Source organism: Oryzias latipes, chromosome 14 (genome assembly GCF_002234675.1).
Source record: "Oryzias latipes chromosome 14, ASM223467v1".
NCBI lineage: Eukaryota > Metazoa > Chordata > Actinopteri > Beloniformes > Adrianichthyidae > Oryzias > Oryzias latipes.
The window spans coordinates 15577788-15683096 of NC_019872.2; the positions used below are offsets into that span (position 1 = coordinate 15577788).

The 105309-nt window shown below is 39.5% G+C and overlaps 10 protein-coding genes across 15 annotated transcripts; 5 read left to right on the plus strand and 5 right to left on the minus strand.

Moving 5' to 3' along the window:
• The first annotated feature begins 6492 nt into the window (after positions 1–6492).
• On the plus strand, positions 6493–13875 carry slc25a35 (solute carrier family 25 member 35). The gene is made up of 5 exons (XM_011483579.3): positions 6493–7017; positions 7089–7154; positions 7230–7382; positions 8190–8324; positions 9716–13875. Exons 1-5 carry the CDS (start codon positions 6646–6648, stop codon positions 9884–9886), a joined length of 897 nt encoding a protein of 298 aa, XP_011481881.1. The 5' UTR covers positions 6493–6645; the 3' UTR covers positions 9887–13875.
• A 2474-nt stretch (positions 13876–16349) lies between these two features.
• Positions 16350–20864, minus strand: LOC101174767 (mannose-P-dolichol utilization defect 1 protein). The gene is made up of 7 exons (XM_023962747.1): positions 20656–20864; positions 20499–20564; positions 20003–20135; positions 18950–19020; positions 17621–17736; positions 17420–17530; positions 16350–17331 (listed from the first exon to the last, which is right to left on the minus strand). Exons 1-7 carry the CDS (start codon positions 20816–20818, stop codon positions 17194–17196), a joined length of 798 nt encoding a protein of 265 aa, XP_023818515.1. The 5' UTR covers positions 20819–20864; the 3' UTR covers positions 16350–17193.
• A 2273-nt stretch (positions 20865–23137) lies between these two features.
• On the plus strand, positions 23138–25186 carry LOC101165247 (transmembrane 4 L6 family member 1). The gene is made up of 4 exons (XM_004076516.4): positions 23138–23415; positions 23667–23732; positions 24267–24403; positions 24482–25186. The coding sequence occupies exons 1-4, from the start codon at positions 23239–23241 to the stop codon at positions 24675–24677; spliced, it is 576 nt and encodes a 191-aa protein (XP_004076564.1). The 5' UTR covers positions 23138–23238; the 3' UTR covers positions 24678–25186.
• Positions 25187–29482: 4296 nt separating this feature from the next.
• Positions 29483–32402, plus strand: LOC101175017 (transmembrane 4 L6 family member 5). Its single transcript, XM_004076468.4, has 5 exons — positions 29483–29756; positions 30476–30541; positions 31019–31152; positions 31446–31656; positions 31750–32402. The coding sequence occupies exons 1-4, from the start codon at positions 29580–29582 to the stop codon at positions 31639–31641; spliced, it is 573 nt and encodes a 190-aa protein (XP_004076516.1). The 5' UTR covers positions 29483–29579; the 3' UTR covers positions 31642–31656; positions 31750–32402.
• Positions 32403–32501: 99 nt separating this feature from the next.
• On the minus strand, positions 32502–38044 carry LOC101165495 (mitochondrial ornithine transporter 1). 4 transcript variants are annotated; one of them, XM_023962474.1, is made up of 7 exons: positions 37866–38044; positions 35319–35392; positions 34517–34775; positions 34312–34449; positions 33981–34156; positions 33740–33898; positions 32502–33664 (listed from the first exon to the last, which is right to left on the minus strand). In XM_023962474.1, exons 2-7 carry the CDS (start codon positions 35371–35373, stop codon positions 33543–33545), a joined length of 909 nt encoding a protein of 302 aa, XP_023818242.1. In that variant the 5' UTR covers positions 35374–35392; positions 37866–38044; the 3' UTR covers positions 32502–33542. The 4 variants fall into 4 exon arrangements, with proteins under 4 accessions (XP_023818242.1, XP_023818243.1, XP_023818244.1 ...); XM_023962475.1 differs by having other exon boundaries at positions 37768–38044; XM_023962476.1 differs by having other exon boundaries at positions 37764–38044.
• Positions 38045–43423: 5379 nt separating this feature from the next.
• Positions 43424–54543, minus strand: LOC101165750 (insulin receptor substrate 1-B). Its single transcript, XM_011483581.3, has 3 exons — positions 53805–54543; positions 49653–52760; positions 43424–45944 (listed from the first exon to the last, which is right to left on the minus strand). The coding sequence occupies exons 1-3, from the start codon at positions 54151–54153 to the stop codon at positions 45937–45939; spliced, it is 3465 nt and encodes a 1154-aa protein (XP_011481883.1). The 5' UTR covers positions 54154–54543; the 3' UTR covers positions 43424–45936.
• Positions 54544–56390: 1847 nt separating this feature from the next.
• On the minus strand, positions 56391–67886 carry olgc5 (guanylate cyclase OlGC5). Of its 2 annotated transcripts, none has more exons than XM_011483573.3 (19): positions 67474–67886; positions 65693–66708; positions 65309–65610; positions 64815–65187; positions 64631–64715; positions 64409–64520; positions 64199–64318; positions 64041–64121; positions 63749–63925; positions 63518–63674; positions 63277–63426; positions 62983–63131; positions 62749–62912; positions 61162–61354; positions 60440–60614; positions 59897–59995; positions 58669–58763; positions 58486–58568; positions 56391–58300 (listed from the first exon to the last, which is right to left on the minus strand). In XM_011483573.3, exons 2-19 carry the CDS (start codon positions 66549–66551, stop codon positions 58219–58221), a joined length of 3456 nt encoding a protein of 1151 aa, XP_011481875.1. In that variant the 5' UTR covers positions 66552–66708; positions 67474–67886; the 3' UTR covers positions 56391–58218.
• A 3232-nt stretch (positions 67887–71118) lies between these two features.
• Positions 71119–76738, plus strand: LOC101165994 (very-long-chain 3-oxoacyl-CoA reductase). The gene is made up of 11 exons (XM_004076519.3): positions 71119–71423; positions 71925–71971; positions 72460–72535; positions 72636–72746; positions 73107–73174; positions 73282–73326; positions 74286–74320; positions 74406–74487; positions 74582–74647; positions 75738–75887; positions 75966–76738. The coding sequence occupies exons 1-11, from the start codon at positions 71273–71275 to the stop codon at positions 76071–76073; spliced, it is 939 nt and encodes a 312-aa protein (XP_004076567.1). The 5' UTR covers positions 71119–71272; the 3' UTR covers positions 76074–76738.
• On the minus strand, positions 76698–91570 carry LOC101175259 (solute carrier family 12 member 9-like). 2 transcript variants are annotated; one of them, XM_004076469.4, is made up of 14 exons: positions 91249–91570; positions 88602–88832; positions 88328–88462; positions 88109–88246; positions 87728–88030; positions 87546–87653; positions 83762–83873; positions 83516–83673; positions 83362–83444; positions 83170–83294; positions 81673–81865; positions 81127–81301; positions 78419–78565; positions 76698–78334 (listed from the first exon to the last, which is right to left on the minus strand). In XM_004076469.4, the coding sequence occupies exons 2-14, from the start codon at positions 88804–88806 to the stop codon at positions 77493–77495; spliced, it is 2724 nt and encodes a 907-aa protein (XP_004076517.1). In that variant the 5' UTR covers positions 88807–88832; positions 91249–91570; the 3' UTR covers positions 76698–77492. The 2 variants fall into 2 exon arrangements, with proteins under 2 accessions (XP_004076517.1, XP_011481885.1); XM_011483583.3 differs by having other exon boundaries at positions 88602–88834; positions 91253–91556.
• A 2226-nt stretch (positions 91571–93796) lies between these two features.
• On the plus strand, positions 93797–102983 carry LOC101175500 (guanine nucleotide-binding protein G(I)/G(S)/G(T) subunit beta-2). The gene is made up of 10 exons (XM_023962512.1): positions 93797–94277; positions 95361–95442; positions 95545–95583; positions 97127–97233; positions 98097–98160; positions 98523–98685; positions 100239–100305; positions 100379–100580; positions 100746–100962; positions 102057–102983. Exons 2-10 carry the CDS (start codon positions 95386–95388, stop codon positions 102161–102163), a joined length of 1023 nt encoding a protein of 340 aa, XP_023818280.1. The 5' UTR covers positions 93797–94277; positions 95361–95385; the 3' UTR covers positions 102164–102983.
• The last annotated feature ends 2326 nt before the right edge of the window (positions 102984–105309 follow it).

Genomic DNA, 105309 nt, shown 5'->3' on the forward strand with positions numbered 1-105309 from the left:
TATATCAATGTAAAAAGTTTATCTTTCCAACATCCATACGTGGTCTTATCACCCTCTCACCGTGGAAAAATTATTATCTGAGCTTCTTCATCCACTAGATCATCTTTAAATGGACACATCATGCTGCTTCACTTCTCTGAAACCAAGCTAACCTTCAACTAAACCTGCTCCAGATCAGGTCATGTTCAGAGCATGAGTTGCTATGGCAACTTGACATACCCTGAAACATACCTCCGTTTTTGGAACCGAAAGCTGAGGTTATCCGCTTCCTTAGCGTCAAACTTACCGTGGTAACTCTTAACATAACCTGCATTCTGGAATACCCCCCAGGACTTACACCAAACAATGCTGCAGCTTGTTTTTGTGAAACACCAGCTTTAAGTTGCCTCTGCATATGAATTCTGTTTTTAAACATATATATAAGATATAGAGCTGTACAAATTATTGTAGGAATTTTTTATCGCTTTAGAGATAAAAAAAGAAACTGTGAGCAAACTTTTGAACTAACTTTTAACACTTGTACCATCTGAGCAGAATCCCCACCATCAGCATCCTCTCACTTTGCATCTAGACTGAAAATAATTTTGCTTTACTTCTTGTGTTTTGTTTGAAACAGCATCTTACTTCTTTTACACATTACCATTTTACATGTCAGTGGAAAAAATAAAGAAAAATTCTGCAGTGCATGAAAAAATGCACATATGGTAAACTTTAAGTTTAAATATTTTTTTTAAATTAGAAATCACTGAAAGCGTGATGGAAATAAATATCCGTCTCTTGGCTTCTTTATAATTTAATAACCAATGACCACAGATCGCAACTGTGGTGGACTGTAGCCTTTGTGGAGAGCACAACACATTTAAACTTGTATATAATGTTTAATCTTCAACAGCTTCACCACAGATATGATAACCTGTGTGTTTAACCTCAGAGCCTGCGACATTACATATGGTTGAGTTTATGCTTTAATTGGGGTCATAAGAATGGTGAATGAGGCCACATTGCATTCGGTAGCAGAGAAAAGAGACACAATACACTGAACACTGAAGTACTATTTAGAGCTTTTCTGACTGGAAGTCCTTGATATTATAGTTATGCTGTTACATCACAGCACTTACTGAATTCTGGTGGTGACAATTATTTGCCTTTCACCCTAAAACAGAAAAGTGGGATCTCAATACCAGATGTGTTTCACTGTTTTTTTTTTTTTTTAAGTTTTCTATCAGGATTCAACACCAATTTAAATTATTACTCAATAGCTGAAGGTAAATCTGTCTTGTTGGATAGGAAAATACCATGTGAACACTTTCTGAGCACAAATATGTAGAAAAGAAGGGAGCATGAATGTTTTCTGTTTTTTACAAATAACATCTTCTTTGTCACCTTGTTTCACGTCAAGATAGAGATCTGTACAACAGCATTAAGGTGAATTTTACTGGCTGGACCAAATTGGCCCTCTAGGGGCCATTTAGAATGATCACAGCCAGAGAACAGCAAGTGTGGAAATTGGACAGACGGTTTGTATGGTAAAATATATATTTTATTCACATTTCTTAAACTGGTTGTATTTGTGTTTTTATATGCCTTATTTTTTTGTTTTGGTTTTGGTGGTGGTGGGGGTGATTCTGTGCTTCTACATCAAACACGGACTTAAAATTCCTTAAGTGAAACAAATACAGCAACAACAGAAAATATTTAAAATGTTCATTAAGTGTCATTATTACAAACCTGTAGTTAGTATTTAAATTGATTATTTACTTCTGCGGAAAAAAAGTCCAGTTTGGATTTTAAAAAAAGAAAATTAAAAGAACTTTAGTCATTATTTGGAAGTTGAAAAAAAATGGTTTGTTGTTACAGAGATGTTCAAACCACAAATCATAGCTGTAAATGGCAATCAAGTTGCTGTTACTCGCTTGATCTGCCAGGAAATAGTGGTGTTGGATCCAACATGAAGGAGAGCATGGTGGCAGAAACTGAAACATTTAATAAGCAAACATTTTAAAACTCTTTTAATGGTTTATAAATGTTTTTATGGTCTTGGGCCTTCTTATTTAAAGGATATTCTTTTAAAGTATGAGCCCCTCACGGACCCTGAGGTCCTCCGGTGCTGGCCTATAGTTCTTCCTAAGGTGAGGACCAAAACTTATGGTGAGGCTTCGTTCTGCCATTACGGTCCTCGTCTGTGGAACAGCCTGCCGGAGAACCTCAGGGCCGCAGAGACTTTAAGAAGAGGGTCAAGACCCACCTTTTTAATTTAGCTTTTATTTGATTTTAACTGCTAATTTATTCTATTAGTTTTAGTATAGGCTATTTTATGTATTTAATTTCATTTTATGCATCTTATTCTCAATTGTTTGTTTTTATATACATCTTATGTCTTTGATTTTGGTATCGTATCATGATTTTAGCCCCAGTGTTTCTTGTGGGGATCTTTTCCTCCAGGGCTTGCCAGCTTGGTCGGTGGTTTTTGCCTCAGTTGTCGCCCTTGCTGGGGCAGCTGGAGTTTAACTTTGCAGCTTCACGGCTGTGAAGTGGACCCCGTTGCTGTCCCAGTCTGGGTGGGCGCTGTGGCGATGCTCCCATGGCCAAGCTGGCTCCTGGTGTGAAGAGATTCCCAAATACTGTTTCCTCACAGCAGAGCCAAGCCTTACTTGTTTGTTTAGTTCTTTATTTATTGTTTATTTACTTTTACAGTTACATAGTCATTATTCATTGTACGTGGGGGTCATGGGTCATATGTTTTAACAGAGGGCAGTGGGAAGGGTGAAGGGTGGGTTGGGTTCTCACTGTAATATTGTGTTTTCTGTTTTTAATGTTAAAGCGCTTCGTGCTGCACAAATCCATGAGAAGTGCTATTTTATAAATAAAGTTTAATGAAATATGACAAAAACCCAGGGAGCAACAAACGAGAGACCAAGCAGAGCAGAACAGAGGACCTGACGCTTAAATAGACTGAGGGTATTTAATTGAAATGAAGACAGCTGTGAATCATGACAAACCTGAAACTAGTGTGACTGAGGGACAATTCAAAACAGATTAAGACCAAAAACTTTAACCTACTGACAAAAACCAAATCAAATTTCACAATCCCCTTTTATCTGGTAGTAGCTTTGATGGCTTGGTTTTATGTTTTTTTTTAAATAATTTTACTGTTTTACTATAGTTTTTATATATGATCATGTTTTATCTTGTTTATGTGCTTCTGACTTCCTTCCTCATTACGCACTTTACTGTTTTCTGTGAAAGGTGCAGTAAGAATCAACTACTTGTAACTAGCTAAATGGATTCAAGGAACTGGTTTATTCATTAATATAAACAATGCTGTCACAATGCCCATTTAGGGGCTGTTCTAGAAACTGGCAAGTTAGACTAAATGTATTTAACCCTTGTGCTATCCTAGGCACTTTAACATTGGGAGTTGGGTCATCTAGACCCACTAGACAGTACACTGAACCTTTTTTCTTCAATGATTTGTGATCTTCACTGGTGTCCATGGATTACATGAAATCTTTCCACCTTTATCCACCTTTGTCGTGGTAGGGAGAACACGTCAATGCAAGGGTGGGGTCATCTAAGATAGCACAACGATTAAGGAGCTGGATTCTATGTTACAAAACGCATAAACATACATAATTTAAATCCAATAAAATGTGCTTTTGAATGTTATTGCTTGTAACAGATAAAGCTACGACCAGGGATGAGTCTGTTCCGGTCTCTCACCCAAGAAAAGACTTGGATTTGTGATCAGTGAAGTCCATAAACTCATGCCACCATACAGGCTCAACTAAGTCCAAAAAAATGAATAATTTGACAATTTTGATCAATTATTGAACAATGAAATTTGAACAATAAATATCAACTAGGGCTAGGCAATAAAATGATAATTATATATATTGTGATATAACTTTTTTTATAAATCCGTCCTTGTTTTTTCAGAATGTTTGAATTTGAGTTTACAGTTAGATGACAATAAAAACGCGTTCATACCATTTATAAATTATTTTAATGCAACTTCGTTTTCTTAAAAAAATTCAGAAGGTATTTCTGTGTAAATATTGTTATAGTTTGGCTGTTAAAAACTACGTTTTGGCCAGTAGATTTTTTTTTTTTTAGCTACCAACTAAGTTGGCCGGTAGTAAAAACTTAAATGTCGGCCCCTGTGTGGAGGTATTACAGTTATTTAAATCTGAAAAAAACAAAAACAGTGTAATGTTTACTGCAAATTGTGCAGAAGGTATGTTCCTCCTAAAACTGGAAAGACCACCAACCTTTTTTATCATCTGAAGCAGAACCACAAAGCATGTTCAGTCTCAGACTTAAATAAACGACGACTCTCCAGCAAAAACAACAAAGGTAAGACCTGCACAGCACCAACAGTCTAAACTACTATAAGAAATTCGGAAAAATTTGCTTTTAGTCCCTACCTTATTCAAAGAATGTTGACAAAAATGTTTGTTCTGTAAAACTTGAAAAAATTAGAATTTACATGTAAACTGATTAAGCAGTTTAGCATTCTGTTTAACCATGTTCTCTTTTGAAACTTGAAAGCTTTTGTTTTAATCATGTCCCTTCAGTGCATCTGTTATGTTTGAAGTATGATAGGAAACAAAAGCTGCTGATTATGATTACATTATCACATTATTATTTTTACAGAGCGTTCAAATTTGACCAATATAGTTGTTTGTATTATTTCAATATATGACATAAAAAAACTACATAGTAATAAAAAAGATATGTATTGCCCATCCCTAATATCAATAAATTAAAATATATAATCAGTTAGTTAACTTCCTTCTGAATGTCTTAAAACCAAATTTGGCATGCAGCAATGCAGCAAATGCTTGACTATATTACAAATATTACATAGTATGTAAACAACTGATATATATATATATATATATATCAATGTCAATATCTGTCAGATTTAGCATGTAAACATACAGCTAATTATTCAAACAATTATGCAGTTTTTCTTTTGTTTTTTTGTTTCATGTTGCAAACAAAAAAAACGTATTTTGTTTTTATTATTGCTCTATTTTTTTTCTATGGATTTAGCAGGATTGGAACATCTTGAACACCTTTGTTGAACTGCATATCCTTCTGGTTTTAGCCTCCTCACAATAACTCCAAGGTCTACTCAAATTTCTTGGATGTGGAAATTTTTTACTTGAAAGTATTTTTTTTTAAGTTTTTAATGTGCATTTAAAAAAGCAAAAGATTATCATAGTCATTATTGACTTGAGAACGGAGATAAACATTGTAATATGCTGCACTCTGCTGTTCAAAAGTAACGATAAGTGGAGGCATGGTGCAGAAAACTTTACTACCACTGTTTTAGTTCATTCTTTTTTTTAAATCTTTTTTATTAGAAGTGATTAAATCCCAAAACCCTGTAAAAGCTCCTTTTTTTCAAATGTCCTCAAATGGCCAACTTTTGTTAAAATCTTTATTTTCCAACTTGTATACTTTTTTTAAACAAAACCAAAAAAAAAAAAAGAAACAGCTGTTGTTAACCTTCAGAAAATAGTATTTTGGTATCATTTGCCATGGCTCATTGAGTGAAACAAGTTGTACCAAAACAAAATCTTAGGGGTCAGAACAGATACAAGGCATGAATACTAGCCATTCAAAGAAGGTGAACAATTATTTTTAGCACATATTTCATTTTACTGACTAGTTCTCTTGGCAGCTGTGATAAATTAAGCCTTGGACTTAAAATGCGATACAAACACACATGTTTGTTATAACAATCTCTACATTTTTGTTTATATAAAATATAATACAAATATTACCAGGGGTGTGTGAAAATGGGGAAGAACAGCTTCCTGTTACTGCATCAATTTAGCCTTACTACTTAGAATTGGTGTAAAACACAGTACATTTGTTGAGGAATTCATTGTAAATTAGAACATTTAAAGATTTATTGGTTTATTGATTGAAGTTAGTGTCCATTTAGGTATATTAGTGCAGGTCCTTACGAGTCAGTGTTACTTTTGGTAGATTTCAGACCAATAATGATTCTGTTTCTGATTCTGTTAAATTAACCAAAAGATTTTGATATTTGTTTCATAAAGAGCTTAGTCATCCTATTGGCTGCCAGAACACGCATCAGGACTACGTCAGAACGTCTGCCCTGTTTCCATTCTGACAGATGATGTGTTTAGGGGTACACGGAATTTTTGGTTTCAAACAAATAGATTTTGAAATTCAATTTACCAGACGGCCAAGTATAAACAGACCAGTATAAACACCTCTTTGCTATTTTATTAAAAGATTTTAATCCAAATACCATGGATTATCTCGTGTTTCCTTGAGTTTAGCCATCTATAAAAACAAAGAACATATCTGCATGTCTTTATTTAAAATATTTTCAAAGTAAAAATGAATAAATACGTGGATAATATCTGTGACTGTGCACTTTATGAGTCATTCTACGGTTTCCGGCAGATAAACCTCCGCTCCGTCGTGGTTGAGAGTTACGACATTCGGAAGCAGCCCTGAAGTAGCCAATTATGTACCGGTGTGGCAGTGAACAGTATGTGCCGTGATCGCGGCAGGAGAAACTCTGCCTAACTACAGCCCTAAGTGACGATGACCTGCCCGGCCTGTCTGCCAGCTTAGATCCGCTGAACTGGACGAGTCGCGATGGACTTCGTTCTGAGCGGGGTGGCGGCGTGCGGAGCCTGCCTCTTCACCAACCCGCTGGAGGTCGTCAAAACTCGGATGCAACTGCAAGGAGAGCTGAAGAGTCGGGGCTCCTACAGTGTGCACTACCGCAATGTGTTCCACGCTTTTTACACCATCGGGAAAGTGGACGGGCTGCTCGGCCTCCAGAAGGGACTGGTCCCTGCGCTTTATTATCAGTTTTTTATGAATGGAGTCCGGCTCGGCTCCTACGCCATCATCGAGTCATCGGGTCACATCCACACCAACGGCAGGGTGAGCGGGGTGAAGACCACGCTGGCGGGGGCTGTGGCTGGAGTGGTGGGGGCTGTCATGGGCAGCCCTATATACCTGGTTAGTGGGTTTGATCAACACTTTCTCAAGTTGTGACGTCTGTCAGGTGAACAAACTGCCTCCAATCACAGGTGAAGACTCATCTGCAGAGTCAGTCCACCTCCTCCATCGCTGTTGGTCACCAGTATCAGCACCAGGTGACATTTCTGAGAGGCTTCAGTACTAACGGGAGACATCAGCTGATCCTCACTCATCCTTGGTCTTCTTTACAGGGGATGATGCACGCTCTGAGTGTCATCTATAGGCAGCATGGCATTGTGGGATTGTGGAGGGGCTCTAGTGCTGCTGTTCCCAGAGTCAGCATAGGCTCAGCAGCTCAGCTCTCCACCTTTTCCTCCTCCAAGGAGCTGGTCATGGATCTACAGGTTCGTCCCTTAACAGAATGGTTAACGGTTTATGTACTACATTAATTATGTATAAACAGGACTGTGTGGGGGGGTCTGACATCACTCTGTTTACATTAGGAGACTGATGTTGTAGTCATCTTGAGTCATCATCATCATCCAGGAAGATAATTTTTACTGAGTCAGTGTATGTGCACAGATTTAGAAAACAGTTCCTGTTAGCCTGACAAAGGTTAACAGTATTGTACTGCAATACTGGAATGGTAATTCTACACCTTTCACTGGCCCCTGCCTGAAAATATGCAGCTTACACAACTAGTGCCTCAGTGCATTTGATTCGGGAACAAACCTAACCCAAAAAAGTATTTACTCTCTTGCAAACGTGTGAACTTCAAAGGGTGGACAACTAAACCAGGGATGCCCACAAATGCTAGACATAACATGGCCTGGAATTTGACCTGCACAATGAATCGCAAATTTATCGTTATATCGCTATATCAAGCTGTGCAATAGGCACATCAGGGGAAAAATTGCAATAAATGGTCACCTTAAATGTGCAAAAATAAATCTTATGGCAGCTTGAAGTATTTAACAAATCAAATTAATGTATGCATTTGACCCATCCAATGGACGGCTTCACAAAGCTTCACATTCTAAAAATAGAAGTAATCCTCTGTTTCACTGTACATGATGATGCAGTTAAAATTAGAACCATGTGCACAGATGGCGGTCCCTGAATGATGATGTCACACCTGTCACGTGTCTTAGCTCCCCCTGCGTTACACTGATGAGGCTGGAGTCAAACGTAGGAGTTCCTTTCTTTCCCAGGTGTTTCCTGAAGACAGCTGGTTGGTGGCCCTGAGTGCCGGCATGATCAGCAGTGTGGTGGTGGTTCTGGCTATGACTCCTTTTGATGTGGTTAGCACACGGCTCTACAACCAGCCTGTAGATCACCTGGGCAAAGTAAGTTAGTAAAGTTGTGCTTGGGCTCTACTTTTTCATAGTTTCAGGACTCAAGGAGAAGAGTGCCAGCTTTACATTAGAAGTGACATAACCAATGCAGGAATGAAAACAAGCAAAAACTTCTAGTTCATGATTTTAATTAACAGGCCAGATATTATCAATAAAAACAAAAAATGTCACTTCTGTATAGATGCTATGCAGAAAGTTATGTGAATTGTTATGAAAAACAAAACTGTAAATAGAAATACACGCAACATCGAGTGTTGTAAAAAGGGGTGGGATCATACAAGATTTCTCTTCAACCCACTCCTTTTTAACCTCACTGCCTTGTTTTATCTGTCTATTTTAAACTCTTGAGTTTATTTTCATTTGTGTTTTGAAATACAGAAATTGAAACTGAAAATAAATTAATTTTGAAACTTCTTTGCTTTGAGACTAACAGTTGTAAACTACATACCCTGAAGCAGTTGTGTTCATGAATGCAATGAGGTAAAATAGGCCTACAGAGGAATTCATCTTTGCAAAAATTCTGTCACATGGAAACTTTGGTATATTGCAATGAGAACAAACATTTGTAGAGCTGTTCAGGTCATAAGATTTTTCTTTTTATTGTTGTTGTAAACTCTAAAACAAAAAGTGAATGATGTAAAAATATAATAGCATATCAATAAAGTTATTAAAGTCCCACTCCAATCATCTTTGATCTTTTGTAAAAGCATTCCCAGTGGGCTTTTAATTATGATTATAGTTTTTACCCAAAATAAAAAACAAAAAACGGTGCCATTCTACAGGACATAGTTTCTGCAGAGCATCAGGAGTTCGTTAGAAGTTCACCTCTGAGTTGTGGGCGGGACCATTGGCAACACCACCCCCTTCCCCTCCTCGTTACGGAGCAGGCAGCCCAGAATTAACGTAACAAATACCTTCTTTTTTAAACAGAATATTTTTCATCTGCTCCTGTTTCACAAAAAAATGAAAAAAGGATTACTAAGAAATGCAATTTTAAGCCTCATTTCTTTATAAATATCCTCCATCATCAGAAAAATGCTACAAGAGCATTGTCAAAGCGCCTTGCCCCAGATAAATGGGATTACTCAACATTTAAAAAAAAAAAATGTAAACGCATCCAGCCGACAGATCTTATCTTTAACCTCTGAGAAAAGCGGGAAAGAAAAATAAACGCGTCTTTGGATGAATTCAGAGTTTCACAAACCCATTCATAAAAATGTAGTCGATGAAGAAATTGATTGTTTTCTTATTACAACAACCTTCAACTCAAAACCTTACTAATTTATTTTACCTATGTAAAAGGTCATAGCTGAGCTATTGGTAATCTTGTGGTAGTTTTTTTTCAATAATTTTTTTTGGTTTGTTTTTCTTGTGTGTTATAGGGGCAGCTCTATAAAGGATTCACTGACTGCTTTTCAAAGACTCTGAAGAAAGAGGGCCTGGCAGGACTTTACAAAGGCCTCGGAGCCTCCTATTTCCGGCTTGGTCCACACACCATTCTGTCTCTATTCTTCTGGGATGAGCTACGCAAATTATATTGGAAGGTCAGATAACGTCAAGGATGAAAAGGTGGAAAAGCTCATTAAATTCTGAGTACTGAGATTAAATGAGTCCTCTAAAAAGAGAAAGAAATATCGAAAAAAATAAAAGAAAAACCAGAAGAGGAGGGTTGCTTTTTGTGAAAAAGGAACAAAGAACATTTTACACTCCATTAAGAAAATTTGAAAATAAAATATGGGAGAATTGAAGGGCAAAGCTGTATACAAATAAGCCCTTTTACAGATATCAAGGCTTTAGTTTAACGTTCCGAGTTTGTGATGTAGTTGTGACATTACATCAACCGTTGCATCATTTTATGATACTTAGCTCTTGAATTATGCCATTCCGAAACATTTAAAAAACCTGCACTTTGTACCTCCCAAAGCATTTATTGTTTGCACCAGCTTGCAAAAACAACAACTGCTGTTTCAGCTGTGCAGGCACAGCCGTCTGACAGGTTCATGTCAGACGTGACTTGATGCTTAGCCGGAGAAAAAAAGACACTCGCAGACGCTTTACCTTAGCAGTACGTTAACCAGTAACACAGCAACTGCACATATTCAAGAAGGGACTTTATTTGAACTATTTCAAATAAAGACATTAGGTAAAATAGGTCAAAAAATAAAAAAGTTACACAAAACACAAAAAACCTGCACAATTTTTTTAATTAGAGAAGATGGCTTTGAAGAAAAATAGAGCTCTAAGCAGTCTTTGCTTAACACGGTGAATGAACATATAAACTAATCATGTTGTTTATCCAGTCACTGTCAAACAAGATGTAATAGCATATTTAATTTAATAACTTGTTCTCTCTTTTTCCACTAATAAAGATGTTGGGTCATAAAAAGTAAAATTCATTACATTTGAATTAAATGCTATTTCTAAGCAGTGACTTTTGTATTGGACAATTATTAAAAATGATTAAAAATAAATAATAATGATAGTATTAAAAAAAAAAGTACTGTCATACAGTAGTTTTTTCTATGTGTTAATGATTAATGAGGGCAATTTCCCACGGCAAACCTGACCATCTCCCACAGCACACTGGTTGAAAAACACTGTTCTATGGTAAAGATGAAGGTCCCTCTGAAGTTCCCCAAACCGGTTGGGTTGAGGAATAAAAGTAAGCCCCCTTTCCAGCAAATTAAGCCGTGGTGCGGTAGGTGTGAAAAGGGTAGAGAGGTTAAGGATTATGGACTTGGAGTCCCAGCCTATAGGTCCCTCTCTGGGTGCATTAAAGGTATAGAGGTACCGGTTGGGCCTCTGTAAATTTAGGCCTATGTGGCGCAAAAAGTTCATGAAAGGAAAATAGACGGAAAACATTATGCACTCACTTATCTATTTTTCAGGAGAAAAATAGGAGATACAAAATGTAAAAGAATCTGGTAGCTAAAGAATAAAAAGCTTTATAAAGAGTTTGCTTTAAAAAATAACTCCCTCTGTTTGGTAACATAAACCGATTTTTTTTTTTTAAACTTCCAGCTAGATTTCTGTTTTTGTAGCAGTTCAGCACACTTAGGAATTTCATCGGGTGAATACAGACATTACCAAACCTGCTATAGGCTGTGTTTGCCTTAAACATGTCATGATTTCCTGACCTTAGGAGTTTGAATAATCCTTCAGAATAAACAAACTATATTTAAAAATAAACGTTTTAACTTTAGACCACTTTTATCATAACTAAACTCAGATCAAAGACATCATGCTATGTCTCATATTAGGTCATTTGCGCATTCGTATGGAAAAATGTAGACAGTAATGGTATAATGTAAATTTAAATGCTAGCGTTTGAAATGGGTTCATGTTGTTGGCAGTAATTTCAAATATCCTCTTAGTATTGACATAATAAAGATATTGCCTGCAGCAAAACAGTTGATATACTCCCTTTAGTTTTATCATACTTTCACTTCCACATTTAATGACTCAGATCTTCAGCACTGACTTAGAAGAGGGTTGTGATCCCCCTAAAGATCTAGTTAAACATTTTTTTTAAATGTGTTTTTAGATCTTGTTAAACTCTAACTAACTCACGCCTTAATAAACCATGTCAGGTAATTTATAACCCACATTTAAGATTTTTATCTCTAGATGAGCATCATTCTGTTACAAAATGATGACAAATTGTAATATTTTGTCAAGCAAAAAACATCTTCAATGTAAATAAAGTGGTGTGATGAACTTGTTTGTCACATCACTTATGACACACCTTAACAATTTACTTTTGGCGGGTTCTATTTAATGGTAAGGGTTAGGGGTTAACCCTAACCCTAACCCTAACCCTAACCCCAACCCATGGTTCAATTAAATTAATTTTTTTAGGTTTTGTGAACTGAACGGTTTTTGAACTTACTAGCACCAGTTATCACTTAAAAGTTACAGTCCATCTGATATATTCATCAAATTATTTAAAATATTTTACCCATTTATGATGATGCAGTCTATATTTTGGAGGACATTTTATTTTGAATTAATTTTTGAATAAGTTAAATGTTTAGGCCTAATACTTTGAGTCCTGCATCTTTGTGCAGTTAAGGAACTTGGGCGTTAACAAAGATTTTCAACATCATCGTCTTAGCCTTCAAATTTACTTTCAGAAATTAAAAAGTACTTTTTCTGGAAGAAACAATTCTGGATTAAACTTTCCAAAACCCAAATTCTGGTCTTTTTTTTTTTCTTTTTGTAAAACTATATTCCTTTAGAGTTGGTTTTCCGCCTCGCTGTCGAGCTGTTTCTGTACCTAGTAAGGCCAAATTACAACAAGAAGGATGTTGTTGTAGCTGTATTTTATGACACCATGACAGATTGTCTAACATACTGGTACTGAAACACCAGTATGAAACATAAAAGTGATGATGATTGAAACAAAAATATTCAGTTGAATTTTTTTTGTTTTTTTTTTGTTCTTCAAATTTGTCATGTGAAATGCGTAATACAGTTTTTATGCTTTCTTGTTGATTTTTTATTTGTCTTCAGCTAAAAGTGCCTAAACGATTTGAAAAGTTACTGTACGCACGCCAAACTTTACCTCAGAAAAGTTCAAATTCAAGCAGAACGTGTGAAATGTATTTGTATTGAAGGAAGATGGACAAGCGTCTTGTCGTGACACATAGGGTAATCATTAGACAGGGACTCTCGGCTACTGTTAAAAAAGAACTTTGGTTGAGGAATTGCTAAGCTGATTTGAATTTTTTTTCTTGTAAAATGAGAAAATAAACTGAATGTTACTTTGATGGGTTTCGGAGAATTTAGATGAAAGCTCAAAAGTCACGTGAAACAAGACTTGAGAACAAATAAAGTGAAGATTGTACTCAAAGAAGTGGGGTCTTTTTTGCCTCGTTTTTTTCCAACATGGCTGTAATTTTCAGTGACATGAACCCACACCAGGCTTGTTCAGTTATATATTGATAAATATTAAATAATTAATATTGCCAGTTGTGGATTCACTTCCTCAGAATTTACAAGAACTGAGGAAATCTTCTCCCACTGATGTTAGTTAATTGGTGAAATTCTACTGCAGCTGATGGAGAACAGAAAGTACTGATTTACTTCACAGAGCTGCACCATCACTGCTTGTGTGACTTCAAGGAGGCTCAAGTGTTTTTGATCATTCTCTTTGCCCACATGATTAACTTACATTTAAAGTGGTTTGCAAAGGTCACATTCATTATGTGTTAAGAAATAAATTGTGCGTCAGCTGATGAAAAACTGGGTTGTTTGAAGATGACGGGGGTCAAACAACAACATGCCACGTCAATGCTGAGTATTCAGGGGGAACATTAACTGCGCAGATCAACAGAGCTGACCAAATACATCCATGTTCATGAACAGGCCCTGTAGAGGTCTGAAGTGTAACTTTTTGTGTTTGGGGTTGAAGCTCAGCAGAGGAACTTTAATGAAAAGCTTTTACACCAAAAGCATACCTCCAGCAGTTACAATATGAATCTGTAGATTTACTACCTTTAGATCAGAATAATGGCAGTGTTCTTGGTAAAAAAAAAAAAAATCAAATATAGGTATAAATGAGTTATAACACATATGTTTTTCCAGCTAAAAACTGTCTGACAAAATGTTGTTCTTTAGTCAATTTGAAATGGGAAAAGCCTATAAACCCTAAATACTTAAAAGAAAAATCACAACCTAAACAAAGCTACACGTACACTCACAGGCCACTTTGTTAGGCACACCTGTCCAACTCAAATTTCTTAGCCAATCACATTGCAGCAGCTCAATGCCTTACATAGTTAAGATGACCTGCTTCAGTTCAAACTGAGCATCAGAATGGGGGAAAAAAGGCAAATGAAGTGACTCCAATCGTGTCATGGATGTTGGTGCCGGAGAAGCTGGTCTGAGGATTTGAGACTCTCAGCTACTGTTAAAAAGGAACTTTGGTTGAAAAATTGCTAAGCTAATGTGAATTCTGTTCCTTGTAAAAATGTCTGAGAAAAAAAACTGAATGTTGCTTGGATGGGTTTTGGGGAATTGAAATGAAAGCTCAAAAGTCATGTGAAACATGACTAGAGAACAAATAAAGGGAACATTGTATTGAAGGAAGTGTTTTCTTTTTTGCCTGGTTTTTTCCGTCATGACTGTAATTTTCATTGACATAAACCTACACCAGGCTTTTTCAGTTTTATATACAATACAATAATAATAATTAAAAAAATTAATAATAATGGATTAGATTTATCTGCGCTTTTCCAGATGCTTACAATGTGTCCATTATTCATTCACCCCTTGGTGATTGTAGAGGCGTGGCTGCCAGTTCATGCCTATGGTCCCTCTGACCATCACTGCGACATTCATACGCATTCACACACCAATGGAGCCACACTGGAGGCAGAGAGGGTGAAGTGTCTTGCCCAAGGACACAATGACAGTTGACAGGGCGGAGCGGGGATCGAATCGCCGACCCTTCGATCTATATATGTTACTGGTTGTGGATTCCCTTCCTCAGATTTACAAGAACTGAGGAAATCTTCTTACACTGATGTTAGTCAATTGGTGAAATTCCAAAGCAGCTGATGGAGAACTCTGACTGCACAACACGTCCAACCTTGAGGCATTTGGGCTACAGCAGCAGAATACCACTCCTGGTGCTACTCTTGTCAGCTAAGAAAAGGAAACTGAGGCTACAATTCACACAGACTCACCAAAACTGGACAATAGTAGGTTAGAAAAACATTGTCTGGTCTGATAAGTCTCCATTTCTGCTGACATTCAGTTCCTAGGGTGAGAATCTGGCATAAAAAATGTGAAAGCATGGATCCTTTTTGCCTTGTATCAACTGTTCAGGCTGGTGGTTGTGGTGTAATGGTGTGACAGATATATCTTGGCACACTTTGGGCCCCTGAGTACAAATTGAACATGTTTCCAACACCACAGCCCACCTAAGTATTGTTGCTGACCATATCCATCCCTTTATGACCACAGGCTACCCATATTCTGATGGCTACTTCCAGCAGGAAAACACACCATGTCATAAAGTTGGAATAATCACAGACTGCTTTCTTCAAAATGACAATGAGTTCACTGTCCTCAAATAACTTCAACAGTCAACAGATATCAACCCAATCGAGGACCTTTGGGATGTGGTGGAACCGGACATTGCCACCATGGATGTGCAGCCAACAAATCTGCAGCAACTGTGTGATGCTGTCACGCTAACATGGACCACACTCTCTGAGGAATGTTTCTAGTACCTTGATGAATCTATGCCACTAAGGATTTAGGCAGTTCTGAAGGCAAAAGGGGGTCCAACACGGTACTAGGTGTACCTGATAAAGTAGCCGATGAGTAAAAGCTGTAGTTGTAAAAAAAATAGTTGTCTAGGAAACGCGTCATGCTGTGAAATGATGTAATTATTTTAACGTTTAATTTGTATTACCAGAATGAAAAGACACTCAAAGCGAAATGCACTGAAGATATGAATGAAATCATAATGCAGTATTGGGTAGAGATAAGACATCAGGAAAGGCTCAGGAAAACATAACAATGCTATCTTTCCCTCGAATGTGATGTTGTTTTAGAAGCATTTAAATATATAAATGTCATTTAAAATATTTCCTCAGCCAAAAGACCATCAATGAGGATCTTCTGGCTAGTTGTCAAGTCTGAAGTCTTCACCATATTGCACTGAACAGAGAGAAGTGGAACTAAACTGAACCAATTTAATGTCATCTGGGGAACCTGTGCAGGTGTTTTGAGTTTACCAGACGATTAATTGGTGAAACTCAGTTTAAAAACATGCATGTTTTGTGTGCAGGCTAAATTAACAGATAATTCAGATTTAAATGTAGATTTTAGTAGGGCTGAGATTGCAAATTTAGTAAGGAGAAAATTCATAGCCACCTGGCAAGAGAGATGAGAGAGGGAGAAGACAGGAAGGTGGTTTTACAAGGTGAAGAGAACAGCTGGGAAGATGGAAGGTTAGGAAAGGAATAGGAGGGAGGAGGTGGTCCTCTCCAGATTACGATTTGGACACACAAGTATTAATTACCAGCTTCATACAGTCAGTAAGCATGTAAATGGTAAATATAATTATTGTCAGGATGTTGAAACTGTATAGCATGTTGTATTGAAATATCAGTATTACGCAAGACAAAGAGCCACACTCAGAAAAAAGGTTTAAGAGCTGAAGATTCTGTGGAATATTTATGAAATTTCAGGAAATAGGGACTGTTTTGTGTATTTGTTTTAGTTTTTATGGAGGACACGCCTGATGGGGAGAATACAGGTTGCATAGAGTGGGATATGTCTACTGTTGTTGTAATAAAGCCCTCGACCCACGCTCCAGACCAGGTGGTGGCGGTAAAGTACCATTCTGTTGTTTGCCAATATTTTTTCTTTTCATGGCTTTTATGAACTGGAATCCGAATGTATGTTAAAATAAACAAAAAAGTACCAGTCTGGCTTGAATTTCTCTATGATATTCTATTTTTTTTTGAAAGAGTCTCTCTCTTTCTTGCTTTCTCTCTCTTTCTCTCTCTATCTCAAACCTAGCAAGGGGATTTAGTCATGAATCGATTGGAAAATATAAAAAAAAGTAAAAGAAATTAGGGGAATGCACACATACATTATACATACATAAATTGATCATTGTGTCTGTCACTTGCTTTTGCATAAGAAACATGAGTAAGGCAGGAGTCTTGTCGACAGGGGGAGTCAAAGGACTTATTTATATATTATACAAAAACATCCAACATTAATAGTTAAAACCTAGCATGTAGTTTTCACAGAAATACAATTTACGGTACTTTAAAGCAGCATTGACCCATATTACCTATAAAACATTGTAAACATTTTTTGTACAGCCTTCTCTCTTTTAATCTGTCTTCTTGTTTTTCTTCGCAGCAGCAGCAGCAGCAGTGCTGCTCTTTGAGCAGCAGACCTGGAGCAGCAGGACAAAGCTCAGGCCTGAGGACAGTATGTGCAACAGGCTGGTAAAAGAGCTGCCCGACTCCTGCAACGGGAAGATCTTAATAAGTAAAGAGCACAGGGAGGGATCATGGATCCAAAAATATGTGTGAGAGCAATTTCCTATTGCACACCTGCAAAGAAACAACAATGAGTCCCAGAGACCCAGTCCACGTCAGAAACACAGACAGTGTGGACAGCTGACCCGTGTGGCCATTTTGGTGGTTGGTTATAGTCTGGAAAACCTGGAAACAATATTAGTGAAGGTTTCACTCTATAATAATAAATAATCACAAAAAACACATGTATCACACAACAGCACATCAAGCTCTTACCTTGCTTGCATTAACAGCTGCTAGATTGGAAGCTTGCATCAATGAGACAACTGCAGTAGCTGCACAGCGAGCCAGGAGGAGCATCACACCACCAAAAACCAGGAGCAGCAGCAGACCTGATGAGCACAAAACAGGAATTATAAAAGATAGTTGAGTCATTATCAAAGAAATAAAAGTTTTTACATTTGTCTTAAATTGTTCTTAGTTTATTTTAAGTTAAAACCAAAAATGTATGCTTAACAGTCCATTAGACAAAAATGGGTTCAAATCTAGTACGGTACATGGTTTTTACTTAACTTTCTTTGTTCATTTGACTGATCTATTTTATACTGTTGTGGTCTCAAATAACCACGTTTTTACTTTTAAAATCTTTTTTCCTCTATTTTTAATCATTTAAAGTTCAAACGTTTGAACAACTGAACAGAATTTAATTTACTTTCAAATAAATACTGTTTAAAAAAGAAAAAATTATTCATAAGATTAGATTTAAACAAATCCTTATTTTAACTTTTTGTGTACTTTTTAAATTGCTCAACTAAAAAAGTAAAAAATAAAACTGAATTTAGGTTCAATTTTATAAAACGTTATTGCTAAAATTACAGTTAGTACACAGGTTTCTTGTGATTCTAAAATAAATTTTAACGCTTTCTGTTTTTGAAGACTGTACCCAAATCAATTCAGTTATCATTAAAAATAGCTTTAAATATGCTTCACTTTAATTATAGAATTATCTGAAAACCAAAAAAAAAAAAAAACATTAGGCAGCAGTTAGGTTGTTGTTAAATACTTAACACAAAACAATAAAAGGTGAAGCTACTGCAAAACAGTCACCACAAGTCAAACAGAAGCGATGTGTGAACGGTGTTTCTGCTGATAATATGCATATTAAGCACGCACACAAAAATACATCCCGATTAAACGTGTCTTCAATTGCCACTCAAAGTTTGAACTTTTATCAGTTCTGCTGTGCAAAATGAAAGCAAACTTTTTAATTTGAAAGAATTTTCAAAGAAATCCAACTTTTTTCTATGCATTCATAGAATCCATTAAAACTAAATGTGATTTATTTGAAGTGTTTAAAATAGTTCTTAAAAGTTTACTTTTATAGGACAAATAATCAATATTTGTTTTATCAGAGAATAAAATTCACTTTCCTGCTTCTAATCTATTTCCATAAAGACACAAATTTATGGTGTTTGCCACAAAAATATTAACATAAAAAAAATTGCAGTTTCACGTGAAAAAAAGAAACTTCTGATTTCTATAAAGATAAAAAAATAGAGATGCATTTCAGCAAAATATAAAGTTGTTGACCTTTGAGGGTTTTACCCTGATGATGCATGATGAGGAAGAGGATGGCTGCTGTCTGAGACAGAGTGAAGAGCCTTTCCGCCCAAGCACTGCAGAGAAGACACAGAATGATGTAAAATCATCCGTAACCTTTAATAACCAAATGCACTAAAAAAAGGAAAACAAAGCAGGTCATCAAAGCAAGGGAAAGAAGCTGACGGTGAACAAAACAAGGAAATGCAACAAAATATTGACAATGAAGAGAAATTAAAACTTAAATTAAAATTTCCCTTAACCCTTGTGCTATCTTAGATGACCCCACCCTTACTTTGACGTCTTATTCCTACCATGACAAAGGTGGATAAAGGTGGAAAGATTTCATGTAATCCATGGACACCAGTGAAGATCACAAATCATTGAAGAAAAAAGGTTCAGCGCACTGTATAGTGGGTCTAGATGACCCAACTCCCAATGTTAAAGTGCCTAGGATACCACAGGGTTATGGACCTTGAAGCCAGGTAAGTGTGTGTCACAAAAAAGAACGAAGTCTATTTCACAAAGGAAAAAAAAAAATCTTAATCAGATCAGATGAAAAATCAAATTGTGAAAGGCCCCTTAAAGCTACTGTTTCTTTTTAGCTTTAAATATTTAAAGTCATGTTTTGAAGCATAAATGAACTGGAACAGTTCATTTATTGGAACAGTTCATTTATTATTTATTTATTATACTGTTTCTTTTTAGCTTTAAATATTTAAAGTCATGTTTTGAAGCATAAATGAACTGGAACAGTTCATTTATTGAATTGGAACAGTGGACAGAAAACTCAGGCTGATGAGGTTCAGCAGATCCGATGGACTGAACAATGTGATTCTGCTTTTCTGGGTAAACAGCATCTCAAAAGACAGACTATGTGTTCCTTCTGAAGGGAGAAAGAGCAACAGGGGAAAACATGCCGTGCAGGTGACATTACAAAAGTTGTCAGTTTTATTTCAATACATTTTCGTAATAATTGAGTAACAACTATCGTGTATTTGCAAAAAAAAGGAAAAGCATAAAGTTGAAGTTCATGTTTGCCTGGCTTTAATAACTTACAAAAATGGGAAGTTGTGGGCCACAGCGTAGACAACAGGGCACGAGAGAGCATAAAGCTGCAGCAGGAAGGACGCCACGCTCAGGCCTTCCGCACTTCCCCTCCACAGGATCTTCAGCAGCTGGGGAGTCTGAGCTGCATCCACAGCAGGGGTGGGGGTTACAGGGACACACTTAGACTCCATGCAGATTTGTATCCACCTTAAATGATTCCCGCCGTGCAAATGAAGTTCTTTTGTAGCAGGAGGACTGATCAGATTAAGTGGAACTCTAAAGCAAATGACTTTGCACTTTTCTGCAGATGATAATGTGTTTCTGCATGCAGATGACAAGTAGATACAGATTATTGTCACAGGCCTGAGGCTGTTGGGCTTTTCTCACACTTTTTCTGAGCACAGAAACTGCTACGCTAAATAGATCATTTCTGATGAAGAAATTAAGTGTTTACTGTAAAAGGACAGTGAGCAGCAACTGTTTACTGGTTTTATATTAGTCTCACCCAAAAACGTGTCCAATATGATCCAGAATCCAGCGATTCTGTTCAGCACAAACTTCAAGCACGGAACTGCAACACAAGAGAGCAGCAGAAGAAAAAAAAAACTCTTTACACATGCAGGGAGAATGGAAACATTTGTCCAAACATTCCTCTACCTCACCGTGCACGTTGCCTGTGAGAAAAATCTGCTCGTAGCATTTCTCTGGCATCAGGTTTCCAACGAGTAAGTTTCTGACAAGAGACATGGCCATCTTGGCTCCAGTGTAGCTCGGAATGATCCTCAGTAAACTGGGGGAGGGACTCATATGTTCTCCGGGAGTCATCCACAGAGGGGTGGGTTTAAATTCACTCACAGAGTCAAAGTCCAATGACTGGGTTGGATAAAAACTTGATTTAAGTAATTGACTGGATACTCTCACATACAGTCTACGTTCTAAGTTTTGAAAGGTTAAAACCTAGTTTTTATTGATTCAGAATCTGTTTTTATCATGCAAGTATAAAGTTCTGTGATCAGGTAGATGACACATTTTTAATTTCCAAACAGAAAACAACAAGGCAAACATTTATTGACCTTTAATCTCTGACAGCTTTTTTTTAATCCCTTTTCTTGCTTATAAAATGTCATTATGGATTTTAAACAGTTTTGATCTTAAGAATATTGATAGTCTTGTTAAGGATTCTTGACGTTTTTAAAAATAAACTTGTAAAATATTTTCAGTTGAGGAAAATTTGACAGTGTTTGACAAGTCTAAAGCTATGAAAAATAAGAAAAGCCTGTACAGTAAATGCTTTTTTTATATTATTATTATTTATTATTGACATTTGGATGAGTGTACCAGTAATAATAAATTAGTCCTTAGCCACAAAGCCCATTTTAGCAATCAAAGTTTGGATGTTTCTTGTTCTGGAACGTTTTGATTTGACTATTTGGCTCCTTGAACCTTCAGTTTACAGAACTCAGTGTTTGATACATTTGCTGATTCCTCATTGGTCTTGTAATCATTGAAATTCAATAAAGTGAAATAATACATGCACCCCAGACTGAGGGAGATTGATTTTCTTGTTTTTTTTCTTCCATTAGCACACAATGATACTAATTGTTGTCACCTTCCAATCAGGCTTTTTGTAGATGATCTTGGAGTCCATTCTGTCTGTATGTGTAGGTCTACAGGCTTGTTCTGACATGCTGTTGTAACCTTTTGAACTAAGATTTAACCCTCAGCCATTATGGCTCTGAACAAGATGCCAATCTAATGGCGGAAGTGCTTCCACCAAAACGTGTCAGATACGTGAAACACAACTGTATCTGATACAAAGTAACCTGAAGAATCATCTAATACATGCAGACACTATGAACGTTTTTGAATTAAGATGCCAATCTGTTGCAGGGCCAAACACTAACACAAACTCACTAGCAAATCGTGGGCAATTTAAAGACACCAATGAAGCATGTGTTAGGCCGAAGAAGCCGGAGTCCCCAGAGAAATGTCAGAGGAGACCATGCAAACTCCACTTTGACAGATCCAAGCAAAGGTTCTGGGGGTTCCTTCTCAGCCTGTGTTATCTTACCTTTGAACAGGTTCTTGGCCTTGATCATGATAGAATCTGATTGATTGCTTCAGTGAACCACACTCTTTACCCCCCACTCGTTACTCAACACCTCAGAACCAGATTCCTGATGATCAAGACAGAGAAAAAATTCTAACTATAATCTTCAAAACACCGATCAGTCATTTCCAAAAGTTTCTTTTATTTCAAATTATTATTATTCTCTAATTTCAAAATAAAATATATTCAAGCTATGATTAATTCTTTGTCAGTGGGAAAACATAAAAAATCAGCAGCAGAACATAAAAATGTATTTTTTGTACATTACATGTTCAGTATTAGACTTGTTAATGGACCCACTAGCTGACTGTAGCACTTGCTTAGATTTTTAACAATTTTGAAATTTCTTTTTTTACAACTTTTACAAGGACAGCTTACATTAGTTTCAGTTTCTCAGGTGTTTGTCCAGGACACTTCTTTAACACTTGTGCTATCTTAGATGACCCCACCCTTACATTGACGTCTTATTCCTACCATGACAAAGGTGGATAAAGGTGGAAAGATTTCATGTAATCCATGGACACCAGTGAAGATCACAAATCATTGAAGAAAAAAGGTTCAGCGCACTGTCTAGTGGGTCTAGATGACCCAACTCCCAACGTTAAAGTGCCTAGGATAGCACTAGGGTTAAGTGAGATTTAAAATCTCAAAAGATTCATTTTAGTGCAATAATGGAGGATTTAAAAATAAATGCCTTAGATTCAGTAAAAATGTAAACAGTTTCAAGATGGGCTTTTATCTCCTTTTAGCTCAAGGTTTCAAAGGTTGTTTATGTGAAGCATTGCTGAGTGAATACAACCTTTAATCTTCTTCAAGAGGATTATTTTAGTTACAAGATAAACATTTGGATTATCAGAGCTTCTTCATTTATGATTATCTATCCATTTTTTGTGACTAAAAGTTGCACAAAAAGGACAAACTCTCATGAACAATAAACAAAACCCTATATGTACATGTGGCAATGCATGCAAATGTTCATCAATGACAGATTATTTGGACCTCCTCTTCCTTCTCACTGTCAGTAACAATACTGAGTTGCTAGCACATTTTGTGATCAAATAGTTCCACTCACTGCAGAGGAGAACTCTCCAAACTAAGACTCACCAAAGAGGAGCTTTACTGCTTTCTTCTGACCATGTGCACCAGAAAATGCTCCCTCTTCGTTGCTGGCTGTATGTATGTACTCGTGCTCCTGTCTGTGACCTGCAACACCATGCTGTTCTTTCCTGGCTGGAGTGTGAAGTACGCTAAAGAAAGTCACATCACTGAGCAGGTGTACTACATGGGGGGCTTCATCGGAGGGGGTGTCTTGGTGAGTTTTTGTGTTTTATTGGCACACTGACTTACATTCTCTGCGTAGTTTGTTAAAGAAAAAAACGTTTTCTTTGATTTGGCATGGGGGTGTTAGAGAGGAATCCTGTTTTTTGGAAAACAGAATTGCTCCAAGTGTTTTTGCACTTTCAGTTTTCCTCTATCTTAGATTTCCTCTAACATTTTTATATAAAAGGCTTCAATTGCAAAAATACTTATTCTCATTCTTGTTATGTGTGCGTTCTCACACAGGCGCTGATTCCAGCTCTTTACATCCAACTGACTGGAGATGGGGGCTGCTGTTCAAATCGCTTAGGGGTGAGTCAGTTCCATGTGAATTCATGTTTTTCACAAAAGGTAATGAAATTTAAGGAAAAGTTTTCAATAAACTGAATGCAGAACCTAAAAAAGGAGAAATATGATCCACATCCCTGCTGCATCATCATTACTCAACATTTAGATGCTTTTGGCAGATAGAGGACCAAACCGCACAGCACCATTGCTTCTGTTTAAAAAAAAAAAAAACACTTATTGCAATAAGTTAAGAGTGACTAGACATATTTTCGATCATTTACACTAATGTGATCTTTTTCATGTTGTAGGTTGTTAAAAGTAATGGGTACAGCACTCGAGTCAATGGTGCATTTGCTAAACGTTCTAATGTTTTAATAATTCTGCTGAAAATTTCTCTAAATCTGCAACAAAAATAAAGTTGTCTGTTTTGCTTCCATTGGGATGAAGATCATAAAAAGGTTTGCTTCCATAAAGATAGCACCTTCAGTGGTTAAAAAGTGGGTCAGGTTTTCCTGCAATAGACGTTTTTGACCTTTGGCTGTCATTTGTTTGTGGCAGATGTTCTTTTCGATTGCGTTTGCAGCAGTGGGCGTGGCTGGAGCTGTGTACAGTTTTGCTGTGGCCATCCTTGGCTTGTCCAATGGCCCCCTGTGTAAAGATGGGACTGGGGCGTGGGTAACCATGTTTAAAAGCAGGTAAAATGTTAAATTCAACTGTAAAAATCTGCTTACTGCATGAAACTTTTAGCAATTAAAATATTTTTGTCAACTCAGCAACGCAAACTACATGACCCAGAAGTCTAAGTGGGCTGACTGCGCTGAGCCGAAGAATGTGGTGCAGTTCAACATAGGCCTCTTCATCACATTGATCCTGGCCAGCTTCCTACAGGCACTGCTTTGTGTCAGCCAGATCATCAACGGCATCGTTGGTTGCATCTGTGGAACGGCCAAAGACCAAATGATTGCATAAAACCCATGAGGATGAACACCTGAGATATGAAACAGTAATAGGTATTGATTTCTGGTGTATGTCTATGGTTTCCCACAGTTATTATACCTTAAAATATGCTAAAATGCAAAGCATCAGCTGGTTTTTAATCTGATCAGGAGATGGAAAGATCATCAAGTATCACACTTGAAGTGCCTCTTTCTTTTGTTTAAATACATTTAATTTTATGCCTACATTGTCTTTTTTTTCCTTCTGCAATTTGCGCATCTTTGCTTTTACAAACAGAAAACAAGCTTATATCTGCAATGTACAAAACGATTGATAATAAATCATGAAAAGCACAATGTAAACAAACCAGTCTGTACTGAAAGTTTTGATTCCATTTACATTCACTTAAAGAGGTGAATGTAAAACAAAACTTTGTGTCAGAGGTTAAAAATACTACTACACCATTATTATTGGTAGTGGTAGTAGATATGTTGATGCTGGTTGCCTGACTTCTTGAAATAAAATAATAAGGAATAATACAATTGCAAGTTTTTGAATCAATCCAATCCACACAATCATGGAGAAGACTGTCGCCTTGAAAGAGAAATGCAATGATTATTTACACTCTGCATAATTTGGTTACCAAAACAAAAGGTAGGATTGCAAAAGAAGCATTTCAAAGCATTGTATCCAAACACATTAGCAGAAAGCTGCTTGGAAGTAAAAATGTGGAGCCGTGCTACAGCTTTTAAAAAATGTAATAATTAATGAGTTTTATTTATAGGTTGGCTGATCATTTAATTAAAAGTAGACACAGAGACATGCAAAGACAAACAAAGTTAAAAATATATGTCAAAGATAATAAAGTTTTCCTCTCTCAGCTGCTGCACTCCAAAAACAGAATCTTAAGAAGGAAGAAAGACCCTTGTTCAAGAAAAAAAGTCTTATTTCCTGTTCTGCAAGAAAAACAATCTTATCAAGAAATTATTTCATTAGCCAACTAATGTCAGGATAAGAAAACACCTCTTTCTGACTAAAATGTTTTTCCTCAAAATAAGACTTCTTGGCAAGACCATTTTCTTACCCCATTGGCAGATTCCTTTGCTTATTTAAAGGAAATCTGCCAATGGTGTAAGAATTTTGACTTTTTTCTAAGGGGCCTTTTTTTGCAGTGCGGCAGTCCAGGATCCTCTCCAGTTTGTCAATAGAAATGACATGGGAATGGAAGATGCTGTCCTGTCTCAAACCTCGGTGCAGGGCGTGGCAAAGTTTACATCTTTTTTAAAAGCTTTTCCTTTAACACAATACCAAACTTCTGCACCAAATCAGTAACTATGCAAGTGTGGGATTACAGATTATTTCACTGGTAGATCACACATTTGCAAAGCTGGGTTTGATAATGTCTGGGACAGTGATCAGCAGCATGGAGGCCCTACAAGGAACAATACTGGCCCCTCTCCTTTCACACGTTTAACAGCAGTCTTCACTGCTTTGAATTTTGTCATAAGCAGAAATTAGATAAAGTACCGGTTCAGTGTGAAGTACTTAAACACCTGGAGTCATCTGAACCACCTGCAGTTAATCACCTCCAAAACGATGGAGATGATTGGGAATTTCAAGTGGGGTCACCTATGACCTCTGCCTGGTGCCATCAGCAGTGAGGAGGAGAACGAAGTGGTTGCCTCATTCATTTTGGGATGCAGCAGGATAAAAAAAAAAAAAAACTGGAAATGATTGCTGGGAAGACTCAGGATGCTAGCATTGTTCAAAATCTGTGGAATAATACAGAAGAGGTTCTTTCAGTTAGTGGTGGCTGTTGCTCAGTTTATGGAGTTTGGGGGGGCATTGATTGGGGCAGAAAAGGATGATGTGGTGACGAGAACATCAGGAAAACTGCATTCTTTCATGGGCAAAAACAGGCACCTCATTGTCTGATGGGGGGAAGGGGGTGTCAAGGAATATGTAAGCAGAAGAAAAACAAAACGCTTTGTAAAGAAAAAGGATCCCATTGCAATAGAATTATAGTGAAACTGTTCATTTGCATTTTATGTTATTGTAGGGGTTCAAAGAATGCAGGCCGAATGGTTCCAGAAAGTTTGGACACCTCTGTTTTAGAGAAAAGTTGACCATCATTGAAATGCTGATTTCCTTTTCCAGCAGGCCTTCTCATCTCCATGGACTTAATTTGTTTGTGTGAAATAAATCTGTCAAAATGTTTTTTTAATTAACTTTAAATTTAAATTAGTCATTTTTATTATTTAAATTATTAAATCATAAGAATTGTTTTAGATGAATTATAGTTGCTCCCATTCATTGAAAAACTGGTTTCCTAAAAACTTTTCATTCTAAAACAAACTTTGTACTTGTTAAATATGATCTGATCAAGAATTGTTTTGTCAAGATACATTTAATCAAGTCCCAAAACTACAAGACTATAGATGTTTTAAAATCAAAAGCTTTTAATAAACAGATTGATGCTGGATGCAAACTTTTTCACTGTGTTTTAAAGGACACTTTGAAACATAAGGGATGTCATGGAGATATCAGATAATCATCCAAGGCAAAAAAATGTGGGTCTTAAAAAGTTATCAACTTTCTAAATATTAATAATCTAATAAGTTTAAACACAATGGGAGCAAAGGTTTCTCTTGGTGAGAAACGGCTCAATTTCTTAAGGTTTTGGTAAAATGTTTAGTCAAATTTTCTAAGGTCACCTGAACAAACTTCTAAACATGCTTTTAAATTAGCAAAAAGCTTTGAGTTCACACTAACAGAAAATATATGGGCGTTACTGAAAATAATGAAAGAAAAAAGGAGACATTGGTTAAAATCTGTTAAAAATGTGTTTAAAGTCCCTCCGTTAAAGTCCAAGTGTTCCCAGTGTTCTTTTAATTATGATGATGCAGTTTCTGTGACATAATTTCTGCAGAGCGGCAGGAATTCATGAGAAATTTATTTGTCTCTGAGTTGTGGGTGGGACTGTTGGCACTGTGTAAGCCTGCCCCCATTTCCCATCATCCATCTGTTAACACTCTTTCCTACTAGCTTACAGCCCCTCACAACCCCAACCTAACATTAGCGGTGCAACAAAAATAGCGAACAATATCGGAGCTGTCCAGCTGTACAGCTTTGAGCAAGATCTCAGCTCGGATGAGGAGAACAAAGACGTAAGTGGATCTATTCGTCTACAAGTGGATGCATCAGAATGGAGTGGAGGAGGGAGCTTGAAATGCAATTTTACGCTTAAATTTCTTTATATATGTCCTCCATCATGGAAAAATTTTTACAAGAACGTTTTAATAACAAAGAAAAAAAATATATTTCATTGAAATGGGCCTCCATTGAAACTGAGAAGTCTCATAAAACGTTCATGAATAGAAGTTCAGTTGCAGTTTCAGCAGTTGTCTTGAAGTTGAGCATCTGAACTTAAAATCTCTGTCTTTTTTAAAATGTTTCACCACAATGGAACTTCACGACAACTTCCATCCGTCCATCTTCAGAACCCGCTCAAATCCTTTTTGGCCACAGGGCTGCTGGAGCCAATCCAGCTACTGTTGGGCGAAGGCGGAACACACCCTCACATGCAGATATTAATTAACCTATGAAGCATATTTTTGGACCTTGGAAGGAAACCGGAGTGCCCAGAGAAAACCCACACATGCATGAGAACACACAAACTCCACCCAGACAGTGGCGCCACCCCTGGCCGACACCTGGCCACCCCGGTGGCCACCCCACTAGCCACTAAAAACATTGGTAGCATCAGTTATGCATTTCATCCCAAATGCACAGCCAGCAGGCAGCAAGTCACTCTGATCACCTAACCCCCCCCCCCTGCTGCCTTTACGTGCGCAGACATCTTAAGCTAAAGACGACCCGCTGGAAGCAGAACACAAATAAGACGGTGAGGCTGACCTTCCTCCAGGGCGGTCAAACAAAACAACCAGTCTCAGTTCTTTAAGAGGAACTTCCTTTATTACTTTTTCCTCAACTCCAAAACGGCGACTGACCGCGCTTGTACGCAAGCACGCACACACACAGTGTGTATATATATATGTATATATATATATATATATATATATATATATATATATATATATATATATATATATATATATATATATATATATATATATATATATATATATATACATGTATATAAATATATATTAATTCTACATTTCTAATCTTCTTTTCTGATGGACATAATTACACTTAATTTCTTCTCTCTTTGTTAGTTTCAAAGGACTTTACAGCAATCAAATTAACACAACAGAACATTTTGGTTACTAGGGAAGAAGAAAAGTCAATTTCCTTTTTACATTTACAACTCTTATCACAGTGAATAATGCAGCCAAGCCCTACCACTACTCCCTCCGCATATTTCCAGAGGTAGGACATTCTCAAACATTCTCACCTTTAAACCTTTCTAAGCTTCTTACATTAGTGCAACACTGTAATGAACTTTCTGCAGGGTTTAACGCCCCCGGACATTTAGTTTCACTAGAGTCAATGGCACATTGTTTTTGTTCTGCTGCCAAGTGTCCAAAGTTCAGCAGCAATTTGCTCTGCTCAACTGTGCGAAGATTATAATCTTGTCGCGAATCACAAATTACATTAAATTACAAGATTTAATAATAGCCTGACTCAGATGACCTGAAAGCATCCTTAGTTTATACATAAACTAAAGCGGATCTTCTTTTCTGATGGACAAAAGCAAACACTGTGTCTCTATGACACAGAGGGTTGAGTCACATAAAAATCTGGAGCCTATCCCAGGTTGTGTTTGTCTATGTTATCTGAAGTCACACCCCCAAGCGCCTAACATTACTGGAACACACTTCCCTGCTGTCCATTCTCTGTTTTTGCTCAGTTTCAGGTGGAAGCTCCCTCTGAGAACAGGAACCCCATACAATTTTAAGGCAGCTGCTCAACATGTGCACTGGAAAATGCTCCCGCTTCATCGCAATCGGCCTGTACCCGCTGGTGGTCATTTCCATCATCTGTAACATTGTGCTTTTTTTTCCTGCGGGAGACACCAAGTACGTCAGTGATGGGAAAATTACTGAGGAGGTGAAGTACATGGGGGGAGTCATTGGAGGGGGCATAATGGTGAGTTTCTTTCTACCTTTTATCCACAAAAAAAACACTTTTTTAATGTTTTTAACAGATTTACATTTTTCTTTTGAGCTTTAAGATACTTTTTTCAAAACTGTTCAACCTTTATTGCACTCTCTCTGTAAAAAGAAGTGTCAGCTTCTGACATTCTCCAGCCTGCAGCTCAAGTCATGTGTTTACAATCCAGCCGGGCGTGCAGCAAATGCTTCATCTCGTAAAAAAAAGAAATTTAATGGATTTATATTCCTTTTAATGGGGATACTGGCTAAACGGAAGTCCTGCAGCTTTAAAAAAATAAAAATAATATCAAATAATAAACAGAAATACATATTTAATCACATTTTTGTTTTACTTCCTGTTTCTGTAAGGTCTTGAAACAAATGCAGATCTTTGAGGCTATAAGGCTTTTAAACATGTAAGCTACAATTTAGCTTTTTTTCAATGCTAGCTCACACATTTTTGGCTTCTATTGTTAAACTTTAAAAACTAACATCACATATTTTTGCATTTGTCTAATGCTTAATCTCAGCAGTCAATGAAAAGCTACTACTATCCATATCCAGGGCCAAACTATTGTTGCAAAAAAGACCAAACATTTGTTGGATGCAGACGCTGAAGAGACTGAGAACAGTTAAGAATGTGGTTTTATCAATGCTTTTTCTGAAGAAGACACACAGAAGATCTGCAGTGAACATCTCCTCCTCCTGTTTCAGGTGCTGCTCCCAGCTCTTTACATTCACTTGACTGGGACACAGGGTTGCTGTGGAAACCGCTGCGGGGTGAGTCAGTCGGGGGTTGTTTGAAGGGCTTGGTCTGGATTAAATGATTAACCAATTGAAAAGCTCATTGAAAGGTGAATGTGACCACACAAGGATGTAAAAGTGACTGATAGAGAAAAAGGCTGGCAGGGTCGGTATGTTGCAATGCAGGATTAAAGGTTCTTACTTCAAAGTTAACATCTGAAAATGTAGGAAATCTGTCAAAGGCTTTACTGTCACTTTACAAAAATCTGTCAGATTTTTATTTTGCCTTTTAAGAATTATGCAGAGCATGAAACCATGTCGTGTTTTGCCAAAATGAATCAAACGAATTTGTTTCTGTAGGTTTGTGCGAAACACCAAGCACAGGCTGATGTCAAAATGTGAGGAATGACAGGAATGTTTGTGGAAACCTGATATCTCCAACTCTTAAGTGCTTGAAATTGAATTTTGTGGTCTCCTTCAGTGGAAATGACTGTCACCTGCCAAACTTTGCAGATGTTCTTGTCCATTGCGTTTGCTGCGGTGGGTGTTGCCGGCGGTCTGTACAGCTTTATCGTGGCGGTGCTGGGCTTGAAGAACGGGCCCTACTGCAAAGTTTTGCTGGCTTGGACAACACCATTTAAAGACAGGTCCTGCAGCTGCCTTTCATCATTTTCAGTTTAGAATGATATTTGTTTACTGTTTTGTTTTTTTGGAAAACAATCTTTAATTCCATCATGATGAATCATATTTTTTAAATAATTTTTTGCAACAAAAAAGTCAGAAAGTTTAATTTGACTTTGTCTAGACGCAGTCCAGGATTCAAATGGGCTTTAACTTAAAGGTTTGATTGCTCACAAACGGAGAGGAGTGGCTTTAGCTCCAATTTTCTTCAAGTTATTGTTAAATTTAAAACTTTCTTTTAAAATGTGTTTTTCCACAGTGAGGAAGGTTACCTGTCTGACAGCTCAAAGTGGTTCATATGCACAGAACCCAGCGACATTGTCCAGTTTCACATCGGCCTGTTCAGCACTCTGCTGGCCACCAGCTCCCTGCAGGTCATTCTCTGTGCTTCTCAGATGATCAACGGGCTCTTCGGCTGTCTGTGTGGGACCTGCGGCAAGAAAGACGTCATTTGAAGATAAATCCAAAAGGTTCCAATTCTATTTTTTCTGTTATTTCAGCCGATCAGTTCATAGAAGAGGTGATAGTAGATCCATGATCTGACTGTGTTTTGTTTGTTTCAGGGAGTTTGAAGTCCTGACAGCTCATTGGCCCTCCCCGCAGGAAGATGGAGGACAGTCCAAACAATTTTATTAAAATTTTACTTTTTAATAATGATTAAAAAGAGTTCTTGTTTTACTAATTTTGACATCACATCAAATTCCCAATTTGTTACTTTTTGAGAAAAATTATACGAAGTTGGTGTTCGATTTATTTGAAAACTTTATTTTGAGACCCATACTGATTTATAAGTTTAAAACAGTTTGTATTTCACCAATTTCATATTTCAATCACTTGTTTCTTATTCTTAAAGTTCTCACCTACAGATTGACAGTAGGTTGTCTCACTGAGATTTCACTAGAGATGCTAAAAAACATCACATATTACCTTGTGTTGTTATTCTAAAATGTCTTTCATTTAATAAACATTTATTTTGTGAATCGTTTCAGGTATTTTAGCAAACAACCAGGATACAGTCATCAACAGTCGATTAATAATTTCTGAAAGGCAGCTTTAATTTTTTTATTTAAAATGCATTAAACGAGTGTGGTAAAAATCTTTTCCAATGGATTTTCCACTGGTGTCACGTCTTTCCTTCAAAATGTTTGTTTCCCTTTTTGTTCTTCTAAAGTTTTGCTACAAAGTACAAAAAATAAAAATATGTTAACCTCTTTTCAGCACTTGTGTTGTCCTTTGCCTTCCCACTAAACATACCTTGTAATTTGCTGTGTGTTGAGTTAAAACTGGCTGCAAAATGAAATGCAAAACACATTTAAGATCTTTACTGGCATCTTTAATGTATTTGAAAAATTAAGCAATATTTCCACCTTTGATATTCATTAATACAGATGTGTGAACTGAAAAGTAAGATGTTATGAAAACTATTGTTAGCTGTAGAGCTTTTAAGCAGATTACTTTTTAAATATCTCCATTTCTTGAGTCTGTAGGCATCTTGAGTCCTGAGGCATTGAAGACTCTGATCCACTGAAGTACTCACATTTTCTGTATGTCTACCGAGTTTCTTCTGCATTTGCTGTCATGTAAAAACAGGCAGCACAAAGCTATAGCACCAGTTTGAACCCAAGTGACCTCGACCACAACTGGTGAAGGACACGATTGCACCACATCTCTGATATTTCTCTAATAATTCAATAAATTTGACACATTAAGAAAATTAAGAGCAGAATATATTTCATTTAGGGAAAATAGAAATAGAAAAGGCGGAACGAGCACAGAAAAGTTAATATTTTCTAGATTTTTCAAAGAAACACAAAAAGAGGAGTGATGGCAATGAAAAGGCAACACAGTTTGAAAAAAAGGGGGATAAAAACCACAGGAGCAGATTAATAACTTCACAAAAGCAAAAAAAGGCTCAAACCTGTCCGGACAACAGAAAAACTTAAATGTGGAGACTTAAAAAATGAGCTAAAATATTTTCCTCTGAATCTAAAATGTGATTCAGAACTGCAGTTTATCAATGATAGGAAAGGATTCCTAAAAATGACATGCTAATAACATCATTCTTGTAATTTTTGAATGAATTCAAACAGGGTTTTTAAAATCATTTGTGCTTAGCGGTTAGTCTCACTACATAGTCTTCCTCCTGTTCGTGTGCTGAGGTAGACTTGAGATAAGAAACTGTAGTTGGATCAGCACTGCTGTAATGCACGTAAATTCTGTAGTGTTAAAAATAAGCAACCAAAAACAATCTAAAGTAAAAGTAAACACTCTAGAAAAGGCATTTGTTAGTATGAGGAGTGTGGCAGTTTCAGAGAACAGGAGCACGAGGTGCTCCTCCTCCGCCCGCACTTGAGCATCAGCCGTCAAACTGCTGCATCATGAGCTTCCTGCTCGCCTCGTAGGCCAGAAACAAAGCTCCGTTCGCCGGGAAGGAGCGGACCAGGGTGGGGGTGAGACCGGAGTAGAGCGTCCGAACCCCTGGGCACGAGAGGCAGAGACACCTTCAGTTTGCTGCGTCAACATCGACAGGCTTGGTAGACGGCGGCTGCTTACCTTCAGCGTGAGCAATGGCCATGAAGGTTTTGAAGAAGCCGGCCTGCTTGCCTGTCAAAGACATGACCTGGATGCGGGATTTGACGCAGTCCATCGGGTAGACCACGGTCCATAGGCAAGCCCCCCCTAGCCCACCGCTGAACATGGTCGCAGCAACACCTTCAGCACAGCATTTCACAGTCATCAGCACCAGACGGAACCTAGCTTTGAATGAACAACAGCTGAGGCATGTGTCTATTACCTATATCGTCCTTATTGCACCTCATATAGTCTGCAAACATGGAGCGACAGAGCTCGTAAGCGCCAAAGAAGCAGAAGTAGCCGGGAACCTCTCTGGCTATGGTGGTGGTCAGACCCTGGAAGAAGCCTGGAAGCCCCTCGTTTCTTATGATGAACTTCACCACGGACCACACTGAACTGCAGACACAACAGAACAGACGGGGATTCAGACTTATGATGAAAAAATGTGGGGAGAAAATCTTGGATTTTGTTTTTAGTTTTTTTTTTTTAAACACAGACAATCAGAAGACACAGAGTGGGACCTGTCAGAACACACGTGTGGCTCTTCTTACTTCTGGCTCTTGGCGATCTTCCCCGACGCCTCCATCTCAAACATGGCCTGCAGGCGGCATTTAACCAGTTCAGTGGGGCAGAGAACCATCGAGGAGAAGATGGACGCAACTGAGCCGGCACAGGCTCTCTGCACGTCACTGCCACAGAGAGAGGAGGCTAAGCAGGAAGATGCGACTAAAGGCTGCAAACAGGAAGACCGTCTACCTCAGCACGCTGTCCTTGTGTAATCCCGCCGTGAAGCGGATGACCTGCTGGCAGAAGCCGTAGCTCATGAAGAGCACAGAGTTCTCAGCGATGTTGGCCATCAGCGCCGGAGTTGTGCCCTGATAGAAGCCTCGGAGTCCCACCTGTTGGTAGGTGCAGGTCAGGCAGTGGATGAAGCCGCGATACATCCTGGGAAAAGTCTGCATCTTGACCTTTGCCGTGTCCAGAGGCTGGCCGGCAAAGACGCATGCGGCGCCCCCTTTGGGGAAAAAGCAAAGCTGCAGCAAAAGTGATCAAACTCCAACGAAGCATTGATGTGAGAGGTCCGTCAAAGACTGCATAAAAAAAAAAACTCCCTACAAATCACAACATCCCCTACTAGTGTGCAGCTTATGAAAGGTCAGCCATTAAATGTTTATGATCACTACTGAAAACACTTAAAGTTAGGTCCAGTCCAAAAACAAAATATTACACATGATCATGAACAGTTGTGGTTCAGTAGGTAAAGCAATCATCCAGAAACCCAAAGCTAAGGTTCTGTTTCATCCCCTCAAAGCATCGTTGCACAAGAACCCAGACTTCCTCCTGCAGAGTTGTGTTTTTGTAGAATCACACAGAGGTTTGGAATGTGGCCTTCAGATCAGACACAGCACAGATTGCAGAGCCCAGTTTCCACATAGATCAGATAAATAGTACAAAAAATTAATGGATGAATGAGGAGCAGACTGCAGAGTCTGCTGTTGAATTAGAGTAAGAGGAGAAATTTACTACATCAGTGAAGGTTTAGAAGTTTTTTAATTACCTATGGCTCCTGCAGAAAGATCAATGACGGCCTGCACCGCTGGATGAGGAGCCATGATTCTTTATCTTAACTACCTGAAAGTTAAAATTACCAAGTAATTATCAATAATTGAACACAGAAAATACATGTTTATGCTTCTTATCAGATATCAGCTCAGGCAGCAGAGGTTTTGCTAGGAAACCTATTATAATTATGGCTAGAAATGTCTTAAAAAGTCAGTTTCATTTCAAAATGAATAATACCTTAAGAGGATTCAAACTGTTGTAGTCAATCAGAAAATTTCAAAATCAACTTTTGATTTAGCATTTAAACTAGATCTTTTCTCTAACTAGTATGTTATTTCACAATCACAGATCCTGATGCTGCTCTAACAGATGACCAGAATTAAAACTGGATTCTCTAACAAAGGTGTGGAAAAGATCAGTGATGTTTACCAGCAAACAGAAAGCAAATGTTCTTAAAAACAGTTCTCCACACATAATACCAATATAAAACCAATTTAAGAAGCGTTACATGATATTAAATAATGTTCTATGGGTAAAATGAATGCAAAATAAAATAATATAGAGTAGGATTGAGCCAATATCTTTTTTTCCAGCCGATAACCAATATTTTCCCGTTACCAATAGCCGACATTTGCAGATACCGATATTTGAATGTCTATAACTTTTTGTTTCTTTATTAGAAATGGATATCTGCTCTTATACTGTAAAAATCACATTGTATTTGACCTTTTGACTTACAACATGAAATCTCGTAGGAACAAGTATTACGTACTTTAAAGTTTGAAAATATATCTGAAAATGTTTTACTGACTATTAGACATAACTGAAAACCAAAAGATTTCCATTTCCAGGGATCTACTAGCAACGGCATGTACCAAAAATAAAATACATCAGTATCAGAACAGTCAGAACAATACTGGTGGATTTTATTTATATTAGAACAGGGGTGTCAAACTGATTTTCATTGAGGGCCACATCAGCATAGTGGTTGTCCTCAAAGAGCCAGATATAACTTATACATGTAACTAAATGTAATGAAAATAAATGTAACTACTCCTTAATGTTAAATAACTCATTATTTATTTATTATAACTTTTTAAAGTTACAATTACAGTTGGATAGAAAACATATGTTTGTTTGTTACTCCAGCATAAATCCTTTTAAATTTGATTCCGTCAGGTTAGGTTATATGGACAGTGTTTAAGTCCTAATGTATAGTTGCCCAATCCGATATTTCAAGTCCAATTCCCCCTAGAATAAATACACACCTATTTTTATTTTAAAAAATTAAAAACTTTTATGCTCTCGCGGGCCACATAAGATGACACGGAGGGCCACATTTGGCCCGCGGGCCTTGAGTTTGACACGTGTGTATTAGACCAGTACTGATAAATAAAAATTATACAAACATCGACCGATACCGATTCTGGAATCGATATATCGCCCATCGCTAATATAGTGTAGACTGAAAGGTTGCTTTTTTTTAATTAATTATTGAACTGATATTTATTTAGAAAATCCAATGTTAATTCATTAAACAGTGCTATCTTCATACTCTTACCCAAAATGTTATTTTTAGTTTTTGATGCACGAATTAATCGTTTTGGTAATGAAAGTATCACCTTGCTTCCGTTTTTCTCACTAGTTTTGTTAAAACTTTTTCCCAAATGATCAAGATTGGTTTTGGCAGGACAATTAAAAAACTTAATTGCTGCTTTATCAAATTGTTTTGTATCATGAATTGAATTATGAATTAGTGAACCATAATTAAATCTGTTTCAATGAAATAAACTTTATTGACTTTATATATTGTATGAGACTAATTTGTGATTGATAATTAGTAAGTATTAAAACATGAAATCAGAAAGTATGGCAAACATCATGCTTAATGAGTTGTATAGAACACACATCACCTGTTTATTCACCCCTAGGAACTCTTATAAAACATAAATGAAAGGAAGGAAAACGTTTTTAGAAAACTTCTTTTTTTGCAGCAACGTTTTCTGCAACCACACCTACCTTAAAATGAGAGTTTTAAGACGTTAACATGTTGGAGTGACCTTTCCCCAGATGATGCAATGTATGGAAGCATTTGTGTAGCATAATTAAAAATAAAAGTCAAAACCAGAAATGCTTTTTCATTTTCAAAATGAAGCTGCATTAATTGCAACAGAATTGCTTCCATACAAATGCTCCCATAGCAATGAAGCCGTTTTTATTAAAAACAATACTCATAACCTGCCACTAGAGAGCGACAAAAATCCGGTTCTTTATACTTTTTTTTTTTTTTTTTTTTACAATCATCTGAGGAACACGTGAGAAATCTTTAAGCCAGAAAGGGAAAGTGAGTTAATTTTGTAAACTCCAAATGAATCCGTGAAAATAAAAAATCTTCAGCGATAGGGTTGAACGTTTTAAGTAACAGTTTCAGCACACAAACCCACAGCACCACAGCCGGTGACTCCGAGCATCAGATTCAGAGTGTGTCTCGGTGGTTGCAGTCAGAGTAACATCACCCAGTGCGCACTGCATGCTTTCTTACAGCGCGGACGAGGACTCGTTGTTTATGTCGATATTCCACGTCCCAGCATCACACCTGTTCTCGCGCTTGCTGACATCAGTCAAAGTATGAGCAGACCATCCATTTGGGATGTCAAACTGAGAGGAGGAAAAGAACGTGGAGGTTGTTTGATGGCATTGCAGACAACTCGATGAACGCCCACTCGAATTAATATTCCAAGTAACAAAGTTGAAGCCGTGTTCTAAATTTAAGAGTTTAGAATAATATAGATTACGTATTTTAAACAATATACATATATACAATAAACGTTCCATGGTACTATTACTATCTGTTTCATGGAAAAACATAAACAATTTACAAATTAAATGAATTTCTTCATAGGGAGACTCTTCATAGACGATCTTTGATGAGAAGCCAGTTGAATGGCGAGAACTTCCGGTTCGTTGTAGTTAAAAAATCGTAGAGGGATGTAAATAGCACCCCCTGATGGTGATGGTTGAGAATGCACTAAAGCGCTATAAAACAGCCTTTGGGTCCTACATTTAGAGTCTTTGGTACGATTCGGCCTGGGTTTGAACTCCCAACATTCCTGTATTAGGGCGGACACTCTATCACAAGGACACTGAGCTTTTCAAATGTCTATGTGGAAACAAAAAATAGTTTATTTTAAGGAAAACTCAAACAATTTCGGCAGCCTAAATTTAAAAATGAATCTTGTTTTTATGGATATATTTCATGGAGGGGGAACTGTCAAATCAGTAACTCATCTATGTTAAAGGCTGTCAGTTCATTACCTTCAGTAACGGAGACAAGACATTCATTTCAGTTACTGAGTGAAAATCTAGCAAATGCCCTTTTTGATGATGTGCCCCAGCCCCCAGTCAGTATAACTGCTTATATTAGAACATCCTGTACCTTCCAAGTGATACTTAGAGTCGTGTGCTCTCAGATCTTTAAAGACTCTACTCCTCACTACTATGTCTGATGCATCATTAGGTGTACTTGAGAGAGGAACACTTCCTACCCACACATCCATCAGCCTGGTTCTCAAAATTCTCCAGAAACAAAAAACATATTTTCAACAGATGTTATTCTCCCGAGTGATTGAAGACATTTGAACAAGGACAGACAATTTGAGATGTTGATAAAAACCTCTTTCCTTTAGGGTTTAATTTGTCAAAGAAATAATAATGTTTTACTATTTGCCATTTACTCAGTGCATTTACTTTAAGGCATTGAGTAATACTTTTAACCGAGCACTTACATGGCAAATATTCACTCCATATTCTTTATTTTTCCATAATAATCTGTCTTTGACTTCTAACTTCCATAACCTCTTAAGACCTGGGGCCTCATTTATAAACGTTGCGTACGCACAAAAGAAGGCGTACGCCACTCTCTACGCAATAGTTGAGATTTATAAAAAGCAAACTTGACGGGAAAATGTGCGGTCCTCCACGCAAGCTCTGACCCAGGCGTACGCACAAAAACGGGTGAAATGAGAAATGGCGACACCGTCGGCAGATGGAAGAAACACGTGAAAGTGACAGTGTGTGCCAAATCGTGCTGGCATGTGCTGTGCTACACAATGTGGCATAGCTTAAAAACGTGCCTCTACCCCCTGGCGCTGATTGCTGTGTTGGCCCCGACCCTGAACCCCATCCCCACGCATTTGAGCCATTTGCTGCTGCTGTGCGCCAGCGTTTGGAAGTGATGCGTCGCTTATAAAGAAAAAGAGGTGTGCAAAATATTATTTATTTAAGAATTCCCTCATCGTGCAGTTTATTTCAGTCAGGGCGATCTTGATTTCGCCCAACTCCTTGGCCACCTCTCTGATTGAACTACTGACTTCCCTCTGCATTTCAAGGACTGCATCGGTGAGGAAACGTCCACTGCTGGAGGGTTGAGAGCCGCGTGCCGTGGAGACGCTGGGTCCAGACGGCTGCTCAGCTGCAGCATCGTAACCACTGGCCCCGCTGGAACACCCAGCAACTAAAATAAAATTGTTCTATATTAATAATCTGTAATTGTGTAGCCTGCATACATGTGACTTGACTGCATTCATTTTAATTATTTCTCTTACCTGTGTCACCCTGACCCTGGCGCGTCGGCGTCCTCCTCCGTCTCAGTCAGGTGACTGAGGCGGAGGAGGACGCCGATAAGGGGGACTTAATAGGGATTCCCCAATAATAGCGGCCAGTTTCTCATCAAGAGGGGTCAGCTCCGGTCCCCCCACCCCACCCCACCCCCCCACGTGGCGGACACACTCTGCCGATGCAGCGCTAGACGTTTTTTTGCCTCGACTTTGATGTCCGATCATTTCTTTCATTTCTTTTTTATTTCGGCCACGGTCCGAGGTTGTGAGGCTACAGCATTTACGGCGTCTGCCACCGTTTGCCACTCACGTGCCTTTTTGGCATTAGTAATGCCCACACTGTGCCCTCCAAACAACGTTTTATCCTCTTTTCCACCTCGCCAACGATAACTTCTACTTCACATTGAGTGAAGTTACGTTTTTTTGATTTCCCCTCTGTGTTTGCCATGATTTAGCAAGCCATGAATATTAATTTGTGGGCGTTTCACGGACTATTTATGGGCAACTATGGGCGTGTCATGTAGCCGCAAAAGCTGCGCTGCATTTAGAATCGGTTGTGATTTATAAAGGGAAAGATGCGTAGGATGTGCGTGCGCACGGTTTTATAACTCCGAATATTTCTGTGCGTACGCACGTCCTATGTTTCATCCGTACGCCACTTCTGACGCAAATCGTACGCAAAGTTTTATAAATGAGGCCCCAGGGGCCTCATTTATAAACGTTGCGTACGCACAAAAGAAGGCGTACGCCACCTTCTACGCAATAGTTGAGATTTATAAAAAGCAAACTTGACGGGAAAATGTGCGGTCCTCCACGCAAGCTCTGACCCAGGCGTACGCACAAAAACGGGTGAAATGAGAAACGGCGACACCGTCGGCAGATGGAAGAAACACGTGAAAGTGAAAATGACGATATTGCCTCTCAGAAATAACATGAAGACTTCACAAAGCAAGTCTTACAATTAACAGCCTACACGAACACCCGTTTGATCGATCAGCAGTGAAACAAACAAAAAAATCAAACGAAAATTACAACAGAAATTCAAATGAACACTTATTTGGAAAAAGAAAAGTGAAATATGTTCTGCAATATTGGCATGTTGTGCAATTCATCCTCATAAATAATATAGTTAACAGAACGAAATAATGTACAAAACTGATATTCTCGTCTGTGTGTCCGTCTGGCGGAGCAGATATAGGTGCGGGCGTGCGGACGGACGGACGGACGTACTAATTATCCACTGGGGAAAGTTGTTTTCATATTAAAACATTTCTTCATAAGCTATGGAATTATGGTATTCATGCATATGCCTTTAGTTTTCGTTTATTTTTGATAAAACAATGTATGGCGTATGTCTCAACCATTCAGAAAGCAACAAGAAATTACATTTGCGCTGATCAATTTCCCTTTTCCACGTGGATTATTACCGACATCTGTAGCTTGTCAGATGTAATTAAATGGAGGGAAATAAAATGCCCCATCACAATGCGTAATGACGCACAATGGCTGATCTTACGCTCTTAGAAGATATGGCAAATGGAAGAATTCGGAGTGAACGCATCTTTAGACAGCAAGAAGACGTGCTGGCAAATGAGGACGAGTGGCTTATGAGCCGGTTCTGACTTCCTCCAGCCGTCCTGTTGGACCTCTGCGGGCTTTTGGGCCCGGCGTTACAGAGGAGCACTCGGAGGAACCACGCGTGTCACCCGGTGCATCTGGCGCTCCGGTGTCCCCCCCCGCCCCCCCCCCCCCCCCCCCCCCCCCCCCCCCCCGATGGAGCGCTGTAGCCTCACAACCTCGAATGGTTGTGAGGCTACAGCATTTACGGCGTCCGCCACCGTTTGCCGCTCACGTGCCTTTTTGGCATTAGTAATGTCCACACTGTCCACAAACAACACTTTTCTCCTTTTTTCCACCTCGCCAACGATAACTTTTACTTTACGTTTTTTAAGTTACGTTTTTTTGATTTCCTCTCGGTGTTTGCCATGGTTCCGCAATCAATGAATATTCATTTGTGGGCGTTTCACGGACTATTTATGGGCAACTATGGGCGTGTCATGAAGCCGCAAAAAGCTGCGCTGCATTTAGAATCGGTTGTGATTTATTAAGGGAAAGATGCGTAGGATGTGCGTGCGCACGGTTTTATAAATCCGAATATTTCTTTGCGTACGCACATCCTATGTTTCATCCGTACGCTACTTCTGACGCAAATCCTACGCAAAGCTTTATAAATGAGGCCCCTGGTGTCCACATGCATCACATTAGCTCAGCTCACAGGAGGTTCAAATAAAATTATTTTAATTTTAAAATCAACTTTCATAAAAGCAGCAAGAAATATTTTTTAAATTAACAAACGATTTAAAAGCACAAGATTTTCTTTTACATTTAAAGGCAAAGTAAAAACTTTTAAAAATTTTCTAAAAAAAATTATCTGAGAAACAAGATTTTTTTATTTTTAAAACGAAAATTTGGTTCACTAAGATTGGAAATGCGATTGTTCATTATTATTCAACCTTCTGAGAACAAATGCATTGTAAAATAAAATGTAAAAAAGGAATTTATACAGGTACCTGGAATTTTTACTGTTTGTGAGAATTTAATTTGTTTTATTAATTAATTATAATTTCTTATCATATTTTAAAAAAAACTCAGATTTTAAAAAAAAATCATAATTTCTACTTGGTATACGCAGCCGTCACATATGAGTTGTTTTAGAGATGTATAGCTTCAGGTTCAAAAATAGTTGGCTGAAATCAAAAAATATATTTTCAATGGATACAATAACATTTAAATGTGTCTTATGAATTGTTCATTTAAATCATTTTCTGCATCTTTGCCCAAAACTCTACAGCGATAACTGGATTTTTTTTAGCATTTTGAAATCCCACCTGTCAATTTATCAATTTATAATTCTCTCTAGACTGAAAGATGTCAGGAGATGGCTGCTTTGGTCGACTTCTCCACTTTGCACCATAAAGTTGTGATGACAAAAGCTCAAGCAATCAATTAAGCAATTATAGGTAATTGGAGTCTTGACACAAATGATGTTGCCAAAAAAGAGAAAAAAAAGACAAAGCAGAACATTGTTTTTATGGGTTTTGGTTCCAGCTCTTCCTCTCTTAGGCATTTTTTTTATCCTGATCTCAGACTTAGTAAATAATTGATTAGAACCAGCAATCTGTCAGGTTTTTACCTTCACATATAAATGTATTCCTCAGGTGTATTGAGGTTTTCTGTGCTCACATCGAGGCTGCTCATTTTTCATCGTGATGCTCTAGATACAATTTTTCTGAAATTACGCAGCCGTGACCTTAACATCTACCAAAATACCATCTGTTTAAATGGGGATTAAATAAACCTGTCCTTTGTGAACGGGTTTATCCTTTAAAACTCTGACCCGGGGTGGCTTACTGTGCAGCAGTCTAGACCGACTTCCCTTCAGACTTTAAACTTTAAAACACAGCAAGCAGAAGACAAAGCTTTCTTTCATCTTTTATATCACTTTTTTCTTTTATCAAAAGAAAAAAAAAAGTTGACGTTGTCTACATCACAGACAAGAATCATCAATATTCTGTTTAAAATAATTTTGGCAGGAATAGAAGGATCCCCAAGCCCAGCCCTCCCCTGAAGAAAACTCCTCTGTACACAGTAAAACTTCACATACCTATAATTTCTCTTCAGTCTTTTTACAACATTATCAAAGTAGGATCATCGCCTTTAAAATAATCATGATGCTCTTTTCAATGCAGGTCTGATCACTGTCCTGACTGTACGTCTGGTATCCTTTTCCACACTTAGAGGCTTCCACCACCAGATGCCATGAGAGCGGGAACCCTGCGTGTGCTCAAATGTACCCCTTCTTCTGCATGGTCCTAGTGAAACGCCCTGCGGGGGGCTGTACAGTAAGACCAACTGTTGCGTCTGCTCCGATGTAAGATTATGAGGTACAGTCAGAGAATCACGCTAATCCCCAATTACCAGAGATGCACTGCCAGAATAACAGATTTATAAAGGTTGACTTGAACAAAAGAAAGATGGGTCTGTTGAGAACGTCACTCCTGATCTCAGGAGATGTGATGTGACAAAATAAAAGCCAAACTTTGCAGACGCAGAAGCTGCAGGCTGAAGATCTGTCAGATTCATGAGCAGCACTCACATCCTCCCAGTTGTGAATAAGAACTAAACAGCTACTTGAAATGCATCTCTTTCTCTATAATGGCATGAACTTGAGCAGCAAGGTCACAGCGATGGAGCTGGTGAGCACGGTGACGAGGATTCCGCTGAATGTGGAAAAAGCTTCCCGTGTAAGAAAAGCAATCAGGAAAACCCTCTTCGTTTGTACCCTGTTCACACACACCCAGTGTCCCAATGATTGTGGAGAAGTCTTTTCACAGGCTCTGATGACCACCATCCATAACTGGATCCTCAGAGTGATAGATAATGTTTTATAGCTCTCCTAGTGGGATGGTTTGGGTTTTTTTTAAGGTGTTTTTCAAATCCAAAGCAAATCAACGCCAATGCTGACTTCACATCTTATATACAGGAAACTGCTCATTTGCTCTTAGTGTAGAAACTGTGAAAGTTAAAACCTCAAAAAATGGATTTACTATTAAAATCCACACAATGTTGAGTCCCAATTTACAAGATAAAAAATAAAATCAATAAAAAAAGACAGCAGGGTCAGAAAAATGTGGACACACCTTCCAAAAGGGAACGCTAAACAAGAAAAAAAATGTTTTTTTCTGCAAGAAGAAGCCAATCAAAAGTACTTGGACCGTGTGCTTACTGTGGCTGAAGGGTTAGGCACTGCAAAAAAATGTACAAAAATTAAAAGGTTGTTTCTTCTGAAGCACAGTAAGGCAATCTAATTAGAGCAGAGCGGCAGCAACATTTGCACAAACTTAAAAATTGGACCAAAAAAAAAACTTTCCCCGTTTCCATGTTCCATGTTCAGATCACCTGTGTAAAAACAGCTACAATCAAAAAGGAGGCACTTTATAAAAGAGTATATAGTTTTCTAGCCTATATAGCATTAATCAGTATACTGTGTATTTTATATACCATTGTAATGTGTCACTTTATATTAGAAATGCGGTAGTTTATGCAAAAAGAACTACAGTATGTACTATAGTTTTTGTCAGTCTATTTGCATTGCTATAATATTTACCATAGTAATGTACAACTTAATACAAAAAACTGGTTGTCAAGTAAAGTATTTCCACTTTTTTCAATGGTTTTGTGCTACACAATAATTATAAACCTTAAAAAATGTGTTTGAGGAATATTAAGTATTTTTTTTATAAAACCGATGTACATCTTCTTGCTTTTGATTTTCCCCCCACATTTTATACAAAACAGATCAATCTGTATTTCTTTGACTCTTTCCTTAAAAATATCATTGTGATGCTTGTGTCTCTTGGACAAAAGAAGCCACCATAATACTAGTTAGAGTTAACACAATTTTGAAACCTTAAAGTAGCACAAAAACAGTGAAAAGGAGATATGTAGGTTTTTATGGGCAACTGTTCCTTAATAGGTCAAATGAGTTTAAAGTGACAGGTTGCAGTTAAACCTTAAACCACCTGCTTTCTGAGGAAGAATAACACCTGATTGCATTTTTGCTTTCAAGCATTTCTGCGTCTGTTTGGAGGAAATTCTTAGAATTTTGTCAGATTTTCTCAAGTTAAAAAAAGTGGCCTGTTAATCGAGTCACAAATGGACGACAAAAATGTCATAATTACTAAAAATACAGCAAACCAACCAACGACTTTCCTTATTCCCCGTCTGGACATGGTGTTGTGTGTACATTGTGCACGTGTGTGTTTGTTTGGCAGACATTTGGTTGACAGAAAACAGCAGACGGGACCGGGGATGAGACTTCCAGGGTCTGAGTGTTCAGACTCCAGTGAGCGGTTGTGTTGTGGCAACAGACAGTCATCTCCTCGCAGGTGGAGAGTGGCGCTCTGACCGCCGTTGCCATCCGGACCAAGGCGGAGATCAACAGTCTGAAAGAAAGACAGTGGAAGAAGGCGGAACTTTAAAGGCCATCCATTAACAAGCAGTAAAGTGGAGTTCATCATTTCCAGTCTGATGTAAGTGTTCACACTCTGAGTGCTAAAGATGATGAACCAGTTCTGTCAAGATTACAACTTCACTTAAGCATACTGCTCTTGTTTATTCTGGAGCTCCTGCTGGCAGCTTGGGTAAATATCACATGATGCTCCATATCGTTCTGGAAGGATTTTCAGATTGGCCATTGTTGCACATGTCAATATTGTGTGCCTTTGACTCAGATTTATCAGGTTTATTTCCCCTCTTTATGAGCCACCTGAAGAACACAGAGTGCTCTACTTCTGATTGTGTCAACTAAACTCAATCAGATGCAGCAACAAGTAAACTGCCAGGAAAAAAAGTGCTAAAAATAGTACCTTACTTCACAGAAAATCAGACTATATCAAAGTTTGAATGGTTGAGTAGGTCTCAGTACTCATCAGATTTTTGTTCTTTTTGTAAAAACAGTCTTTCTTTTAAGGAATTTTTATAAATAATACAGCAGTTAAAAGAATTTGGGGGCTATTTGTACTAAAACAAAAGGTAGTGTCAGCAATAAAGTTTAATTAAGGCATTTTACGGCTGCACTTAACTGAAAGTGGGGAAAACACTAAGCCTGAATTAATAGCCATTTGACCACAGAGTGGCCTTTATTACATCAAACTGACACCAACCACTTATGGTAGATCAGAAATAAGTTGACAAGCACTTCTGAAAGGAATATAACTTTTTCAAAGTGTGTGTTTTTTAAGTGACAATGACGTTCCTCTTCTCTGCAGAATCTAAACAATTCAGGGCTTGGATGTAAATATGTTTGGATCAAGTCCCCTGTGCCAAAACACCTAAAGCTAGACTGATATTGCATTTCTTTTGCTTTGATGGTTATAAATCAGCTTGTGCACTCAACAAGTGTCCCTTGTGCATAAAATTCTACAGCATAATACTTCCACCACCCTGCTACACATAATGTAATATCACATGACCACTAAACAAGGCACACAAAAATCAATACCCAGGTTTTTACAAATGTTCATATATAAAACTTCACACATGTCAGTGGCCATAGTGGTGGAGAGCAGCTTTCTCAGGGGGAGTTCCCTTAAGACTTTGAGGATATTGATCAAACGCTGTGAAATCGTATCACTTTTGACTTTTTCCTGCTGTTTTTAGATCAGAATTAGTCTTGATGTATTTAGGAAAGATGCTATATATATATCTTATGATCAGATACCAGAGGATTTCTGCACTTCTTGCAAGATTGACAAGTTTTTGGCTAGAATTTTAAAATAATTCATTTTAATCAGAGTCTAATGATAAAAGACTGATCAGGTGTAGTTAGAAAAAAGAAGCTAAAGCAAAAACCATTCAGCCTTTGGCTTGCTTTAAATACGCATAAAATCACTGATCCTGCAGCTGCAGTGGTGCAAGCACTCAATCTATGCTTTTTGAAATATTATTTTTTAAGGTCTGAATTATAGCCTAAAAGTTGAATGTGGTTCATTTGAATGGGAGCAAATTAGGCTGATTGCATCTAGATGTGACAGTGAGTTTACTAGATTATTTCAGTCTAAGTGAATCGACTATTATTTAAATTTACAGCAATTTATCAAAAACTGCAGAGCAAGTTGTGGTTCTATTTATTAGACATTTGGAGCCTTTTTTAGGTTTTAGGCATTAGTACAAGAACTGGGTATTACTGTCAAAATACTGATTCTATTTCAGTTTGCAAAATTAGGATTTGATATACAATTTAACACATTTTAATTTAATAGTTATTGTATTTTTCAATTTTTTGCCTAAAAAGTTACAAGAGATTGATTGCTTAAGTACAAACATGGATTTATATGAGTAAATATTGTCTTTTTCTGCAATAAGTGCAGCCACCAACCTCACCGTCAGCTTTCATGCTCCCACCTGAAACGGAAAACTGCTATTCCATATACGTGGAAGCAAACGATTGTCATCCTTAAACATGAACCGCTCATAAAGTGTCATCTGTGCATCGCAAGTGAAACCTCAACCCTGCAGCCAACAGCGCACCCACGCATCAACATAAACACCTGGCCTCGGTTCCATCCCCTCATCCTCTATTCATGTGAAATGGCTCATTACCAGCAGACAAATCAATTGGCTTCACTCTCTCAACACCCACTTGTGAAAATAAGAGACTCTACAGACAGCCCAAAGACTGGAAACAGTGCTGCCCACCAGCTCGCAGTCGCGCTCCACATCAGCTCAAGATGAAAGGAGAAGTGACTAAGACTCAGACAGGAGGTTTGTCTGCAGACTATGTGCATCAGAATTTGTATTCACTTAGACAAACATTACCAGGAGACTTGTAGTTTGTTCTTTTAGGAAACATAAAAAATGTTTCATCTCCTCTGGCATTGCCATTTCGTACATTTATCTTTATCCACTTAGCTTTCTATTATTTCAAAGCTGAAAACATACAATTTATACAAAACTTTATGCAGCAAAACTCTGACAAGTGTGATGATGAAGCATTTAAATGAGCTAAAGTTGTTATTTCTGTTTTTTAATACCTTTTCAGAGCCAGATTTTCCTTCAATGTACTGCTCTTCCTGATTTTCTAAAGGACTTTTCAACCATTTATGTAAAAATTAGCTATTTTTTAAAAACTTTTTTAATCCAGACTTACTAGTTTACCATCTTCAAAAAATGTAAAGACAAATTCTGCCAAGATTTTTATTTTGCAAACACTGCACAACTCTGAATCCCTGCATTGCTTGCCTCTTTGTGTTTGAATCCTCATTAACTTTAAAGACCCACTCCAATGAAAATGCTGTTTTTGATGTTTTTCACGTGCTCTTGCTGCATTTTTCTCATGATGAAGGACATATATAAAGAAAATTAGGCTAAAAATTGCCTTTCTGGGTATGTCTTGATTCAAATTGTTGTGAATTGTGAGCAGACAAAAAAAATGACGGTTAAAAAAACGTAGCTGTTACGTATGTGCTACAATATTGCTCGCCATTCTTGTTGCATCACTAATGTTAGCTTGGGGTTGTGAGGGACTGTAAGCTAGTGGGGGACAGTGCAAAGGGATGACGGGAAATGAAGACTTACTCTGGCTTACACTGCTCCAACAGTCCCACTCACAACTCAAAGGGGGAATTTCTGAGGAAGTCCTGCTGCTCTGCAGAAACTATGTCCTAGAAAATGGCACAGGTGTTTTGATTTTGGCTAAAAATCCCAAAATGGCTCAGACATAATCCCTGTGAGAACGCTCAAATACAGAGAAAAGACTATAAATACTGAGGGGCACCTGTTGAAAGGTTTGGCTGCTGTTAAAAAAAATTGTGACTATCCAAAGATTTAGAAGTTATCATGTACTTTGATACATAGTGTAATTTGTTAAATATTAATTTATTTTCCAGTTATTACAGTTAAAGAATTTTGTACAGGAGTAGCACAACTTACTTATAGGTTTGACATTTTTGTTTGACTTTTTGCTCATTTTTTTAAAGAATTTCTCAAATGAAATTTTAAAAAAAAAGCTTGTTCTCTTCTTGTTTGTGTCTTTTAAAAACTAAATGTATAGTTTAACAGGATATGTACAAAGTTTAACAGCCAGATTATCAAGTTACTCCATCATAAGGACTCTCATTTTTAAGGCTGGTTGATAAACCTGCAGCACTCACCTTGACCATCTTTTCTGTTGTTCTGGCTTGCTCTTAGTTCCTCTGACTTATAGAAATCAATGCTGGCATAAGTGTTCAGGCCAGAGCCAGCACTGCTACCCATAGCACCTCCGCCCATATTGTAGACTGGAGAGGAGCACTCCACTCCAGCTTGAGGGCTCTCCTTCATGACCAAGTCAAGGTCAATATAGTTAAGGCCTTGTTCTGCAGATGAGGTGGAGGCTTGTGGCGGGGGTGTTGCAGACTGCCCATTCTCCCACAGCGAGCAGTCCAAACCTTGCCGATGACCTACTGGCTGACTGCCCTCTGGGAAGAGGGAGGTAGAGGAGGGTGGGTGATGTATTATAGAGGAGGTCGACTTGAATGTCTCAGAGGGGTGTCCTTGCTGGTCATCTCGGACCAGTCTGCTACTCCGGTCAGGAGACTGGAAAGACTTGACAGGGGAAAACCCCAAACTAGTCTCTGGTTCCATCTTTAAGGACTGATTTGGGAGGATGGCAGGTCCTATGGAGATGCTGGGGTCTGCACATTTACTGTCCATAAAGTGGGTAGGAACATCTGTTGGCATTTTTGTTCTGAATCTGGCACTGGCTTTTGCTGCCAGAGGAGAAGGCGTGCTGTGTTCATGTCTAGCCTGGGGGGCGACGGTTGGTGGGCTGCCCTGATGGGTGCTACATGTGGATCTAATACAAGTTTGGGGTAATGAGGGTTTCCTCAAATCCATGCTGACGTATTCGGGAGAGGTGGATATTGGGGCGGAGAAGCTGCGGGGAAGGTTGGCGGGGCAGAACAGTGGTTTGTTCACGGGTCGCAGAGTTGCATGGATAACAGGTTCTCCGTGCTGAGATCCTGCACATCGTCCTGCATCTGATTTACTGTCTTCCTTGAAGACAATGCTGACATACTCACCAACGGCCTGAGACGCTGATGGCAGTAGATTCTCCTTGACCCTGGGAAGGGTGTTGGCTTTCGTTATGTCCAAGGAAATACTGAGGGGTCGCCCCTTCCTTTGTTGCTTAGGGCTCTTACTACTTGATCCTCGTTTTTGGTGATGACGACCTTCTTTTGTTGATGTCCCCGCACTCTTGTATTCTGCTCCGGCTCTTATAAGACTTAACCCCCGCCCTGCAGATATTGACCTGTCTTCAAGGCTTTCACTGCTGGCAGAGCTGGAGGAGAAAGATGAGGACGACATGGAGAGCTGGCAGCCCCCCGCAGAACCCACTGAAGTTTTGTTTTTCTTGCTGTACCCCGCCCCACCTCCCACTCCAATGTTTTCATGTCCACTGACGTCTTGTTTTCCTTCTGCTGTGCTTAGGTCATCCTCAAAGCGGGTATAAAGAGCATGCTGGTAAGCTCGAGGCAACGAAAAATAGGAATTAAGCATTTTTGGTTGCAGCTGGTGCTGCTCGGGGTGGGAGGGTGGTGTGCTGCAGGCGGAGCGGCTGCTCAGAGGGGAGACATTTATGTAGTCGCCAACATTTCGGCTCTCAATACTGGCTCTGCAATCCCACATCCCCAGTCTGTACAGGTCTGTGGAGCTGCTGCTGTTAGGAGACATGACCATATAGCCCTCTGAGCTAGGCTGGTGGATGTGCTGAGGTGGAGACACGCTACTGTTGGGTGTCATGGCCATATACTCGTCATCTGCTCCAGGTTTAGCACTGGAATCAGACACACCTATTGAGAGGGAGAGCAAAACAGGAGGAGATGTCACTCCAGGCAACATTGACATGTATCCACTATCGACTAGTCCTGTGTCCACTCCGCTCCTGCTTTTTCCTGCCCTTTTTCCACCCCCCCTTCCAGCATCAAGCTGCCCTCCTCTACCCGCTAAGCTTCCTGAGCCCTGGTGTAAACCACCTTGCTCTCTATGAGTATTCTGTGACATGATGGCATATTCTTCATCGTCCTCATCGTCCTCTTCTTTTCTATGTGGGGTGAGGCGCTCGTGGGAAGCCATGGGCAGGGAAGCCCTCTTGCTCAGCAGCCTGCGTTCCGCTTCAGATTCTCGGCTGGATGACCGCCGCAGAATCCGCCTGCCTTTGGAGCGATGGTGAGAACCGAGAAGAGCCTCTCTCTGCCCCATCACTATGTAGCTGGAAGCTGTTTCTCCATGGACGTGGTGTCCAGAAATACTGGGGATGAGCAGGGAGTGCTCCCCAGGACTGGAACCGTACTCGTCCGAGGACCCATAGTCACTTGGAGAGCCTGAAACAGAAACTCTTTGAGAAACACGAGGATAGGAGCAGATAGTCATGCCCCCCACAGCAGCCCCCACGAGGCCACACTCTGATCCATGACCAGAGCTGGAGGACAGGCTTGGGGCTGGAGACGGAGCAGGGTTGGGTGTGTATCGCGCAAGGCTGAGGGTGATCTTAGCAGGAGTTGGGGCTCTTGTCGGTTTGGGCCTCAGTGTTGGCGTTGTTGAACAGGATCCGTTTAGACTTGGGCTGGAGCTGGCCCATGTGCCTCTGGCACTAGCGCCGCTTTCTTCCGACCTGGCTCCTATACTGGCTGTCCGTGCTCTTGGGAAGCCGTGGCGTAATGTCGGTGATGTACTCGTGCTGCTTCCTCCAGTTCCAGGAGTCTCCGTGCGCGCTCGCCTGGAGAAGCCCACCTGGCTCGGGGGCAGGTTTGGATGATGACGCCGACTCGGGACGCTGATTGGATTTGAAGAAGTCCCGCCTCCGCAAGACGTCCCCACAGACTGAGACTTACTGCGCTGACGAAACTCCTCACTTAAGGCCTTCATGGCCTCCAGTAGAGTCTCGTGCATGTTTTGAGCCACCACAGAATCATCCACTTGCATCCAAAATTCTCCAGGACCAGTGATAGCAGAGCGTCCTACTTCAATGAAGAAGAAGTTCTCCGAATGGCCACACCGGCGAACATTCATCAACTGCAAAACAACGGCGGCCACATCCGAGTTGAGTTTGACAAAGTTGACTGTCTTATCGGTTAGGCACAGCCGGTAGATGCCCACTAGGTTCCTGGCGTGTCCCAGACCTTTAGGCCAGACCTTAACTTGCCATACTTCTTTAAAAGTTGGAACAGGAGATGGAGAGCTACACTCTCCACTACTGCCGTAGTCTTCAGGAGTTTTACCTGGGACAAAACCAAAAAACATAAATAAATAGTTATAGAAAATAAACTGATTAAAAACAAACAAATAAAATCCAAATGAACTAAAGTATAAGGAAATACTGGTGTATACGTGCAAGAGTGTTTTCTCTATGTGACATGATTTCATTGAAATGACTTTACAGCTTCTGCAGGTCATAATGCATTATTTAAAAACAGCTTAACTGTGAAAAATCACCTTTTTTTTCTCACAAAAATAACAAAAACACTGCTCTGCTGCCATTCTCCTGTTAGGTTATCACAGCTTTAATGTGACTAAGCAGCGTCTGAGTGTCCACCCATAATGTAAAATGTAATTGTGTTTCATAGTGGTTAAGCTGTGGTCTTCACAAAATGGGGAGTGTGTATTATTCCAGTGCGCATCTCGTTAGGGTTCACAACAACACATTAGAGCCGGGCAAGCCCATCAGTCTGAACGAGGCGAGGGGGAAAGGGGTGGGGGGCATCATAAGATTTTTAAAAAAAATGTAAACATACGATTGAGCTAGAGCAAAAAATAAATAAATAAAAGGATTCCGAAAAATAAGAAAGGCGCTATTTCCAGGGAGATCTCCACACCAGCAGCGCAGAGGAGCGCAAATGTAGGTTAGAGCTGTGCAGAAAAACAAAAACACGGGCTGCAGCTGAGTGCACCGCGATAGGCTACTACTATATGATGCATCCCTTGGATGGTTGCTATATGCCCACTGCGCCATGCAAAAACCCACCGCCATGTGAGAAGATCCGCATTTCAGTCAAAAAAAAGGCGCTCATTCCGGATTATTTGTGCACATGAGGAATGCATCGCGTCTCATTGTGCCAACAGGCGCAGATTAGGACAAACCAGCGCGTATTAAAATGTGCTGCACATGCCGCCCATAGCGTGCAGATCAGCCCAGTCAGATGCTCCTGTTTAAAAAAAATAATAGCTGCACCCACTGAAATCATTTATTCAAATCAATGTGGAACACTAGGTAAAACATTTTTGAGATGGTGCAGAAACACCGAGGATCACTTTTCACATCTTACAGTTGCACTGAAGGTCCAGCATCGCCTGGTACCACTCGTTCTGGACCTCCTCGCTGTCCGCGGCGATGGCAAAGCTCTCGCTGCGGGTATAAAGGACTATCATGTGCTTGTTCTTGGAATCTGCCCGCTTGTTGATGTTGAAGCAAGTATCCAGGTTCAGCACTTTCTTGGGCACCGGCGATTTGCTGCGGAATTTTTTCTCGTTCTCGTAATACTCCAGTCGAGCAGGACCAAGCTCCGAGGCCGACCTCAGAACGAAGAACCGCCGGTGCATTGATTTATGCTTGCGGAGGTAGCCGCTTTTCTGCACGTCTTCATAGTTCTGCGGCTCGCCTGCTTGGTTCTCCATGAGCGCGGTGGGGGATCACTGAAAACAAGGTCGTGGTTTTAAGGCGTGAAGCGCGAACCCATGCGGTCTCATCCTTCATCAGCTACATCTCGTCCCCGCCGCGTCCACATTAAAGTGTGAGGCATGTGTGCGAGGGGCTCAGGATGCCGAGATCACCCGAAGCATGCTTGGGGGTATGGTGTCATTCTTCTGAGTCCGGCGGCTGCAGGAGGATCCGCGCACGGAGCCCGCGCCGCGTCCACCGCTCCGCGTCCCGCAGCCCAGCCCAGTCCCCCGGTCAAACCACGGCGCGGTTCAGCTGCTCGAGGACGTCTCCTCCTCCACCTGTCTGAGGATGCCCACAGCCGGAGTGCGCCGTTCAGACATGCAGGGGAAGCGCTGCACTTCCGATTCAAACTTTCAAATTAAAACAACAACAAAGAGCATGTTTACATACCTGCAAATAATGATATAATAATAATAATAATAATAATAATAATAATAATAATAATATCAATAATAATATCAATAATAATAATGATATAACTATCAATAATAATAAATAATATTAGTTATTATTAGTATTAGTAGTAATATTAATAATAACGTTAATATTATTGTTTTATTATTATTACATCATTATAACAATAAAACAGACTTTACATGAGTTTATTTCTTATGACTCCCTGGTAGCTCGGGAGTGGTAAACCTTAACCATTCTCATTAAATCCCATATTTAGTGTCATTGAATAAATAGAACTGTACTCTTTAAACTGATAAAGGAGAAACTAATTATCAATTTTAAAGAGTTCCCTTGTTGAAAAATGTTTATTCTCCGAGCTACGTCCTAATGTAAAAAAAAAAAAAAAAAGAAGTTCCAAATGGAATTCAGGCTGTACATTTTATTTGTTCGTTTGTTTATCTATTTATGTTGGTGCTGGGTTCCTATTGACTTAAATCACTAAATCATTACTTTTTTTTGTAACGTTTGTGAAGGTAGATGAAAAGCTTTTACCAAGAAATTGTGATATTTTTTTTTTATCACAAGGACTGCAGGTGTTTTGTGCTTTTATTTCGAAAGCAGCTGTGCCAAGCTTCCGGTAAGTTCCTGTCTGTCTGCGTTTTACTAGACTCGCCTGCTGCTCAGCTCGCACCTCTAAACCGGCGTGTCAGTCAGTCAGGTACCCGAGACAGAAGCACGCTGAGGATCGCCGTGTCCCGCCGTGAAAAAATCACGTGGATGATCGGAACGTTTCAGGTGCATAAATCGGCGATTTAAGTCAAGGATTACTAAGATTATACAGTGTAAACAAGTATCTGCAGCCCCAAATTCACACCCTTCTGAAGGATGTCATGCAAATGCACGAATATCAGCTACTGCAAAATGCACAGCAGCATAATGGAGGAATGGGGATGGGTGATGACAGAGGAATGTCATTTATCCAAGCTTCTGGCATTTCAGTGCAAAACTTTAAGGATAAACTGATGAAAATAAATCCAAATAAATTAGCAAAGTGCAATATATCTAATAAATCTGTAATACTTTACATTTACTGGTCCTTTTATGAAGAGCTTTTCTTCTGATTTTTTTTCCCCAAATAGTGTTTTTACGGAGCACAAAGATAAAGTGTAGTGACATGATTTTCCGTCTTTAGTAATGGTGGCACTATGGCACCGCTTTCAGTCAAAGGTCAATCAGCAAACCAATGAAAAACGGAAATTTGAACAGTTTTGCTTATATGTATGTGTCAATCCTATCCAAAGTGACATCAGAAAATTTCAAATTTCCATCCATACATTTTTAGAACCTTTCGAGGTCACAGGGCTGCTGGAGCCAACCCAGCTACTGTTGGGTGAAGGCGGGACACGCCCTGAACAGGTTGCCAGTCTGTCGCAGGGCCACACACTGGCACGCATACTTAGGGTGAATTTAAAGTCACCAATTCACCTTTGAAGCAGGTTTTTTAACTGAGGCAAGAGTGACAACCACTGTTCTACCGTGGAGCCCAAAATTTCAATTTGTTGTGTAAAAAAATGTCATAAGCTTGCATGTGGCACTTTAAAAGAACTAGGTTTGATGTTTTTGTTAGGTGTTTCTGTGAGTCAATGGCCTTAAATTCAACACATTTGTCATTATGAGGACTAACTGGCCTATTTGAATTTACAATTGATTGATTGGTTGGTTGATTGGTTGATTGCATTTAGTGAGCTAGCTCTGTGGCACTACTGAAGCAAAAAAAAAAAAAAGACAACACATCTTTCACTAAAACAAGAATTTATTTACAGATACACACTGAGATCACTTTCCAAATGAACAGCGCTGCCCCTCTTTTGATAAAATCTACCTGTTTGGCAAATTGGTGATAAATCTAGAAAAGTTCTGTCTTGTGTTTTGATGAAGTCTGCTCGGATAGCCTTTGTAGACCCAAACCACTTTTGTGCTTTCCTGATCCAGGACTGTATACCATATACTCTTTGCCATGGATTTCATCAAACATCGATGACAAGGCAGCCCTGCTAAATGTTGTGGCAGGAAAAATGTCAAACAATTTGTTAATCAACTGATAAGATGTGCAGTTTTTTTTAAACTATACACTGCAATAAACCAGAACAGGTTCAAAGTGATCAGCAGCAAGCTGCCACGAAAAATGTGTCTAGAGTCTATATTCTCAAGGAGAACCCACATCCTGACATTGCTGTATCAATGTCAGCAACAATGCCTCTGCTTGCTTTTCAAATGCACTGTGATTAAACCCCTGCTTTTTAGTTGAAACCCCCTTTTGAGTCAGAGGATTTGGTAACTCAAGCAGAAAAAAACCCTCTAAAAAGCCCCTAAGTCTGCAGGGCAGAAACTATGTACACATTTACAGTATATACACATCCCCAAGCTGAAGAGAAATGACTTGGAAGGAGTCATCATCTTATTCTGTGTAAAATGCACAGCATCCCTTGGGGGGTGGGGGGGTGGGGTGAATGTGGGGTGAACGTTTGAAGCAAGAAGCCCCACAGACCCGGTCAATGTTCGTAAACAGGAGTTAATGGGTGGCCGACGTGTCCTTGTAAAAAGATGGTGAGACACAAGACGGAGCGGAATCTGCTACTGCAGCTGATCGTTTCTGTCAGGTCACTAAAGCCATCTGTGCAGCAGTGCAGAACAGACTTACTGGATCCAACAGGGTCTAATGCAGCGATGAACACGCAACGCATTCAGCCATGCATGCCGTAATAATGGACTGCACGCACGACAAATCTAACCCGCCTTTACCAGCTTGTTTGGACTCTTGTTTGCATACAATTAAAAGAAAAAAGATGGAATTGTTAAAACAAAAGGAACATAAATCGCTGGAGACTGACATGGGAATGATGCACTCAGTAAATCAATAATAAAGTGTGGTCTAAGGTTATATTACAATGAACATTGATATTTTTAAATGTTTATAAAATGAACATTAGATTTTCCGCATGAACAGCCTTTTCTGCACAATTTGACTTCATTTATTCAGATTTGTTTTACTGTCCCAACACCCAAAACCCTGACTGTCTGTGTCCTACCTTAAAATACTTTACTCATTGATGCTGGACTTATTGTGAATAGCTAGCAATAATTTCCAGACCAGTACAGTGTAATAGTTGACCATTGTGTGATCAGGGTTCCCATGAGAACATTTCTAAAAAACCTTCACAGTTTGGTATGCATATGTAGAGTACCTGCAGCAGAGCAGTGAAAACATCTGGCATTTGCCCTAATCTCCCCTTTTGGGGGATCAGTGCTCCGTACACCAGCACAGCTCTGAAATGTATTTGCACCTTTGACAGGCACATTATGTCGTACCTTCCGTCAAAAGCAACTGCCATCTAAGCACAGTTCCGTTGCCCTTACTGAATCTGTTTTTTGCATCCAGGAGTCATTGTTTATTGTGGCACTGCTGAGATCAATCTAAGAGGAAGCTCTGAAAAGATGCAAGAAATGTTACTTTGGTCTAAAAACTTGACAAATTTGTAGCAAGTTTGAGAAACCTTGTTTTGTCTCAACAGTTGCTGCTGCAAAGATTCTCCAAATCTTTGCCGTCAGGAACAAATCAAGGGTTATGCCTTCTTCTGTCGATCCAAGAATTTTTGTCTTCTATCGGGAGGAATCTCTTCAATAGTGATCCCAAAATCGGTTCCTCTGTAAAAAACAAATTGAATAATTCACATTTGTGATGTTTGGGAAATAACCAGCTAAGCAACAGTCACTCAAACTAATCATTTGACTTCACTAAGCTGTGCCAAAATAATACTTAAAATAACTTTGCCTATAAATGAGCATAATCGTGAATATGCTAGCAAATGGCAAAATGTTTTTTTGTTTACCCTTGAAGATCCAGAGGAACTGGCAGAGACTTCTTGAAGTCATCTTTCCCCACCAACCAATAAGTTGTCTCGATGCCTTTTCCCTGAAAGAGGACCATCAATTAAGCTTGAGTATGTTAAAAGCAGTTTGTTCACAGACAGCTCCTGTGTGTTTAATGTGAAACCGTTTTCTGTTTTATTTACCTTTAACTCAGTGAGGCCTCTGACATCAATCTTGTATCCCAGTTTCAGGCTGTTCAGGAGATTGACTGTGCTTTGGTTGACATGAACTCTGTAAGCTGTGGGAGGAAAAAATACAAAATAAGTAAAAGCCTTCACATTGTAAATAACCTTTCTTGTCTTCATGTTAGGCTATGTCTGTTGTTTTTGACATCCTGCAAGACATCAAATTACTGGCACATCCAAAAAACCGAGATAAAACTAAACATTGAGATTTGAGTCTTCGTATTTTAAAAATACGTAATTTGCAAGTCAAGGGCCTTTATGAGGCTTTCCTGTAAACTTTCATCTGTCTTCTACCAGCAGCACGTTGTGCGCCTTAACCCTTGTGCCATCTTAGATGACCCCACCCTTACATTGACGTGTTCTCCCTACCATGACAAAGGTGGATAAAGGTGGAAAGATTTCATGTAATCCATGGACACCAGTGAAGATCAAAAATCATTGAAGAAAAACGGTTCAGAGCACTGTCTAGTGGGTCTAGATGACCCAACTCCCAACGTTAAAGTGCCTAGGATAGCACAAGGGTTAAACCAGATTGATGCAAAAAGCACACCTTTTTAAGACAGGAGCTGATGGCACAACTTGACAAAGTGGGAAGCTGCACAATAGATAGCATTTAGACCACAGCATGCAACAGAAATCTCATTAAAGTTTAAATCTCTGAAAAGTTTGTGATTTGTCACTTCTGGGACAGCTGTAATTCTGAATTCAACCGCTTGGTGGCAGCAGATCACTCCTCTTAACAAGTCACAAGTCAAACATTTAAAACATTTTAAAGCAAAAACAGCAGAATGATCAGTAGAATGTATTCATTTGACATTAAAATCATTTGATTCGTTTGAAATTATTACTATTTTTGTGTGATATCCTCTGAACAAAGTTTCAATTCTTTTTCAAGTGTAAATAGATTTGATCAAACTTGTGTCATCAATATGCATTTTTATGTTCTCAAAGACCAAAAAAATGATTCATGACATTAAATTTAAAACTCCAATACGTTCTCTAAATCTGCTGATAGCCTTAAAGGATTAGTGCGAAGTGCTCTCTTAAAGCCCTGTCCAACCTCAACAGAATGTACTCACTGCATGAGCAAGTCACCCCCCCCCCCCCCCCACACACACACACACACCCTCACCTTTGTTTCTATCAGCCACCTTTATTAAAATACTAAAGAGCATACAACACTCACGCGATGATGTGGACTCCATTCGAGATGTGGTGTTGACAGTGTCTCCAAACAAACAGTACCGAGGCATCGTTAGACCAACTACTCCTGCGACGACCGGCCCTGCAGAGGCAGCATGCAGACACAGGAGCTTTCAGCATTTTAACATGAAACGAACCACTATTTCCTTTTCATATACCGGAACTCTGCATGTAGGATCTCCATCATCTGCTTATGAAGGCCAAAGCAATGCTCAACAATGTCTGACTGCATTAATTAAGTTACTGGATAGAGTCGGCCATCCTTGGTGTGCAGTGTGTTAATTGGATAACAGCACACTAAGTGGATAGAATTTCACTGTTCCAGGAACACGTTTCAGACAAGGATAGAGGAGGTAAAAATACCTTCTTGACTTAGCAGCTTTGGCTCTTAAACTCTTATTAGTTTGCATGATGTTAACGTTTTGTTCAATCTTCAGTGAAGTTTGGGTGTGTTTCAAATCTGTTGGATTTCAAATATTCATCTGTCATCGTCAAATAGGCAAAGAGGAAGAGGTGTACTGCTCACCTGAATGCAAGCCAATGCGGATCCTGATTTTTAGGTCAGGCATGTGCCTGGCCTTGAAGGTTCCGATGCAGTGCAGAATGTCGAGGGACATGTTGGCTATTTCCGCTGCATGACGGTTGCCGTTCCTTGTAGGAACGCCTGAGGCCACCATGTAGGCGTCACCTATTGTTTCCACCTAAGTGCAAAAATGAAGAAACATTCTGTTGTTGTTTTTTTCAACGTTATTCAAGAATTGTATTAAAAATAGATTTATCACTTTAACTTTCAGGAGTTTAACAAAGGCAGTTTAAAAAACAACAATAAAGGTCAATAAAAAATTAATTCTGTTAGAGTTGCTTTCAGTTCCATGAAAAGTTTTTTTTGTGTTCAAACTGTACCTGAAGAATATTTGAACTGTCTAGCACACTGGTTTAGTTGTTTTATTACTCTCTATCTAAGATTTGTTGCTTTTTGTGATCAATGTTGCATCTGTAGAATCTTTTTATGTTGTTTACATAAACAGAGCTGAGGAGCTGAGGAGGGCTTTTCTTGTAAAATTTTGTTAAAAGTGGAATAAAAAATACATTTTGTGTTCAAACTGTACATTTTTCCAGAGTATGATATTTTATTTTCACTACTGTTTTCAATGTGTCTGGAATACTGAATTACATTCAGAAACAACACTAAGGTGTTCATTTAAAAAAAATAAACATGTTGCTGAGAGACACTGCTGCAATCCTCACCTTGTAGACGTCATGTAAGGGAATGATGGCATCAAAGAGCGAATACAGGTCATTGAGTAAGTCGACCACCTCGATGGGCTCACTGAGAGTTGAGATGGTGCTGAAGCCCACAATATCGCTGAAGTATAACGTGACTTCACTGAAGTGTTCTGGTTCCACAGGCTTGCCCAGCTTCAGTGACTGGGCCACAGACCTGCAGGAGGATTATTGTTTACTGTCTGAAACATTTGTCATCTTTAACTGTTACGTTGAGTCTGCACAATTTGATTTACTATTACACAAGAAAAAATACATGAAAATCTAAAAAAAAAAAAAATGCACTCTGTGTTTGCTTAAAGACAATTAATTTTTAAACAGATAAAGCAAGATGGCAAGATGACTTTCCTATGACACAGAAACAGGGTATTCCTAAAAACCTGAAGGAAATTCTCAATAAGGTTTACTGATTTTATTTTTAGAGGGGATATATTTTTTAAGACATGGAATTATTTTTCGGTCATTTCGAGTTTACAGAACCGGATAAAAGGACGGATATCCAGAATTTATACATCTATAATCATTTAATATAACCAATTGTTTTCCTTTAGTATCTTAGAGATAAAGTCTCTTCTAAACTAGAATTTATAAAAACAATTTTCCCAGAACGCATCACTAATAGCAAACCAGGGTCTATCCATAAAAAATAAAAGTAAAAATTAACAAAAAAAAAAACAAACTTCAAAAGAATATCCAAGAATGGACAAACGGGAGAACTGTCTGGAAACTCTTGGTCGCTCTTGAGAGGTTTAAAGACTTAAACTTTGAAAAACATTTTCCGAAGCCCCCAGGAATCTTTTTTTTTTTTAAATTGAAAATAAAAATTGCCTTATGACAACTTTTGGGTTTTCTGTCTTTTCCCTGTGTCTCTGTCTCTTTATGAATCTGGCTCTACATGCCACACCGCCTACATCTCCAGCCACTTATCTATCACCATTAGCAGTTTATAAGGCCAGCTCATTCACTTATTCACTACCAGATTGTTGGTTTCCTATGATACATATTTGTAGACTCATTTAGAATCCTGCAGTCTCTGTGTGGCCCTGTCCAACTCTGCACCGGGCTTTGGATCAAAGCAAATGAATCCTGGAAGCCACCTCTTACTGTTGTCTAATATTTAGGATCCCCCAGACTTAAATCATTACAACAGAAAGCACTACCACATGAAAAATACATACTTTTTTATTATCTTTAATGATTTGGCAAAGAATCACTGACAAAAAGGAGAGTTTTTATGTGCTAACTGGTCTTCTCCCATCAACTTCATTTATCAAAACCCAAACACTCATTTTGAACACAGTATAAAAAAACATGCCTTGTGAGGAGTTAAAGTCACTTTTTAGTTTGTTTAATTTAGTCAAATTGTGCTTGGTTTCAGGAGAAAAACTCCAAACTGTCCAACTGCTGATCTACATAAAGTCATAAAAGCAGGAGCCTGATCTCAGAGACTCTCACTTTTGACAATGTGTTTGTTTTATTCAACAGCCTAAAGATGTTGACCACAATACTGCATTTTGCGGTGTCTTGCAGGAAAAGTTGAATGTCACTCACTTTGGTAACATCTGAGCCACCAGGTTGTCGGTTTTCTGTCTTTCCACCTCCAGCTCTTCTGTCCTCTCCCTGATCAGGTCCTCCAAATTGGAGGAATATTGTTCTAACATTCGCAGCATGGAGTCAATGATGTTGGTTTTCTTGGCTTTTGAGTTACCCTTAAACTGTGTGATTAGAGCAGAAGTCAGGATCATCCATTGTGACCCCATGAATGCGTGCTTTTAAAGTTTTTACCTGTTTGAAGATTTCCTCAAAAGTGGGCCTTTTGTCCGGTTCTTCGCTCCAAGCTTGCTTCATTAATTGTATTATATCCAATGGGGCCTCTTCCACAGACACAACAGGTCGACACAGAGGCGGAGACTCTTTTACCTTGCTGATAATTTCTGTAAAAACACACAGAATGAACATATCTGAAAAAGGGACATAAAAATCTTTTTTTTTAAAAAAGGTTAAAATGAGTAAAAATAGGCCTCTCTAAATCTTTTTATGGACATTAGCATCTTTAACATTGAGTAGCTTCCCACTCACCTTTAGGAGGCATGTCCAGCATGCAGAAAGGGGCGGAGCGAGAAACCACCTCCTGCATTATGATGGCAAAACTGTAAACATCCCCAGGAAAAGAGCCTTTTCTCCTCAGATTTAAGTTTCGTAACAGCTCGGGGGCTGTCCAAAGCAAATCTGAATGTAAAAAGAAAGAACAAAACAAATATTTTGTTTAGCTAATGTGCATTGGTGTTTTTACAATATTTTATATTGCACATGCTTTCACCTTCGGCCTTTTCCTCTTCTACGTCAACTTCTTGTGTGTTCATGATTTCATTAAACCCATAATCTGTCACCTTCAGCACAAAGCGCCCGTCGACAACACAGTTGCGGGACTTGAGTCGGCCGTGGATGATGTTGCGGTGATGGAGGTACTTCATTCCCTAAAGGCAGGAAATGTTTGAGGGGTTGAAAACATGATCACATGCTTTAGGCAACAGATGGAGTCATCTCTTACCCTGATGAGGTCCATTAACAAGGAGGACTTGAACATCCAGTCGAGACGCACATCTTCATTTGCCAGCAAATCCTCTAAGCTGCCCCTGATGCAGTGTTCAGTTACAATGCCAAAGATCCCAGAGTCAAAGAATAATCCCAGGTACAGGTTGAGGTTTTCATGCCTCATGTCTCGGAGCTGAGAGGAAATGAATGCCCCATCATATCTTTGTTAATAAAATCACTGCTTTTAGTCCGTTGCCACTTGCCTTAAGGGATGTTCTGACCTAAACATTCATCCCATTTTCATTTACCTTAACAAAGAGCATCTCAGTGCTGCTGCTAACAGATGACACTGACCCAGTGGGACATTTCTTCAACCAGACCCAGTCTCCCTAGGATGGAAATAAACATTTGTTTTCTCAGAGCCAAAACCTCCATAGGGTAGCAAAGTTTATTGAGTTTTTCTCACCTCATATACAGCAATGTTTGAGCTGTCTGGCGTGGACGCCAAGTAGCTGCGGCCAGAGACTGAGTGGTGCGGCGTCTTCAAATCCATTTGGCTTTTTACAATGCTCTCATCATTCAGCTTCTGCTCGCAGGTAGAGATTTAAAGCAGACGATTAGTTTAGACCAAATTACATTCAATATTTGAGTATATGTGATTAGGCACATAACTGACCCTTTTGCTGACTTGAGTGTTGATGAAGACAAGATCATCGAGGGTTAGGACTACTTTTGATGGCCCGCCGTTTCCATCACCCCCAAAGCTAAAGCCAACCCTGCCTTCTCTCCTGATCAGAGAATCACGATGGTTAGTCACAGCAAGAAGACCTGATTTTCACAGCAAGCAGATCTGAACTGTAACATGAACAGATGTTTCTTTAAAAGCCATTTTACGTACTTGAATCGTAATATGATGTTTGCTCCAAACCCGGCAAACAAAATGAGTAAAACAAAAACAAAGAATGCAGTCGTTGAATCCCAGCCTTGAGACAGAGAAGACAAAATTTGAGTGCATTGACCGTTCAAGAAGCTGTCAGATCAGCATAACTGCCCTCCTAGTGTCAAAGCTGTGACCTGCTCACCTCCACTGCATGCAAAGTATGGGCTAAACCAGCAACTCGAGTCGGTGTACGGGGTGCTGCCTGCAAAATGGACTGAACGGCCAAGGTATCTCAAACCCCCAGTCATGGTGTCTGTGTGAGTTGGGTGAAGAAAATGGGTGGAGTATAGGGAGTTGCCCATGCCGCTGTAGTCCAGGACTACGTAACCAGCTTGCATTCCTTCACCGTTTCTTCCAGCTTGCAGGGGCTGATTGAAGCCTTCAAACTCAAAGCCCCCCTCACTGTTACCCAATGAACGACCAGTTACCCAGTGAACTCCACTGGCGCGGGTTTGTTCAACAGCCATGGCTATGTAGTACATCATGTTATAAATGGTACCAAAGAAAGGAGAAACCTAAAAGATTAGATATTTTATTATTAGAAAATACATGTTTGTGTTTTTTTGTTTGCTTATCTCTTAAATAATTATTCAATTTCATAATTTTGCATTCACAATATTTAGAGAGGAGCCTCACCTGCTCTGCCGGAGTGGAGCTGCGTAGTTCAAACCTATCTTGTGCATCTTTGAAGGCCTCATAGAAATTACGCTCTCCAGACTCCATTGTGATGGTGAGAACTCCATCAAAGGCTCTCCGGAGCTTGGTGTCATTTCCCAGCATGTAGTAGAATGCGTCTTTGTAGGGCAGTGAGTAGAGAAGAGTATCGTAGGGAATAAACACATAGCCGCGGTCTATCATACGCATGGCTAAGGCTGTGGTCAGAAGCTGGTATTGGGCTTGGCCACCAATCAGGACTGAAGGCATGCACATGATGATCACTGCAGAAAGAACCAACATATTTGTATTGTTCCTGTGCATGCACATGTGCAGGTTTTTGGTTCATGTTCATTTGGAACTCACCTCTGACCCGATCTGCTTCTCTAACTTTCGCCAGGGCACTGCGAGGCCCATCCTTCTCTGTCTCCATGGTGACAACAGGGTTAACAGGAAGGCCAAGGGCCCTCAGGGAAGAGGCTAACTCGTGTCCTGTTGCTTCCCACAAATCGGTGTCCTCTGAGATAATGGCCACATGGGCCCATCGAAAATACCGCAACACAGTAAACAGTACATTGGAGGACAATGGCAGCGGCCTCAGAAAAGTGGGAAACATGTCTACAGTTTTCATGTAGGGCTTCAGACAACCCCAAGAGAGAATCCCAACATCCCACTCTTTTGTGTACAAAGCTGCTGAGGAGCAGTAACCCGGGTTGGCTGGACCCAGGAAAGCAGCTCCATAACCTTCCAGATCTGAAAAGCGAACTAGGGCACGAGTAGACTTACAATCCTCATTGACCAGTGCATAGTCGTACCAGTAGCCTCTGTTGAGGTAGGGGTTTTTGTTGATGCGACTGATGGCAAGGCGGGCTGCCAGGTCAGGAAGGGCTTTAGAATATAAGAGGTCACAGGTCCAGGGTCCAACCAAGGCAACTTTGAAAGTTGTGGCCCATATTTGACAGGGGAAAAAAGAGATTATGAACAAGAACAGAAGAGACAGTTTTTCCTTCCAACTCCTGAAGAGATGCATGGAAGAGAATGGCAACTGTGGTTTTGATAGTGATGATGTTAGCAACAAAGCTGACAATGTTTTGAGCTGACGACATCCTTCAGAACTACTTGTTGTTCTTGTGTCCTTATTTCTCTTCATTTTTGTTGTACTGTGCCACCATGGAGGATGGTAGGCCAGGTTGTGTAGACGACAAGAATCTCTATGATTTGTCATTTTCTTTCAACAGCAATCCTGACGCTTCAGCCACAAAAGGCCAGATGAGTTTACGACGATGTCAGTGTCTGCTTTGATGGGAACACCTCCCTTGGCACTCTGAAGGTCTTTACTCCAAAGCTGTGCTGGTTACAACATAACCCCAAGCCACCGCTGGCTCCGGAAAAAAAAATCAGAACATGAAAGAGTTAGATATTGAACAAGTACTGCACCTAGAAGACATGGCTTATGCTTTATCTGAATTTGGATCCTGCTGAGTTCTTCAATGTCTGATCTCATCAGCATCCATCTGGCCTCATCACTGAGGAGACTGTGCCTGGGATGTCCCTTGGAGAATTAATGGTATATGTCTAACAAGCTGATTAGCTTTGCCAAGGCCTTGGAGTTACAAGAAATGCCAGGTAACCAAAAGTTAAATCTGGCTCAGGGTTTCCAACCTTTTTTTCCTCTAAATCAAGTCTTTTTTCCCCCAATTTCAATCTCCTCAGAACTTTTCAACCCATTTCTTGGAGAATTTGGTCATTTTTACTTAACCAAAAGTAGCTTTTAAATAACAGTAGCTAACAAAGAGCTAGCAATCTGAGTTATAGTTAGAAACAAATGAAAAGAAATAAAAAAGAAGTATTGCCAACTCAAGAGCTAAATAGGAAATAAAAAGAACTCTAAGGAGATTAATGATGACAGTGGTTTATAAGAGACTCAGTTAAGATGACCACTAGGATGTACTCTACAGCCAGCTCAAACAACTAATATTTAAACATTTCTATATGAAGAATGAGCCAATAGTTTTTCATATAAAAAAAAACATATATGTTGTGATAGCATTCCCGGATCCGATTTTTTATTGAAAGAATTGAATGTACGGTATTTCAGGAACTTAAAGATGGTTAGTGTTCTGTGTTTTAAAGGAGGCTATTCTTACCTGGAGCAGATTTTCTACACAGGTCCCAAATCATGATTGGAGTATTTGTTCAAATAGCACCATCTAGATTCCAAGTGGATTGAGAAAGTACACGGCATTAGTAGTTAGTGTTTGTTTTCCAATGTGAGAAATATTCCACATTCCAAGTGAGGAAAAACAAAAATAATAAATCCATATGATTATCTAATATGCGAGTCGCTTAAAGACAACTTTAAAAGTGAAAAATCTCCACAATTCCTGTATGATCGTGTTGTCCTTGGTTTGTACTGGAATCCACCAGCAAGCACAAGCAAGTGAGAAGAGTCCAGCCTCGATCCTGAGCTGGGATAGGTAAAAATAGATTTTCTGAAAGTTGGGGAGAAGAAACTGACAAGCTTTGACTTCTCAACCCCTTTAGCCTTTAATCCATACTAGTGTGGGAAGAGTGGTGTGTGTAGAGGTGGAGCTAGCGGAGGTGAAAGTGGAATCACGCTCCCTCCATCCGTTTAGAGAAAACGATGATTAATTGTGTGCTCTCATTAAATCAACTATTAAGGGATCTTAGTTCCCACACTAAACATCACAAATGTAACTGAAATTAATTTTTAAGATTTTTAAGTCAGTACCAAGAGAAAATGAGCAAAGGAAAGCAGATCAGGAAAACTGGTTAAACTAGCACCCACCCCCACCCCCCCATGATCTCAATGTATGCAGATGAGAATCCAAATTAAAAGAGAGCCAGAGACAGCTAAAGTAAAGAGAGTTAAACTGCATAAGCTTGAGCACAGGGCTCAAAATATCTCATGTGTTATCTGTGCTAAGCTACTGCAACACAACTACCTTTTTGAGCAAGTTTTAGAAGGAAACCCTTAAAAGCCATTTGGGACAAAAACTCACAGATTAGGCCCAGCCACACCTCTGCCGCCACATCTGTATATGACGGTCTGCTGTATATGTGAGGGTAGTTTTCCTCTTGTCTTACACATTTATAGAAAACTCATTGAAGTAATCAGATTAGTCAGGTGAGGCCTTTGCTAAACCTATTCACTTGCGTGCAAGCCTCTTAGTGACATGGCTGACAGCACCGTGAGAGATCACTCCACAGCAAGGTCAGAGGCACGGGAGGTCCAGCCGAGCAAGTTCACACGATGGAGATTGCAGCACTGAAAAATATAATATTGCTGGGAATTAAGAGTAAAATACTCACACAGTTTAAAATAATAAGTCAAGTAACATCCTTAATTCTTTCCAGGACCACAGGAAACCTTCTGACACTCTTCCAAATCTGATCTCAGTGTTTTGACCACCCTGAATATATTTCACCAATTCTTAGAAACCACACAGGAGATACAGGGTTTATATGTCATCTGAAAATGTGAGTGGAAGACTGAGAATAAGCTGGATTGCTGCTGTTCTCTTTTTTCTGTCAGTTTCTGCAGCCTATAATGGCAGTTGTGCCATCATTCTTATATACTTATGATACTTTTATGAATCATAAAACACACAACTTCATTTAGTTTTAATTTTACCGGCAACTGCGTAAAAATCAGACATTGTTATCAGTGTTCAAACCATTCAAGTTTGAGTTTTTAGAGGAAGTAAACTGAACTGTAGCTTCTCTTTCCACTAAGTGGTGCTATAGCCAAGTGTTATAAAATCTGCCTGGTCTGTTGGGTCTGATCCACAGTGGCTCATCACAAATGTATCCGGACAATTTCCTGTTTGGTCTTAAATTGCAGTAATTTGCTGCTGCTGGCTGCCATGCAGCGGACATTAACTAAAATGAAATTGACAATTTATAAGCCTCCATTTCTTGGTATTTTTTTGGGACCGAAAATCATATGTGGGATCAAATAATGCCTCATTTATGTTAAAAATGCTTGGGAAAACATTTTAGCCAGATTGACACTTGAATAATATCAAATATATATTTTTATAAGTATTACTTTGGCATAGCAAAACATATATAATTTCAATTACTTGTCGGGTCATCTATGCTACATAGAGCAAACAACATTTTGGAAATAAGAGAAGGCAGATGGAATCACTAATGGTTTTATTTGAGGGTTGTAGTCCAAACACTTGTTTCTAACAATATAGGTTTGCCAAATAAATAAATAAAATGCCAAAAAAACTGACAAACTTCATGCTAATTACTGAACAATTAAACTAGAGAGAACACACATACACTGATTTTTTACTTCAAGGATTTATTGGCTAAATTCACAAAAATGCAGAAGAATGAAGTTCCCTGTGCTTCAATTCTAGTTTGGTGTTGAGAGAAAACATGCAGTTTTGAGTAAATAATAACTTATTTTTTAAAGAAGCCAAAAATGGTTCAACAGAACAAATTCTCGGTTGATCAAAAATATGTCTGTATTCCAGGGAAATAAAAAAAGAGAATAAGCAGAAAAAAACACATTCTTCTATTGGTGAGGCCTAACATTCATCTTTTCTGCAATCATTCAGGCTTTGCTTCATGATAACAACTTCTTTCAAACCTCTAACTTAAACCAAACATCTTCTTTTGTCTAAAAAGGTTAGAAGGCTCCCTCATATTCTTCCTGTTATTATAGCTTTCACGTCTCCAGTATTCAGGCACCAGTAGATGCTGCTTTTTCAAGTGAACAGACCACTCATATAAATGCATCTTTATATCTTTGAGGTTTTTCAGTCATCACAGAGAGATTCGACTACTCTAAGGATAATGAGAATCTCTTTTGGGACTTTGAAATGGAAACAATTTTTATGTGACAAAAATTGCAATAAAAAATTCTTCGGAACAAAAACAGTCTTAGATGAAACAATAAAGTGTTCTAGTTTCAACAAAAGCTCTTTGAAAAATTAACAGAGAAAGATGTCAAAATTAAATTTTTGCTCAGGATCTTTCTATGATTTTCTGATGCGTCTGATTTATCGGTGGCTAACTGGTTTTTTAAAATAAATTTGACCATGTAAGTGTTAAATCAGATTTTTATTGTTCATTGTAAAAAGTTTACAAAACTTGTTACTAAATTTTTATCAGTGAAGCTGAACTAAAAAGCATTGCTGCAAATCTGAATGAACATGCAGGTTTTTAATAAAAGTTTTTCAATGAGTTGATGAAGAAGCATAAACATTAAATCACTGTTCATTTCAGGATACTTTTAATAACCGCTCCTCTAAACTGTACTCACTTGACAGTTTATCAGAGTCAGAGGAAAACTTCTTGTCACCTCGTGTGTTCCAGAGCTGAACTGTCACAACTACTATCACTGGGTTTATTTTAATCGAGAGGAATCCCAGTTTATCAATGTACGAACGTTGTTGCTGGACTGTTACTGCTGACCCTCAGAGCTGGCAGATAAACAGCAGCAGAGACCTATCAGCAAACAAATTCTGTGTCACATTCACGTCTCGCTGATATCTCTGCTTGATGACAGCACTGTTTTGGATTCTTGTGATTAGATGCATGCATTGCACGCGCAATGGTGATAGGTTCTTTAACTGCTCTGAACCGAGCTAACCTTAAGCTGCTATCTAGGTATTTTGACAGAAAATCTGTGTCGCACATGAGCATTTTTTTAGAATATTAATCCTGTTTGAGCTGGTGTACATGAGGTACTGCCTGAAGCCCAACCCTCCATGTTTACACCAGTTTCCCAAGACAGGAAATGTTTGGAAAATGACTTGAAGGGGTGTTTTCTGCACAGCAACCATGATAGAACCCAGCATTGTAGGGTGGAGCAGTGTGGGGAGGAGCACAGTGCACAAAACAATTGTATCCCCTTTGGTATAAAACTAGAAGTAACGTTTGGAGACAAAGAAGTCCTGCTGAAAGATGTGGTTCATTCCTGTTTTGGCCATCTTTGGAGGGATAACGATTGTCTTTTACCTGCTGAAATTCACCTGGAAATGTTGGTGTGGATTCAAAGAGTTTGTCTTGTCGGAGTATTGGCCAGTGAACTTAAAGAAATATGGAACATGGGCAGGTAAAGCTGGAGCAACACTGTTTCAGGGAACTCTAAAAAGACAGATATTGGGGTGCAGATATATATTTAGCTGCAGCACAGGAATTTATATTAGATGTTTCACATTTCTGAAATGATGGAGTGCATATATTCTGGTTTAAGGATTTAAATATTAGCTGAACCCTTCAAGTACAGTCCTAATAACGCTGCTTGGATGTCTGTGAGATGGGTTACTTGCAAAAAATTTTCATGGCTCATATCTCCTCATCATCACCGGTACTTATTTCAAAAGCATGAACAAATATTTATGCTTAATTCTGTGAATCAAGCAGTCAAACCCTCTATTTCTTGGTTGACCCCAATTTAAGAATGAGATGTTTGTATCATTTAAACATTGTAAATTCAGTTCAATTTTCAAAAGTTTTTTTTTTTTTGTGAAAAATTATTTAATCAAATAATGTGATTTTCCTTTCGTGATTCAAAAATTAACAGGTTTTTACATCTGTGCTCTCTTTCATGTAGTTGTCACCGGAGCCACATCTGGTATTGGCAAAGCTTACGCCACTGAGGTGAGTCTCCATTGGTTATCCCCATTGTTTTTTTAACCCAAACAAAAATGAGAAGTACTGTAGCTTTATTGGAGAGTTAACGCTTTCTCTTTTAATTTCCTGAATAAAAAAAACAAAAACATGACTAGGAAGTTAAATATAAAACACCAATAGAAAAAGCCACCTCTAAACAAACAACATTTGGCGCCTCTTTGTGCCTCTTTTCTAACATCTGTTCAATGGCCAGATGAAATGAAAATAAAATAATTGTAATATGTTTGTGGTTACACTTCTTTTCATTTCTTCTTCTATCTTTTAAGGTTCCATATATATATATATAAATATATCGGGTTGCTTGTACTTAAACTATGAAGTTGCTATTTTTGCATTACAAACTTTTCCAAATGCCATCAAAAAGAGTTCAAGTCTTTTTATATATTTTTTGTTATCTTGTCTCAACTTCGAATAACACCCACACATAACATCTGGGTTGGCTTTTCATCCTTTAGCTTGCACGCAGAGGTCTGGATGTTATCTTGATTGGCAGATCTGATGATAAACTGCAAACGGTTGCCAAGGAGATCGGTGAGTTGGAGTGAAATTAGGGTCTTGTTATGTTATGTTTGTCTGTTTCAGTACACCAACAATAAATATCTGCATTACAATCGTACTTTATCCTTTTCAGAAAAGGAGTTTGGACAGAAGACTCGCACCATCCGAGTGGACTTCACAGACGGCTGCAGCATCTATTCTACCATTGCCAAAGAACTTCAAGATCTGGAGATTGGAATATTAGGTAACAGTGAAAAAGCAAATAGAACATAAAATGAAGTTTAGAAGAAAACAATAAAATTCTTAGGGGTTACATTTTTGCGTAGACACACACACACTAGAAATTTTAATGGAGGAGACTTGAGGCTCATCCGACAGGCTGGTCCCACATCAGCAATATTTTACTAGTTTGAGAAACTACAGCTTTGGAGAAAAAATCTTCCAGAACTGACTACTAAAACTAAAGCTGAGAAAGATGTGATGGAACAAAGACATCTTCAAGCCACACTAGAAAGCTGAACTGCATGTTTATGACAATCAGGAGAATATGTGATCACTGGCAGCCCAAATAGCTTGGACAATGCATTTCTTTTTGTGTCATCAGTTAACAATGTGGGAATGACCTGCACCGATCATTTCGCCTATTTTCTGGAAATACCAGATACTGAACAGGTAAGTCATCTGAATTCAAGTTTTAGGCTGAAATAGAAACACTATTACTAAAAATTCAGACCATTGAGTATTCATGATTGTTTTCCACTCTGCTTTACTCTGAACAGAAAATCACTCAGATTATCGAATGCAATATACTGTCAGTCCCTCAGGTAATTGAGTTTCTCAGATTAATGTGTTTAACTTTGGCACATGTATTTATTATGTTTATTTATGTTGCACAATTTTATGAAAACAGTTGTAAACAAGTCTAAAATCTATGCTGAATCACAAAATGAAATCAGTTTTGATTGAACTCCATGATATACCTAATTGAGTCCAGTATTTAAACACTATTTACATCACATGACTAAATTAGGAGACACACCACATCAATCTGGTTCAATCTCATCCTGTGAAGGCAGCAGGGGACAAAAGAGGAAACTGTTGTATTTGTTTATTTTGATCTCAATGAAGATAAAATGAAATTAGAAGAACGGGGGGTTCTTTTGTCCCACATACAGTAAGAACTGCCTTTGCAGCATTTCAGATGAGCTTTTTGTATTTCTGGAGAGACTTAAGGGGGTAGTCTAGCACTAAAGAGTTGCAGTTCTTTGACCTTTAAACATTAGTGTGTTTTTGTTTTTTGTTTTAGTACAAAAGAATCCTATAACCTGTTAAGATCCAAGCAAAAATTTGAGCTAGTCCTCTAAACATGTCACAGTTAAGCAGAATTAACTACTGTGGTAATATAACCCAAAATGTGATGTCCATGTTGGTGGACGTTAGGTTCTGAGAGGTTAATGTCCTTGGCAAATGCTAAAGTTACACCTTTCAGAGTAACTACTTTGCTAGATTTTGTTAATTAAGTCTTCTGATCCAAAAAAAGGCTTTAATTAGAAAATAAAAATCAATAGGGGGCCACAGTTTTTTAAGTAATGTATACGATTCTGGTTTTGCCTGATTTAATCGGATAAATATAGTTATGCACCATCGGAATAAACATTTTACAATATTTCCCAAGAAATCATTTATAAAGATTTTAAGAGAAAAGTCCAAAAAGAGAACTTTGTGACACACCATGAATCAATTTTCATTGAAATAACGGAACTATCCTGTTGTTTTGACTCAGATGACCAGGCTGGTTCTTCCTGGGATGGTGGAAAGGTATTTACACATACATTAATATTTTGAATAGCATTTAATGCTTGACAAACCAAAAAAGTTAATGCTGTTTTTTATTTATCGTTAGGGGTACTGGCTTGATCATCAATATCTCATCTGAAATTGGTGCACGACCTCAGCCTTTGCTGGCTCTTTACTCTGCTACCAAAGTATTTTCTCACTCAGCCGTATCATCGTCTCTGTGTATTTCCACATCTTGGTAACATCCTCTTTCTGCTCTGCTTGTTTTCTTCCAATCTTCAGGTTTTTGTGACTTATTTCTCTCAGTGTCTGCATGCGGAGTACAAGTCCAAAGGAATAACTGTTCAGGTAAACAACACATGCTGTGTTGCCAGTCTTTATGTGTTGATGCCAAATCATATATAAGAAAGCTAAATCTTGTTTTACGATTGTTTAATCCTTATCACATTTAACTTGACTTAACTTGACTTGCATTTCTTCAAACATCACTGTACATTGGAAACCATGACTTTTGTTCTGTTGTTCATTAAGTGTCCTAAAGGGTAACAGTTGGTGACTATGTTTAAAAATATACTTTTAGTACAATCCAAACTGCTTATTTGTTTTTCTACTAACTAACAGGAAATATATAAAACTTTATTAGCACACTTTTGGGCACTTCGAACATTTAAGAAGCAAGAATGTGCTTTTGTGCCAAACTATGCTGTATTTTGATTTTTCAGGTTGTTCTTCATGAAAAATCTCAAACAAAAATCATAAGAAAAACATTTAAAGTTGTATCTCTGTCCTAGAAAGTATAACTGCTGCATAATATAAATATTGATTGTGAACTGCTTTTCTTTGCTGTCTGAGTAAACTTTTTTGAACATCTTTAAAAAGCAAAATTTTGGTTTTGCTCTTTGCAAAAACAAAGCAGAAGAGACAGATTTCCCAGGTTAACCCTTGTGCTATCCTAGGCACTTTGCCATTGGGAGTGGGGTCATCTAGACCCACTAGACAGTGCCCTGAACCTTTTTTCTTCAATGATTTGTGAACCTTACTGGTGTCCATGGATTACATGAAATCTTTCACCCTTTATCCACCTTTGTCATGGCAGGGAGAACACCTCAATAGCACAAGGGTTAATGCCATTGCGTCTATGGCATGGACTGTAAATGGTAAATGCTAAGAAACATTTGGCTCCAGTGAGGGATTTTACCGCTCCCTTGTGGCCTGTTTGTCTCATTGCTCTGAGATTTCCTACCACACCAGTAATAGATTTGTTTTAGTACTAATTATTTTTGCATTTAAATTTACAAATGGATATACGTAGAAATAAATATTTGAAATGTTTTGATTTACTAAATGTAAGTAGTAAAAATCTTATTAATATCAAACAACTTGTTTTTTTCACCATTAACATAGAAGTTTGTTCCAACCTTTGTTGATGTCTCCTCAGTGTGTGGCCCCATTGATGGTGTCTACCAACATGACACATAACATGAAAGTCAACTCTCTGGTCAAAAGTGCTTCAGGATTTGTTCGTGAGGCTTTGAACACCGTGGGTTTCTCCAGCTACACCAGCGGCTGTCTGTCTCACGCACTGCAGGTCCGACCAAAACCAAACCAGGATCAAACTGTGACAACATCCAAAAATAATTTTTTATTTTCTCTGACTGTCCCACAGAGTGCAGCTCTCTCTCTCCTCTTGCCAGATTGGCTTCGCATGTCGACATTCTTCATCAGAAAACTGCGGAACCTTCCAAGAACAGAAAAATTTGACTCCAATGTATGAAAGAACATTTCTATTTCTGAGGGTTAAGATGTCAAGAGTTTTCAAAACAAATTCAGCGACTTAATGGTTTCACTAGACAAACACTGAGCTACTGAGACAATATCTTTACAATCCTGTGTATATGTAAATTCCCCTGTATCATTATGTAGATATATTTATTTGTAATTACATTATTTTTATGCTGTATATAGAATGTTGCCTAAAAATAGGAAAATAATTCTGATGTTAAGAAGAAAATCACTAGAACATAGTAAAATTGTCTGTCCATGCAGCAAGTCATTTTAACTTTACAAGATTTCTTGAAATAAGATATCAAAATCTAGAAATTGTAATACTATCCAACTATAACATTGATTTCAAGAAGAATAAAAGAAAAAAACATGTAAAATCCACATTTTAATAAAAATAATAATGTTTTAAAAAAAGCTTGTTAATAATATAAAAGCAGCTTGAAGTACAGGAATAACTGCAGATTTTGAGATAAAAAAAAAGATAAGAATTTATTTCCTGCAAAATAAATTGCATTGCAAAAAATGTTTTTCCTTCATTCCATTTGCAAAGAACCAAGAGGAAGAGTGTGTTTGCTGATTTAACATGTAGGGAAGTAAAACCTATTCATCCTGATGAAGTCTCAAGTATATTTTTATTAAATATGAAACAACAAAGACACGGTAAATGTGGTGAACAGCTCATTTTCCCCCAGTAAACCACCTGGGTTAAATCTTCCTCTGCACTACATTCCATTAAGAGATCACAAACTGAGTAGGATCTTTAGAAAGAACAAAGCAAACAGGAAAAGTGCTGGAGCATGTTAAAACATTTCAGCATTTGAAAAAAACTAACAAATGTTTTTTCTTAAAAAGAGTCTTTGGTTTTCAATTAGCACATTTTTTACAACTAAAAAAGTCCTCATTAGTTTTAGTTGTGAAGCAAACTGCTTTGATGCAATGGTTTCTGGTGTTGTTTCAAAGTTTTAAAGAACAAAAGATACAGGACTGCTTTACTAACGGTATTGAAGACATTAAGATAAAAAAAACGTAACATTCGAACAAAAACCACTGAAGAAAATCTTCGCTCAGAAACGTTCTCTGTCTTTGTAATGTACTTTTTTTTGGAACAGTGTTTAAATATTTGCTGATGTACAACAGATGCAAACAGAACATTTTATAAACACAAATTATAGGCGAAAATATGAGACATCTCATAAAACCATTTCAAGTACAAAAACAGGAAATTATCCTATTTTTATGCAAAATGTCAAGTGGCACTTTTACTACTCAAGCGAAAAGATGCATCAGCTGAAGGTGATTTAAATACATACAATATATAGATAAATACAATAAAATGATATGCTTCTACCTAACACTAAAGTATTTGCTGCATGTAGTACAATCTAAGCAAAGCTCCTACTGCACATGCTCAGAGGTCAGTGTATGTGACTGGGGTAACTCCGTGAATCAGGAGTGTTGGTCCTAAACCGTAGGTGATGGCCTCCAGCTGAGCCAAGTACTGCTGCGCCTGGCTGCCCTGAGCAGGAGGCCGGGGTAAATACAGAAAGCGCACAGCAGCTTGGGAGCTGTGCTCCGTCAACATGCAGTTCACTGCTGATAAAAAGTCTTCTGACAGGGTTGGAAGGGACTCTGAAGGGCGCTCCTCTTCTGATATAGTGTGATGCTGCACCGCCGGGTCCCATGAAACGATCTTTATAGACGCTCTGATCCGGAGTTTTTTCAGTAAATCCCGGAAAGTTTCTTCATTTATCACCCAGCCCTGGTCGCATGAAGCAGTCTCCACGTTCAGGAAGATCCTCATTCTTGCGTTGCGCCACTTGCTGGACATGTTGAGCACACACGCCATCTGCAGCAGAAAGAGGCTGCAAACGTCCTGATAGTCCCGGCAGCCGGGCTGCAGCAGGTTGAGAGGCCACACGTCTATTGTGCGCTCCGATCCGTCCGTTTTACTGTCTTTACCTTCTCCCTGCAGCTGGAAAAAGTATCGGCCGAGACACACGTTCTTATTCATTTTAAGGGCATCAGAGATGATGCCCACGTACTCCTCCGGCGACAGCCATCGGGGGCTCTCAACATGCCGGACGGGGGGGAAATGGGCCTGCAGCGAGGGCAGGTCAACCCCAAAGTTGTATTCCCCCTCACTGTTTTGTCCCACTGATGTGTCATAGAAGGCGGAGTCTTGTAAGAAGAAGTCATCCGGAGTGCAGCTGTCATAGAAACCTAAAATCAGTGTGTTGGGCTTCATGCCACCTTAAAAAAAAGAAAAAACTGAAAATCTGGAGCGTGCTACAGTGACAGTGAACACAAAACATTATGAAGAAAGGGAAGGCTTACCAAGGCCTGTGATGCGCAGCAGGTGCTGCGTTCCTTGTCTCACTGAGGGGGAGAGTGTCAGGTCTACGAAGGCCTTCACCCCAAGTTTATCAACCAGGCTGAGCCAGAAGTTGTACTGCTGCTGAACCGGGTCTGAAGGGAGCGCATCTGTTTCACAGGGAGGGCAGGAACCCATTAACTACAGGAATTTCATGGGAATTATAACAAATTCAATTATTTGTGTAGATTTATAATAAAGTAAGAATTTGAAATTGTTTTCATAAAGATTTATTAATCATTTCTCACTAAAAACAATTTGAGGGAACGGAGCCGGAAGAAGGGTTAGGTGAAGGCTAACGCGCTAACAACATTTAGCCTTGGATGAACATAAAATCTATGCGGGAAATGCCACAATCTGCATCTTGGCAGCACGTGAATATGTGGGAATAACATCAGCCTTTATTTTGTCGGGACACGACTGGAAACACAAATCCACTTGATTGTTTGAACGGTTTCTAAGGACTGAGCGGCAGTTCTGCTTTAAAAAGCTCAAACACACCGCCCTAAAGCCGGTGCGTGAGCTGGCGGACCGAGCTCTGCTCTGTGACACAGTTCTACTGAGCAGTGATGAAAGTCAGGCATGGAAAAAATCCCTGAACTTTTCTTTGAGCGATATGGCGGGCACAGAGCGAAATTTTGGAAAAATACGTGGTCTTAGATGCATTCTGGTGCATTCTGGCAGCTAGCTAGAAACTAAGACTAATTAGAGCATCATGATTTGTCATTCAAACCCCTAGTTTGACTCTCCATTAAGGACTTGCTGGTCCTAAAAAAGAATTTGGAAAATTGCTCAAAGTAACACAATCCTACAATCTACGCTTTTCCTTAAAGCTGGAAAACATAAAATTGCTAAAATATAGTAACATCAAAGCCCCAAATGGCAAAAAGAACACCAGTAACTATGATATTCTATGAAAATACCTCAGTTATTTATACATTATTTCTGCTTTAGAAATGACTGATGTACAACATCCACTTGCACTGTTTTCTCAAAATATAATTACATCAAAATATGGGATCTGCTTTAAACTATAATTCTATAAACTAATACATCAATTCTTTAACACCAATACTAAGTAATCTGGGAAATATCAAAACAAACATACAAACTAAGCTAAACATTGTAAACATTATTTTTTAAGGGAGTGCGGGTCCAAACCATCAAATACTTATAATTAATGTCAACTATACTGAACTAAATCATGGTAATTAGGAAATACTAATAAATTAGATAAAGAAACGTATTCAAAATAAAAACTGAAACTCAAAACTAAAATTGAAATTATTTCAAAATGTGGTTTTGAGATTATTTTACACAAAAAAGTATTTGACCTACACTACCTTAAAAATCTTTTTTTTCCAGCCAAGACCACTTCAATTTGTTTTTTATCGTCTTCTCACAACTGAGGTCGTGACCACGCTCAATAATGACGATGCCCGCCATTATTTTAACACAAATTTGATCGCAAACTCTTCAGATGTGTTTGTGAAAGTTTAGCGTGGGTCCGCCAGTTTTGGTCTCTAGGGAAGCAAGTCACGCTGACCACGTGGTGCAGACAGAGCCAATCAGACCCGTCGACGCATCCGAAAGCAACTAAAACGTCCCGTCATTGGTCAATTAGGCCGGGAAGACGAGAGATGGCCACGACCATAGAGGAAGCGATCTGCGGAGAAATATAGAAAATAAAGCTAAAATTAGCTGATTTCAGACCATTTTTTAATCCGGAAAGCGATTTGTCCGTAGAGATCAGGTCTTTATTTCCCGGAAAGTACGTTCGGTTTGCTCAAAAACCCGGATTTCCGGGAATTCCCGGAAGACTTTCATCACTGACTGAGACACTCGGTTTTCCTGACTCCGGCAGCTCACCCAGAGACAAAGCCCCCACCCCGCAAACACAAAGCTATAAGTCCGGATGCTTTGCTCACAGACACGGCACGGAGCAGCCTGTCAGTCCTGTTTGCGCCCTAAAGCTTTCTCTGGAGCACCGCACCGTCTATGCGTGACGTAAAACAAGAGCAGTAGTGACACACAATCAGAATAAACTGTTTAGATGCACCACGGTCGGATCAACCGATAACCCACCTATCTCGATCAGAAAGAAATTTTGATCCGAACGAGTCTGATCGGGGCAGAGTATTCTGAACGGCGTGTTTACATGATGGATCTTTCCTCCGATCAGGCGTTCAATCTGATTACTTTTGTCCATGTAAACGCAGCTAGTGTTATGAATAGCATCTAGTTGAAAAAATATTTTACAGAAATTCTAACCTCTTCTCAATGTCTTAAATATTTAATAATTTATTCTGAAAATTATGTTAATTGTTTTCAACTAAAAGGTAAAATGCATATAATGTTACAAAACAGCACAAATCTTAGTTCATAAAAATGTAATACAAGTGCAAAAAGTTACTTGAGATAAACATTTTTAAACTGTAATGACTTCTTTAGCAACAAAAGTGAACTATTCAAAAACCGCTGCATCACTACTGAAAACATTTTTTTTCTGGCATATAATATACATTTTTTGGCTTCAGTGACACATTTTCAGAATATCATTTTAAAAACTGCAACAGTGTGTTATACCAAATAAATTCACCAAAATAGTAACACATTAAAAAAACATCAATTCAGTCATGCAGGATTACACTAGACCACTCAGCATCGGTACCTAGATCTCCCAGCTGCACGTGACCAAGAACATAGAGGCCGCCTTTCTTCAGCTGGTTCACAAACAGGATCAGCTGACAAGACGAGCGAGGGTTGGACACCATCAACAGAACCTGCGGCCTCCAAAACTTCACGTGCTCTTTCCTCACGTCCAGCATCAGCAGATATTTACGCACCTAAAACCCCAGCAGACACAAAGCAAACACAGGCTTATCAAAAAATGTGACAAATTAGACTCTCATTGAACGTTTGTGATTGGAATTGTTAGCAGACAGAAGCAACGGCACAACAAAAAAAGCCAAATCTATCAAGAGATGCAGCAGTTTTTCTAGATTAAAATCCTTCTGTTTTATTGTTTTTTCAAATAACATTTTTACTCATTGTAATTATAGATATATTTCTTTGTTTTGAAAAAGTATTCAAATAACTGGTATTGAAATGTGTTCTTTGTGGTTACATCCTATTGACATCAATTTTAGGATTACTTCCTGTCTTTCCCAAACCTTGGATTATAAAATAGAGTTCGTTTTATGCAAATATATGATACCTGGTGGAAAATGAGAGCTTGGCTGATATAGCCCCAGCTGCTGGTGGGCGACCTGTAGTGGAGGAAAAGCAGCAGCAGCAAGAGGAGGACGATGCTGCCTGAAGAGTACACGGGATTAATGACGAACATCATGACCAGACAGCTGAGAATCCCCAGCAGACACGTGTGCCAGGAGAAGAACTGGAAGGTCGGTCTGTTGGACACATGCAAAAAAATGAGTGTGATCAGCCAGGAAGTGCATTTGTAAAAAAAAATGTTAAAAAAAAGAAGCATGTGGAAAATTCTGCAGATGTAAACTGGATGCATGCAAAGGTGTTCTGCTTAATCAACTCATTTAATTTCCACTCTCTTAATTTTAGCTTCAATTTAAGTGTATACATAAAATTGCTATTAAACACCTGCTTGATTTTTTTTTTTGCATAAAATATATACTTTTGGGAACCTGTCTAAATAAACAAAGACAAATGATCAGCAGACGGGCTACCATGTGAGACGGACAGATGACTATAAGGTCAGGTGCTGTGCTGGTAACTGACCGGCATTTTAATCTACGGTAATTTATTAGAGAGACAGTTAGTGTCATGGCGCCTGTCAGACCCCTCCCCCTCCAGCTCTGCCTGCTCTGCTCCCTGATTGCCACCAGCTGACGCCACTCACCTCATCGGCCATACTGCTTAAAAGGAGACCTTACTCATCAGTTCAACGCCAGTTCGTTACCCTTATGGTGACTATGCCTGGTCTTAAGTTTATTACTTATTATTTATTACTAATAAGATTATTACTGCAAACTCTTGTCTTGTTCCAAGCCTCAAACTAATTATTGCCTTTTGTCTCAGGATTACCAGCACCTCACGAGTGACGTCAGCGCTCTCTTCCCTCCTGCTGCTCAGAGACATCCTGAGGATCCCACGGCTCTCCTTAACCGCACTAAGCCCTCCAGCCACGCCACCAGCCGTTGTCAAGTCCGGACCTCACCCAGCTACTACTCCTACCATCTTCCTAGCAGGAATAATAAACCTTTTCTCGCCAAATCCCTCACCTGTCTTCCTTCTGGGTTACAGCATCTGGGTCTTCACGCTAGAGCGTCATGACAGATGTTTATTTTTAGTCTCCTTTTTTTGTCATTTTGATTTTTCATTTTGTTGGTATTCTTTGCATTTGTTGTTCATAATTGTTTAAAAAGCACAAATGTGCAATTTTGGTTATTTAGATTTTTTTGCAAGTACTAAATTCTTTATTCTGCAGAAAGGCTAGAAGGATGGACCATCTTTTGATTTTCACAGTAGAGGAGAAAAATATGGGCCTAAATATTACATTACAACATACTATGATATCATACCGTGTGGAGAAAATATGTAAACAACTTTATTATTACAGAAAATGAACAAATCCAGTTTTTCAAACATGTGCACCATTTGTACATGTTTCCCATGTATTACATTTTGCAATTTAAAACTCAGTCCTTTTAACATATATTACAACAGTGGCGGATCTGACCTGAAATTAGGAGCTGATGCCCACTCAAGAGCCAAACAGGCCAGGTCAACGGCAGCAAAAGCCAGCAGGTAGAAGACAGTAACTAGACCAGCCACAGCATTGAGGTGCCCCGCAAACACCACACACTGCAAAACAAACGGATCGCTAGTTAGAAAGCTAGCAGCCGTACAGCAGCTTGCAGCGACAGCTCACCTGTGCCAGCCCCCAGGTATACAGCACTGCCACCCAGGGATTCCCGGAGCTTGACGTGACGGCAGCTGGAGCTAACGGCAAACCTGCGAGGAAAACCAAATAAAAATATTGCAAATCGCACGAGAAGTGACAAAACCAAACAGCGGCAGTTTACCAAAGAGCTGGTCCAAAGCAAGAGCGTGGAGGATGCGGGACGCTCCAATCATAGCACACATGGCGGCAGACAGAGAGGCGCAGAATATTCCAATTGTGACAAAAGGCGGCCATAAATTGATTCGCTGGAAGAATCCATAATCCTGAATCAACAGGGTTCTAGAAAAAAGACAACCAACAAGTAAAAGAGTTAGGTTTAAAAACTCATACAAATATTTATATTTGTTAATGAGATATCATTTCTGACCTATCACAAGTGGCACTGGCCAAAATGAAGAGGAGGATGTAGACGGTGAAGGTGTAAATGACAGCGATGATAGTGCCCCTTGGGATAGACACACTTGGCGTCTTCAGCTCCCCTATAGACAAGCATCAAAGACATGTTTTAAACGCATTCAGACAGTCAGAAAGCAACTCAAGCTGTACGCAAAACTCAGCATGAATATAGGTAAAATAGGAAGAATTCCTGTGTGGTTGAGAAGAATGATAAAGGAGGATGAAGTTCATGCTCCTTTGTCTTTCCTGCAGGACTGTTAGAGAAAGAGCATTTGTCTTTATGCGTTAAACGCTGAAACAACAACACCCAGATGGTATGGCAAAGGAATTCTGGAGTGAAACCACTGAAGTTCTCTTTGGGAGTGATGAGGAAGAATGGAAACTGGAATAAAGTCTACTAATAATCCTTAATAATGTTTTATTTTCCCTGTAATTCTAGTGTCTCCCCATAGGTGGCGCACCATAAAAACATTGACCTTTGTTTGGTAGCAGAGAGTTATTCTGCAGTTGTGTGGTGATGGAAGATTAGTTGTTTTTCTGATGTTCGTGTGTATTTTCTGAGTCAGACAGTCATTTTTCCGATCATTCCAGCACCACACGAACGCAGCATTTCTCTGAGTTTGCATTTTGGCACAAAATGAGAAAAAAAGCCACAGTTTTGAAACAAAAACTCCAAAGTGCTCTGCTTTGAAATATAAATATATATGTTTTCTGTCAAAATTTAGGTATTTTTTCATCCATATTCCATGTTACTTATTTCTCTTGTGAAGTGGATTACCAAAACACTCCAAGCATCTGCTCCTTGTTTCAGTCAAATTTTAGAACCCTTTGTAGCCCACGAGTCAAAAGGTTTAACGTGAACAGCCTGAAGACAAATGCAAACACTCTAAAGTAGTCACAACCCTCTCGGGGCCCCCGGTCGCTCTGGGTGTCACCCGCTTCGGCTGCGGGGTCTGGGGTGGGGTGGGGTGGGGGGCTTGTCGGCCCTGTCCTGTGGGGGGGGCGTTCTGGGGGGGAAGGGGGGCCCATTATTAGTACGGGTCGGGGGGGCTAACGGGTCGGGGTCTCCGCTGAGGCAATCAGTGGTTGCCTCGGCCGGTTGGCCTCCTCGGTCCCGTCGAGGCCTGACCAGAGCTCTTCTAGGGCCGGCGTCTGGGGGTGGGGGCCTGGGCTTGCTCCGGGGGGGGGGCGACGCTTTCTGGCTCCTCTCTCTCTGTGTGGGGTGGGTGGTGCCGGGCCTGGGGTGTCGGCGCCTCCGGGGGTGGGCCCCTGGGCTGGGTGGCCCTGGCCCCTTTGCTGGGGGTGGGCTGGGGGACGGCTGTTTGACCACCGGGGGACAGTCTACCAGCTGTCCCCAACTTACCCCCTTCCTTATATAACCTCATATTAGGGTGAGGGGGTGGGGGGTCTAGCCTGCGATGCGCCTTGGGGGGGGGCTACTTGGGAGTGGCCCCCCTCCTATGGTTGCCGTATGGAGTGGGCCCCCCCTCTTTCGGTTTTATTTGCACCTTAGACATGTAGGGTCCTTGGTAGGGGGGGTGCTTGGACATCACTGCAAGCAAGCAGCAGATGTCCTCCTGGCACCCTACCCGCCAATTTTAACCGCACCTTAGACATTTAGGGCCCCTTGGTGTGGAGGGTGGGGGGACATCACTGTGAGTAATCAGGAGATGTCCCCTTAGTGCCCTACTCGCCAATTTTAACTGCACCCCCCTTAGTACACACACCCCTCCCCCTTCAATATATACATTCAAACATAAACACACACACATGGACACAAACACCCTCTCAAGCACCCATACACGCACACACATTTTACAAGGAAGGTGGGACCTGGGTCCATCTGTCCCCTACCCCTTCCCTGGTGGGGGGTGTGGGCCTCTTGGCGATGGCGGCCGTGTCCCTTGGGTGCCGGCTCCCTGGGCCCGGCGGTGCTCTCTCCGCGCGGTGGGGGGGTTCATATTACACCTGAGCCGGGGGTGTTCGTGTCCCTGGGGGGTGGGTCCTGGTCCTTGCCCTTGGGCGCTGGGCCCCGCCAAACTTCCAACATGGCCGAGCCTGGTCGGGCCATATTTATAACACCCCTTGTGGGCCGCCCTTTTTTCCCCGGGGTTCCCCCCTCCTGGGCGGGGGCGGCGGGCCCCTGCCTTGCTCCTACCTGGACCAACCGTGGGCCGGGTGGGTGGCTGCCTGGAGTGCGGAGCGGGTCTCCCTTGGGGGGTCCTGGCTCGTACCTGGGGTCGGGGTGGGGGGATGCCCGGAACTCCTGGGTGGTGGTGGGGTGCTCGTCTGGGGCTGTGGGCGTCCCTCTCCGGTGGGGCCCTGCGTTGGGCTCTTCCGGCGCGGCGGGGGGCTGCTTTCCTGGCTGGGCTGGGGCGGCGCTCTCTTTCCCTCTGCGCCTCCCTGCTCTCTGGCTCTGGGGGCCTCGCGGCGGTCCTGCTGGCCCTGGCCTGGGTGGCGGTCTTGGTCGCCCGGGGGTCGGTTGTTCCCTGCCTGTTCCCGTGTGGCGTTGGGGGAATTCCGGCTGCCGCTGCTGCTGCGGCGGGGGTATGGGTGTGGGGGGCTGGGCGCTCCTCCTCCTTCTTTTCACATTCCACCATCCATTTTAGAAGAACATAAACACTCACCTGAGCACAGGTGTTAGCTCACCTTTGCACTAATAGTTTGCATGATTGAATGAATGAAAGATTTCACACTAGTTGGTTTAAAGGCATAGGTATGCGTTCGTGAACACTATCTGTTTTGTGTGCATGTTGACATGTGGACATTTTTGCGGCTAGCAGGTGTGTTGATAATATTTGAGTGTGTGTGAACAGGCCCCGCCCTTTTTGTACTACATTTGAACCGTACCGTAACGATAAACAACCAGGAAGCCTGTCTGCTCTATGCTGCTTCATGGTCTTACCCCCTTTCCCCTCCGATTATCACCCTCCTACCCCCCCCCTCTCTCTAACGTCCCTCTCTCTTCTTCCCCTCTTTCCTTTTCCGTCCGGTCCAACACCAAAGATTTTCAAACATGATTGAAATTAATAAAGTTTGGCCTCAATTACAAAAGGGGTTTATTCAGACATACCTTTGGTTTGTCTGAAGATTAATAACCCCTCTTGTTAAAATAAAATATGTCCAACACAAGAGGCCCTCAGCTCTCATCTGTTTGCCTAGCTGTTGGACAGGACAAGTTAAAAAAGAAAAAAAAATAAATAAATAAAGTAGTCACGTTCTACTCTTTTGAATTTTACATTTTGGTTTTAAAAAAAGCACATTTTCCACATAATCTCTACTTTTGGCTTCCTGGCATGAATCTACCTAAACCTGCATAAAATACAGCAAATGGAAAACTCTGTTCTTAAACAGAAATCACTATTTAAAACGCCAAGACTCAAAGATCATCAAATGTCTTTTTCCCTTTCACATAGATGTTTCTTCATTGTCCCTTACTCATAGAAATGTTCTTGACTTTCCTTCAAAGTGTAGAGATGACACTGATCAAAGCCATTATTATATTACACACAAGAATAGGACTCTGAAGGTATTTATCCTCTTTTTAGAGGCAGTTCTGGTTAATCTAAGCTTACGTTTGTTTTTAAAAACTGTCTTTGGAGGATTATCCTTCATTTTCAACCTTTTATAGACCAGGTCATAACTTTTCAGAGAGAGCCATGAGATTTTTACTTTTGAAATGTGTTTGCATCCCAACTTTTTAAAATGCAGAATTGTAATGATAAAGTAAGTAACTTGGAGTGAAAAATAACAACCTGACATGTTGGCTCCAGCCATGATTCCAGTGCAGCTGGTGAACATGACGGCAAACACGGTAGCAAAGGACATGACAGTGTTGGTGCTGTAGTCCAGAGAGTAACGAGCTACAAAAAAGAACAAAACGACATAAAGAGCGATATAGAAAGAGGCAAACTTCCCCGTGAACACGGACACTCACGGCCCAGGTTGCTCCTCAGCGTTGCGGCACTGAAACCCGTGAAGCTGGCGTTGTAGCGCAACGTCTGGTTACCCAGTCCCTGGTGAGTGATGACAAAGTTTTGTGGCTTGACCGCGACAGAACTGATGAAGATGGACAGCAGCGAGACGGTGACCACCAGCAGGATGACAAAGGCGGTCCGGGAGTAGATGTGAGCGCCGACGAGACAGATGATCAGACACAGGAGGAGGACCACTGAAGAGTATAGTATGGTGTACCAGTACCCCTGAGGAAGCACCCGCACGCCCGCGGATACAGATGACTCTGGAAGGAAAAACAAACCAGGTGGATCAAAAGCTCCCAACCATAGATTTAAAAAAGACAAAATATGTAAGCAGTTACCTGTGTCCATACCAAATACATCAAGTAATGCCTCCACGAGACCCAGAACATATTCTCCACATGCAAACACTTTGGCCAGGAAGAACATCAGTCCAATGCTTCCTCCAAACTCGGGCCCCAAAGAGCGGCTGATCATGTCTGCTCCTGTTTGTAAAGGCTGCTGTCAGTCAATCAAAATCCAAACAACATTCCTTTCACCTGCTTGGTTGAAAAGGATACAGTAAGCTCCACCCCCCTGTATGGCACCATTGGTAGAAATGGCACAGATGGACAGTATTGTGAGAGATATGATGATGTAGGCAACAGCTATCATTAAAAGACCCTCCAGCAGCCCAGCGTGACCGACCACAAAGCCTGGGAAAGGAGATCACACCACCATGAGTCACGTCAGCACAAAGACCCTGTTATCCTGGAAGGAACTTCAACCAACTTCCACATTTCTACATCCTAACATCCGTTTTTGCTCTGACGCCTGGAAATGGGAAAGACATACCTGTCCTGAGGAAGAGAATGATACTGAACATGGACAGGACAGTTGGTACCATCACTCCAAAGAAGGTGTTCAGCCTCCGAGGGCTCTGGCTTGGAGCCCCAGAGGCGGACTCCTGAGGGGATTCTGGAGCTGTGCCGCATGTCGGGGCGGTCATGGTCAGACCGCACACTCTGGAGGTAATCAGAGGAGTGTTTTCGTTGGACATGGTGACAGCAGCCTGACCTCTTGACCCTGTGAAGAAAATTGTGAGAGGTTTAATGTGCTTTAGAGATTTTGCTCTTAGTCATCTATATATATATATATATATATATATATATATAATATATATATATATATATATATATATATATATATATATATATATATATATATATATATATATATATATATATATATATATATATATATATATATATATATATATATATATATATATATGTAGCAAGTGGTTCCCCTTTCAAAAGCTGGTAGGTGCTGATAAAAATCTATAGAAACCTACATCTGCTTAGTTGAAAGTATTGTTCTCACTCATAATAATACTCATATGTGTCTGTATAAGATTCAAACACGTGATTTGTCATTTGCATGAAAACAAATGGTCATATTTTGAAAACCATTTAGATCTACATCAGTAAGTAGGACATTGACCTTTTATGCATCAGAACAATCTCCCAAAAAGAATGCAGGCTGTAAAGACTGCAAAAAGAGAGATGATGCTAAAAAGACACTATAAGATAAGCATCGTAAAGGCTGTGCTGCGTGAGTTCAAAAACAGGAAGTAGTAACCACTGTGCACATGTAATTATTGAACACACTGATATGTAAAACAGAGCTAAAGCATTATTGCCAGAACACTGTTTCAGATACAGAAAAGAAACAACAGTGAACCTAACAGGAGAAAAATAAACACAAAAACTCTAAAAAATACAATATCAATACAAGTAATTAAATACAAGATGTTGCTTTTAAAATGCAGATTTAGGGATTTAAATACCAGATTTGGCATTTTTGAAGTCAGTATTTTTAATACTAATCCCTAATAAAAATCTATGTTCACATTTTATCGCAGCGTTGCAAAAAAAAAAGTGATGATGTCATCAAACCTTCTTTGGATCTAGTCATTAGGGATGCTGTGATTCACTTGCCCCATAATTCAGTCTAAACCTTGACTCTTGTTTTTCTTTTTTCTGCTCAATATATGATTTGTGTATTACCAAGCAATTCAAAATTCAGGAAAATTCTCTTTGTAATTTGCTAATAAGCAAGTAACAGTGAAGTTGGCTTTTATAAAGCTTGGTGTAATGTAATAAAACAATAAATAATCCCCAGTGTGACTCAGAGATAAATACCTACGGAACATGCAGGTGAAGTTTTCCTGATTCATTGTTTTTATTACAAGATAATAACGTGTAAATTAAATATGTGAACAAGTAAACAAGAATGAATGGCAAATCCATTCACATTTTAGTTTCATAAAGTTCAGTCTATTGTTGTTTTTCCACATCCAAATAATCCAAACAGAACATTATTAGAACATTTTACCACACAGTGTGGTCACATGTCTTTGCTTAAGTCAGAGAGTTTCCACACATTGGACTGGAATGATGGTTGATCGTTTTTGCCGGCATCACATGTGTGTTTTCTGCTGTGATGGTACTTTGTTTTTAAGTTATCGTAAAATAAACCTACCGTACCTCAATCTGTATTTTCAAATATTGATTCGATTTAATGGTAAAAGTCGATTCATGTGGGACTGGTGAACATGGAAACCAGGGTTAAATTCCCAACGTGTGCAACAATGAACTTCATCCAGTGTGGGTTCTTAGGCAAGGCCCTTCACAGTACTGTCTAACTATGTAGCCACAAAGGACCCCAAGTATTGGTCTCCCAGTGCCAGTCCTAAGCCCAGATAGAATACAGGGTTGTGTCAGAAAGGCGTGTCCAGCGTAAAAAATTCCAATAACAACCTGCCTCAGACAGATCGAACTAGAGGAATTGTAGGAATTTAGATCAATAAAGTCGATTATTTGTTCCACCCCCAATTCCTAGAGTTAATCCCTAATAATGTTTTTAATCCATACTGAGAAAAGTTGAATATTTCAGTTTTGATCTAAACTCCATGAAACAAGAGATCATAGCTGGGTCCCCTTGAGTGACCCTGAGAGGAGTTCTTCCTTATTAAAGTGCTCCCTTGAGCTTGGCTTTTGCAGTCAGCTGATTCACAGATGCCTGTCTGTTTTCACATCCAAACTCAAAGCAGAGGGTCAGGGTGGGGGCATCAGATCAGGGCTGAGCAGGTGAGCCCTGTCATCTGCAAAAGCAGGTGACTGCTGAAAAGTTGCAGAAACCACTCCACCGTTAACAGGATCCAGCATGAGACGGACGTAAAACGAGAAGTTGAAGGGGGGCAACGATCAGATGAGTAGTTCCTGTATTGTGGATGCTGGAGGATGTATAAAAGGTGTAGCCCTTAAAACTTTGAGGTTGTTTTTTTGGGGGGGGGGGTGGGGGGGGGCGCACAGATGTAACTTTTGAAGGTCGGGAAGTCGCGCGGTATTAAAAACAACAGCTGTGAAGTCCCTCCCACGGCATTCAAACGGCAACATCCAGCTGCCCCACTTCCCCTCTGAGAACGGATAGAGCCTACCTCTCTCTGCGGCGCCGCGCGCAGCTTCACCCACTTCCTGCTCGAAGGTTCAGTATTTGGCAGCCGGCTGTCCGCGTGCGGAGAACAGGGATCAAAAGCTCAACTCTGAAGAAGATGTGGCCGCTGCGGGCCGGAGGTGGTGGTGGTGGCGCAGGAGGGGGCAGTGGAACAGCTCTGGCTGGACGCCTCCGACACTTGGATGCTGAAGATGTGCTGTCCAATTGAAACACACCATCCGCGGAACGCCTTGTTCTCCTCGTATTTGTTCAAAACTGTCACGAGATAACTTCCCCATGTGACTTTCAGAAAAAGGAGGGGGAGGAGGGGGAGAAAACATCCCAAACACGAGCAAAGGTAGTTCCGAAATAGCCACGCCCCTGATGAGCAAGCACGTCAAACGTGACCTAAAAGGTTAAATATAGCTAAAGTATAGGCTGCAACTGTATAAACAATAGCTTAATGTTTTCTTATTGTAACGAATCTCAACTGCGTGTTATACATTTATACGTGAATGGTGTTTGCGCGAGGATAAGAGAACGTTTCAAAAATAGCCGTACTCGTCCTAATGACCACTAGAGGTCACTATTGGGACAAAGAAAGTTCTCTCTGACCTCTGACCTGCTCAGATCATCCTTTGTCTTCCTGTTCAAATTCAGAAAGTTTTATTTTTATTCTTATGAACATCTTTTAGTACAAAATTATTTACAGTAAGGTATGCCTAGTCTAACATGCATGTTGGAACATTTACCTCAAGCAAATCCAAGAATAGAATAGTTTAACCTTGTCTTAGAATAACAATGAAAAAATGTTTTTAAACAGAAAATACAGTAAAAAAGAGGTCAACATTTAAAATGGTGTTTGACTGTTTTTTTATAACTTCCAATTATATATTTTTAATATTTCTATAGAGGCCAAAAAGGCCTAGGTTTTTAACCTATTTCTTTAATTTTTTAAAGTGGACTTTTCCCGATCATTTTCTCTTATCTATATAACATGTTGCCAAAATCCCGATTAGGTTTACTATATATGTTTCATTGAAATGGAAGATTGAGTCACAAAGATCAACAGTATCTTATGTTTATATAATGTCATATTTTTCCCAAACATGCCTGACATATGTTGGAAGACAATTTCAAAATATGGAGACTAAAGGACAGTCCACAAAAAGATGTTCAATACTTTCTCCATCTGCCTGACAGAAGGAGCACAATAGGTTGAAATCGAAAAATATAATATTTTACTGGATAATACCATGTATAATTTTAAATATAATTTTTTTTTATCAATGTCAAGTCATGTTAAGTTCAGGAAGTCCAGCAGGGTTTCACTTTAAATTTTCCAATATTACAAAAATATCAGAAATAGTTTATGTCCCGCTCCAATCATCTTTTGATCTATTTTCAAAGCATTTCCAATGGTCCTTAAATTATGAACAGGCTGTTTTAGCCAAAACAAAAAAAACACACACACACACACACAAAAACAGCATAATTTTCTCGGACACTTTCTGCAGGGTAGCAGAAGCTCATCAGAAATTCACCTCTTAGTTGCAACCCCACCTAATGCAGCAGAAATGGTGAGCAATACTTGAGCTGTCCAGGCCTACAGATTTGAGCCTGATGCAAGCTCAGATGAGGAAAACAAAGATGTACATGGATCCAGTCGTCTACAAGATGCATAACAATGGAGCGGAGCAGGAAGATTGTGATCTGTATTATCTATGTCACATATTTTTTTCTAACTGGATGTTTTCGTCTGCTCTTGATTCACAACGATTTGAATAAAGAAATACCGGTACTCAGAAATGCAATTGTAACCCTTGTGCCATCCTAGGCACTTTAACATTGGGAGTTGGGTCATCTAGACCCACTAGACAGAGCTCTGAACCTTTTTTCTTCAATGATTTGTGATCTTCACTGGTGTCCATGGATTACATGAAATCTTTCCACCTTTATCCACCTTTGTCATGGTAGGGAGAACACGTCAATGTCATCCAAGATAGCACAAGGATTAAGCTTGTTTTTTTCTTTTTTTGCATTTGTTCTCCACCATCAGAAAATGTTTCAAGAAGATGTTAAAAACACCAAAACACGATTTTTATTAGAGTGATTCTTTAATAGTTACAGAAAAAAACTGCTATGTCTTTAAGTTTAATCACGTACTGTAAAATATCAAGATGTCACCTAAATGGACCACTAATTAAAAAAAAAACTAAAATACTCTAGCTTTTCAAAATAAATTCCTATTAAAACACAAAATCATGCATTATTTGTGCATTCGGCTACTTTGATTACAAATGAAAAATAAATAAAGATAATGATATTTAGACAAGATTGGTGGTCTCTGGACAGGATTAAAATGGAGTAATCTTGGGGATGTAATAATCGGGTTAGGAGATCCACGTGACTCCTGGAATAAATAGAATTCAGTTTAAAAATGTTTCCCCGCCTGTCATTTTTTTGTGCGGTGATTGTTGAATGCGCTGTTGTGCAGACTGCGCTGAAGGCGGCTGCTGTGCTGAGGTGTCGGAAGAGCAAGAGGGAGGAAGAGGAGGAGGAAGAGGAGGAGGAGGAGGCAGCAGAGAGGAAGGAAACGAGGATAACGTCACGAAGACTCGGAGTAAAAACAGGCTGTTTAATGGACGGACCGTGACGAGGGCTGCGAACTGGGGGTCGATTTCTGCTCGTTTTGGACAAAGATGTTTGTGTTCGAGTCTCCGCTGTGAAGAGGAGCGGCCCGTTTGAGCGAGGAAAACCGCGACGCACAGCAGCGGATTTCATCTCGCTCCTTTTCTTTCTTTCTTTGATTTTTTTTTTTTTTTTTTGCGGGGCTCCGCTAAAGCAGGAAAATGGAAGCGTGCGAGGCTCTCATCGTGACACATTGAACGTCATTTTCTGCAAATATCCCCTCCTGTTCTTCATCTTTTAATGCTCAACGAAGACGTCCACTTAAATCGTGCGCCGCTTCTTTTTATTCGGGGGACGCTCCTAGTGTCAGCTGTATTCAGAAGCATCGGGAGAAATTCACAGGTAGCCACCTTTTATCCGAGCCTGACAGCCGCTGCATGTCTGCGGAGGATGAAATGACAGATAATGATGATGATGGTGGTGTTTCTGTGAGTGGGGATATTAGACGCCATGAGCGTGGCTGAGGATGGGATGAAGGCCGCTGTCTGGACAGTCCACCGATGCGGCCTGCAGTCAGTCACTCCCTCCGTGGTGCATGGGGGAGCTCCTGCCGCTCCTCTGCGCGTTTCCACTCATGCACTTTGTCTCTCTATGGCTGCAGAAGTCCACGAGATGCAGCTTTTGGTTGCACCTAAAGGGGTGGGGGCCCCCCTCTGACCCATCATCCTCATCATCATCCCAGCATCTGGCCTGGATGAGGCCTACCCCCCCTCCATCTTTTTTGTCCGCTCATTGGCTAAATAAACAGCTGAGCCAGGAGACAGACCCATGATACACCCCTTTTGGCTTCCATTAGTGCTGCGTGATCCATCTGGTGCGGGTCGCTCCTGGGAGCAGCGCCGTGGCCAAACGCCCCCCCCCCCTTTCCCCCCCTGTAGTGTGGACTGCATGCATGCTTCTGGGGGTTTTTGTTGCATGCAAACACTGTCAGAGGATGTAACTGTAGCTCTAATAGGCGGAGAAAAATGACAGGCAGTATGTGCAACCTGCAGGATGCTCAGCAGAGATCATATTTTTATGATCTAAAACTGTCAGGTGGCATGAATGATCTTTGCTGTGTGCAGCAGCTTTCTAACTGGCCGGTCAGTAGTGGTTAAATCGCTTCAGATTATCACAGATTATACTCCTGAGTTAAACCAGCCATGGTTGCATTGTCATAAACAGATTACAAGGATTTTCTCACTGTGGAGATTTGAAACTGTGCTCCATTTAACTATATCTACAAATAGAAAGCAAGAAGTGTTTTAAGTAATTTTTTTAAACGTTTTTTTTGTTAAATAAAAATCAACCGGATTAATGGATTAAATATATAAAACCATGCTAATCCTTGATAGGATTTACAGGATGCATATTCCGTCACCCTATTAAATTTCAGATTATGCTTTATTTAGATGATAATGGTTACAGTTGTGCTTCATTCAACAGGTGAAAGAACTCAGCAAAATTCAAAATGAGTGAGTTGGAGCAGCTTCGTCAGGAGGCAGAGCAGCTGAGGAACCAGATTAGAGTCAGTGCTCTTTTCGTTTCAGCCAAAGCTTTGATCGTTATTGTCTGTCAAACTGAGATAATTCACCAACTTTTTTTGTTATTTCTGCAATTCCACGACCAGGATGCCAGAAAGGCATGTGGTGATTCTACGCTGTCACAGGTAAATACCCAAACACTCCAAAAAATCCGACATTTCAAGCAGAATTGTAAATTGTTTGTACAAAAAAAATCACCACCTGGATTAAATTGAGACTATTGGTGGAATTAAATAATGAATGCATTTATGAAGTATCCATAAACTGTTATTTAACTAGAACTGATGCAGCTAACAGCCTCCTTCTTTACCAAGATATGAAACAGATGCAAATCTGTTTCAGAGGGATTAGATTATTGACGTATCAGAGAAAACATCTGCAGAGAATTCTCAAGATGCCAAAATTAGGTTAGGAACTGCACATTGCACTGAGGAATTATGGAGAACCCTCATTTCTGAGGAAAAATGGGTTTAAAAAAAGGTTAAATGACCCAAATAAGAAACTGTAAATCTCTTGCATGTTTGAAAACCCCCTCCAATCATCTTTTGATTTTCTGTAAAAGCGTCCCCAGTGGTCTTTTAATTATGATTATGCTGTTTTTAGCCAAAATAAAAATAAAAATTGTTGTTTTCTAATTCATAGTTTCTGTAGAGTGGCACTGGTTCATTAGAAATTCACCTCTGAGTTGTGGGCAGGACTGTTGGGTGAGCATGGATCTACTCGTCTCCAAGTGGATGCATCAGAATGGAGCAGAGCAGGAAGCTTGTGGCCCGCCCAGCGTATTTCTATGTCACAAATATGCTCTTTTTGAAACAGCATTTTTTTTTGTCTGCTCCTGATTCCCAAGGATTTGAAAAAGATAATACTCAGAAATGCTATTTTAAGCTTAACTTTCTCTTTATGTTCACAGTTTTCAACAGAGTGGGCCTTTAATGTTAAAAAGTATGAGCATTTCAGCACACAATGTAAAAGCACTTAAAGAAAACATGTTAGTCAGGATAATCTGAGAAAAAGGCTTTTATGGAGGCTTTCAGACTTGACTCTGAAGGTCTCATTTACCCAAAGAGATTTAGATGAAGCTCCCATAGTTCCTAGAGACTTTCAGGGCCATGATTTGATCTTTGGTGGGCCAGTTGACTACCTTTACTGAATGACCCGTGTTAGTCCAAGGTGAATTTCTTTGGTATGAACAAGATACCACTGTTCATCCATCTCTATGGACCAGCAACCAGAGTGGAGCTTTCTAAGCTTTCAGGGTGGACCACCAGAGTGGAGCTTTCAGGATGTGTTGGAGAGGACTTTGGGGAGTCGGTAAAGATCTTTTGCAAAAATGAATACAACGGAATGGAAACAAATGTGGAAACATGACAGATGTGATCATTCGCTGTGATGAAAACTAGAGGCAGTCCAATTAGTGTGTGAGAGTTTTTGTGGATGGGCAGCACATTTGACATTATGACAAAATTATTATTGACATTATTATTATTATAAGATAGCATATTTATTCATATGGAAATGATGTTTTGATGGGGGGGGGGGGGTGGCCAAATTATTTTTTGATAATGATGAATAAAATAGATTAGATGCTTTTAAAAAAGACTTCCTTACATAAAGGTGTTTCTGCACAAAATCCGAGAGGAGAATAAACACGATTTCCCTCAAACGTAGATGGCTGCTGGTCTGGATCCTGTGGGTCGGATTCAGATGCGGACGAGACGCACCCTCCGTGGTCACCTGGCTAAGATCTACGCCATGCACTGGGGCTCAGACTCAAGGTCAGAATACTTTCGTTCCGCATTCAACACTATTGATTTGTATAAAAACATCAACATCTATGCTTGCTCTGTGACATGGAAAATCATTTGTAACTGTTTGACTCAAGACGGAGGATTTAAGCAATGCAGAAAATGTTTTCATATCGCTCAGCTAACGCCTCCTACAGTCGGAACAGTGATTCACTTCGTCTTTGTTTACTAGATCAACAAGAAAGACAGATGATCTGAAGAAAAAACAGAAACACTTGTTCTTTAGGGGAGCAAAATTGGCCAGTTCAGCACTAGATGAGCTTGCTATGAGGATAATTCTCATTTTTACAAATCAAATGAAACTGCTGTTTTCATAGCTCCTCCCAATTCTGTCATTTTGCTTTAATCAGAGGGAGTTTACTCCCAGGAAATGACATTTGTCTTTTAAAAGGTTTGATATAAATCTCTATTCTGCATTGTGCAGCTGCTACATGTTAATGTCTTTAAAAAAAGTAAATTTATTGGAATATAATTATCATTTAAGGACATTTTTTTTAAAATAAAGATTTTATTTATCAAATTAAAAAAAATTTAGGGCTACTGTTTGCTCTGAAAATCTTTAAAGCAATCTTTGTACATTTTAGTCGCATTATTAAAACAAGTTATTTGTTATTATAAAAATATCACATAAGCAACATTTCTAATCAGAATACTTAAACTGTTACATTTACACATTTGCCTTTTATTATCTTTAGCATCATGTTAATGCTCGGACGGCTGGTTTCTTATAAAGCTTAAATATTTCTGTTGTAATTTATGCAGCTTCTTTATTAGGCTTGTAAGATTTCATGGGTGCAGTTTGAACTTAAAAAATGTTTTTTTCTCTTCTTCAGGCTTCTGGTTAGTGCTTCTCAAGATGGAAAACTCATCGTTTGGGACAGCCACACGACTAACAAGGTAAAGTCAGTAAAAATATTCCTCTCACGAGATCATCTGTGCAGCATGTCTAGACTAGAAGTCTCATAGTTAAGTTGACTCATAATGAGGTGATTGGCTCATTGCAGCTTTAACTCATTTTAATGATGTTTGGCAACATTTGCCAATCCATTTAGCAAACTTTAGTCCTAAAACAACCATTTTTATTGTTTTCTTGTTTCATATCTGTGGAGCTTTGATCTCATCTAAATTCATTTATCAATAACACTAAAGGACTTGAAAATTCCAATGTCAAAACTGAAACTGTGATTACAAAAAGAGGGAAAAAAGACTGACCCATTTCTGTGATTCCATTTGGTTTCCCTCTGCTCCGCATTTCTCAGATCCATGCCATCCCCCTGCGCTCCTCCTGGGTCATGACGTGTGCTTACGCCCCCTCTGGGAACTATGTGGCCTGTGGAGGCCTGGACAACATCTGCTCCATTTACTGCTTGAAGACGCGTGAAGGCAACGTCAGGGTCAGCAGGGAACTACCTGGCCATACAGGTGAGAGTGGCGTCCAGCTCTCACTCCCCCCGCCCCCCCAGTCAAACACTCTTCAGGCGTGCATGCACAAGTCCTCCGTCTCATGGGAATCCCCAGTTTTGAAGCTTTTGCAACAACAAAGCTTTGTTTTCATTATTATTAGTTAAGAAGATCATTCAGTCCTTACTGAGCTGAGCTCAGATCGGTCAGATTTTAGCAACACCATGACAGGATTTTATCATTTGTGGCAATGAAGCTTTGTATATTACATCACATTTGTGGAAATTGAAAAATAATATATTAAATGGTCAATTTAAGCATTAGCCAACTCCTACAATGATTGTTTAGTGGTAAAAGTCCAAACAGGCAGCATTATTCGTTTTCCGTATTGAAATAAAATTAGGGTTTATTGTTGCATTTCTGGTTGAATAGTGTGACTAACACTTAACTATAAAAAATCCTATAGGTTTTTGTATTTTCCTTGCAATAGCTTCTCAAATCTTATGATAATGAGCCCAACAAAGAGAATACATGTCTATTTAAAGTTTGAATAAGTAAACATGCTACAAAATTAATGCAAATTTATTCAAACTTCCAGTTATTTCTGAAGTAATGTAATGTTATCAACCTTTTTAGGGTGAAAGATTACTATTTATGACTTTACGATCAAATGATGCTTTAAACAACAACCCATTTTTAGATATGTTCCTCTTCCAGATGCATGATGGGACATGTCTCTTACCCCTTAATGAGCTTTTTGACTCTTGCCTCTTTTCTTGTGTCTCAAAAAGTGAATAAAAACTCCAGTTCACACCTGCAAAGGTTGCAGGTTGCATACTTCAATTCATTTTCACCATGGATGGTGTATTTATTTTTTTACTGATTAGCATAAAAAATATTATAAAGACAAACCTTGATGGTTTGAGTATTGCAAAAGATTTAGAGAAAAAAATATGATTTCAAAGTGTACAACAGTTTAAACTGTGTCATTTGATGAAAGTAAAATAAGCAAACAAAAATGTCTTTAGGTAACATCTGCAGTGTTCCTGCTGCTGAAGCACACCTGTCTGAAAAAAGTTAGGATCATTTAAAAACAGTGTTTTGGTCATTATTAAATTTAAAAAGTAATTTCCTCATTTGTTTAAAAGGAGGTAGTGCCATCAAGTTCAGATCAGTCAATGTTAAAAAGAAACAAGATAGTATCTCAGATCCTGCATGCCTCAGCCTGTATATCAAAGCTCATGGCAGGGAACTGGAACAAAAAAGGAAAAAGTAGAAGAAAGGCGTCTCTGGAAGGAGCCTGGCAGTCTTGTTTGGGTTTGTAAGACTATTGTAATCAAGACTTTAGACATATGAAGCCACGGTGGATATGATGAGTCAGAACATTGGAGAAAAATAAACACGGTATCTTATGACAAATATTTAACATTAACTGGTAGGCAGGGCGGTGGAGGGATGATCATGAGGGGTTGATCTGAACTTTGTTGTGAGCCAGAGGTTTCTGGTTTGACAGCTTTCATATCTGCCGAAATAGGAATATGTTCCTGATCAAAATCTCCTTTCTGAATTTCCAGGTTACCTGTCATGTTGCCGTTTCATAGATGACAATCAAATCATCACAAGTTCTGGAGACACTACCTGGTGAGTTCCAGAGTACCAAACACTTCCTCCACGTAGGATCGTCGCTGACACTCCCCTCTGGTATCTGATTCAGTGCGATGTGGGACATCGAGACGAGTCAGCAGACCACCGTTTTCTCCGGCCACACCGGTGATGTCATGAGCCTGTCCCTGTCGCCTGACCTGCGCACCTTTGTGTCAGGAGCCTGTGATGCTTCGGTCAAGCTCTGGGACATCAGGGACAGCATGTGCCGGCAGACCTTCACAGGCCACGAGTCGGACATCAACGCTACCTGTGTGCGTGCTTCTGGTTACTTTGTTCCCCTTTGCTAAAACAAAAAAAGCTAATGTGTAAAAGAAATGACTCATCTTGGCATCCTGACAGTCAAAGAGTGTGGCACAAACGGAGACTAATCATTATTATTCAACCAGATTGATCTGATTTTGATTCTGTCTTTTCAGTTCTTTCCCAACGGCAGCGCTTTTGCTACAGGCTCTGACGACGCCACCTGCAGGCTGTTTGACCTTCGCGCAGACCAGGAGCTCAGCGTCTACTGCCACGACAACATCATCTGCGGCATCACCTCTGTGGCTTTCTCGCGCTCCGGCCGCCTGCTGCTGGCAGGCTATGACGACTTTAACTGCAACATCTGGGATGCCATGAAGGGGGACCGAGCGGGTGGGTGAAACAGAATAACATGGAATAACTGTCTCACCAAAGACTTTCTCCAAACTGGTGGAGCTGAGCCAAATTGCAGCAAAAAAACAAATGAGTAAATAAGATCCTTTTAAATTTGAACCTTTTTAGCTACATTTCAAATTATTTGATATTTATGAGATCATACATTTAAAGTCCCACTCTGATCATCTTTTGATCTATTTTAAAAGCATTCCTAGTGCTCTTTTGATTATGATTGTGCTGTTTTTGGCCCGAATCATAAATGCTGTGTTGTTTTTCTAGGACGTAGTTACTGCAGGAGTTCATTAGAAATTTGCCTCCAAAATTGTGGGCAGGACTATTGGAACGGAGCAAACGCGCCTCCACTTCCCATCACCCATCTGGTTACACATTTTCTCTCTACTTTACAGCCCGTCGCACCCCCAACCTAACATTAACAGTATAACAGAAATGGCGAGCAATATTGGAGCTATCCAGCCGTACAGTTTTGATCCAGATTCCAGTTCTGACGATGAAAACAAAGATGTGCATGGATTTATTAGTCTGTAAGTGGATGCATCAGCGTGAGGCCAGGCTACTTTCTGCGTCACAAATACAAGCTTTTTTCAACAGCATTTTTTGGAACAAAGATATTTTCAGAAATGCATTTTTAAGCTCAATTTTCTTTATAAATATCCTCCAACATCAGAAAAAGGCGACAAGAACATGCTAAAAACACAAAAAACACAATTTTCATCGGAGTGGGTCATTTTTTGGTTACAACTGCTGCAACCATATTGATCACCATCATGTCTAGTCTGACCAAGAACTTTTTTTTACTAAACTCCTACAACAAATCTCCAAAAACAAGAGAGATTGACTTAATGAGGGCAAAGTCATGTGCGGTTTCTTGACTTTAACAGATCCAAAGTTTTTGGTTGACCTGTGCTTTCCGACTTGTGATGTTTTGCTCTTCAGCGGATTTTCCCGCTAAAACCTTGAGTTCAACACCACACTTGTCAAGGGGTGAAAGTGGTCATTGTAATGGGCCTTTATCGCTAAGACATATTTCACTGTAATAAGAGGCCTTTTGTTTCACTGCCTTCTTCCTGTAGGAGTGCTGGCCGGCCACGACAATCGCGTGAGCTGTCTGGGTGTGACGGATGACGGCATGGCGGCGTGCACGGGCTCCTGGGACAGCTTCCTGAAGATCTGGAACTGAGCAGCCGTACACTGCCCCCACCTGTGGCCACAGGGGTGGTGCTAGTGGGGCACAGTTTGCACCCTGTATTTCACACTGTATGTACGATTTGACAAACCTGTACTGTACATAATATACATGACTTATGAGTTTACACACACTGCTTGGAAAAAAGACGACACGAAACTGACTCACGTTCACAGAACTTACGGCTGATCAAAGTGCACAGAAGCACACGCACACATTCACTCTGTAAAATAACATGTGAGACCAAAAACAGCCAAGTCTTCTTCTTCTTCTCCAATACATAAAAAAAAAATACAAAACACACTTTATCACTATTACCTGAATGAAGCCTTTTAATGCGCCTGATATTTCTCACTGCTCCTCCAGTTCAGCAGGGAATTGTTGGTCAGTTCTCTCTTTGTTTACAATGCAGCTCTCCAGTGCACTTCGCATTTCTTTCTCCACAACTTCTGTCTCATTTGCATCTCAGCAACGCTTACGAAAAAAAAAAGAAAAGAAACGACGTGACACCATTAACGCTTCTTAATAAATAATCACTTTTTCTTAGATGTACCTTCACATTACCTTCCGTACATCTGCTCTGAGGATTTTTAATTTATGTCAATTTTGACACTTCTTCGTGTTTTCCCAGTGTGCCTCAGATACACTGACGATTAGAGACGATTGATGCAGTTAAATGATCTGGGGTAAAAGAGAAGGAGAATGATCTCAGCAGGCAGGAGCCAGTATTTATACTTTGACTTTGTCACTGTACTATCTTCATTGCTGTGGTATAACTGTACATAATATTAATAAATAATAGCCACTCCTGCCATTCGTCAGTGCTTCATTTGCTTTGGTTTTACTATCCATTTGAATTAAATGGACCTGTACTCTACCATTGTATTTTCATAAATAGACTTCATTATGGAACTATATGGACTTCACCTCCATTCACCTTTAAACATCTAATACAATATTTGTACACACAAAAGAAAATGTGGTTTTATATAAATGTTAAGAGACATCTTAGATAAAACACTAAATAATTAGGTGAATGAAAACGTTACTGAATTGTTTTACTGTTGACATTTTTAGACTTCACAATATAACTTGCTGAAATTTGTTTTAATATTTGGAAAAAAATATTGCCTTTGAGGGCGGTGGAGAAATGTACCTGACCCAAAACAAAAAAATATTTCAACAACATCTAAGTAAAGTTAGTTAACTGGATTTATTGTTTTCCTATTAAAAATAATCTACTGTTTTAAACTAAAGCTGGTAACCATGTTTTGGCTGTCTTGCACTTGAAAACAGATAAAACTGATTTAGGAGGGTTTTCGCACCACCACGTGGTTGAAAACGGAAGTACACTTACTCACTGGTACAGCTGGATCCCCAAAACTAAACTACAGTGGTGGACAAAATTGTTGGTACCCCTCAGTTAAAGAAAGAAAGTCCACAATGCTCACTGAAATGACTTGAAACGTTCAAAAGTAACAATAAATTAAAAATTACTGACAATTAAATGATCAAAATCAGCCATTACTTTTGAGTTGTTGATTAACAGAATTATTTAAAAAAAACCTAATGAAATAGGGCTGGACAAAAATGATGGTACCTCCAAAAAAGCCTGAGAACTAGTAGCCCAGGGGGTCATGATGAACACAGGTATGTCCTTTAATTGACATCACAGTTGTTTTCAAACCCATAATCAGTCAGTCTGGCTATTTAAAGGGAGACAAATAGTCATGTTGTTGTTTGGTGAAAAGGTCTGTACCACAATGAACATGGACAACAGAAAGAGAAGGAGAGAATTGTCCCAGGACATTAGAAACAAAATTATAGACAAACATGGTAAAGGTAAAGGCTATAAAACCATCTTTAAGCAGCTGGAAGTTCCTGTGACGAAAGTGACACATATTATTCAGAAGTTTAAGACCCACGGGACAGTGGCCAACCGATGACAAATTGAGGAGACGGATACTTGGAACTGTATCCAAAGAGCCCAGAACAACCTCCAAAGACGTTAAAGGTGAACTCCTAGATCACGGTGCATCAGTGTCAAATCGCACCATTCGTCATTGTTTGAGCCAGAGTGGACGTCATGGGAGACGACCAAGGAGGACACCACTGTTGAAAGGAAATCATAAAAAAGCCAGACTGGAACTAGCAAAAATGCATGTTGACAAGCCCCAAAGCTTCTGAAATTATGTCCTTTGGACAGATCAGACAAAACTGGAGCTTTTTGATAAGGCACATCAGCTCTATGTTCGTAAACTCAAAAATGAAGCATACAACGAAAAGAACACTGTCCCTACTGTGAAACATGGAGGAGGCTCAGTTCTGCTTTGGGGCTGCTTTGCTGAATCTGTCACAGGGTGTCTTGAAGTTGTGCAAGCTAAACTAAAATCTCAAGATTATCAAGGCATTCTGGATAGAAATGTGCAGCCTAGTGTCAGAAAGCTTGGTCTCAGTCGCAGGTCATGAGTCTTCAACAGGACAACGATCCAAAACACACAGCCAAAAACACCCAAGAATGGCTAAGAGAAAAGCGTGGGACTATTCTGAAGTGGCCTTCTATGAGCCCAGATCTGAATCCCATTGAACATCTGTGGAAGGAGCAGAAACATGCCATTTGGAGAAGACACCCACAAACCTGAGACAACTGAAGCAGTTTGCCCATGAGGAGTGGACCAGAATACCTGTGGACAGGTGCAGAAGGCTCATTGACAAATACAGAAACCGTTTCATTGCAGCGATTGCCTGAAAAGGTTGTGCAACAAAATATTAAGTTATGGGTACCATCATTTTTTTCCAGCCCTATTTCATTAGTTTTTTTTTTAAATAATTCTGTTAACAACTCAAAAGTAATGGCTGATTTTGTTTATTTAATTTTCAATAAATTTTATTTTGTTACTTTTGAATGTTTCAAGTCATTTCAGTGAGCATTGTGGACTTTCTTCCTTTAACTGAGGGGTACCAACAATTTTGTCCACCATGATATTATTTTTATTGTGTACATGTTGACACGTGAACATTTTTGGAGCCAACAGGTGTGTTTATAACATTTGAGTGTGTGTGGACAGGCCCCGTCCCTTCTAGATTTGTATTACATCTGAACCTGACCGTAATGATAAACATCCAGAAACTTGTTGCTT

What these genes read in the sequence shown, in the direction of transcription:
- LOC101175017 (XM_004076468.4), top strand. Translation starts at nt 29,580, where the DNA reads ATGTGCACTGGAAAATGCTCCCGCTTCATCGCAATCGGCCTGTACCCG. An exon ending in GCTGTGGAAACCGCTGCGGG is followed by an intron (nt 30,542 to 31,018) that starts GTGAGTCAGTCG and finishes CAAACTTTGCAG; the next exon opens with ATGTTCTTGTCCATTGCGTT. An exon ending in ACAACACCATTTAAAGACAG is followed by an intron (nt 31,153 to 31,445) that starts GTCCTGCAGCTG and finishes GTTTTTCCACAG; the next exon opens with TGAGGAAGGTTACCTGTCTG.
- olgc5 (XM_011483573.3), bottom strand. Translation starts at nt 66,551, where the DNA reads ATGACAAATCATAGAGATTCTTGTCGTCTACACAACCTGGCCTACCAT. An exon ending in ATACTTTGCATGCAGTGGAG is followed by an intron (nt 64,716 to 64,814) that starts GTGAGCAGGTCA and finishes CTCTGTCTCAAG; the next exon opens with GCTGGGATTCAACGACTGCA. An exon ending in CAAACATTGCTGTATATGAG is followed by an intron (nt 64,122 to 64,198) that starts GTGAGAAAAACT and finishes TTTCCATCCTAG; the next exon opens with GGAGACTGGGTCTGGTTGAA.
- LOC101165750 (XM_011483581.3), bottom strand. Translation starts at nt 54,153, where the DNA reads ATGGAGAACCAAGCAGGCGAGCCGCAGAACTATGAAGACGTGCAGAAA. An exon ending in GCTGGACCTTCAGTGCAACT is followed by an intron (nt 52,761 to 53,804) that starts GTAAGATGTGAA and finishes GTTTTGTCCCAG; the next exon opens with GTAAAACTCCTGAAGACTAC.
- LOC101165247 (XM_004076516.4), top strand. Translation starts at nt 23,239, where the DNA reads ATGTGCACCAGAAAATGCTCCCTCTTCGTTGCTGGCTGTATGTATGTA. An exon ending in TCATCGGAGGGGGTGTCTTG is followed by an intron (nt 23,416 to 23,666) that starts GTGAGTTTTTGT and finishes GTTCTCACACAG; the next exon opens with GCGCTGATTCCAGCTCTTTA. An exon ending in GTAACCATGTTTAAAAGCAG is followed by an intron (nt 24,404 to 24,481) that starts GTAAAATGTTAA and finishes TTGTCAACTCAG; the next exon opens with CAACGCAAACTACATGACCC.
- LOC101175259 (XM_004076469.4), bottom strand. Translation starts at nt 88,806, where the DNA reads ATGTCCAACGAAAACACTCCTCTGATTACCTCCAGAGTGTGCGGTCTG. An exon ending in CATTCTCTTCCTCAGGACAG is followed by an intron (nt 88,463 to 88,601) that starts GTATGTCTTTCC and finishes CTCCTTTCCCAG; the next exon opens with GCTTTGTGGTCGGTCACGCT. An exon ending in ACAGGGGGGTGGAGCTTACT is followed by an intron (nt 88,247 to 88,327) that starts GTATCCTTTTCA and finishes AAACAGGAGCAG; the next exon opens with ACATGATCAGCCGCTCTTTG.
- LOC101174767 (XM_023962747.1), bottom strand. Translation starts at nt 20,818, where the DNA reads ATGACTCCCGGAGAACATATGAGTCCCTCCCCCAGTTTACTGAGGATC. An exon ending in GCCCACAACTTCCCATTTTT is followed by an intron (nt 19,021 to 20,002) that starts GTAAGTTATTAA and finishes TCTTCTCTGCAG; the next exon opens with TGCTTGGGCGGAAAGGCTCT. An exon ending in TCATTGTTGTTTCTTTGCAG is followed by an intron (nt 17,332 to 17,419) that starts GTGTGCAATAGG and finishes TTCCCGTTGCAG; the next exon opens with GAGTCGGGCAGCTCTTTTAC.
- slc25a35 (XM_011483579.3), top strand. Translation starts at nt 6,646, where the DNA reads ATGGACTTCGTTCTGAGCGGGGTGGCGGCGTGCGGAGCCTGCCTCTTC. An exon ending in TGGGCAGCCCTATATACCTG is followed by an intron (nt 7,018 to 7,088) that starts GTTAGTGGGTTT and finishes CTCCAATCACAG; the next exon opens with GTGAAGACTCATCTGCAGAG. An exon ending in AGCTGGTCATGGATCTACAG is followed by an intron (nt 7,383 to 8,189) that starts GTTCGTCCCTTA and finishes TTTCTTTCCCAG; the next exon opens with GTGTTTCCTGAAGACAGCTG.
- LOC101165994 (XM_004076519.3), top strand. Translation starts at nt 71,273, where the DNA reads ATGTGGTTCATTCCTGTTTTGGCCATCTTTGGAGGGATAACGATTGTC. An exon ending in CTTCCTGGGATGGTGGAAAG is followed by an intron (nt 74,321 to 74,405) that starts GTATTTACACAT and finishes ATTTATCGTTAG; the next exon opens with GGGTACTGGCTTGATCATCA. An exon ending in GTCTGTCTCACGCACTGCAG is followed by an intron (nt 75,888 to 75,965) that starts GTCCGACCAAAA and finishes ACTGTCCCACAG; the next exon opens with AGTGCAGCTCTCTCTCTCCT.
- LOC101165495 (XM_023962474.1), bottom strand. Translation starts at nt 35,373, where the DNA reads ATGGCTCCTCATCCAGCGGTGCAGGCCGTCATTGATCTTTCTGCAGGA. An exon ending in AAGATCGCCAAGAGCCAGAA is followed by an intron (nt 34,157 to 34,311) that starts GTAAGAAGAGCC and finishes TTGTGTCTGCAG; the next exon opens with TTCAGTGTGGTCCGTGGTGA. An exon ending in GTGCAATAAGGACGATATAG is followed by an intron (nt 33,899 to 33,980) that starts GTAATAGACACA and finishes GCTGTGCTGAAG; the next exon opens with GTGTTGCTGCGACCATGTTC.
- LOC101175500 (XM_023962512.1), top strand. Translation starts at nt 95,386, where the DNA reads ATGAGTGAGTTGGAGCAGCTTCGTCAGGAGGCAGAGCAGCTGAGGAAC. An exon ending in GTGATTCTACGCTGTCACAG is followed by an intron (nt 95,584 to 97,126) that starts GTAAATACCCAA and finishes CCTCAAACGTAG; the next exon opens with ATGGCTGCTGGTCTGGATCC. An exon ending in GGAACTACCTGGCCATACAG is followed by an intron (nt 98,686 to 100,238) that starts GTGAGAGTGGCG and finishes CTGAATTTCCAG; the next exon opens with GTTACCTGTCATGTTGCCGT.